The 123,807-nt window shown below is 36.3% G+C and overlaps 1 protein-coding gene and 1 long non-coding RNA gene across 6 annotated transcripts; one reads left to right on the plus strand and one right to left on the minus strand.

The window, feature by feature from the left end:
• Positions 1-33,800: 33,800 nt before the first annotated feature.
• LOC126829677 (fibropellin-3) lies at positions 33,801-74,643 on the minus strand. Of its 4 annotated transcripts, XM_050559722.2 has the most exons (12): positions 74,378-74,641; positions 57,532-57,639; positions 50,106-50,213; positions 49,409-49,516; positions 48,712-48,819; positions 48,016-48,123; positions 46,223-46,333; positions 40,099-40,206; positions 35,607-35,708; positions 35,169-35,379; positions 34,184-34,305; positions 33,801-33,974 (listed from the first exon to the last, which is right to left on the minus strand). In XM_050559722.2, exons 1-12 carry the CDS (start codon positions 74,538-74,540, stop codon positions 33,967-33,969), a joined length of 1,365 nt encoding a protein of 454 aa, XP_050415679.1. In that variant the 5' UTR covers positions 74,541-74,641; the 3' UTR covers positions 33,801-33,966. The 4 variants fall into 4 exon arrangements, with proteins under 4 accessions (XP_050415679.1, XP_055958721.1, XP_055958720.1 ...); XM_056102746.1 differs by lacking the exon at positions 40,099-40,206 and having other exon boundaries at positions 74,378-74,643; XM_056102745.1 differs by lacking the exon at positions 57,532-57,639.
• Positions 74,644-80,204: 5,561 nt separating this feature from the next.
• On the plus strand, positions 80,205-84,046 carry LOC126829693 (uncharacterized). Of its 2 annotated transcripts, none has more exons than XR_008788991.1 (4): positions 80,205-80,298; positions 81,123-81,316; positions 81,905-81,973; positions 83,896-84,046. It is a non-coding gene; the product is annotated as an uncharacterized LOC126829693 (long non-coding RNA). The 2 variants fall into 2 exon arrangements; XR_008788990.1 differs by lacking the exon at positions 80,205-80,298 and adding an exon at positions 80,655-80,868.
• Positions 84,047-123,807: the final 39,761 nt, after the last annotated feature.

Here is a 123,807-nt window from a genome sequence, read left to right on the forward strand (position 1 = left end):
GAGTCAGTATTTGATAAAATTCGAATTACAACAAGTAACATGGCTATAAACCAAAGTGACTACCAATTTGCCCGTCCTTTGTCGGGGATTAATCATGAGTACGGAAATGCTCAAGACTGCAGTAATGAAATTCGCACATGTCGCCATGCCGTAATCGGATATGCCAAGATAGACACAAGGGAAACGGGACTGATTATAAATAGAACAGCTGTGTGGTGGAACATGGGCCGCGTGATTGGAATGAAATATTTTAACAGAAGTAGTGATCACGTTATAGAAGCGGTTTGTGGGGGCTGATGCGGTGGGTGTTATGCTGAAACACCCCTTATATACGCTTGAACTAGATAACAGTACGTTAATAGTACGTTTCAAATAATAGGTTATACGATATCTTCACTCAAGAAAATATAGAAAAAATAAAATCTTCTGTCCAAAGCGAGAGGGGCGGGGACGCATCCACGCGACACAAACTAAGTCATGGTTCAATATTATTTTGTCTGTTTGTATTTGCTTGTGTGTCAGATGACTTAGATACATTATGGGAGATTAGATAAAGAGCTGACAATTCGCACTATAATAATTGAAAACTAGATAATGTTAAGGGGATTTGCTGAACCGAGATTTTAGCGATTGAGTTTTCGACCTAGCCTCGATCATCATTATTAAAGTTGGTACAATAAAAACATAGTCTCGATTATCTATTTTATGATTAAATCATGAATGAAAGTTGAGCAGCAAATCTGATCGTAATCCAATAAATATCGCAGGCTAGCGTTGACATCGAGGGTTAATTATGGTCTGGTTAAGTTAATTAATGTCTAATTAATAATTTAGGTAACATTTCAGGCCTGAAGAAAACCCGGCAATAGGCAGATTTAGCCCTTGCATAATATATGTTTAAAGGAGCTAATATTGTCCATAACATTCGAAATTAAAAACACGAATTAGAATTCTACATTGACCAATTTCAATCAATATTGATGTTATCTTGCTGTGAAACTATAGATCATAATATCCAATATTTAAGATACAATTAGCATTTTATAATCAGTACACGAGTTGTGCATCCTATGATTTCGGGCGCCATTTTGTAATGAACAAATGAGAAAAAAGCCATATCCTACAACACACTGTGAAAGTAATCAGTAAAGACTGATTCAGACGACAAAATAATAATTTAAAAAACCTGTAGAATGGACTACATTGAACTGTTTACGTATTTCACCGAACATAATGGATTGGAAATTACAATATGTTTTTGAAAAATTGAATATAAACCACTTCAGATACATTCATATGTGTATTCAAGGTTAAAAATATAGAGCCATACGCCCTTTCTTTGAAATAAAGAATTGAATATAAAAAAGATCATAGCTTCATTTTAGTAATTCTGTTATTATTGTACCTATTTCCACTGGATGAAACTTGCTCTTTTTAATCATTCCGTCATAATACATAATAAAGATATACCTTAATACCTTATGAAACAGTTTAAATATTTGATCGTTATTGGGGGGGGGGGGGCTATTGTCCTTGGCATCAACATTCTGTTTAAGATCTGCAGACAAACTGCCTGAAGCTTGCAGGAAGTCACTCTTGAATAATATTACTATAAAAGAATTTCAAGTATTAAACAGTTTTAGCCCCACACGTTAACTAAATAATGCCGTGTATGTTCACTACAAATGCAATGAACCACGCTCTAGCTCAGTAATCCCAGCAAGGATTTGGTCATTTATTAACTAAATTTCTTAAAACGCCAACAGGTGACTATGAGAATTATTGCAAAGTGGATCTGTTCACAAATTTTGTAAACAGAAAGAATGTCTTGATCGATATGTAATTTTGAATCATTAAGGTATGTCCATTTTGAATCACATTTAAATTGAATAATTGTAAAATTATTGGAGTGTTGGTTTAACCAACATACTTTTAAAGCTTTGTGCAGCCACGGTGGCTAAGTGAGTAAGACATTGGCTCTCTAGCCTGGAGGTCGCGTGTTTGATCCCTGTGATAATATTGCGTCTGTGTATTAGCCGTCCATTTTCAATCACTCATTTGTAATTGTGATTGTTTACTACCAAATACGTAGTATATAGGTTTTTCAAAACAATAGTTCACATTAAAGTAGTGATGGCGGAGGCGTGCAATTATGTAGGATATCTCTATAAGCGAGATTTCAAGGCTAAATGTACAAATTTCCTAAATTATTTAACAATATGCAATTTTCATTATGCAGCAGTTCTATAAATTTATACATTGATGGTTTTTTCCAATAGTATGTGTCTATATATTTTTCTCTTAAAGTTGTGTGGGATTTACAGACTAGAACAAAATGATATTCATCTTCTATTTCTAAATCATTACAGTATGTACAAAGTCTATCATTTCTCTCTATATTGTAATATCTCCCTGTCTCAATTTTCAGGCAATGTGAGCTTACTCTAAGTTTACAAATTTCATTCTTATAATATATAGGTTGTTTTAAATAAAACTGTAATTTACAATCTACATTCAAACTTTTATAAAGAAGACATTTTGAAGACGTTTCAAAGTATTCTGACAAAGACTGAATATAAACATCTTTAATTCTCTGATAAAATTCGCTCAAAAAATATCTTATCGTCAAATACAAATTTTGTTTCCCATATGTAACCAAAGCCATAAGTTTCTAAACAACTCTTAACAAAGCCAATATTTAATAATTTATATTTTCTTATAAAAGATAGAGGTAATCTACCTAGTTCATAATAAATGAGTGCATTAGTTGTAGACAGTTTTACCCCAAGTATGCTTTTACAATATTTAGTATGGTCTTTTTCAATATCATCTCCAGGGTGGTATCCCCATGTATCACAGCCATAGTTTAATACTCCAGGGTGGTATCCCCATAGTTTAATATGGAACCAATATATGTATCAAATAATGAAAGGCTTGTTTTTATATTGAAACTGTTTTCTATTCTTAGTTTGTGCAAGCTGAAACATGCTTTATTACCCGAAAATGCTATGGTTTATTGAGTAAGATTTGGTTTACAATTATAATTAAAGTTAACATCTAGGTTAACAATTTCAATATTACAATCTTTAAATGTCCATGAATGTGTTTTAAAATTCCCCCCTTCCTAAATACAACAATTTTTGTTTTCATCTCATTAATTTTAAGATGATTTGACTCACAATAAAATTCTACCACATCTAACATGCTCTGTAGATTCGCAGGCGTTTCACTTAAAAGGACATTATCATCTGCATACATTATTAAGAACAAGTTTATATCATTTAATGTTAGTGCTTGACAGCCATTTTCCAGTAATTCGTTTTCAATACCATTTACATAAAATGAGTAAAGAATTGGAGACAGAGACTCTCCTTGCATTAAACCTGTATGACAATTAAAATATTCTGATATTTCCCCTTTAAACTTTACATTAGATATTAACTTTGAGTACATGGATTTCAGGATTTTGAGAAAATTGCCAGTAAGACCCAATTTTATCAGTTTTTGCCCGAGTCTTACTGGGACGATCCGGTCGAATGCCGAAGAGTAATCTAGGAACAAGCATATAGGCATTTAATTTTGGCTAAGTTCTTATGTATAACATTTTGTAGAACGAATATTGTATCAACAGTCCCAAGTTCTGGTTAGGTTGATCGGTGAATTTGGTTTCTGTTTCTTTAACTTTTTGTAAAAATATTTAGGATTTTTGCGTCGAAGATATAGAAGTTAGACTTAGTAGTGTCTTCAGATCTTCTGTCTGTTGTATATTGTTGATCATCTTCTTCGTACTGTATAAATTCATCTAGAATATCTAAAACACATTTATCTAATTTATCATCTATGATTCTGTCGAATTGGTTTCCAATCCTGCTATTAAAATCACCAAGGAGAGCTACACTGCCCTTTGTACTAAATTCAACAATATCATATTCTAGCTTTCATATATATTCACATATACATAATGTTTATAATAGTTTGCTCTTTCTGGCGCGGGGGGGGGGGTGTAAACAAAACATATAAACAGATCATAATCAAAATTCAGTAAACATATATCAAATTTTACCCATAACAATGTACATAACAATATCATATTCAATTTTTACAATTGTGACATACCTTTTAACAGAATTCTTTATAAACAGAACATTATCACCACCTTTACATTTCTTTCTATTAATAATTACAGTTTCATAATCATTCAGTTGTACTTCTGCATCATCCCCCACCCAGCATTCACAGAGGTAAACAATGTCAGTTATCAAAAACTTTCACAAATTCACTGCTCTTGAGTTTTTTCACCAGTCCTCTTTCACAGTTCCATGAACAAAGAGACACATATCCCCCCCCCCCCTCTGTTTGTCCTATTGCTTATATATTTCATCATTTATAAATAATTTATTATACAACAGTTTCACTTTAACATCTTACACATACCAAGTGTCCAGTATGTAAGTCAGTTACGAACGTCGATCCCGGGGTCAAGTTAAATAACTAATTAAAATGATATATGTATGTCGAAATATGTCGCGGTAATAATGGGTTTGAATATAATAGGGCCCTCTTAGTCCATGTTCGCTACTTGTTCACTAAGCATGGAATGGTTTCAGTAATTATCCACTTCTGAGTAGGTCAAAGGTCACCATTGCCTGCCAAACCCAAACCACCTTAAGAGCATATCTTTGTACATATCTTCAGTAAAGGCCCAAATATGTATAAACCTGTTCCGCGGGACACCCTGAAGAGGCAATAGGAATACTTCCTAGTCGTGAAGTTTGAGAATTAACCCACTTCTGAGCAGGTCAAAATCACAATTGCCTGGTCGGCCACTTTAAATGCACATCTCTGTACAAACGCAAAACGCAGGTACGGTATAAACTGTTCCTTGTGACCCTGTATGGGAATATGAATCCTTCTGAGAAGTCAATTTTACTTGTACTGAAGGTTTGTCCTCAGATATGCATTTAGGGTGAATTAATGGTACTCAGAAGTGGTCTAATACCCACAATTGACCAGTCAGGATGATTCATATCGCCCGAGGAATCGCATGTAAGACTCTTGACTAATTTCGAAGCGGCTTCCTTCCCCAAAGTGTCCACCCAGAAGGATTCATATTGCAATATCAATTATTAGCGATAAAATATGGGACTAGTAATTCATTGAAATGGACAACAAGTTACAACATTATCCAGGCTGACAGTGAGTTTAGTAGAGGAAAATGGATTAAGCTGCTCCGATTCAATAGAGCACATCACTATAAGCTATTATCTCGACATACGTGTCATTTTCAATAATCGAGGTTTTAATTATTTATATATATTTTTTAATTAGCTAATTACTGAGCACATTCCACGCTATTAAGTGAACCAGTAGCGAAAATGAACTAAGTGGGTCCTATTACTATAAGCTATTATCTCGACATACGTGTCATTTTCAATAATCGAGGTTTTAATTATTTACATATATTTTTTAATTAGCTAATTACTGAGCACATTCCACGCTATTAAGTGAACCAGTAGCGAAAATGAACTAAGTGGGTCCTATTACTATAAGCTATTATCTCGACATGCGTGTCATTTTCAATAATCGAGGTTTTAATTATTTATATATATTTTTTAATTAGCTAATTACTGAGCACATTCCACGCTATTAAGTGAACCAGTAGCGAAAATGAACTAAGTGGGTCCTATTATATTCAAAACCATTATTATCGCTGCATATTTCGACATGCATGTGTGATTTTAATTATTTGTTTAATTATTAAATAACTAAATACTCAACAGCGGCTGAATGTGATCCAGTAGCGGCATATGGATTCAGTGAGTCCGATATCAGATGACTAATGACTCGAAATGCTATGAACAGAGAGAGGCATGTTTTGATGGAGACCCGTTGACATCGCTGTGTCCAGATTTTTCTGCTTGTTGTCTCCCCTGGAAATTTGAAAAAAAAATGACACGGTCTTTTATATTTAGTGTTGATAGTACTTCTCAAAGCAACGTAACTGATCGTGTATATTCTTCCAGCCGAGGAGATAAGGTGATTCCAATAAGTACCTATATACTCGCTTTTCATCGCTCCGACATTCCAAAGACACTCAAGGCAGACTATCTAAAGAAATCCGTGGATTCGTATATTTCCAACCTTATCTCCTCGGCGTACACGCATTCATTTAACATGGGAGACGCCTTGGGATGAAAGATATTGCACCATTTCATCCTCACTGCTGCTTTCAAGATACATGGGCTAATTTCTGCTCACTAATACTTCCTTCGAAGACCAAAAGTTGTTATATGTGACTGTAAGAGTATAACTGACAATTCAAGAAAGTAATTGAATGTTATTAGATAAGAGAACACGAGCAAAATAGAAACAGTCCGTATTTTTAACGTATGTTTATTCATTCTATTCTAAACATTCTATTTTTCTTTCATGTTCTCTATCTAGTGACTGTCATTTTTTTTTATGAATTGTCAGATATCCGTTCACAGTCTCACACAACAACGTTTGGTTTTTGAAGGAATAATTAGTGAGCAGACATTCGCCCATGTATCTGTTATCACTCGCCAATGTATCTGTTATCACACGTCACTTCAGTCAGTTATATACAGTCCTAAGACCATCTAGAAAAACGTGCTAAATTTTGGATGTTTGGGTTTGGCCTGGTTCACTGATTTTTAATTGCCTGGAATGCTAATCTAAACAACATGTCCAATTTGAGTGACATTATTGCCCCGATATAAATAGTTCAGTTAGATACGTGTTGATAGCTATAAACCTGCTATTGTGAGTATCAAATGACAACATTTTAATTTCTAAAATAAAAAGCTCTTTTTATATAAAACATATTTATCGATGATGAAGTTGATAGATAACAACTTAACACTATTATATACAAATTACTCAATATGACCATTGAAGAATAGCCTAAAAGTATGTACTACAAGGTTGTGGTCCCTTTAGAGGTAAATTTAATATCCGATTGACTTTAAATTAATATCCGCGTTTACAAAGAATCCTATTGATTTTCACCAAATTCCGATAATTACTGCCAGAGTTACATATATCGCCCTTTATCACTTTGAAAAATGTGGTGGACGCTCTAGGGGCTAAAGTTAATATCCGATTGACTTTAAATATATACACAGTCTTTAAGGTCATCAGACGAAGAAGCCTATTGATTTTCAACGATTTCTGATAATTACTGCCAGATAGTTATCAACTGATTGATTTTATATTCATACACCGTGTTTACGCCTATGTATAATAGTTTCGATTGACTGTAGATTGATACACAGAGTTTAAGGTCTTGAGACGAACAAGTATATTGATTTTCAATGATTTTTGATAACTTGAACAGCTAAATACATGACATAAAGTGTTTTGTATATACGTTAGCATTGGCCAAACAAATTCTAATGATTTTCTGATAATTACATAACGAGTTGTCACTCTTAATCAGATTTTAGTGTATTGTAAATATTTCATTACCGACAAATATCTCTGTTCATTTTGATATTGACGCATATCAGACCTAATTTCCCGTCTTATGCCCCCCAATTGTACGAGAAATCACGTTTTTATCTTGTCCGATTATATGTTTATATCCCAAAGTTCTGGGTTCCAGTCGATACTTCAGACCATGTCTGCCTGGATTATGATACCTGATTGTACGAAAAACTTGTTTTTAAAGCTTGTTCTCTGTCCATCTCTTGCCAAGTGTTGGCGTCTCTTGCATGGCAACGCCTGTTTCCAAATATATTTCATATTCAAGCTGTATATTAAATAACAAATAGATTGTTTTGGGGTAACCTCTCCCTGTATTTAAAAAATCCGTAAATGATCATATTTTTGCACAAACATAAGATATTTTTGGATCAAATTTTCTTTAATAACCAGCGGCTGCCAGGCAGGATACGCCCACATTTTCGAGAGATGGATAGAGAACAAGCTAAAAAGGAAGTGATTTTTCCTACAATCAAGGGCCATAATTCAGAAAATTACAATTCGATATGCGCAAATATCGAAAGGAACCGAGATCTTTGGGTTATAAACTTACATTTCAAGTTTCAACAAAATCGGATAAAAATTGTGACCTCTATACGGTCCACAACCTTGATATACGAACTTCGAACTCAGCCATCCTTAGGGTGTAGCGGTGATATAGTAATATTTTTTTTTTAAATCGGATAAAAATTATGACCTCTAGAGGGCCCACAAGCTAAAAACGCGATTTTTCGTACAATCAGGGGCCATAATTCAGGAAGTTACGGTCCGATATGCACGAACATCGAAAGGAACCGAGATCTTTGGGTTATAAACTTACAGTTTCAACAAAATCGGATAAAAATTGTGACCTATAGTGTCCACAACCTTGATATACCATATTTTTACGCTATTTGAGAACAAACGGCGGCCATTTTGTCTGTCAATTTTGGGCCGATTTTCACGAAATTCGAACTCAGCCGTCCTTAGGGTGTAACGGTGATATAATAAAACGGTTTTTTATTAAATCGGATAACAATTATGACCTCTATAGGGTCCACAAGCTAAAAACGCGATTTTTGGTACAATCAGGGACCATAATTCAGGAAGTTACGGTCCGATATGCGCGAATATCGAAAGGAACCGAGATCTTTGGATTATCAACTTAGATTTCAAGTTTCAACAAAATCGGATAAAAATTGTGACCTCTATAGTGTCCACAAGCTAAAAACGTGATTTTTCGTACAAACAGGGGCCATAATCCATGAAGTTTCGATCCAATACATGCCAATATCGAAAGGAACCGAGATCTTTTGGAGATAAACCTATATTTCAAGTTTCGTCAAAATCGGATAAGAATTGTGACCTGTAGAGTGTCCACAAACAAATTGTAATTGTAGGTGAATGTAAAATGCCACTGGCAAGAGTTATACAAAGATAATGTGCTCAACAACGCTTATTTTACTTATGAATATTAATCTCCCCGGGAAAAAGGTCCAAAATCATTTAATTGGATAACATCAAATTGGTCAATGTCAAACTATATGAGTAAAATAGTGCAAGATATTTCATAGCCTGGCTTAGAGAAGTTGCTGTAGATATACTATTCAAAAAAAGTAGGGGATATTTGATTTTTAAGTGTTATTAAAGTCACCTAATGAAACTGACGAAGAAACAAATGACAAAATGAAATTAAGTTCACATTCATCGATTTATTCCAAATGATCGTTAGACTAAGTAAGGCACTGACTGACCATTATAAGGGTAAAATGATACCCGGGGTCAAACAGCAAAGTTACCACAGCATCACAACCAAGTCAGTAAAGGGTAAATCCTCCTCTGTTTGCCAAACAAGCATTGATCCGACGTGGCATACTCCTAATGAGACGTCTAAGGTCATTTTGGTCCAGATTGTCCCAGCAGCAAGTTCTTGGACATTGGCAGGACGTTGTTGACGTTGACGTAACCTCTGTCCAAGCATGTTCCAGACATGCTCGATGGGGGAGAGGTCGGGACTCAGTGCTGGCCAAGGTAATGTGGTGATGTTCTGTTGTTGGAGGTAACCTGTAACGATCCTGGCCCTGTGACATCTTGCGTTGTCATCCTGGAAGACGAAACGGCGGCCATGACGTCGTGCGAACGGCGCAACATGGACTGCCAAGATGTTGTCCCGGTAGTACTGGCCTGTAACACGCCCTGCAACAACATGTAAAGCCGTTCTTCCAGCAACAATGATGCCTCCCCACACCATAACAGAACCACCCCCAAATCGATCATGTCTGATGACGTTAACGTCTTGGAAGCGCTCGTTTCGACGACGCCACACCCTCCTACGTCTGTCCAAAAAATCAACAGTGAACCTTGACTCATCTGAAAACATCACATTGCTCCAGCGTCGATTATCCCAGTGTTGACGATCCCTACACCAACGACGTCTTGCCTGAATGTGATGATCTCTCAAACAAGGGATCACGCGAGGACGTCGGGCGCGAAGGTGACCCCTATGCAGTCGATTCCGAATCGTCTGGCCACTCACTCTCACACCAGTGTCTGTTTGAAGACGAGCGCTGATCTGATTTGCTGTGATGACACGATTTCTCAAGGCCAAGGTACGGATAAATCGATCCTGGGCTTGAGTTGTCGCCCTTGGTCGACCTGAGGGTGTTCTGTCCTGTACAGATTGTGTATCACGGTATCTGGACCATAGCCTGCTTATGACAGACTGAGAAACATTCATCGTCCGCGCCACAGCCACCTGTGTTGTGCCGATCTGTAACGTGCCAAGGGCACGTAACCTTTCATTTTGGGTAAGCCGACGCATATCAAAATTTGTTTTCTGGTCACTAAAACAATTAAACTGATGTTTCCACCCTGGAATTCAATGCCACAATGACTGTAACATTCAAAGTCAGAGTCGTGCAAATCTTGGGTTGGACCCCCATGATGATCCCAAGCATCACCTGCATTCCATGCGGTAGCTATTGGTGCGTTTGGGCGTCACATGTAACTGGAAATGTTTCTTCTGTTAGGTTCTATAGTGACTTTTTTCGTAGTCATTTGCATATTTTAGTATTATGCCCCCAAAATCAAATATCCCCTACTTTTTTTGAATAGTAATTACATCTCATTAAATATTATTACCGGTACTTTATGTATTTCATGTGGACGTATATTGTCGTCGGCTCTGTCCGTCCGTCCGGACATCCACAATTGTTTGTGAACACTCTACATGTCACAATTTTTATCCGATTTCAATGAAACTTGAAATATAGGTTTATCCCCCTAAGATTTCGATTCCTTTCGATATTGGCATGTAGCGGACTGTAACCTCATGGATTGTACGAAATATCACGTTTTTAGCTCGTGAACAGTGTAGAGGTCACAATTTTTAGCCGATATGGTTTAAATTTGAAATGTATGTTTTTAACCCACAGATCTTTCGATATTCGCGCATATCGGACCACAACTTCCTGAATTATGACACCTGAGTGTACGAAAAATCACGTTTTTAGCTTGTGGTCCCAGTAGAGGTCACAATTTTTATCCGATTTAAAAAAAAACGTGTGAATATATCACCATTACACACTAAGATCTTGGTTCCTTTTGATAATCGCGGATACCCGAACTTAACTTCCTGGATTATAGCCCCGATTGTTTGAAAAATCGCATTTTTAGCTTGCCGATTCTCTAGAGATCACAATTTTTTTCCCGATTTTAAAAACCGTTGAAATACAACACCATTCCACCATAATGAAGGTTGAATTCGAATTTCGGGAAAATCGAAATGAAACTGCCAGACAAAATGGCCGCTCTTTATATGCAAATTGTGTAAAAGTATGTAATACGAAGGTTGTGGACCCTCTCGATATTTGCGCATTTCAAACCAGTGTGTAATACGAAGGTTGTGGACCCTCTAGAGGTCACGATTTTTATTCCATTTTGATGAAACTTAAAACATATCTTTATATCCCAAAGATCTCAGTCCCTTTTGATATTTGCACATTTCAGGCCATATCTTTCTCGATTATTGCCCCTGATTGTACAAAAAATCGCGTTTGTTTTTAGCTTGTACTCTATCCATCACTTGGAAAATGTGGGAATATCCTGCCTGGTAGCCGCTGGTTTTTATTATTATACTAAATTATTATTAAATTTGTTTACTTCTATATTTAATTTGATTAGTTTCTCTTATTCAATTTAAATTGAAAATCTCATAGAACCTGATAATTGTATACCCTGGCTAAAACAAGATGCTGTAGATATTACATCTAATTAAATAAGCTTATTATTACTTTATGTAATATTTGAATCAATTTTATTTTCATGATATAATTATTATATTAAATTGTTATTAAATTTGTTTATTTCTACATTCAATTTGATTATTTTCTTTTATTCTCTTATTCAATTTTAATTTTAATTGAAAATCCCACAGAACCTGATCTCCAAATCATCTAGCTTTTATATTCTAAATATAGAGCAGTGTAATATGACACTTATACACTGCACCATCTAAATAGATAATAATTGGGGGACAATTTAATATCTTTGAGAAGTTGATGACAGGATTCTCTTCAACAAACTTCCATTATCTTTGAGGTCAAATTCCTAAACATGAAGAAATCAGGCTGATTTCTAGTTGGTCTTAAGAGTGTATAGAGGGATATCTCGTGTTTTCCTTTTTCGTTCGTCACTTCCGATTGCTTAAGCATTGATTACGCATCTATCGTAGCAATGACCTCTGTGATAAAATAATATTTTGAACGTGTTTAACCAGTTCTATCACATATGTGATAATGACTGGCACCAATATTGTCATTTAAATGGGTTTCCTATTTTTGCTAGACGAAGTAGAAATGGTACACGTAACAACACAAGTTTCTAGAGTTTAGAATAAAACGGCTGCCAACAACTGTTAAATAAATGATTAGGTTCAACCAAGAATTTATCCGAGGTTATTAAAAGAGAGAGAGTTTAACGTCCACTCGACAAACACTGCAGGTCCGTAGCTAGCCCAAAATTGTTAGGGGGCCAAAGGCTTCTGGGGGCGCCGATGTACACACTTGACGGTCGACGGTGAACTGTACCGTTGACACGCCTCCCTTCGGAGAAGGGTCTAGGGTGTTTCTCCCCTCCAGAAAATTTTGGGAAATAGTGTATGCACCTGAAAATGACAGAAATTTCAATATGAATTTGATATGAGCATTATAAGAATTTGAAGGAAGGGATACGACTTGAACGTACTTATAATAATTTATGAAATAAACCAAAAGTTCGCAATCGGGTTAGAGTGCGACTTGTTTGAATTTTGAAGATTATCACGCCTAACCAATCTCACTCGGCAATATGGGCGCCCCGCTAATTATATTTTGGGCGCCAATGGTGTCGTCGTGGTGGTCAAGTCGTGGGCGCCCAACCAGTCTTACTCTGCATTATGTGCGGCCCGGCAATCATATATTGTCATTATAAGGTGCTCCACCAACCTTATCATTATGGCCCCCCTCCAGGATAAAAACCCCCACAGATTAAGCCGTTTTTGGTCGCCCCATCAATCAAGTTGTGGTGGTAATCGTGCGAGTCATTGTGAGGCGCCTTAGAATTTCGGGGCGTTTCATTTATAACCACATGATTGGCGCCCAATCAATGTCACTCGGCTCTATGTGGCGTCAATACTGATATGGGCACGTTCGTCGCTGGCTTCGCATTACGTCTAATAGAAAGAAGGCGGCCATTGGGGGGGGGGGGCGTTTTATTCCCCAATGGGCAAAGGGCACCGATCGGGGGCGCTGCATTTTTCCAGGGGGGGGGGGGCAGCTGCTAGCTACGGCCCTGCACTAGGTCATTTCGGGACAAACATGGTTCAATTTTATTTCAATAATTGGTTTGCGCGTAGACGTCTTTAGCAATGAGTGTATCAGGAGAAAACCCATAAGGTTGGACAGGCGATCCTACTCCTTGTCACATACCACCGGGGAATCTGAGCCATGCCCGTTGACTCAATGACAGACCTTATGATACAACGCGAGCACGCGCTGACCATTCGCCCACCCCCTCATTAATGAAATGAGGTAAGCTGGTGTCAAATTTGGTCTTTAAACTATTCAGTGAATTTTATAATTTCAATTTGCATGTCGGAGCGTCGATTGCCCCCTATTTGCAATTACTGACATAATAAAATTCATCTTCGCATCCACTGAGAAATATAATGACCTAAATCAGAGGAGACAAATGATTAATGATGGTGGCGGGAAAGCTGAAGTGGGATTTATTGTCCTCCTGTTCTACTCCGACTGGGCTATTGAAGACGAGGGTTGGAAACGTGAATTGGGTTAGTTTCCTTTTCTCGTATTCTTTACAATGCGCCCATTAATAAAATTAAACCATATGTTAGTCCCGAAATGATCTAGTCTGTGTCGAGTTGACGTTAAACTCAATTTATATCTCTCTCTTTACCATGCGGCCTACTAATAAAAGTCATAATGTTTACCAATTATTTATTTTAACGATCGACATTCAACACAATGTGATTCATTAATGAAGCCTTGGGAGTCTTGGATTCGATTCTTTTGTCGACAAAGACAGCTTCTGTAAAGGGGGCATCAATCTGGAACGGTGCGTGATTCATTAAAGAAACCTTGGGTTCTCGGATTCGATTTATCGACGAAGACAGCTTCTGTAAAGAGGGCATCACTCTGGAACGGAATGTCGCGGGATGCTGAATATCGATAAGGTTCGTCCTCTCATAACCACAATGGTTACATCATATTTGAAACATTATCTGTTAACACTGCAGTTTTTTTTTGTCCCGTTCACAGGCCAAATGTTGACGGACGGACACGGTGGAGAAAAGAAAAGGCTAAGGGAAGTAATTGCTTTCGATGCAATTGGGTAAAAATGAGGAAGTAATTGTAATGATTACAAGCTTCCCCCTTACGAAATTAACCTTACCACACACATCTTGAATCTACCAAATCAATGGTGAAAAATACCTACTATTTTACTGTAATTAAATGTTTTAATAAGAAACACATCATGTCTTTTGTCGGAATTAATCACGGGTACGGGAATAGTGGATGTGCCGATGCCGTCATTGGATATTTCAAGATAGACACACGCGAAACAGAATTAAAAGACCTGCTGTGTGGCGGAACATTGGCTATACGATTGGAATGAAATATTTTAAAAGAATTAGTGATCTTGTTATAGAAGAGGTTTGTGGGGGCTGGTGCGGTGGGTGTTATGCTGAACACCCCTTACGCTTGGACTAGATAACAATACAGTCCTTCCTGATGTATCTGCTACAGATTTGTCCTGTGAACTAGATACCAGTACAAACATCTGTACATGATACTGTAAACTTATTATCGTTGACGTTTGAATAAACCACTTTAACAAATGAAAAAAAAATGTATGACACACAAGACAATTTATATAATAATAATATATTGCGCACAAATCCATCTAAGTTAATGCTCAAGAAGCATTTAGCTCTCCACTTACCACAAGATAAAAACACAGTTAATGTTAATAAACAGTCTTTAACCGCTTCTTAAAACAGCCATGTGATTATGAATTCGTTATGGTCAAGGGTAATGAATTCCATAGGTTGGTAAACTGTATGAGAAGTATCTATGACCGAATGTCTTACGTTTATTGTTGGGTACCATCAGATGTAGTTCATGTTCGGACTGAAGATTTCTTTGAGGGACATAAAAATCAAGCATTGAAAACAAGTAGTCTGGTGCTTCACCTTTCTGACATTTGTAGGCTATGCACAGAATTCTGCTTTCCACGTGAAGCCGCCGATGTAAATCCATGGCAATTTTTACTAACCAGAAGGTTATAATATAACAAAAGGTTATATATAACAAAAATATACTTATAGTTTTTTCAATGTACCGTCTATTACAGCCTGAACAAACAATCACATATATGACATAACTGGTTTTACAGTTCATGGGTTGCTTAACATGAAAGAGTTTGTTATCGGTGATTTGGATTGAGGAGCCCTTAATTATTATTTTCCATTTTATTTCTCCACATTCACTTACCACCGGTGTATCTGGACTACTATCAAATTTTGAAGATGTTAATAATTTATCTAGATTTCGTGGCTGTTTAAGAATGTTAATAATCTTAGTTTTAGACAATTTTTTTTTTACATAACCCCACTATTCTTAAGGATGTGTAAATTATTATTTGTCAAAGACTTCCCATCTTCTTGTGAAGGGTTAAATGTTGTGACTAAAGCAACATTTAGAATTTCGCATGCTGGATGTGTTCTTCGTAGTCTTAATATTGTCTGATCTAAACTTAAGGCTCGAATCGTTGCATCTTCTACGAGACCTAGAGGATATTCTTGTTTCAATAAGAGTGTTTTTCATTCCCCTAGTCGCTTAACATTGACAACCGCGTTTGAAACAATGTCTAATTATTCATACCAGATATCTAGCAGAACACGATTAGAGATTTGTTACGGTACTGGAGAAATAGAATCTTAACCTTAAACAAAGACAAATGTTCTTTGCGGTTATCTAAATTAGAGTTTATGGGCCACGTTCTGTCTGATAAAGGGATAGATCCTACGGAAGCTTGAGACAAAGATATCGTTAATGCTAGTAGACGACTGGAGATCACCATCAGAAGTGCCCCGTTTTCTTGGATTGGGAAATTGATACCTGACTTAGCGACATGTTCAGAGCGACTACAGAAATTAACACGGAAGTGGTTCGATTTAAGTTGGGTAAAGAGAAACAGAAATCATTTGATGCGTTAATAACAAGTTTGGCGAACGCTGAAACACTTGGGTATTTTGATAAAAACCCACCAACGCAAATCATAACGGACGCTAGCTCATCGGTCAGTTGGCTTAGGAGCGGTATTAATCCAGCGGCAAGGGGAAAATCAGCCGAATTATAAGCTATGCCAGTAGAAGTCTAACAAAAGTTGAGAGGTGATATTCCCAGATTGAAAAGGAAGCGTTAGCGGTAGTCTGGGCGTGCGAGAAATTTAATCTTTATATCTATAAAATTGAATTCGAATTATTTACGGATCATAAGCCTCTCGAAACGATATACTCAACAAGATCGAAGCCTTCAGCACGTATTGAGCGCTGGTTGTTGCGTTTGCAACCATATAAGTTTGTTGGCAAGTACATTCTTGTACCGAAAAACATTGCAGATTTTCTTAACTAGACTTTCGGTAAGTATTGCTCCGACAATCTAAATGATATTGCAGAAAAGTTAGATTTATTTTCAGCTATAACTATCCATGAGATAGAGAGAGAATCAGCGAAAGACCAGGAAATTATGTATGTCATAGGATGTACTCGTTCCGGTGGTTGGAAACAGTGTGACATGGCCTTTCGTATGGTTATGGACGAATTATGCGTAGTGGGATAATTATACTGCTGAGAGGGACAAGGACAAGGGTAGTGGTCCTAGTCAATTTGCACAAACGAGTTATACAAATCGAACACGAGGGACATCAGGGAATCACAAAAACCAAATATGAGTAAAGACGCAGAGCACGTGTGTAGTTGTCATAACTGCCAGCTTGTTAGTTTTGCATCTCCACCTATTAAAACGGGGATCACGGTGGGTAAGACGCTGGCTCGCTAGCCAGAGGTCGGGTGTTCGATCCCTGCTTTGGCCGGACAGCGGCACTACAACCTACTTTTATACCGAATTCCAACTGTCAGGGGATCTTTTACGTGCATGCCAATGTGTACACGGAACCTCGTTTTTTCGTCCCATCCAAACGACTAGACAGCTGTCCTTGTCAGGCCCTTCGTCCTGGATCATTGACAAGGGGGATCCACGCTAGAAAATCTGGATGAACTTTCTCGACCAATGCAGGGATCGAACATCGACCCATAGGCTAGCGAGTCAGCCTCTTACCCAGTATTTAGAAGAAAACGGTATTTTACATCTTAAAACCACACCTTGATGGCCCTAAGCTAACGGGGAGGTAGGACGTCAAAACAGGACATTGTTAAAAGCGATGCGTGCATCCGAGGTCGAAGGCAGAAGTAGGAAGAAAGATCTATATAAGTTTCTAGTAGCATACAGAACATGGCCACATTCCACTCTGGGTATGTGTCCATCTTGAACTTAGAGATCGTAACGAGATGCGAAAACTCAAAGGTAAATTGTACGCGGATGAGACACGTCTAATGTTATCTCGGTTGGTGACAGAGTTCTTGTACAACAAAAGAAGAGTAATAAACTCTCGACAACATTCGAAAGAAATCTCTATCAATGTGTTGACAAAGACGGAAATGAGCTGTGCATAAAATCGCAAGAAGGCGTGGTCTACAAACGAAACTCTGCCCATGTTCGTAAGTTTGTCGAACCGATGTCGCACGAAAATGAACAAATTTTATCAACCGATACGAATCAAGAAGCTACGGTAACGGACGGTTTGGATCTTCATGAAACTGTTACTTTAAGTGATGATACGTTTAGTGAATCAGCAGACCGTAAAAGTCCGAGACCTTTACGCGTTAGTATTTTGCCCAAGAAATTGGAGGACTTTCAGCTAAATTGACTTGAATGCATTTCAAAAGTGTTAGTCTTCTTGCAGTTCCGTATTACCCATAACAAAATTAATGTTTGTAATTTTAGTTTAGTACTTGGTGAACTTTTATATGATTCTTCGTATCCTATAATACCATGGATGGTTTTATTTGAAGAAAGGAGGGATTGTAGTAAGTGACTAATGTTGTGATGTTATGAGTTACTCGGGTCTAAAAAAAGAGTTAATCCCCTTAGTGTATAATGATATGGCGGCTCAATCTGTTCAACAGAGGATTACGAAAGTCTTCTAATTCTAATATCTCTATAAAAGATGACCACCTTCAACACGTGACGTCTCATTACGTGCGGTCAATCATTGGCTCAATGGTGCGTGCATTGTTTACAGAAGGCGTTACTGGTTCGGACAGAATGGTGTATTTTACTCAATTTAATACGCATTTACACTAAATAGGAAATAATTTTTACCCCCAAATACGCCAAACGTCTTTAATTATTTTTCTAATGTTTTAGAATTTAATTTGTCGGTGTTTAAAAGTTAATATTTGTGGCTCATTAAGTCGCATCGATGTCATCCTTTATCAGTGATTGTATAGGCCTAGTGAATATTCACTGCTGATCAGTGTGATGGCGGCTACCATGTGAATAAAGTCTGTCCATATTCCATTGTTATTCCGGTTCGGGCGACTCATCTGGAATGCTATACAACGCATCTACAAGTATAATTTCCAATTTGTCCCGTTAGGCTTGCAGCCAAAATGCTTAGCGTGAAGTTCCTCTACATTGTCCTCGATGCTAAACACACCCTATATTGACAGAAAGCTTATAACATCGGGAATCTAAATACCGAGAGTACCAAGCAAAATGTTTGCAGTAACTCAATTTATGGCCTGATGACAATCGTGATAATTGTCAAGTAAATGCTATATTTATACTAACAATTGTGAAGTTGACATAAAATTAAATATTGGCGAAATCACTCGATGCCTTCATCCACAGCAAAGAATAGGGTATTGGTCAAATTCTTATTTAAACCAAAATGCAAAAAAACATAATAGAAACGGGAACATTTACATTGCATGACACATGGAGTTATCCCCCTTTATGGAAAATATCAATAATTATTGATAACAGTATTTAGTTTAGATAATGTATGCGTTAAACTGAATAGGATTTAATAACAGGAAAGGGTCTATATAAGTTCTCCCCAAAAATTATATCTACTATAATAATTGTAAACCTTTTTTTCAGATAGGATTTCAGGCGAAGGTTCGATCAAATATTTAAACTGAAACAAAGCATCTGTAAAGGGAGAGACAAAATTGTAATGAAGGGAATCAAATAGCGTTTAATGTCTTACTGCTCAGTATCAACCGGGATTATGAAGATGTACATACGCCATTCATTATGCTATAGGGGGAATTCGGCCCAAACAGCTACGTTACGGTTGTAGGATGGCCAAATGGTTAGCGCGTGTGCGCTGTATCATAAGGTCTGTCATTGAATTAACTGGTGTGGTTTCGATTCCTCGGTTGTACGTGGCAAGGAGTAGGATCGCCTGTCCAACCTCGTGGGTCTTCTTTCGGTGCTCCGGTTTCCTCCCACTGCTAACGACTCCTACGCGCAAGCGAATTTTTGAAATAAAATTGAACCACATGTTAGTCCCGAAATGACCTAGTTCGTGTCGAGTGGACGTTAAACCCCATTGAATTAACTGGTGTGCTTTCAATTCCCCGGTTGTACGTGGCAAGGAGTATGGTCGCCTGTCCAACCTTTTGGGTTTCCTTCCGGTGCTCCGGTTTCCTCCCACTGTTAAAGGCTCCTACGCGCAAGCGAATTATTGAAATAAAATTGAACCACATGTTAGTCCAGGTTGTGTCGATTGGACGTTAAACCACACCTCTCTCTCTCCCTCCCTCTCTCTCAAGGATGAAGGCATTGGGTGTTTTAATTTTATGCCACCTTCAGAATCATTAGTATAACTATAGCATTTACTGGACTATTGTGACGATTTTCAACATTGTGCTTGGAACTCTTGGATGTGTGTTCCTGTTGTTATAAGGTTTCCTAAAATGCATGGTTTCTTTAGCGGAATTGAGTTTCTAAGCAAGCTACAAATGATGACTGCAGGCTTAAATGGAAGAGGCGGGGGGGGGGGGGGGGTAGGCACTCTGGAGGAACCTTCTCTTTTGGCTTTCCTTTAGCTGTGGGTTGAATTTGCATTTTTACACAGTCTAATGCTAATCGTTTTACACCCGAGAGTATGTCATATGTCAGTGGATGCCCTGGCCTTGTCGGAAAATACATCTTCAAGATGATTAAGTCCTTTTTTGTACTTCCAGTGTTTGCAATATTGTCTTTAACACTCTGTGTCGTTTTTTTAAAGGAAAGTTGATGATTTGATGTAATGTTAAAGGTCAAGTGCAATTTAATCCTTGCATCTCTCCTTGCACCTACCGCCAAAAAGTGTTGCGATTTGTTTCAAATAATTATTTTTCAATTGCCGTCAGTGGTCTCGGATGTGGCTAACCATGATTTTAAAAGTTAACGTATCATCACGAATCGCTACTAAAAGGAGTAAAGGGTCGCCTGCCCAACATCGTGGGTTTTCTCCGGGTCCCTCGGGTTCCCCCACTGTTACAAACCCCTACGCGCAAGCGAATTATTGAAATAAAATCGAACCATATTAGTCCCGAAATGATCCAGGTTATGTCGATTGGACGTTGAACCCCATTTCTATCTCTCTCTCTCGCTCGAATTGCTACTCCAGTCTAGACTTTCCTATATTGAAAATTAATTATGATCTCCCAGCCACGTTACACAGATGGTAACATGTTTAACTTAGGGAACTTACGGTTGAGTCCGTATTCAGTAGGGGCCACGGTGGTTAGGTGGTTAAGACGCTGGTTCTCTAGCCTGGAGGTCACGTGTTCGATCCTTGCATTGGCCGAGAAAGTTCATTGGGATTTTCCGACGTGGTTTCCCCTTGTCAGTGGTGCAGGACAGAGGGCCTGACAAGGACAGCTGTCTAGTCATTCGGATGATACAAAAACCGAGGTCCCGTGTATACATTGGAATGCACGTGAAAGATCCCTTGGCAGTTGGAATTCGATATAAGAGTAGGCGATAGTGTCGCTGCCCGGGCCAAATTAGCCAGTATAGGAGTAGGACGTTAAACCCCATGTCATTTCATTTCCGTATTCAGCAGGCCGAATAAGGGCATTCGCTTGGCGTGTTCTTCAGAGAATTGTAACACCATTATGTGTAGGATAAAGCACGAGGCTGAGGTTATGCTGGGGAAAGAAAGACTGGAGAAAATAACTCGAGGGTTTTTTCTGAAGTCTTTCTTCCCCAGCATAACCGAAGTCGAGGACTTTATCTTGCTTATAAACCGTCTATGTTGCCATGTACGCAAGATGAGAATAACCTTATATCATGTTTTCTTATGGGAAAAAAAACCTACCCTGGAAGAATAACCCGTTACAGGTTTAAAGAAAAACTTTCAGAAGAATAACACCAAATATATCCAAAACAGCCAACCGACTTTCAGGCTGCAAGTTATTCCGGGCATAGAATATACCCCAAAGATCAAAGAGATTTGCCGTTACAGGTTTATAAGAATTAAACTTTACCCACCTATCCTGTTCAGGATATACCATACATCAACTTTCTATTCTCCACAATCTGGTTTGTCTTTTTAACGTGCACACGGAGGCGGCCTGCTTTCCTTGGGACCCCATCAGGGAAATAAAAAACGGTGGCATGACGCGAAAACGAAACCTACCGGATTCACCCTTCCCACACCCCATACATAGATCAATTTTCTCTTTGGATTTAGGTCATTATGTTTTTCAGTGGATGCGAAGATGGATAATATTGATTATGTCAATCTGTTTCAAATAGGGGGCAATGAACACCTGACCCCTCTTGACTACTTACAGATTAGACTGGTAGTTGACTTCCATTTCATGCTACGATTTATTAACTCCACCTTGTATTTCTGATCTTAAAACACAGAGGTAAACAGTAGCGAATCCGCTCTTCAGTCGAGATCATTCTGGCTGAGTCAGCAAAGTAACGAAAGGCAAGCGTGCAGTCCCAAATGTGAAACAGTCTCCCTCTTTCTATTCCCTTTTAACAAAACGCCTCAAATAAACTGTTACTTTTACTAACACCACCACATTAAATGATCCGCTAACTTGCGCTTATAGCGTTTTTTTTAGTTCTTATTAAAGATCTATCATGTAAGGTTAGACAAAGAGCTGACAGTTCTTGCTATAATAGGTAACATGATAAAAAAAGGAATATGTTGAAAAATTAAGTCAAATTACTTCATTTCAAGTGGAGTTTTCGCCGTTGTAATAACAGTGTAGTCTTTATGTGATTGCTAGAACTCTAGCGAGCTGATTATGGGCTTGGCATGTAAATAAATGTCTAAATAATGATTTAAAACATTTTAGGCCAAACAAAAGATATGCTTTAGATAGGGCGCTGACAGTTCTCGCTATAATTATTATTAGATAATGAAAGGGGGAAATTTTGAAAATTGACATTGCTATCGTTGTTACTATAATAAACAAAATCTCGGTTATCCAGTTTTTTTCTCTCGATTAAATCAACTGTCTTTTCGGTTGAAAATCGAAAACATCATAAATTCTAGAGTTGATTATGGGTTCGGCATTTAAATAAATGTATAATTAATCATTTATATAACATTTGGGGATTAAGGCAGATTTAGCTCTTGAATAATGCGTCTTTAAATGTTTTTATGGGGCAATGTTAGTTTTTGTTACGTTTTGTTAAATGTTTTTTTACTAGCAATTGATGTAAGGTGTAAATTATTATTATTATGTGACATCCTTACTGATATAATTATAAAGCAACGCAACAAATGTACATAAAGATAAACTTCTGTATCTTCTCATTTAGGTTAATCAAATCAAGTTGATTCTATAATGTCAATATATAATATGAGAAAAACAACGATTATTGTTTGATAAGAATTAATACATCCAGTCTACTACATTCCACAATAAAGGATTCATATATCAAACCAAGCGTTCATTACATTCATCGATTTTATGATGTTAATTACATAATAAACACGTAAACACCAACCCTATATGTTACTTTACGATTCATTAATTAATAACAATGTTCTTGACTAGAGACGCTCTGTGTAATAGGGTTTCTTGAGTTAAAAAAACCTCAAAAGAATGTTTTAAACAAACAACGCCACCATGATACACTAAATAACACTTACAGGTCCATTGATAATTAATGGAAATTTGTGTAATATCGATCTGGTTTCTTGAGTTAACAAAAAACACAGTGATCACAAGTCAGAATTCAAATATTTCTGAACTGCTGAGATTAATACACATTAATTAATGTCATAACGACACGGTGATCACTAGGTTCAACTACTTTCTTAATCGATATTAAAAAAACAAACTTATTATACAGAATAGTATCTCTTCAACAGACACAACGAGTTGACGATCGCGATCAAAATGACACGTAGTTTCATGTTAGGTATTAGCTTTTTTCTAAATGTACTCAGGATTGTGCACGCACATCTGTCCTGTACCGACACAAGCCTTCTACATAATGTTACCATAGGTCAGATGTTACCCAATCATAAAATACAAAGTTTCACGGCTCCAGGATTAATGAATTGTGCTAGAGAATGTGTTTATCAGACAAACTGTTTATCTTTTAATTTTGATACCGAGTCTGGACAATGTGAATTAACCCGAGCTATAGCTGGACTACCCCTGCCCCTAGTTTCAAAACGTGGCTATCTCTATGCCGCAAAGTCAGACTGGGTGAATGCTATTGCCGAAACATGCCGGCATGTCAGTTGTCCACCCAATCATCGATGTGGTCCTCAACTAAACGGAACACGCTGTGTTCTACATGATTGCGGGATACCTCCAGCAACCGAATTTGGTTCGAGTGCGGAATATAGAGGTACGGTAACTGGTTATACAGCTGATTATAACTGCTCGGGGATTGGCGTGAAAGCTGAAGTCGTCACCTGGATCTGTACGGATAAAGGGATATGGGAAGGTCAGCACTGTAGACGAGTTTCCTCTTGTGAAGACATCCAAGACTGTGATTCAAACCACTTGGATGGCGAATACTGGTTATATCCTAATGCATTTGGTAATGATGAAAAGGTGAAGGTGTACTGTCATGGATTGGCCACAGATAACCCGGTGGATTACATTACATTACGTAAAGAGAATATGGTTCTGTGGCCACACAAGAAAGCGGATGGATATAATTGTGACTTGGTACCAACAGATCGTACAGATAGCGGCGAGTCAGTGTTTGATAAAATTCGAATCACAACAAGTACCATGACTATAAACCAACATGACTACCAATTTGCCCGTCTTTTGTCGGGGATTAATCACGAGTATGGAAATGCCCAAGACTGCAGCAATGCAAATGGTATGTGTGCCGATGCCGTCATTGGATATTTTAAAATAGACACACGCGAAACAGGATTGATAATTAATAGAACTGCTGTGTGGCGGAACCTTGGCTACGCGATTGGAATGAAATATGTTAACAGAAGTAGTGATCACGTTATTGAAGCGGTTTGTGGGGGCTGGTGCGGTGGGTGTTATGCTGAAACACCACTTACGCTTGAACTAGATAACAGTACAGTCCTTCCTGATGGATCTGCTACAGATGTAACTTGTAGATTCAACAATTGAAGTATATACTAGTAGAAACATCCCTGGCGAGTCTGCATGATGATTTGTCCCGTGAACTGAATACCAGTACAAACATATGTGGTGTTACGTCTATCTTGAACTGAATGACAATATAGTCCTTCCTGACGAATAATACCCAGAAACACTGTTCTGTAATACACCACATAACCGTGAATAACGTTCTAGAATACCCTTCATACCCAGAAATAATATTCTAGAATATTCTTCATGTCCAAAAATAACGTTCTAGAATAGACTTCATCACCGTTCTAGTATACTCTCCATAGCCATAAATAACGTTCGATAAATCCATTTCATCACCAGATTCAAAGTTATGTAATACATCTACTTTTCATCATTAAACATAATGTTCTGTAAAACTCGTCATCAACAGTAATAATATTCGAGAATAGTCTTCAACACCAGCAATAATGTTCTAGAAAACAATTCGTCACCAGAGATAACATTTTATAATAACCTTCATCATCAGATATATAACGTTTTATGATAGTACCGGTGTAGATTTATCACATGAACTGGATACAAGTACAACCACCCATAACACATAGTCCATCAGTAAACATGATACTGTAAACTTATTATCGTTGACTTTTGAACAGATCACTTTTACAAATGAAAATGTATGACGCAAACGCAAGTCGTCAACTTATATACACACCATGTTTACTAGTTAGTTATATTTGGCAGTAATCAGAGTGACGTCACCATGAGTGACTAGTGTGGGTATATATACGACTGTAACGTGGAAACTATTTCAAAAATAACATTAGGCCTAAGTGTAATGTCTAAAGTATGTTACGACCATGTGGTCTGAATCCGATTTCTAATTCAAGGGCAAATAACTCGCCTGAAACCGATTCTCCTTCAGTCGATATAATAATAAAAAGTTGGGAAACGGTTGGAATTAAATAATTGGAGTCAAAGTTCTCTACTCTAAATTTCGTCAACCTGTGGCAATACTCACTAAATTTCGCTAGTTAGACAATCGAGTCTACGATGACGTTTTAAAATTATTCACGTGACCCTCTTGCTTTAAAGGCGTGGACCTATGGTTGGTCTAGCCATTGGCGTGCACGCACCTGTGTAATGATGTGTGTATGTTTTTGGTTATGTTCATGTTTAATTATCTTGTTCCTGGTGGAAATACACTGAATATTTATAATACTAGTATTGTAACAGACATGTAGAGGAATAAATATGGGGATCCTATCAGATCTTATCATATATTGAGGTCAGTCGTAGCAGTCTTGTTGGTCGTATCGAAACATATCAGACCGTATCTGCCATGTGTCTGGGTTTTTTTTATTTAGAGGAATTGCTGTTTATATTTTATGAAGTAATAGTTTTATCCCAGATACATAGCATGTTCAATACGTGATTCTATGTAATTGTGGTTTTAGCAAATTAATGGCCGATGGAATTGATACAAATGTAACTTGAAGCCCTAAATGCGTCATTTTGCACTATAGTCCATCGATCTAGGCTAGTTAAGTCCATTCGGGAAACCTCGGCAGTCCACCGTCATCGTTATTTGCCCTGAGCCAAATTGAGCGGCCTGATATAAATTCAAGTAAACCCAAACAGGGAGATTATTTATGGTCGAAATTTTGATTTGTTTTCTTAATTGTTAACATGTAAAATTAAGCCGTGGGAAATTTGATATTTTAGCAAAAATGTTGGACAGGCGACCCTACTCCTGGTCACGTACAACCGGGAAATTTAAACCACGCCAGTTGACTCAACGACAGATCTTGTGATACAGCGCGCATGCGCTAATTATTCGGCCACCCACCCCTTGTCGGCATTGGCAGGTATGTAACTTCATTTATTTTGGCGTCTGAATATACCATAAAATCACAGGTCACAATTTGTAACCCATTTAGATGAAACTTAAAATGTATGTTTGTAGCCCACCGATCTCGGTTCCTTTCAATATTGTCACATATTGGACACTTACTTCCTGGATTATGGCCCCTTATTGTAAAAAAGTCACTTTCGAGCTTTTGAACCCTCTATCACCGTTACACCGTAATGATGATTGACCGAGAAACTGCATGACCAAATGGCCGCTCCCTGTACGCAAATAGTATAAAAGTATGTAATACCAAGGTTCTGAACCCGATAAAGGTCACAATATTAACCCGATTTTGATGAAACTTTAAAGATGTTTATATCCGTCAGATCGCGGTTCCTGTCGATTGTTCTCTATCCATCTCTAGCAAAATGTGGGCGTATCTTGCGTGGCAACCACTTGTTTTATTTCAGCATTTTCTCTGCAATAATTACAGTCTTCCTCTTTTTTTTTTATCAATTTCAATGACTGTCTACTGGTTTATTGTTATATAATAAATATTTAATAACTTCGATCGTTTTTCCAACAATCACGTTTTTTAACAAGCAAAATAAAATCTTCAATTGTTTCAATTTTTTTTGTTGATATAATAAAAAATAAGAAAAAAAAAAGAAAAAAAAATGTGTTGTTCTTGTTGCGTTATTTTTTATTGTTTATATAATAAAAAAATAAGAAAATAAAATAAAAAAAATGGGTTGTTCTGGTTGCGTTATTTTTTATTGTTTATATAATAAAAAAAATAAGAAAATAAAATAAAAAAAAATGGGTTGTTCTGCTTGAGGTACAGTTGATTTATTAGCTTTGTGTTTCATGTTCATACTGTGCCAACATTTCCGCGATCTCTTGTTCCAGAGTTGTCTCCCCTTTATTTATTGAAAACCCTTGTGAACGCGATAGAGACTACAGTTAATTGAAGGTTGGAATCATAGTTGTCGGAAGAGGACGAACCCTATCATATCCAACGTCTTCGTACATATTCCGTTCCAGAGCCCACTCACGCTTTGTCGAAAACCTTGTGAACGCGAAAAGCTGTAGCTTTTAACGGATTCTTTTCATATTATAGTCAAGTGTTGTCATATAAAATTAACCCTATCCATATTCAACTTCTTTGTCGATAATCTATTCCAGCCCCCCCCCCAGTTCACTTGCGCATTGTCGAAAAACTTGTGAACGCGAAAGGCCGTAGTATATAGTGTTTAACGGATTCTGTTCACATTACAGTGAAGTGTTGTCATATGAAATGAACCCTATTGATATTTAGCGTTTCGCGACCTTACATGCGATAGATTTTGCCCCTTTGGCGAAAACATTAGGAACTCAAGTGTTGCTATATTATTAAACTGATTCTTTTCAAAATTGGTGATAAGCATTGGAGTCATACGCGAAACCCTATCGATACCCCCACACGTTTTGCTAAAAAAAAGAAGAACGCAACAGAATATAGATTTGGACGGATTCTTTTCAAGTAAGAGGTGAAGTATTGTGGCCAGGATGAAACCTGTCGATGTTCAGCATTCTTTTCAAATTTGGTAGTAAGCACTGAGGTTTTGGATATTCAGAATTCTTCTGGATGTTATGTCCGGATTAGAGGGGTTCAATAGTCCGCGGGTGCACTAGTCCGCCGCTATAAGAAATACTATAAATATGGGTATCAAATAAACCTAACCCTAATAATAGATATCGGTGGACTAGTGAACCCACGGACTAGTGAGCATTCCCCGTCTCAGAGTTGCAAAAACCCTATGTCATCAAAAACCTCATTTAGTGCCCAAGAGTTGCCACACCCTATGTCGTATTGTAACCGCCATTTGTAGTGCAAAATGTATGGCAAAGTGCTATGCATAAATTAAATGTTCAGTGGCACATTCATCCAAGAAAATGTTCCTGTTTTAAACTTTTCCAATAATATTTACGAGCCAATTTAAAAATATTCGCGATATTTCTGCCAAGCTATGTGGTTTTAAACAGAGAGGAAAGTACGATGAGAAATCGATATATCATTTTACAAGCGACCCGTATTGTATTTTTTATAGCCCTAGTTTAGAGGTTACCTGCTTTGATGCGTATAAATTAATAGCACTCCGTAAACTATTTTCCCTTAGGCGCCCAAAAATAACCCAAAATATTAAACCTGGCCGCCTCGCCGACTTCAGCTCTTTTTTTTTATATTTAGGAGCTCGCTACCATTATTGTAATATATCAAAAATATTAAACCTGGCCGCCCTGCATCAGCTTTTTATGTTTTGGAGCACGCTACCATTATTATAATCTAACACCTGCAGCATGACATCACGAATTTTGGAGAAGCCTATCAGATGTCGTTATTTTAACACAGTGTGTTTATGTTCATTTACCGTTTTATGATTTTAAAATATAATATAAAATAGTGTATGAAACAAAGTGTCAAACTTTATTAAAGATGTACTATGTAAGAATTAGATGGAGATCTGGTCATACTTGCAGTAGTAGTTCAAATCATAAATAATGAAAGATGTAGCGTAGACGGTTATGATCGTAGCAACGGTACGGGTCAATCGAGACTAAGTTTTGCTTGATTTCTCACTTTGTGGTTAAATTATTACATCTCGCGGGATTTCCAATCCCTTAAAATCTCTACAATCCGATTGACTAAAAAGTTGATCATAGGCTTGTCACGTGTCTTTGAAGTCAAAATAGAGGGACGATATGCACCTCTTACATAGTGTATCGTTAAGACTATTTAGGTCGATTTCTTTATATTGACGAATTTAAACTTGAGGTTTAAATGGCAGGTTCCTCCTAACTTACATATTGTTTGATATCGAAGTCGTATGCGGGTTATAATTTCAACTTACAACCAGATTAAATACGCTCTAAGCGATTAGTTGTGTCATACAAATTTCATCTATTTTCTTCCCATTTTTATCTCAGACCAAAAATGTTAAAAATGTATAATGGCTGCTGTAAATCTATATCGTGCATCTGCCATTCCTCCACCGCTAACTTCCAACGTTCTTACTCGCATTGATTTGCTGGTAGACTAATCTGTTTAAAAATTGTATTAATTTTACATGCTAATAAAAATAGTTATATATTAAGCTTCAAAATATAATTTCCTTTGTGAAAATATGATTTAGCCCTTCATTTACGGTAGATTTCCTTTGTGAAAATATGATTTAGCCCTTCATTTACGGTAGATTTAGGTATGCAGCATTGTGTGACTTTCGATTCTATTGTTATCCCCCCTTTGTCGAAAACCTTGTGAACGAGATTGAGACAATTTTTCGAAATTTTAGCCCCCTTGTCCTCAAGGGGAGGGGACAAGGTTTGGAAAAAAGTTACATAGAGATAGAATAGAGGGTTGAAAATAGATTATTCTGACTCCAAACGTATTCTTGTGAATTCGGGCTAACATACCCTGTCCTACGGAAAAGGGCAAAGAATTGTGCTAAAGACCCACTAGGGGGATTAGGTCGAGTAGGGTTCGGATCAGACACTTAGCTATCCTCCATTCAAGTTTTGCCGGCGAACTTTATTAAAATAAGAATAGGTTCGTACCTATTGTTGGTGGGCATCTGCTCACGGACCACCTAGGGCCTGAGTTCTGGGCTTTTTTAAGGGGTACCAAAATGCCAAAATCGACTTTTTTCGCACTGTTCTCAGGTGGATTATTGCTACGCTCGGCCCCTGCCAGAGAGGCGATTGGCACTACATTTTCAGGGCAGGTACCTCAGCCAATCGCCTCTCGCTCAGCCCATAGGGACTGAGTACCAACCCTTTTTCAGAGCGAAATTAGGTCAAAAATCGAAACACGTGTGCATGCTCACAGCATCCGTACTTTCGTACTAGGTACCTGCCCTAGGAAACCCCGCAGGATTCCATAACACCGTGGCCATTTTCCCGACGTTACCAAAATATTTTTTTCTCAAAATTCGTAGAATTCTCCGATTTTGATTTTGAGACCAGATTCGGACGCACAATGGTCGAAAATGGGTGGTAGCTGAAAAAGAGTTTAGACTATGTGGTCACTTGTATTAACGCCCAGTTAAGAGTCCTTCCGGATGGACAAATGGCACCAAATTTTTAGGGCAGGTCCCTCACCCCCGCAACCGCCATTCAGCCAAATGTGGAAACCTTTGGGCCCACAGGCTGAGTACGGACCCTTTATCAGTTCGAAATCGGTCAAAAATTGAAATGCGCACGTGTACCACATCCATACTGTCGTGGGTATCACCGTGAAACCATATGATCCCGGTGTGACAGTTTGAATTGACTCCCGGTGTGTGTTTGCTCCTGGGCACTTGCGCATGTCCGAAACTGTTGTTAGCGTTAACAACGAAACTATATATACTTCCGGTGATGTGAGATGGTTCCTGATCAGTGATCAGTTCAGGAAAAAGTTATTTAGTTAGAGTTTTGTCGTTAATAAACAGACTTGTTATCATGATTAGCTGTTGTTTTAGTGATCGGTACTTACACGATCAACGGATCTAAGTTGATTGGCTTGAAATTGATACTTCTATCGTTCGTGATTTGTTGCTGTTGTTATTTTTTAGTGATTAGTCGTTACACTTTGATGTTTTAACTATGTTTTAATAATTAACTATTTTATAGATTGAATATTGGCCTTTATATGGTTGGGATTTCTCTGTATCATTGTTATTTTAATTTTCTACTTCTTATTGAACTAAACAATAAAACCCATCTGTTTATTACTCATATTAGGGGTTTCAGGTCACGTGCCTAGCGTGAAATTCTCTACAAATATATCAATTATTACAGCCGTAAAAAATCTATTGTTGACGATTTTGAATAGCAGTAAAATTTAGCTTCTTGGTTATTACAGCAGCTTTAGTAATTACGTTTGTTTTATTTTTTAAATTGCTTTATCATTAACTGTACCGTTAAGAGCGGCATCTTTTGGTTCAGTACAAATACTATCTCTGAATCACTGTCTTTAGCAGGAACATGATACTAGCAGTAGTTTCATTTTACTTTTACAAGTTTCTTAAAACAATTGTTGAGTTGTCTAAAGTGCTTATTTCTAAATTCAATTTCTTGTTCTAGCTTTCTGTTATGTTTCGTAAAAAAGTAGTCTTGATTATCCCGACCTGTCAATCAGACGTAGAATGGTCGATAGACTGGTTAAGCGAGACTAATTTCAAAACAAGGGCACGTAACCTATCTTTTACTCAAAAGTGTCTGGATGTTATGGACGCACATTCTATCAGCATTTCAATGTACTACGACCACAGGAATGATGCCTCTATAGTCTAAAAACACCGTTGTCGGTAAAAAAAAAAACAAACCCGGCCTTCTTTACGGGTTGCGCTATGACGGCGGTCATCTTTGAAAATCGACCTAAATCAAAATAACTACATGGTAATATACCATTATTCTGCGAACGTCTTATGGTCTCGCCACCGTTACCGTTGGTCGTAGAAGCTTGAAAATCGGAGTGAATACGTATACTAGCATCTTAAAGTACATAATGCCTGCAGTCCTTTTTGATTCCGATCATAAGAAAAGGATTTATGGGCAGAGCTGTATGTGGTTAAACCCCATTTGATTTCATTGTTGTTAATGGATCTTTTTCATATTTGGCTTGAAGTATTGGTCATCGAACCCTGTCAATATTCCTAATCCACAGCCTTCTGTTCCTGAGTTATCCCCTCTTTGCCGAAAACCGTATGAAAGCGATAAAGGCTATAGGTTTTAACAGATTTTTTTGTCCCCCGCCTTCCGAAGAAAGAGGACTATTAAAATGGGTTCGTCCGTCGGTCTGTCTGTCCGTTATACTTTTTGGGACACATTAACCCTCTTTATAATTAAGCTAGAATGTTCAAACTTGGTTTAGGTGTTTATTAGGTGAATGCCTTGATGTTGTTCGAAGATGAGAATTTTCTGCTTAGGGTAAGCAGAGATAGGCAATTTGATTTGTTAATTCTTTGGGACACGATAAAGTTCTAATTAAGTGAGAGTGATGAAACTTTGGGTATACTTTCATAACATCAATTCCTTGACTAAGTTCGATAATGAGTATTTTCTGCTCAGGGTAAGCAGAACGATAAGCAATTTGATTGGTCGAGATTTTGGAACACAACAACTCTCATTCTAATTGAGTTGGAATATTCACACTTGACGTAGCTGTCTATTAGGTGAATGCTTTGATGGAGTTGGAAGATGAGAATTTTCTGCTTACCGTAAGCAGAGATAAGCAATTTGATTGGATGATGCTTTGGGACACGATAACTTTAAATCTAATAAAGTGAGAGTGAGGACACTTAGTGTATAGCTTTATTACATCAATACCTTGAATAAGTTCGATAATGAAAATATTCTGCTGGGGGTAAGCAGAGCGATAAACAATTTGATTGGGCGAGACTTTGGGACACAATAACTCTCCTTATGGAGGTAGAATGTTCAAAATTGTTGTAGGCGTTCATTAGGTGAATGCCTTGGAGTTCGATGATTAACATTGTCTGCTAACGGTAAGCAGAGATAAGCAATCTGATTGTTTGATGCTTTGGGACACGATAACTTTGGTTATAATGAAGTGAGAGCGATGAAACTCAGAATATAGATTCATTATATCATTACCTTGACTAAGTTCAATGGTGAGAATTTTCTGCTTGCGCTAAGGAGCGATAAGCAATTTTATTGGTCAAGACTTTGGAACATAACAAGTCTGCTTTCAATTGAGGTAGATTGGTTAAACTTGATGTAGATGTTCATTAGGTGAATGTCTTGACGTGAAGCTAAGTAGAACTAATCAATTTCATAGGTCAATGCTTTGGGACAAGATAATCTTGATTCTATCTGGTAAAGAGGGATGAAACTTAGTGTGCAGTTTGATTGCTTGATACTTTTGAAAAAAATAAATGTGCGATTAATTAATATGTGTCATCTATTTATTTTTGGATTTCGGCGGGGGACATCAGAGAGGCTTGTTTATTTTTTCAATTTTCGATCCTTTTCAAATTTGTTCAACATCCAAGTTTTCCTTTCAGATCAGCTGCAGTTGAGACACAGATACTGTGTGGGCGTATTCAGTACTGAACAGAAGTGATTCCAATAGCGCTAAAATAACCTGATCAGCTGCAGTTGAGACACAGATACTGTGTGGGCGTATTCAGTACTGAACAGAAGTGATTCCAATAGCGCTAAAATGACGCATCGAGACTTTAAGTGAATAAATGAAAATTACAGTAAGAATTGTTTATTTAGGTTATTGGTCAGTTTCTAGAATGGATTTAGTTTTGTTATTTAAATGAATTTAGATTAATTTGGATATAGTTATTACATTGATGGCTATAACACGACTTATTCTTGATGTCTCAAAATGTATACATCTCTTGATGTCTTGGCTTTATACATCTGAAAATAGACAAATAAAGACAAGTAGGTAAATATATAGAAATATTTAGATACAGCAATGTGTTCTTGCAAATGCGTGTTTTAAATGACAAATAGAAACTATTCCAGTAGTTATTATCTACATACAAATATATACAAGTAGTCTATTATTTATTTACTAGTCTATATCAGTGGTTACCTGTATAAACATATAATACAACAGTTCATACCTGTGTAGGTAATGCTCAGGTTAAAACCAAGGCATGTAAAGAGGGAATCTGTTTCGAATCTCACGGTGGTGTTTTCACCAGTTGGTACTATGATAGGGTCTGGCGGTGTCCCACCACAATATCTATAATATAAAAAATAAACCACTTCAGTTATTTGTATCAATGACGTTGAAAAGAACTTTTTTCGTCGGCAAATAAAGTGCCCGAAATCACACTACGTTTTGGTTTGAATCAATTGTGCATTATGCGATTGTTTTCCGGCATCGAGCATTATTTGTTTCATTTAAGATCAGATTCTGTTCGGGAAGACGGGAATTTTTCAATTTTTTTCTTTTTATCTTCTAGTCATCAAATTTAAGAGTTTGAAATCTCATGACTATTTCATCTGGAAGCAATCTGTATTATGTCACAATTTTAGGGCATCGATCATTATTTGTGTCATAAGGTTTTTGGGAATAAAATGTTTAGAAATTAACTAAACCAGTGAGAATTAGTGTAATAAACAGTGTAGTCGCTCAGCTCAAAGCGCGACATGTTTCGGGCATCATCATTTATTTCATTAGAGAATTTTTTGATGCCATTTCCAGATGGATTATATTGGACCACTTTCAGGATGTCGTACTCACTTGCTAAAATTCATAAATTCCGTGGGGGAGATGCCCCCCCCCCCCAACCAACACCCCCCCCCCCAACCAACACACATATCCCTGGGCTAATTACCAGCTCCCATGAACTTGAGCGGAAAGGTGTCGGCCACTTTATTTCTACCCATCTCCCAACAAACACGGAATTCGGATGGTCGTCGTTGGATTTCGGTTCTAAAGCTAGACAAATAACGCTATCACTAATTTCTTGTTGCTTTACTCACTGGCTGGTATTGCAGTCAGGCGCTTTTGCTTTGCTATTTGTTTTGGGGTTTACTTATTTACCCGGTGGATGTAACTAGAAAATATGGGGTTCTTATTGATAAGATAGATGGGATTACCTTACTCCCTGAAGCGTTAGATAATCAAGATCACAAGATGTAGATAGTCCGCCCTGGCATGTATTAAACCCTGTAGACACAACAGGAATGAACTCAATGCTATATTGTCCGCCAAGAGTTAAGGTGATATTCTGTTCAGGTCGGCCAATTATAAGATAGCAATTGGCGAAGTTGTTTGGATATTCAAGTGGATAATTCGGTGATGTTATAACTGAAATTATAAACAAAAAGTGATGGTTATAGTTTTAATTACATTTATAACAACATGGTCACTGCATCATACACGCCACATAGTGTCACTACTTCTAAACAAAATTTACGTGCTTCTAAAACAGTCCGGGGACTTGAAATTAAATATACTTACTTTCATCATTTACAATATAAATACATCTACGTGCTTCTAAAACAGCCCAATGGGTTGACATTAAATATACTTACTTTCATCATTTACAATATTAGTACATCGACATTCAAATCCACCATCAACACGAAAACATATATCCCCGATCTCGGTACAAGGACTCGGGTCACATAAATCTTCTACAAAATAATAAATACACAGCTAAGTAAAAAGTAACTACCATCAAATGGCGATCAATCCCATTTAAAACAGTGTTTTATTTTAAAAGTCACGTGATCGTGATGAAATCGTGTAGCACTACCCGTCGGTCGAGAGAGGGGGAGAGAAATGGGGTTTAACGTACACTCGACACAAACTAGGTCATTTCGGGACTAACATATGGTTTAATTTTATTTCAAGAATTCGCTTGCGCGAAGGGGTCTTTAGCAGTGGGAGGAAACCGGAGGACCCACCCACGAGGCCCGTCGGTCGAATATGGAAAGCAAAACCGCGAAAAGCCTACCACATCCGATTAATTTAAAAATATTTTATTGTTCTAACTAACAAGTGGATAAGACACAAGTTTGACAACTTAGAACGCCATCTCCAATATATATATTTACATAAACAAATAATCATAATAGAACACATTATATTTGTAATCAAATCTTTTTTACATATCTGAGTACGAAGAAAAGAAAAGAAAGAAAAATAATAATAGCAATGTAAGTGTAGAAACTACATGTATGTGAAATATTTAATTTTATAATAATTTCAAATTACACTATCAAAACTATTTCTCTTTAATTGTGTTGTGAATCAAGACAGACCCTTACATTCCACGTGTACTTAGTGGATTATTCTTATAAGTGAACTCTATTCTCAGATAGAAGTTCCAGATATGTGGAGATGTGGAGATTAATTATATCATTTAATTTACAGAAGTTTTATGTAGTGTTTTGTCTGATTCGTGACTCAGATAACAAAGATGTGTGATCGTCCAACGAGCCTAGTAACTATCTTTAAACAAATAACTATAGGTAAATATATATCGCAAAAAATTCACACAAATGAGCATTATTTGATCTTGAAAAATGTCATTGAGAAAAGCGACCAGTATTTTTTATATACCTCTGAACATTAAAAAAAATATGCACGTTAGCTTCGCAGTTCAGTAAATCATTACCAAACAACAAAATATATATCAACATATAATAGTACATGTATATCATCAAATTGTATCAGCTATCATGACGTCTCTGTGAATTTTATATTTTGAACAAGATAATAAGAAATGGTTTGCGTTTTCAATATCATATCCACATGAACAAGCAGAATTATCAACTACATTTGCATGAAATAAATCGCCATTTAAGGCACTGCATTTATTACGCATCCTGCAGCGTAAAATGTTTAAATATAGATCACCACATGAAAAATAAGTTGGAACATTTGCGTTTTGAAAATATACCGCACATAGCTTATTTTTAAAAAGGGAAAATGTTGGTAATTGTCTCAATTGTAAATCCAAAGAGTTCCACAATTTAATAGTGGGCGGATTTTTTTTTTTTTGGGGGGATATGCAACCATCTGATTAGACTCTGAATCTGATCTTAGAGTTACGAAGATAATAATTGTTATTTTGTGATACCATATCTGGTACAAGGTCTGTAAAATATTGAGGTGTCTGCTCATTTACAATTTTATAGAATAATGACAATTTCCTAACAAGCCCCCTAGTTTCCCACCCCGACTCTTTATAAATGGATTCTAAACGAGCATAACTTGTTAAGCCCGTAACAATTCGACCTGCTTCGATTTGGAGCTTTTCTAAACGCTCGGAGTTGACTTTTCCATAATTGTCCCACACTTCAGATGAATATTCTAATATTGGCCTGATAAATGTTAAGTACATTTTTTCCAAGTATTCCCTCTTTAATTTATATTTTAGTTTTCTTAAAATGCTTAACTGTTTCGGGGCATTGCCAATCAATTTATCAATATGATTAGTTAATTTACAGTCGCTACTGAAGATAATTCCTAAATGTTTATTGACAGGTTTTAGTGTCAGATTGATTTTAACCAGCCACTTTTTTGACCACTCATTTAAATATATTAAATCTAAATTAATTATATTTTTTAAAGTGCTGTAATTAGTATCGTCTGCAAAACGTCTACCTAATCCTACTGTACCGTCGGTAATGTCATTGATAAATATAAGAACCAGCGGCTGCCAGGCAGGATACGCCCACATTTTGCAAGAGATGGATAGAGAACAAGCTAAAAACAAACGGGATTTTTTGTACAATCAGGGGCAATAATCCAGAAAGTTATGGTCTGAAATGCGCAAATATCAAAAGGCACTGAGATCTTTGGGATATAAAGATATGTTTTAAGTTTCATCAGAATCGGATCAAAATTGTGACCTCTAGAGGGTCGACAACCATCGTATTGCATACTTTTACACAATTTGCATACAAATAGCGGCCATTTTGTTGGGCAGTTTCATTACGATTTTCCCGAAATTCGAATTCAGCCTTCATTATGGTGGAATGGTGAAATATTTAAACGGTTTTTAAAATCGGAAAAAAAATTGTGACCTCTAGAGAATCCGCAAGCTAAAAATGACATTTTTCGAACAATCAGGGGCCATAACCCAGGAAGGTTTCCGCGATTATCAAAAGGATCCAAGATCTTAGTGTGTAATGGTGATATATTCACACATTGTTTTTAATTAGATGAAAATTGTGACCTCTACAGGGACCACAAGCTAAAAACGTGATTTTTTGTTCAATCAAGGGCCATAATTCAGGAAGTGACGGTCCGATATGCACGAATATCGAAAGGAACCGAGATCTTTGGGTTATAAACTTAATTTCCAAGTTTCATCAGAAATCAGAAGAAAATTGTGACCTCTAGAGGGTCCACAACCTTGATATACCATATTTTTTACGCTATTTGAGAACGAGGACGGCCATTTTGTCTGTCAGTTTTGGGCCATTTTTACGGAATTCGAACTCAGCCATCCTTAGTGTGTAACGGTGATATACTAAACCAGTTTTTAAATTGGATACAAATTTTGACCTCTATACTATAGGGTCCACAAGATAAAAACGCGATTTTTCTTACAATCAGGGGGTATAATTCAGGAAGTTACGGTCCGATATGCGCGAATATCGAATGGAACCAAGATCTGTGGGTTACAAACCTATTCTTTAAGTGGCATTTAGCGATCAGGGAACAAATTAACAGAACACAGTTTTTATGGGATACAATCACTAGTTTATTCTAAAAGCACGACGTTTCGACAAGTATCCTCTTATCGTTATCAAGCACAAATGACAATTTAGTAAACTTGTGGACAATATATATGAAATTAATAAGAAACCATCTGTATGGATTAAGAATAACAGTAATAGAAATAATCAAGGTGTAAAGGATATTTAACAATAACAACAAACATAACAAGGTAATTAGCTACTAATAAGCACTGATACTGCATGATTAGAGGGTTATTAACAGGTTGGGAGAGTCTATAATATCGAAAATTTATTAATGAGATGGGGTGGGGCGGGGATTTTAGTACAACCAAAGATAGCTTAATAGTTAAATTATGTTGTTCATCTTAATTACATCATCATATGCCCTGGGGATGTAGAGCCCTAAGTCCCTATTGAGTTCAGGTGAATGTCTTCTGATATTTATAGCTTCTAGGATCTTCCTGGTTTTCTTGTTCTGTTGGTTGGCGGTTAGTACCTGGTCCGCCATCTTGGTTCATTAGAGCCTTTGTTCAAATTCGATAGAATAAGTTGGATAACTATTTTCCTTGGTGTTCTTCAATTTGTTTACATCAAACAGATAACCACCCAATTACCTATACAGAATCTATTTACAACTGGTATAAATTGACACTGTTATTTATGTCTAAAACTCATTTTCCTCAACATTTGCACGAGCCAGATTTATCAAGCCTTCATACCCAAGTGAGGGCGTCACTTACAAGCACTGGTCCGGGTGAAATGGAATGACCTAGAAATTATCAGTGATGACTGTAAAAAGTAGGCTACTGGTGAGGATATGACATTACCAAGTAAGTATAGTGACATCCTACATTCTGATCGATGCCATAAAATTATTCATATCAATTCTGTATAGCATGTTAGTGAAATGGTCCGATAAGCAGCAGAGGAACAAGCTGAGTTCGGGAAAGGATATTCAGTGGTAATGAATTTGTATTACTAACTGTAAAACAGGTTGATTATATTATGTCTTATCGATTTCAGGTACGCCTTGTCCGAATTAATCAAACAAAGTTATGTTATACATTGTTTGAGCAAGATTACATGGACCTATGGTAACAATGTTATAAATTGTAATGTAACTAGTTAATTCAGGTGTAATGAGTTAATTTAGATGTAGTGAGTTTATTCAGATATAACGAGTTAACTCAGATGTAATTGGTGGATTCTTGTGTCAATCTAATCTAGTGTCAACCAAGAATGTATCCTGAGTCCTTTTCTTTTCCTAAAATGAGCTTGTTAATCAAAGCATGCTAAATTATTATGACAATAATGAATTTAAGTAACTTACTATCACAGTTTTCTCCTAAAAATCCTGTAGTACAATTACAGCTGTAACCGTTATCAACTGGTAAACATATACCGCCATTTTGACATGGGTTGGGTAGACACAGGTTCACTAGAATTAAAAAGGCACAAATCATATAAACATGTTGGTTGGTTTCTATATAAGGATTAATTCTCTCAATTTAATATTGTTATTATTGCTTATCAATACCTTTCCCCAAAATTCTAAAACCTGATCATCAACAAGCACGTGCCCTGATCGTCAACAAGCCCATTCCCTGATCCTATTTAACTTTCGGCGGCCTTGGTCAAATCGGCAGATGGTCTTAATAATTGGATTTAGATAACATGCGCAGTTCACAATCTAGTCCCGTTTACCTGCAGTGTTGATTGGGTTAGGTTCCGATTTTCTGTTCGACTTCCATCCATAATTTCATCATGAAGTGGATAATCGAGACTATGCTTTTTTTATCGTACCGAAATTAGTAATGATGATCGAGGCTAGGCCGAAAATTCAATAGCTAAAATTTCGGTTCAGAGTGGATCAATTTCACTGAAATTTTCAGTAATTTCCTTTTACATTATTTAGTTTTAAACTATTGTAGTAAGAACTGTCAGCTCTTTATCTAATATCCCAAAATGCATCTTTAATCCAAATAGTGGACGTATTACAATATTCCCCTTAATCACAACAGTGTATGGGTTGCAATTTCAATCTGTCCATTAATCACAACAGTCTATGAAAAATCATATAATGTTTTTCTTACAAATACAATTAATTACAACAACATATGTCTTACAATTCTTACAATTAATTACACCATCATATTGCTTACAATTACAATATTTCTATTAATTACAACAGCATATGGCTTACAGTTATAATATGTCTATTAATTACAACAGCGTATGGCTTACAATTACAATATTTCTATTAATTACAACAGCGTAAACCTAATAATGTATGGAATAGAATTACAATATGGACATTAATCATAATAGTGTATTAATTAAAATTACAATATTTGCCTTAATTACAACAGTGCACCAGTAACCCCAATTTCATTTCAACTCAATTCCGCATCATCCCGGGCAGTCGTTACAATAGAAATACCGACCAAGGTTTATGCGTATGTTACCCCCCCCCCCCAAAAAAAAGAGCGCATTCTGAAATCTGTGTCTAAATGGGTCGAATTGGCCAATATCCAAAATCGCCGCCAGTTTTTGCCGGGGTAGTTGAATCCATTTCCATACACAGTTTGGCGAGTTAATATTGGGGAATGATTCCAGTTGGCGGGAAATTCGAATTTTGCAAAATGATCATATTTTGGTGTCGAAATATACATTTTTGAGGTAGCCGATTCCAATAGAAATTAGGGGACTAAGGATTCTCGAGTCTGCCTCAGATCTTATACGATTGCATTCATCAAGCATCGTCAACAATTTAAATAATATATATGTGAGTTTGCCCCATTGCAATATGAACTACAATTACCCTAATAAATATATCAGATACGAAATTTCAATCACTACTACTTTTTTATAATTTACAATAGGCAGTTAGGTGAATTTTATCCACTCACTAAAGGGGAAACGGGAATTTTAAACTAACTCCCACTAACACCCTACCCACAAAAGTTCAAATACCAACACCTACTTTCGGATACCCAGTATTGACCTGTGATGGCCGAAGAAGGCCAATAATGGGTTATGGGGTGTCTCCTTCTGCAATCTTGCAAAGCTAATTACATAGGCTATCTAACTCAACACTACAGGATAAAAAAACTCCCCATCAATCAACACTTCTTCCTTTACACAGCAACCATTCACTTCAGGTAAGCAGTAAGCTACACAACTTCACCAGTTAAATAAACTCCAGACATCAGGAGTCAAAGATCAGAGAGGTGAATGCACATACATGTGTAGAGTGGTTCGTGCAAATAACAAAAATCCAATAATCGAGCTATATTTGGGGCTTATTTTAACAAATATGATAAGACTTACCATTAAAATCATCATTCATTAACAATTAAACTATTGCTAGGTTGGATATTTGTATGATTTGGCCATTTGAATGGGACTTTCTAATTATATGGAAAAGTTGATCGCCCAAGTAGCGTTACAGCGGTAGATTTTTTCATTAAAAAGAGTTATGTTTCTTGGTCACATCAAAGTTTCAAATTTTGCTCTGGAAAACGAATTCTTAATTTCCGCAGTCGGCTTTCTTCGTTTTTTTTCGTACGTACAATTAACGATTGAATTTAACATTTGTACGCGTGCGCAGCCCTTAGTTAGAGAGAGAGAGAGATGTCTGTATTTTGAGTTGATTTTTTTAACGTTTACATGCAATAGACTATAGTTAAAACTTTCTAATAAGGGGTGAATTTCGTGGTTTACAAACGCAGTATGTAGAGAGTGCTTACCGTACTCATATTGTAGATGTTAAATATTCTTTATGATAATCCTATTTTGTTTCAAATAATTATCACAAATATAAAAACATCCACATCAAAAACAGAGGAGCACACGACATGCGCAAAGAAAAAAAACCTTAAGCATTTTCAAATCGGTTCGGCAGCAGTGTTCCAAATGTCTAGCATTGCATCCGGAATTCCGTATAAGAATCTACTTAAAAGTCAAAAACGCGACTCCTACACATTGTGCTCTATGTGTTATAAATTAAAGAATAAACCGTAAATCAATTGAACCCATTTCAAGGTGGAACTGCATGCTTTTTGATATGATTGGGCTATTTGTGGCGCCAGATAATCCAAAAATAGAAGTCGATACGTGACAATGCGTCTCGAAAAATTCTTTGATCTGTTATATGACTGGAAAATTCTGTTATTAAAAACAACCGGCATGACAATGACTATATAATAAGTTGGGAGTTCTACAATAGGGATCTTTTAGTGAAATGTTAGAGAAATTTGAGTTTAAATAAATCCTTTGTGTTTAAATTACCACTTATGGTTGGTTGTGTCATTTTATATATCAATCTGGAAATTTCTGTTTTATAGCTATTGTTCTCGAAAGTAAGACGCACAATTTACGCATCGTGTCGCGTTTTCATATTTTTAATAATTATGAAGCAGTCAATGCGCGTCTTTTTGGTTATATTTCAGTTCTAGAAAAATGAGTTGTTGCTAGATTTATAATAACTGGAACGTTTTGTAATCACCATGTTAGAAATGGCAAATGCATAAAGATAATATATACTATTCAAAAAAAGTAGGGGATATTTGATTTTGGGGGCATAATACTAAAATATGCAAATGACTACGAAAAAAGTCACTATAGAACCTAACAGAAAAAACATTTCCAGTTACATGTGACGCCCAAACGCACCAATAGCTACCGCATGGAATGCAGGTGATGCTTGGGATCATCATGGGGGTCCAACCCAAGATTTGCACGACTCTGACTTTGAATGTTACAGTCATTGTGGCATTGAATTCCAGGGTGGAAACATCAGTTTAATTGTTTTAGTGACCAGAAAACAAATTTTGATATGCGTCGGCTTACCCAAAATGAAAGGTTACGTGCCCTTGGCATGCTACAGATCGGCACAACACAGGCGGTTGTGGCGCCGACGATGAATGTTTCTCAGTCTGTCATAAGCAGGCTATGGTCCAGATACCGTGATACACAATCTGTACAGAACAGACCACGCTCAGGTCGACCAAGGGCGACAACTCAAGCCCAGGATCGATTTATCCGTACCTTGGCCTTGAGAAATCGTGTCATCACAGCAAATCAGATCAGCGCTCGTCTTCAAACAGACACTGGTGTGAGAGTGAGTGGCCAGACGATTCGGAATCGACTGCATAGGGGTCACCTTCGCGCCCGACGTCCTCGCGTGATCCCTTGTTTGAGAGATCATCACATTCAGGCAAGACGTCGTTGGTGTAGGGATCGTCAACACTGGGATAATCGACGCTGGAGCAATGTGATGTTTTCAGATGAGTCAAGGTTCACTGTTGATTTTTTGGACAGACGTAGGAGGGTGTGGCGTCGTCGAAACGAGCGCTTCCAAGAAGTTAACGTCATCAGACATGATCGATTTGGGGGTGGTTCTGTTATGGTGTGGGGAGGCATCACTGTTGCTGGAAGAACGGCTTTACATGTTGTTGCAGGGCGTGTTACAGGCCAGTACTACCGGGACAACATCTTGGCAGTCCATGTTGTGCCGTTCGCACGACGTCATGGATGCCGTTTCATCTTCTAGGATGACAACGCAAGATGTCACAGGGCCAGGATCGTTACAGGTTACCTCCAACAACAGAACATCACCACATTACCTTGGCCAGCACTGAGTCCCGACCTCTCCCCCATCGAGCATGTCTGGGACATGCTTGGACAGAGGTTACGTCAACGTCAACAACGTCCTGCCAATGTCCAAGAACTTGCTGCTGCGTTGCAACAGGAATGGGACAATCTGGACCAAAATGACCTTAGACGTCTCATTAGGAGTATGCCACGTCGGATCAATGCTTGTTTGGCAAACAGAGGAGGATTTACCCGTTACTGACTTGGTTGTGATGCTGTGGTAACTTTGCTGTTTGACCCCGGGTATCATTTTACCCTTATAATGGTCAGTCTGTGCCTTACTTAGTCTAACGATCATTTGGAATAAATCGATGAATGTGAACTTCATTTCATTTTGTCATTTGTTTCTTCGTCAGTTTCATTAGGTGACTTTAATAACACTTAAAAATCAAATATCCCCTACTTTTTTTGAATAGTATACATGAATGGCATAGCCATAATGGCACATCCTCCTATTAAATTTGACACAAAACCGGAGGCCAATTTGCAGTGCCCTAAAATGATTAGAATCCGAGTCTTGTGACCAGTACCGTAATTTTATTTTAATCATGCACGTCTGGTTAATCGAAACTAGAGAAAATAATTTCGTTCAATTAATTTCCAGTCTCAAATTTGTTCTGCGTATTTAGAGCTAGCAACAATGTAACTTCTAAAGTAACTAAAGCGCCCACTAACAACAGAGTTTTACGGTTAAATAAAAGTAACTTTCACAGTCTTGCAGTGTCGGTATGTTGCCACGAGAGTGGATTTAAAAGCTAGAAAAAGGGCGAAACTACACGAGTTGACTCTGAACCGAGAACCGTTACAATATATACGTCATTGGTTACAATCAACTAACTTAGAAATTAAATCGCCGAGTTTTAGCCAAAATTTTAATCTAGTTCGTAACTACTTATTTTTAAAAGTCCAACGAGTAAAGAATAATTTTTTTACATGGCTTCATTGATAAATAAGTGAACGAATATTGTCACGTGAATGTCTATTTTGGGCGACTGTTTGCTGCTTACAGTGCACGAGCGAGCCCGTGAGAGCACTTTTCTCATAAACGAAGTTTTGATCCGCGTGACAACATGCTGTTAAAACAGGTCAGTTTATATAGTACAGATAAATGAGTCTGTGGGCCACTCTAACATGTGAGCTTTTCATACCCTATAACAACACACGCATGTGCACTCTGGGGTCATCAATACAGACCAGTCCATTCTTAGCTTAAGGGAGACTGGGCAAGTTTATAACAATATCTTTTTAGGTCTTGGGGTTTGAGTTAAAAACTTGTCTAATTTGTTTTGTTTATCTTTGTTTACCTGGTCCGCCATCTTGGTTCATTAGAGCCTTTGTTCAAATTCGATAGAATAAGTTGGATAACTATTTTCCTTGGTGTTCTTCAATTTGTTTACATCAAACAGATAACCACCCAATTACCTATACAGAATCTATTTACAACTGGTATAAATTGACACTGTTATTTATGTCTAAAACTCATTTTCCTCAACATTTGCACGAGCCAGATTTATCAAGCCTTCATACCCAAGGGCGCATAACTCATCTATCCGATTTGTGACAACCTTGATCGTCTAGGAATAGCTGGCGTGGATACTGTCTGTTGGGACTCAGTAGTCTTGGACTTCACGTTATTTCTGTAATTATGGCTACCGAAATCAGGCGAAACATGTAGACAATTAAATAATAGTAATTTCTTTAGGCATTTTAACCTTTATTTATTATATTATGCAAATATTTATATATAGGTTTTTATACCGAAGAAGATTATATAGTGTACAGACATAGTACCAGCTTACCATGACAAAAGGACCCTTCAAATCCAGGAGGACAGCTGCAACTCACGCCACCTTCTGATGGATAACACGTACCATCATTTAAACAGGGGTTGTTGAAATCACATAGGTTAACTAAAATTAAATTAAAAAAATGTAGACCTCACATATATTAGTAATAATGTATATTAGATACTGAGTGACCTAATTCCAATTGTTAATTATAGCATAATGTAATATGGATATGGGTCATTCCATGTCAAGGGGACCAAATTCTGAGAAAGCTGTAAAGTGACCTCCTCTGAAAATTTATAAAAAAAAACATATATGTTATAGTACACACAGTCTTATGTAAAACTATATGACTCTAGTATTAATATGGCCATTTGAATGGGATACCCTTTCGCAAGTTTTGAAACGACTGGTATATGGCTCGATTTTAGTGTTCTGATTTTATATACCCTAGATAGACAATATTCTTGAAATTAAGGGGTTTGTAAGAGAATGTTATATCGATTGTTTTTTGCACAAGTATCACATTTTGGCACTTAAGGTACTCCATACGCAGTTGATGGTACTTTTCCTGTAAACTGTGATTGTAAATTCTTAATCTACATAACATTTTCTTACAAACCCCATAATTTCAAGAACATAAACTGGCTAGAAGGAATAAAATCAGATCACAAAAATCGAATCATATCAATATTAATACTAGAGTCATATAACTTTACAGTTTTACATAAGACTCTATGTACTCTAACATATTTGTTTTCATAATTTTCTGAGGGGGTCACTTACAAGCACTGGGCCGGGTGAAATGGTCATATTAATACTAGAGTCATATAACTTTACAGTTTTACATAAGACTCTATGTACTATAACATATTTGTTTTCATAATTTTCTGAGGGGGTCACTTACAAGCACATGTCCAGGTGAAATGGAATGACCCATATTTCTTCGTGACCTAGAAATTATCAGTGGTGACTGTAAAAAGTAGGCTACTGGTGAGGATATGACATTACCAAGTAAGTATAGTGACATCCTACATTCTGATCCATGCCTTAAAATTATTCATATCAATTCTGTATAGCATGTTAGTGAAATGGTCCGATAAGCAGCAGAGGAACAAGCTGAGTTCGGGAAAGGATATTCAGTGGTAATGAATTTGTATTAGTAACTGTAAAACAGGTTGATTATATTCGGTCTTATCGATTTCAGGTACGCCTCTGTCAGAACTTATCAAACAAACGAGAGAGAGAGAGAAATGGGGTTTAACGTCCACTCGACACAAACTAGGTCATTTCGGGACTAACATATGGTTTAATTTTATTTCAATCATTCGCTTGCGCGTAGGGGTCTTTAGCAGTGGGAGGAAACCGGAGGGCCCGGAGAAAACCCACGAGGTTGGACAGGCGACTCTATTCCTTGTCACGTACCACCGGGGAATCGGAACCCCGAAGGTTGACTCAATGACAGACCGTATGATACAGCACGCGCGTGCTAACCATTCGGCCATCCAACCCCCCTTAATCAAACAAAGTTATGTGATACATTGTTTGAGCAAGATAACATGGACCTATTATAACAATTATAATGTAACTAGTTAATTCAGGTGTAATGAGTTAACTCAGATGTAATGAGTTTATTCAGATATAACGAGTTAACTCAGATGTAATGAGTGGATTCTCATGTCAATCTAATCTAGTGTCAACCAAGACTGCACCCTGAGTCCTTTTCTTTTCCTAAAATGAACTTGTCTGCTTGTTAATCAAAGCATGCTAAATTATTATGACAATAATGAATGTAAGTACCTTACCATCACAGTTTTCTCCTAAATATCCTGTAGGACAATTACAGCTGTAACCATTATCAACTGGTGAACAAGTACCACCATTTTTACACGGGTCGGGTAGACACAGATTCACTAGAATTAAAGATAGGTAGCCAGGCAAGAAAACATACGCCCACAGCAACTAAATCGTCCAGGCAGTCAACAAGGGTTGTCGCATATTTTTACTTTTTTCGGTAATGAAACATTTATAATACACTAAAATCTGATTAAGAGCAACAATTCACGACGTACAATCAGAAAACTATTAGAATTTGTTTGGTTTTTATAAAGTTCTGCCCCATGCTAACGTTTTGTATGCAAAGCTTTTAATATCATGGATTTAACTGTTCAAGTCATAAAAATTCATTGAAAATCAATATACTTGTTCGTCTCAAGATCTTAAACTCTGTATATCAATCTGAAGTCAATCGGATGATAACTTTAGCCTTTAGAGCGTCACAAGATTTTGCAAAGTGATCAAGGGCCATAACTTTGGCAGTAATTATCGGAAATCGTTAAAAATCAATAGGAATCTTCGTCTCATGACCTCAAACACTGTGTATAAATTTATACTCAATCGGATATTAACTTTAGCCTCTAGAGCATCCACAAATGAACTTGTCTGCTTGTTAATCAAAGCATGCTAAATTATTATGACAATAATGAATGTAAGTACCTTACCATCACAGTTTTCTCCTAAATATCCTGTAGGACAATTACAGCTGTAACCGTTATCAACTGGTGAACAAGTACCACCATTTTTACATGGGTCGGGTAGACACAGATTCACTAGAATTAAAGATAGGTTGCCAGGCAAGGAAACATACGCCCACAGCAACTAAATCGTCCAGGCAGTCAACAAGGGTTGTCGCATATTTTTACTTTTTTCGGTAATGAAACATTTATAATACACTAAAATCTGATAAAGAGCAACAATTCACGACGTACTTATCAGAAAACTATTAGAATTTGTTTGGTTTTTATAAAGTTCTGCCCCATGCTAACGTTTTGTATGCAAAGCTTTTAATATCATGGATTTAACTGTTCAAGTCATAAAAATTCATTGAAAATCAATATACTTGTTCGTCTCAAGATCTTAAACTCTGTATATCAATCTGAAGTCAATCGGATGATAACTTTAGCCTTTAGAGCGTCACAAGATTTTGCAAAGTGATCAAGGGCCATAACTTTGGCAGTAATTATCGGAAATCGTTAAAAATCAATAGGAATCTTCGTCTCATGACCTCAAACACTGTGTATAAATTTATACTCAATCGGATATTAACTTTAGCCTCTAGAGCATCCACAAATGAACTTGTCTGCTTGTTAATCAAAGCATGCTAAATTATTATGACAATAATGAATGTAAGTACCTTACCATCACAGTTTTCTCCTAAATATCCTGTAGGACAATTACAGCTGTAACCGTTATCAACTGGTGAACAAGTACCACCATTTTTACATGGGTCGGGTAGACACAGATTTACTAGAATTAAAGATAGGTTGCCAGGCAAGGAAACATACGCCCACAGCAACTAAATCGTCCAGGCAGTCAACAAGGGTTGTCGCATATTTTTACTTTTTTCGGTAATGAAACATTTATAATACACTAAAATCTGATTAAGAGCAACAATTCACGACGTACTTATCAGAAAACTATTAGAATTTGTTTGGTTTTTATAAAGTTCTGCCCCATGCTAACGTTTTGTATGCAAAGCTTTTAATATCATGGATTTAACTGTTCAAGTCATAAAAATTCATTGAAAATCAATATACTTGTTCGTCTCAAGATCTTAAACTCTGTATATCAATCTGAAGTCAATCGGATGATAACTTTAGCCTTTAGAGCGTCACAAGATTTTGCAAAGTGATCAAGGGCCATAACTTTGGCAGTAATTATCGGAAATCGTTAAAAATCAATAGGAATCTTCGTCTCATGACCTCAAACACTGTGTATAAATTTATACTCAATCGGATATTAACTTTAGCCTCTAGAGCATCCACAAATGAACTTGTCTGCTTGTTAATCAAAGCATGCTAAATTATTATGACAATAATGAATGTAAGTACCTTACCATCACAGTTTTCTCCTAAATATCCTGTAGGACAATTACAGCTGTAACCGTTATCAACTGGTGAACAAGTACCACCATTTTTACATGGGTCGGGTAGACACAGATTCACTAGAATTAAAGATAGGTTGCCAGGCAAGGAAACATACGCCCACAGCAACTAAATCGTCCAGGCAGTCAACAAGGGTTGTCGCATAATTTTACTTTTTTCGGTAATGAAACATTTATAATACACTAAAATCTGATTAAGAGCAACAATTCACGACGTACTTATCAGAAAACTATTAGAATTTGTTTGGTTTTTATAAAGTTCTGCCCCATGCTAACGTTTTGTATGCAAAGCTTTTAATATCATGGATTTAACTGTTCAAGTCATAAAAATTCATTGAAAATCAATATACTTGTTCGTCTCAAGATCTTAAACTCTGTATATCAATCTGAAGTCAATCGGATGATAACTTTAGCCTTTAGAGCGTCACAAGATTTTGCAAAGTGATCAAGGGCCATAACTTTGGCAGTAATTATCGGAAATCGTTAAAAATCAATAGGAATATCGTCTCATGACCTCAAACACTGTGTATACATTTATACTCAATCGGATATTAACTTTAGCCTCTAGAGCATCCACAAATTTTTTTGAAGTGATCAAGAGCCATATACAGTAATTATCGGAAATCGCTGAAAATCAATAGGATTCTTCCTCTCATGACCGTAAACACTGTGTATAAATTGAAAGTCAATCGGATGTTAACTCTGGCCTCTAGAGCGGCAAAATGATTTTTCATAGTGATCAAGGGCCATAACTCTGGCAGCAAATATTGGAAATCGCGGAAAATCCATAGGCTTCTTCGTCTCAAGACCTTAAACACTGTGTATAAATTTAAAGTCAATCAGATATTAACTTTAGCCTCTAGAGCGTCCACAGGCAATCGTGGACGCGGGACCGACGGACGGGGGCGACGACAATATACGACCACATTTCAATGTGGGCGTATAAAAAGGCACAAGTAATATAAACATGTTGGCCGGTTTCTCTATAAAGATTAATTCTCTAAATTTCTCAAGTTAATTTTTTGAGTAATAATATTCTTATTGCTTATCAATACTTTTCAACCAAATTCTTAAATCTGGTCATCAACAAGCACATGCCCTGATCGTCAACAACTGAACCTATTTAACACTCGGCGGCCTTGGTCAAATCGGCAGGTGGTCTTAATAATTGGATTTAGATAACATGCGCAGTTCACAATCTAGTCCCGTGCGTTTACCTGTAGTGTTTATTGGGTTAGTTTCCGATTTTATGTTCGACTTCCATTCATGGATAATCGAGACTATGTTTATTTTATCGTGCCGTCTTTAGTAATGATGATCGAGGCTAGGCCGACAATTCAATAGCTAAAGTTTCGGTTCAGAGTGGATCAATTTCACTGAAATTTTCAGTAAATTTCCTTTACATTATCTAGCTTTAAACTATTATAGTAAGAACTGCCAGCTATTTACCTAATACCCAAAATGTATCTTTAATCCAAATAGTGCATGTGTTATAATTACAATATTCCCCTTAATCACAACAGTGTCTTACAATTCTTACAATTAATTACACCATCATATTGCTTACAATTTCTAGTAATTACAACAGCATATGGATTACAATTACAATATTTCTATTAATTACAACAGCATATGGCTTACAATTACAATATTTCTATCAATTACAACAGCATATGGCTTATAATTACAATATTTCTATTAATTACTAAAGCGTATGTCTTACAATTAAAATACTACAGCGTATGGCTTACGATTAAAAAATTAACATTAAATAAAACTTTTACATTAAACCTAATAATGTATGGATTACAATTACAATATGAACAGTAATCATAATAATGTATTAATTAAAAATACAATATTTGCCTTAATTACAACAGTGCACCAGTAACCCCAATTTCATTTCAATTCATTTCAGTACAACTCAATTCCACATCATCCTGGGCAGTTGCTACAATAGAAATGTCGACCAAGGTTTATGTTTATGTTACCACCCCCACCCCTTCACGTGGCAAAGTGGGTAAGACGCTAGCTCGCTAGCCTGGCGGTCGGGTGTTCGATCCCTGCATTGGCCGAGAAAGTTCATCCAGATTTTCCGGCGTGGTTCTCCCTTGTCAGTGATGCAGGAAAGCTGTCTAGTCGTTCGGATGGTACGAAAAACCGAGGTCCCGTGTACACATTGGCGTGCACGTAAAAGATCCCTTGGCAGTTGGAATTCGATATAAGAGTAGGCCGTAGTGCCGCTGTCCGGGCAAAATTTCCCTCATAGCACACTGTATGGCGTATGCCCGTCTTCATTAGCCCAGGTTAGGAGCAGAACAGTAGGACGTTAAACTCCATTTCATTTCCAAAAGCGCATTCTTAAATCTGTGTCTAAATGGGTCGAATTGGCCAATATCCAAAATCGCCGCCAGTTTTTGCCAGAAAATGCAAATTTTTTTATCTAATTATTATAATGTGACCAAGTTTTGTATTAAAATATATCCTTTCGAGACAGCTGAATCCATTTCCATGCACATTTTGGTGATTAGTTATACAGCGGAGTAAATATTGGGGAATGATTCCAGATGGCGGGAAATTCGAATTTTACAAAATGATCACATTTTGGTGTCAAAATATACGTTTTTGAGGTAGCCGATACCAGTTTTGATAAAGGGTCAATCCCAATAGAAATTAGGGGACTAAGGATTCTCGAGTCTGCCTCAGATCTTATACGATTGCATTCATCAAGCATCAACTAAATTTCATTTAGATTCTCTGGCCTCACTCTCACCTCACAGTGGAAGCAGCGTAGCAGGCATGACGAAAGGGGCCACTCTCAGCTCTATATGGGTATAATACTATAGGGTTTATTTTAGTATTAAGAACGGTGTTCTGTTTAATATAGAAATTCTTCACCTAAATGATGTGTGACGAAAGCTAGGGTAGTGAAGTAGCTTGCATTATTTTACTACTATCTTAGACCAACTTACCGACAGTTATGTCAGTATCCATTGCTGGAAGTAGGGTACTATAGTCCAGTCATCTCGTGCACGGATTAGTACAAATAATTATTAGCGGTATTTTCTATCAACAAATTGAGCCATACAAATAATGTTCGGACCATCACGTGACAAATTGCAGATCTACAAATTAGATTATTTATTTGGAACATGATATTGTTCATAGTTATGGTTTACTATACTGGAGTTCTATAGTGAATAATAAACGCTTCCCAAGCGAAAAAAAACCATAACAATGTCACGTGACAATATTACGAATAAAAGCGTTCTTTGATTACATGCTGTTTGGTTTGAATATTAAATAACACGGCAATCTGTATTTATGGGGAAAAGAGAATGAATGTCCCCAATTCCAAAAATAGATGACTGGAATATTTATTGAATGGAAAGTGAATATTTTATAAACAAAATTCTTCGGATTTGTAGTTTTCTAGCTTGGGTGTATTTGTGATTTGAATCCATGTAACGAGGACAGTAAACAATTCGATGACGGTAAACTTTTATAGGGTATAGGCCCTATTTATATTAGCTTCTCGTCACATATCTGTATTATGATACTGCTTGTGAACTATACATATATCAGCCATCGCGTTTTCCATAACTTCATTTGGCATTTGCTAGGCAAAACTCGGTGTTTTATACATTTTACTATAAAATTGTAATAAATGTTTTACATCAATGAATAAAATAAAAAATAAAATCTACAAATTAAAACAGTACAATAACATTAGGATTTGACGCCCTACAAATCACTAAAAGTAAAACAATTGTTTGTTGAATAAGCGTTACTAATACGTTTTTTTTTCCAATGGGGAAAACCTCCTGGACTATGTTCTTCTGTTGTATTTAAGTTATTATTTTTTAAAAATAAATTCAAAAGAACGCGTCTTTACAAATTTCAATATAACCACAAATAAGTGATTATACTGATGCACACTGTCATACACGATGCTAAGATGGGTATTAATGGTTTATATTTGAAAATCATATTATACAATAGAAAAATATTAAAATATATCTTTAAACAACGCCCTTCTCAATTACTGCTTCGGGGAATATCATTTGATAATTTAGATGATCAGCATTAAACACCTCTGTGCCGTTATGCTATCAATTGACCTTTCCGTCAGAAACCTGTAGCTCCTCCCACTTTTTATAATGACGTCACCTTAGAAAACATTGACGCGCCTTTGACATTTACAAGCATGGCGATGGCTGAACGACGTTCAATCTTGTCACGTCTTATGCCAATCTTTTGGACTTTCCCGCTAATTTCTTGGAATATTTTTGAAAGAGAAGTGTATTGTTAGTTTGAAGTAAAGAAGCAGGGCCCCAGGTACTACAATGAATGATATTTTTCTGACGCCATCCTGTTTTAGGCGATTGACGGATCTTGAAGCATCAATCATTATATGACACAAGCCACGATAAGATGTAGAACTTTAGATGAAAAAGCAGTTAAATTTAAATTATTTTTTTCCAATTCTTTGGGGGTCAAAAACTTGTATTAATAATTCATCTTTCAAATTTTGTAATGAAAAAGAGAACTTATCGTTCTGTTTTTATGCAAATACATATTTTGCGGACCATGCGACCTTGTAATCGACGTCACATGTCCAATTAATATTTGCCCCAAATTTGCTAATAAATACCGGCCCAGTTGATTTGCAGTGTGATAATATCAAAATCTACATTTTTGAATGTAAAGATATGTCTTTGTGCCCTGTTACCCCAAGATGTTGGCAAGGATCTTTCCTGGACATCTGGTTTCAAAACAGTGTGAAATTTCCCAACTGATAACTCTTCTACACTCTTTCTTGGGCATGATTTCATTGTTATTCTTAGCCGATATGTTACAATATTTGATCAATGATTATTTTTTTATTAAATTTTACTGCTCTGTACTGTTTTGTCAATATTATACAAAATATTTGTAACGGAAGTGACTCCCTACTATGTAACGGACGTGACCTTTTGTAACGGACGTTACTGTTGACCCAATTAAAAGTGCTAGGTGTATCTGAGTACAATGTCGGTGTTTAACGCTCTTTTCCATTCTTAGTTTAAGGACATTTAAAAAGAAGGCAATTTATGTAATTTAATAAAGACTCGTAATTTTCTTTAGGTTATCTTAGCTTCTTTGTGTAACGTTAGTGATGTTTGACATTATGAATTTCGTCCACCATCACATCCGTTACACGTCAAACCGAAGGTCAAACTGTTATCAATCAAATTTGCGTGATTCTTTTATTTATTTCGATTACCAGAATGTGAGGAACGGCTCTTGATTTTGAGCGCAAAACAGACGGCTTTGGCATCTCCTCAGTTTTTGTCAAATTCTTGTTATAATATAACGGACGTGATTTGGGCATAACGGACGTGATTTTGACATTACGGACATGACGACAACAAAAGTTTGAGGACGGAATTTCCGTATCGTGTCCCCCATTCTTAATTACCCGCAAAATCGTGAGGTATACGAACAGTGTGTAGAACAAGGGAGCTCATAACTGCGGAGGAGCCATGGATTTAAAACGGGACGGGAAATATCGATCATCATAAACGCAAATAACGGGCGTGATTCTTTGACGGAATAGTTTCTTCTCAAACGTCTCTAGATCAACATAAATACTTACATCATATCACTCAAGTATGCCTCTTCATTTGTAACATAAACATACATATATAGATACAGGTGGTGAGCCACTCTTTCAATGCAATAAAAAACGTCTGTTACACGTGCCATTATTTAAACAATGGTTGCATATATCACAAGGATTTACTAAAATTAAATTAAAGAAATGTAGACCTCACGGTTCATTCCCACGAAGGCGCAGTTATTGACCGTAACGGATTAAAAGAGGTCATATTCGACGTGTTCGTGGGAATCCAGCTTTCATGGATTAAAATGAATTAAAAATGTAATAATGGAGTTATAGATTGTTATGATAAGAATTTACAATTTCATAATCCCCAATGTGACTAATTAACTAACATTTTAACATGTTTGGCATATGACGTTAATAAATATAAACAAATTTAATTTCCCCAAATAAGACACCCTGTCTTAATTCCTCTTCTTCGTGTCTACTTTTTAATTCCTGGAGTTGGCTTTAGATTTGGGCATATTTATATCTCTTCCTTGGTGGTTTCTGTTCCCCGACATACTGTACGATTCTAATTTAATTAATATTTTGCTCTTGTAAAATGAGATCATATCAAAAACATTTCGGATGAACTTTAACAACTAGCTTCTTGATCCTTGAATGCCATTCTTCCAGGGTGTTGTTGATTTTGTGTTCCCCTGTGTGGTAGTGGTTCCACTGATGAGGAGCATGTTCATCCTCCCCCTTTGGTTGTTTACGTAGTCGGCCAATTCAGTTATTTTTGGATCTGATTGAGAGTGGGCGAATATGTGAACAATACTTGAATGATCTGATGATTTTCATCATTAGTTGCCAATTGGTGAGTAAAATTCAGAGTGAACACTACTTGGATGATGTTATGATATTCATCATTAGTTGCCAAATGGTGAATAAAATTCAGAGTGAACATAAATTCATTAAATCTCTAACACCGTTAATTGGGTCCTAATAACAACATGCCTTTCTTCAAACGAAAGCCGATAAGTCCATATCCGTGCCTTCGTGGGAAGTCCATATCTGCGCCTTCGTGGGAAGGATTAATTTTGGTCACGCTCTGTAACGGCGCCGTAGTGGTAATACACTGACCTCACACACGTTAGTAATCATGTATGTGAGACAGTGAGTTATCATAATTCCAAATGTTAAGTATGGCATAATGTAATATGGATATTTCTTAACGGGTTAGAAATTATCAGAGATTTAAGTAAAATAATGAATGCAACAAGTACTGGTGATGATATGATACCCATTGAGATTTATAAATTCGCGGCATGATATCTAATTCAATTTCCTGAATCCTGATCTTTTTGCGTTAAAGAAGGGGCAGCTCAAGCTGAGTCCAGTAAAGTAACAGTGAATGTGAACCGGACCGCCTCGTCTTGTGTAAATATGTACTAGTAACTGTAATTATATATGAGTTTTATCGATTTCATGTGCGCCTCTGTGGGAATTAATCGATACATTGTTAGAGCATTATCACATGGCCACATGAAAACAATGTTTTATTCAGATGTAATAGATAAATTCTTATGTTAATCTGGTGTCGAACAAGACTGCATCTTAATTTAAAGATTTAATTCAGATGTAATGGGCGAATTCTTACGTTAATCTGGCGTCAAATAAGGCTACACCCCGAGTCCTTTCGGGCTTGATTTGTTCATAATGAGCTTGTTGGCTGGTCAATTATGGCTGACTAAATTATTATGACAATAAAGAATGTACTTAACTTACCGTCACAGTTTTTTCCTAAATATCCTATAGCACAATTACAGCTGTAACTGTTATCAACTGGTGAACACGTTCCATTATTCTTACATGGGTTAGGTAGACACACATTCACTGCAATTAAATATGCTCACTATTTCCCTATACTTAATTTTTGGAGTAATAATATTTTGATTTTGCTTGTAAATACCGAATCGGTCTGAGCAACCATAATGATAAACAAAATCACGTGGTTTAGCTACTCGTGCATATTCGAAAGCAAATTACAACGATGACAGGCGAGTTTGCAATCCAGGATCCTTTACCGAAATGGTTCCATGTATATCTGTAAATGCAATCAATTTAAACCCATTTTCTCCCCCTCTCTCGGGGAAATTATTGATACGATATACAATATATCTTTCCATCACAGTTTTCTCCTAAATACCCAGGAGTACAACTACAGCTGTAACCGTTATCAACCGTTGAGCACGTACCATTATTTTTACATGGATTTGGGGTACACCGTTACACATTAATTACTTGGTAAATGTTATAAAGGAATGGAACAAACTTTTCAACTGGCACCGTAGTAAACATATTTGTCTACCACAATGCAGTTCATTTTGAAATAGGTTAATAAATAGAAAAGTGTTCTTTAATCTTTGCACCCACTAAAGAATATCATTGCCGGAGTGCGAGAATGGTTAATCAAACATGTTACGTTTTTCTCGTCATGTCCCAAGGGCACAAGTTTGTCCGAGGTCTCAGAGCTACCCAGTCCGCCCCTACAAACAATGGACGTCTCTTAGGATTTGTCTTTAATTTGATAAAGCCTGGTAGACGTTATATTATATAGGTCGACAGTCCACCTAACAGGTACTTGAAGAGATTAACATTTCTTACATTATCTTGTCTAGCATACTACAATATCGAGGGTTTAGAACATAATTGTGATAAGTCACAATGCCTGATATATTGACTTATCACAATTATGTTCTATACCCTCGATATATACAAAGTATATCACGCGCTAGAGTGCCGCGCTTCGACCTCTAGCTGGCCGGTTACCTCTAGCTTGCGGTTGTGGTTTCGATCCCTGGTGTGAGCGTATGTGCCTTGGAAATAGGGACGCCTTCTCAACCTCGTGTGTTTACTCCTAGACTAGTCAAATTTTCGTTAAATCAGAATGTTAGAAGCATTTCTTAGTAAAAGTGGGGAACATCACTTTTCTTAATGATTTTGATGTGCTGAATACGTCTATCCATGTTCCCAAGCCGAAATTTTAGTTTTTGACCTTCTAATTAACATAAATACAAAATGGCCGCCAAATGCTGTTAGATTGTCAGCTATCTCGTTAACTATCGACTTTTGGGCCTATAAATGTATTACAGACATATAGGAAGTCGACCCCAATAAATCCAAAAATGATGTCATTATGCCCCTGTGACGTCATACCCAAGATGGCAGCCATATTGATCAAAATTGTGTCTTGATGTCCTTTTCCTTTTGGTTATTTGTGGATGTCTACCAATGTAGTATTCGTTTCTATCTGACAACGGGTGTTGATAAAGGGCATTTATATAGATGACGTCACAGTCGTATGGCGTCATTGTCTCGTAGTAGTTGTCTTTCTTATCGCGTGTTCACCGGATATAGTACTTGACTGCATAAAATTTGCCAAATGTTTTTATTGTATAATTGTGACCACATCTCCAGCTTTACCTGAGCAATAAGGCTCCTTCCCAAACACAGAATTAAACCCGGGAAATGTTCTCAAAAAGACAACCTGACTTCTGAGATGGCAATGTGTTCTCCATGATTTTCATGTAACTCATGCTGCACGTGCTTTTCACCGGGACCAGCCCTATAAAATTCAGCCCCCATACCTGGTTGAAACATTCACACTACAACGTCATCAGCATGCCACAACTCACGACAGCCCAGAGAAACCAGGCGCATTGAAGAGTCGACGCTGGCCACACTGCCCAAGCCGTTGCCAATCACTTCCAGGTCAGTGTTCGAACCATCTACAGGCTTCAGCAACGCTTTCGGGCCCCCCCAACACCACGGATGATCTCCCCCCGACCAGGTAGACCAAGAGTTACCAAATGGCGATAAGACCGCCATGTTGTGCGACAGCACGTGCAGCATCCCTTCACACAGGCATCTGAGACAGCACGTCAGACAGTAGGAACACACGGAAGACCCATCAGTACCGATACAGTGCGCCGACGTCTCACCAGAGAGAACATCCACTGCCGTAGACCTCACCGTGGACACATCTTCACCCCTCGCCATCGACGTGAACGTCTAGAGTTTGCCCAACAACACCAGAACTGGTGAGCCACGCAATGGAGAACTGTCAGATGACAGGACCAGAATATGGCGTCGAAGTGGCCAGCGTTGCTCTGACCAATGTGTCATGGAACGTGACTCATGGGGTGGTCCAAGCATAATGGATTGGGGTGGAATCGGCCTGTACTAGAAAGTGTATCCTAGGATGTTCCAAAATCTTGGTCCAGGGAGAGGAGGCGGCATCACAGCAGTGTGCTACATCGATCAAGCTCTCAGACCCCACGTCATACCACATTTGGCACGTCATCGCGAGACAACGTTTTCCAGCATGACAACGCCTGTGCCCACACGTTTTACAGCAGAACGACGTCAACGTTATGCACTGGTCAGCCCTTAGTCCGGACTTAAACTGTTTTAGGCGATTGACGGATCTTGAAGCATCAATCATTATATGACACAAGCCACAATAAGATGTAGAACTTTAGATGAAAAGGCAGTTAAATTTAAATTATTTTTTTCCAATTCTTTGGGGGTCAAAAACTTGTATTAATAATTCATCTTTCAAATTTTGTAATGAAAAAGAGAACTTATCGTTCTGTTTTTATGCAAATACATATTTTGCGGACCATGCGACCTTGTAATCGACGTCACATGTCCAATTAATATTTGCCCCAAATTTGCTAATAAATACCGGCCCAGTTGATTTGCAGTGTGATAATATCAAAATCTACATTTTTGAATGTAAAGATATGTCTTTGTGCCCTGTTACCCCAAGATATTGGCAAAGATCTTTCCTGGACATCTGGTTTCAAAACAGTGTGAAATTTCCCAACTGATAACTCTTCTACACTCTTTCTTGGGCATGATTTCATTGTTATTCTTAGCCGATATGTTACAATATTTGATCAATGATTATTTTTTTATTAAATTTTACTGCTCTGTACTGTTTTGTCAATATTATACAAAATATTTGTAACGGAAGTGACTCCCTACTATGTAACGGACGTTACTATTGACCCAATTAAAAGTGCTAGGTGTATCTGAGTACAATGCAGCAAAACCTACTTTGAAATATATTCAAAAAGAATGCGTCCTTTACAGATTTCAATATAACCACAAATGGTTGATTGTTTTAATGCTTAGATAAGTATTAATGGTTTGTATTTGAACATCAAATTATATAAGCGAAAAATAGTAAGATACATTATGTACATCTTAAAACACGCCCTTCTCACTTACTACTTCGGCGAATATCATTTGATAATTTAGATGATCAGAATTAAACACCGTTTTGCTATGTTATTATTTTTTTATGATTTGGTGGGGGTATACTAAATTAGGGGATTGGATTGAAAGATTATAGCTACCATCCTATGGAGACATAATGTGTGGTAAGTGTTAATTTAACTAGATATCAGAAAAGTACCATGTTTTCATGAATTTTCTGACGACTAACGTACTGTTTAGATAAATTGTACAATATTTATCAGTTCACTAGTTACAATAAAATCATGCATTATAGCTATTTTTATTTATTTATCCCTGGTGCTTCAAATTCAATTCAGGGTGCCTCAACATATTTAAAAATATGTTTTAAAGCTTTAGGTCATTTTATTATATCTTTCTACCATAAATAATAGCCGGATTTAAGTATACCAAAAGTTAAAGAAGAAATATAACCAGTTTTTGAGTCATTCAGATATGACTGCCAAAATTGTCATAAGCACGCATGTTTTTAGGCTAAAGTCTAACCAGAAAACTTAGTGTCAATACATTATTAAATTTTATATTCCATTAATCAATTCCATTCCGCCATTGGTTTGTCTTAAACTCGTCATTTGTGTTCATGGGCATCAGGGTCGAGATGGCAACGTTATATGTTTTATTCCTCTAATTTACTATGAAACACCATTCGGTTCGCGTCACGGGTTAACGGCATATTAATAGCTTTATTCACTGAGATGGTTCCTTTACTTGTGGTTTATTTTTCGAATTGCTTTTTGTATTTATTTACAGAGGTTAAAAATTTAAATGGAAATATTTAAGCACCTTCTTGTTAAACCGTTGAAAGATTTAATGTTTGGATTAAGGTTAAGTGAATGTAGGTCAAACATGCCGTTTGACAGATGTGTATTAGGGTGTTCAAGATTAAAAGTTATTCCCTACAAGGTGGTTCTACGGTTCTTATCATACAATTCAGCTGTGAAATAACACAATTTCTTTCATTATGTGTACAACAATAAAACTATTTCAATTTCAAGTTGTCTAAACCAGAGTGTTGTGAGGTATGCATCTAAGTGTTTTGACGACCTGAAAAATATACTTAATTTTATTTAAACTTATTAGAATCTTAGGATGATTTAAACAAAGGCACAAGACCGGTTCCAGATTCAATAATACATATAGCAAGTATAACAAACCTTTAAACCTTGATACGTTCACTATTTCGGGCATTAAACTAATGGCTGATATTGTTTGTAGATAATACTACATCTTCAAAACATATTATCAATTTAATTCAAGCCTACTGTCCTAAACGCAGATATAGCACAATTATTAGATAATACGAATTAATTAAGTTAAGCATTCCCCAATCATGGGTGAGAGAAAATCAAACCAACTTGAATATAACAACAATGTCTTCCACCAACACGAGCCACGTGTTAGATGATGAATGAATTTGTCACAACAATTCAATTAAAATCTAAGTGTTGTTATGAAAAATGTCTCGGCTCTAAATTTGTAAAACTTATTTGTTTAAATTATTGGGAAAAGAATGGTTTCTTGTGTAATTTTCCTATCATATGGAAAACCATTTTTTGTATTTTTAGAAACCCTAAATGTATTGACTTAGATTATAAAATTTTACATAATATATTATGGTCAACGGAAAAGCTATTTAAGATAGGTAAAGTAAGTGACGAATATTGCCCGGTTTGTAAACCAATGCACGAAGATATTCAATATTTACTACATGTCATTATTAAACAGTTTTTTTAAACTTCTAATTAAGAATATAATGAAAATAAATATAAGTAGTAATGAATTAGGCACTGTAATTTTATTTGGTCTCCAGCGGTCAAGTAAAACTCCACCAATAGAGTTATGTAATATTATTATGTGTACAATACGATTAGCTATATATAATAGATAATATATCCTGCGTACACATCTACGAAAAGAATGAGAGTGCTAAAGATTTTATTTTAAAATTTATTTAGCCTCCCGGGTTAAATGATGAGATAAGCATCGATTTTTAACTTTAAATAAAAGAAACAAAAAGTCTAATTTACTATAAAACACCATTCGGTTCGCGTCACGGGTTAACGGCATATTAATAACTTTATTCACTGCGATGGTTTCTTTACTTGTGGTATATTTTTCGAATTGCTTTTTGTATTAATTTACAACGGTTATTGGGAATAAACGCGACGGTGGATTGAGCTCTCCTGATCTTAACCTCAAGAGTAAAGCCTTAAGTCTAAAATGGTTAATTAAATTTAGTGACGAACAGTATGCTCATATATGGAAAAACACAATGATGTATTTTATTAACACGTACGGTGATTTTAATCTTGGTAAAGATATCTTAAAAGTTTTATATACCAAAAGATTATTGAAGAATTTACCAGATTTTTATAAAAACTTACTAGAATCCTGGGATGATTTAAACCAAGGCACAAGACCCTTCCCAGATACAATTGTGGATATAGCTATACAACCATTGTTTAACAATAAATATATTAAGAATAATAATAAATCCCTAAATAATGATACTTTCATTATTTCGGGCATTAGACAAATAGCTGATATTTTAGATAATACTAAACCTGGGTTTATATCTACAAAACGTATTATTAGTTTAATTCACGCTTATAACCCTAAACGTAGATATAACACAATTGTTAGAAATTACGAATTAATTAAGACAAGTATCCCCCAATCATGGTTGAGAGTAATTCACACTAACACGTATGTAACAACAATGTCGTCTTCCAACACAAGTCATATGATAGACGATGAATTGATAACACCAAATAAATTAACTTCTAAATTCTGCTATCAGAAGCTACTCAGCTATAAATTTGTTCAACCAACTTGTTTAAATTATTGGGAGAAAAAGGGTTTCGTGTGTAATTTTCCTATCATATGGAAAAACGTGTTTTGTACTTACAAAAATCCTAAATGTGTTGACTTAGATTTTAAAGTTGTACATAATATATTATGGTCAAAAGAAAAGCTATTTAAGATAGGTAAAGTAAGCGACGAATATTATCCTGTTTGTAAATTAATGCTCGAAGATATTGAACATTTATTCATTAGATGCCAACATTTGACAGATTTTAAACTTTTGATTAAAGATATACTAGTGGATATATTGAAAATAAATATAAGTATTAATGAACTAGGCACTGTTATTTTATTTGGTCTTCAACAGTCATGTAAAACCCTTCCAATAGAGTTATGTAATATTATTTTATGTACAGTAAGAATAGCTATATACAAAAGAAGAATGTTAGCCTTAAAAGATGGACATATTATAGATGTTAAGCCATTGTTTAAAAGATTGTTAAAAGATCATATATACTGTGTAAATATCTACTACAAAAAACATAAAACTGTTAAAGATTTTATTTCCAAGTTCATTAAGCCATTCTTTCCTATTAAACAAGGATTAAATGGTGAGATAAGCATTGACTTTAAAAAAAAAAAGTTTTTATTTCAAATGTACATACGCACTTTTCAATCTTTTTTTTAACAATTTCATAATGTTGTATATTAAAGTATATATGAATACATTCTAAAGCATATATGTATTGTATATGATATTGTATTTAAAATTTGTGAATAAACATTTTTCAAGAAAAAAAAAACAAAAAAAAAACGGTTAAAAGTTTAATTGAAAATATTCTAAATATTTTTCTTTATAACTGATTTGCTCAGTCATAACATGTTTTAGAGGCCTACACAACAATGCAATTTGTGGTTGTAATCATTTATTTAACACCTTCTTGTTAAACCGTTGAAAGATTTAAAGTGTGGATTAAGGCTAATTGAGTGTAGGTCAAATATGCCCCTGGCGAAGTGTGTATTAGGGTGTTAAAGGAGCTAAGTCTCTCACTCGATATTTTCCATAATAATCGAAATTAAAAACACAAATTAAAATTCAATATTGGTTCATTTCAATCCAACATGATGTTGTTATATACATGTAGTCGTGAAAATGTGGGATCCTAATATCCAATATTTAAGACACAATGAACGTGTACCATATCGTTCCGGGCGAAAAATCAAGGAAAATTTACAATCCAACATGATGTTGTTATATAGTCGTGAAAATGTGGTATATTTACTGTCGCATTGTAATTTTTCCTTGATTTTTCACCCGTGCGGGTATAGATAATCTTATAAATGAATACTTCTTAGAATACAAGACGATATTCATCCCAACTTTACATGTAATGTTTAATTATCTTTTTGGTTGTGGTATATATCCAAATAGTTGGTCAACAGGAGTTATTATACCGTTATATAAAAAGGGTGGCCCCCATGATGATAACAATTATCGTGGTATAACCCCGAATAGTCATTTAGGTAAAATGTTCACGTCTATTTTTAATAAGTGACTGCAGAACTTTAACTCTGAACATACTATATTGTCAGATGCGATGTTCGGATTTAGAGAGGGTTTGGGTACTAGGGATGCAACTTTCACTTTACATAATTTAATACTTAAGACTTTGTCACAGAAAAAAGCGGCTATATTGCTGATTCATCGACTCTTACAAAGCATTTGATAATGTCTCGCACACAAAAATATGACAGAGACTACTCAAACATGGCGTAACAGGGAAACTTCTCAAATTATTAAAATCTATGTACTCCCAGATACAATCATGTGTCAAATTTAAAGGCGAATTTTCAGATTACTTTACATGTACCTCTGGCTTATTACAAGGCGAGTCTCTCTCACCATTTTTGTTTTCATTCTATGTCACCGATTTGGAAACTAAACTGCTTAGCTGTAATAGTGAACCTATAAGTATTGGTGACATCAATTTGTGTCTACTAATGTATGCAGACGATACCGTATTACTTAGCTACTCACCTGATAATTTACAGAATATGTTGAATGGTATAGATGAATATTGTTCGGTCAATTGCCTCGATTTAAATGCAAATAAAACGAAAATCGTCGTTTTTAGAAACGGTGGTAAGATCATGTGTAATGCAATGTGATATTATAGAAATATTTTAGTTGAAGTAGTCAGTAGCTTTAATTACCTTGGTATAGTTTTCAACTATAACGGTAAATTATCTGTTACCCGGAAAACTATAGCTCTACAGGGACAGAAATCTTGCTTTAGTTTAATGCAAACCATCAAAGACAACCATTTAATATACAAACCGGTTTAGCATTATTTGACACATACGTGGTCCCCGTTTTAAATTATGCATCAGAAGTCTTGGGATGTCATGCAGGAAGCCGATAATATAGAAAAGGTCAATAGGTCATTTTGTAAGAAAATGTTGGGTGTTAGAACATCAACAAGTAACGTATTAGTAGCCTTTGAACTTGGTAGACTTAGCTCCTTTAACACCCTAATACACACTCTGACCTACACTCAAACTTTAAATCTTTCAACGGTTTAACAAGAAGGTGCTAAATAAATGATTACAACCACAAATTGCGTTGTTGTGTAGGCCTCTAAGACATGTTATGACTGAGCAAATAAGTTATAAAGAAAAATATTTAGAATATTTTCAATTAAACTTTTAACCGTTGTAAATTAATACAAAAAGCAATTCGAAAAATATATCATAAGTAAAGAAACCATCGCAGTGAATAAAGTTATTAATATGCCGTTAACCCGTGACGCAAACCGAATGGTGTTTTATAGTAAATTAGACTTTTTGTTTCTTTTATTTAAAGTTAAAAATCGATGCTTATCTCATCACTTAACCCGGGAGGCTTAATAAATTTTAAAATAAATGAAATGAAATGGAGTTTTATGGCACGTCAGCTCCAACCGGGCTATATGGTGCCAAACACATGGTGACTTTGACGAGACAAATTAAATCAATATCACATAAATATTTTATATACATAAATAAAAACAAGTATCACAGACAATGTTGTTAAAAATAAATACAAGTCCTTTATGTATATAAATAATTAAAAACAAAAATACGGATATATATATACAATTAAAATTTGTAATAAAAGTTTGTCTCTTTTAAAAAGTTTAACCATTTTCCATACAGCTCCGGTTGAGCAAATAATTGATGTAGTGACTGGCAACGGTAATAGTTTTTATCTTACATTCTTGAGATGATTGCACTCAATCAAAATGTGCTTAACTGTCAAAGGAACATGACAGTGAACACATGCTGGTTGCGGCTCTCGCTTCAAAATGAAAATGTGAGTTAAAAAAGTATGACCAATACGAGAGCGACACAAAACAACTTCATCCCCCCTGTTGGTTCTATAGGAGTTTGGCCAGTCTCCTATGAGAGGTTTAATGTGATGAAGTTTATTTGTGTCTGCAAGATCCCAAGACCGTTGCCAGCGGTCATATATAAAAGAATTTATAGAAAATTTAAAATCATTGAAAGGTATTAAAAATTGAGATATGGGAAGATCTAAAGCAGACTTGGCAGCCAAATCTGCTTGTTAAAATAAAATCTTTAGCACTCTCATTCTTTTCGTAGATGTGTACGCAGTATATATTATCTATTATGTATAGCTAATCGTATTGTACACATAATAATATTACATAATTCTATTAGTGGAGTTTTACTTGACCGCTGGAGACCAAATAAAAGTACAGTGCCTAATTCATTACTACTTATATTTCTTTTCATTATATTCTTAATTAGAAGTTTAAAAACTGTTTAATAATGACATCTAGTAAATGTTGAATATCTTCGTGCATTGATTTACAAACCGGGCAATATTCGTCACTTACTTTACCTATCTTAAATAGCTTTTACGTTGACCATAATATATTATGTAAAATTTTATAATCTAAGTCAATACATTTAGGGTTTTTAAAAATACAAAAAATGGTTTTCCTTATGATAGGAAAATTACACAAGAAACCATTCTTTTCCCAATAATTTAAACAAATAAGTTTTACAAATTTAGAGCCGAGACATTTTTCATAACAACACTTAGATTTTAATTGATTCGGTGTCACAAATTTATTCATCCTCTATCACGTGGCTCGTGTTGGTGGAAGACATTGTTGTTATATTCAAGTTGGTTTGATTTTCTCTCACCCATGATTGGGGATTGCTTAACTTAATTAATTCGTATTATCTAATAATTGTGCTATATCTGCGTTTAGGCCAGTAGTCTTGAATTAAATTGATAATATGTTTTGAAGATGTTAACCTATGCTTAGTGTTATTTACAATATCAGCCATTAGTTTAATGCCCGAAATAGTGAACGTATCAATGTTTAAAGGTTTGTTATACTTGCTATATGTATTATTGAATCTGGAACCGGTCTTGTGGCTTTGTTTAAATCATCCTAAGATTCTAATAAGTTTTTATAAAATTAAGTATATTTTTCAAGTCGTCAAAACACTTAGATGCATACCTCACAACACCCTGGATTAGACAACTTGAAATTGAAATAGTTTTATTGTTGTACACACAATGAAAGAAATCGTGTTATTTCACAGCTGAATTGCATGGTAAGAACCGTAGAACCACCTTGTAGGGAATAACTTTTAATCTTTAACACCCTAAACACACTCTGTCAAACGGCATGTTTGACCTACATTCACTTAACCTTAATCCAAACTTTAAATCTTTCAACGGTTTACAAGAAGGTGCTAAATATGTCCATTTAAACTTTTAACCTCTGTAAATAAATACAAAAAGCAATTCGAAAAATAAACCACAAGTAAAGGAACCATCTCAGTGAATAAAGCTATTAATATGCCGTTAACCCGTGTCGCTAACCGAATATTGTGTTTTATAGTAAATTAGACGAATAAAACATATAACGTTGCCATCTCGACCCTGATGCCCATGAACACAAATGACGAGTTTAAGACAAACCAATGGGGGAATGGAATTGATTAATGGAATATAAATTTTATTATGTATTGACAATACTTTTCTGGTTAGATTTCAGCCTAAACACGACATGTGTGTTGGTGACAATTTTGGCAGTCATATCTGAATGACTCAAAAAATGTTTATATTTCTTTAACTTTTGGTATACCTAAATTCGGGCTATTATTTATGGTAGAAAGATATAATAAAATGACCTAAAGCTTTAAAACATATTTTTAAATATGTTGAGGCACCCTAAATTGAATTTGAAGCACCAGGGATAAATAAATAAAAATAGCTATAATGCATGATTTTATTGTAACTAGTGAACTGATAAATATTGTACAATTTATCTAAAGAGTACATTTATGAACACGTGGTACTTTTCTGATATCTACTTAAATTAACACTTACCCAGATCTTGGCATAAGCATGACTTAAAATGATCACGGCTAAAACAATTCCGTGCGAATCAAGCATTCTTTATGTAAGAATAGAGCTTTATAAGACCGTAAATGCACCACACATTATGTCTCCATAATATGGTAGTTATAATCTTTCAATCCAATCCCCTAATTTAGTATACCCCCACCAAATCATAAAAAAATAATAACATAGCGAAACGGTGTTTAATTCTGATCATCTAAATTATCAAATGATATTCGCCGAAGTAGTAACTGAGAAGGGCGTGTTTTAAGATATACATAATGTATCTTACTATTTTTCGCTTATATAATTTGATTTTCAAATACAAACCATTAATACTTATCTTAGCATTAAAACAATCAACCATTTGTGATTATATTGAAATCTGTAAAAGACGCATTCTTTTTGAATATATTTTTAAAAAATAATATGTTAAGTACAACAGTCCAGTAGGTTTTGCTGCATTGGAAAAAAACATATTCGTAACGCTTTTTCAACAAGCAATTGTTATACTCTTAGTGATTTGTAGAGCGTCAAATCACAATGTTATTGTACTGTTTTAAATTGTAGCTTTTATTCATTCATGTAAAACATTTATTACAATTTTATAATAAAATGTATAAAACACTGAGTTCGAGATTCAAATCACAAATCCATCCAAGCTAGAAAACTGCAAATCCGAATATTTTTGTTTATAAAATATTTACTTTCCATTCAATAAATATTCCAGTCATCTAGTTTTGGATTTGGGGAAATTCATTCTCCTTTTCCCATAAATACAGATTGCCGTATTATTTAATAATCAAACCAAACAGCATGTAATCAAAGAACGCTTGCATCCGCCATATGTAATATTGTCACGTGACATTGTTATGTTTTGTTTCGCTCGGGAAGCGTTTATTATACATAATAGAACTCCAGTGTAGTAAGCCATAACTATGAACAATATCATGTCCCAAATAAATAATCTAATATGTAGATCTGCAATTGGTCACATGATGGTCCGAACATTATTTGTATGGCTCTATTTGTTGACAGCAAATACCGCTAATAATTATCTTGGATAAAATACCTCGTTTAGTAAACGAGGCAATTTTACCCAGCCTCGTTCTGAACAAAATACCTCGTTCCAAAAACAGGGCAATTTAAAAAACCACGTTTTGGAACTCCAGAGAAACGAGGTTTTTTTTTTACCTCGTTACAACGAGGCAAAATCGGGACAAAAATTTTGACACGTTTTTGCCTCGTTTGGACAGAAATGCCGAACGAGGCATTCTGAGGTTTATAGTGATAATAACATCATTTTTGGATTTATTGGGGTCGACTTCCTATATGTCTGTAATACATTTATAGGCCAAAAAGTCGATAGTTAACGAGATATCTAACAATCTAGCCGCATTTGGCGGCCATTTTGTATTTATGCTAATTAGAAGGTCAAAAACTCAAATTTCGGCTTGGGAACATGGATATTCGTATTCAGCACACCAAAATCATTAAGAAAAGTCATGTTCTAAGTAAATCCTTTTTCCGGAAATTTAACCAGTCTATTCAGTTTCCTCTCACAGGAAAGGCCCTTCGCGTCCGCTGAGATAAATAAAAATGAAAGATAAGACTTGTGCGCGATATCACCTTCGGTGGAAGCGGACGTTAAACACTAAGAACAACAACCCACCCTCTCTTCTCACGACAGCGATATTAAAGTGATTTTTAGATATACAAGAACCTTTTATTATTTTAAAACTGTGTTTTAAAGTGACTTTTAGATATACAAGAACTTTTTATTATTTGTTTTTTTTTACCTATCTTCTATATATTACTAATTCAGATGTAAATAAGAAAAGTCATGTTCTAAGGAAATCCTTTTTCCGGAAATTTAACCAGTCTATTTATGTATTGGACGTTAAATTTGTAATAAACAACAAAACAACAGCAAAAGAACACATATGTATAATAATATCATGGCCTTGACTAATAATTCCCTATTGTCAAAATATAAGGTATGGTATGAGTTTATTTGAAACGCAAATTAAATTGATTATGAATATTGCGAGAATAACAGAACATGGGGTTTAAGGCGAAGGATAAATTCTATTGTCTAGAACACTCATGAGAGGAATATTCCTACTGTTCATTTAAGGATAATATTCACGCCATCAAGCTTAGTAACCAATGATAATAATTAATTACGTAATATTTGTGCAATTAAATAATAGATAGCCGAAATCATAATTGCAGTGTCAAATGTGTAGGGCAATTATATATAGACAAGTAATAACAACAAACCAGAAACCATGTATGGCAACCACAAGGTCAAAGGCATGACAACAACAAGATCAATCAAAGGCAAGGTGTAACTAACGGATTAGTGAAGCAACTGATGATTGGCATTAATTAAAGATACATTAGTTAAGAGTTTAATAAAGAGTTGGCCATTCTTGGTATAATAATTCAAAAATAGATGATAAAAAAAAGAAAATATTGAAAATTTCAGTCAAATTACTTTATTATAAAAGGAGTTGTCACTGTTGGAAGTTTGCACTAGACATAGGCATCAACTGTATCTGCACCGTCTACGAGAATTGCCGATCGTTTGATTGACAGACGATAACTCCACTTACATATTCTCGATTATCAAGTAACATTCTCAATGGCTATAAAACCCTCGCTTGGTAGGCCTTTCATCACCAGTTTCCGATATTCAGTAACTAACATTACACGTTAGTTTGGTCGGCCATTTCTTGATTTAATTTTACATGGACGGCTGTTTAAATCCAAGCTATACCAAAGCCATCCGAGGGTCTGCAGAGTTGATTTTGAGCTTGTCATGTAAAGGTCTAATTAATAATTTCTATAATATCTGAAGCCTAGATAAAGACTTGCAATAGGCTGATTTAGCTCTTGCATAATGTATGTTTAACATTAATAATTAATCATAGGGGTCAATAATTTAGACAGACAACCAATAATGACAAATCAGAAGCCATACATGAGGCGAGGGTATATCAAATGAAAGTAAAAGACTGATAATAGGTAGTAACAAATGAACTGAGATTTTAGCGATTGAATTTTCGGCCTAGCCTCGATCATCATTACTAAAATCTGTACGATAAAAAACACAGTCTCGATTATCCATTTAATGATTAAATTATGAATGGAAGTCGAACAGGAAATCGAAACTTAATCCAATACACATCTCAGGCTAGAGATGCAACCGAGAGTTGATTATGGTCTGGATAAGTTATTTCTAAATAACAATGTCTAATTAATAATTTAGATAACATTTCAGGCCTAAAGAAAGACCTGCAATTGGCAGATTAGCTCTTGCATAATGTATGTTTAACGAAAATAAAATATAATATTAAAATGCACACAAAACAGCCCAATCCACGGGATACACCCTTTCAACCGATTGAGACACACATTTTACACAGGTTAAATAAAAGAAACGGCTAACTGGTTTACTAAATGATACTTAAACAATTAGACTATAATTAAGTGGAATATTATTGATGGATTATGAATATCGGAAAGCATACACCACAGTCTTAACCACTGGCTCCTAAATGATTACAGTCCCACACACGTCCTCCCAATAGATACACACGTTCCACAAGTTTAGTGTGGGGAAACCGTATTAGTAACAGAAAACTAGTTTTATACACATGCCATGTATATTGAAATTAGTTTTGCAAGTCGATTACAATATTTGCACAAATTAATACACTTGATTCACGAATTAAATAAATTTAAGCATGTTGGAAAGTCAAGGCATGTACACATTAGTAACTGTTCTTCCATAAGCATGTGTTCCAGTTTTTTGCTCTACCCAGTAACTAAATGCATCTTAAAGGATTAGAAATGAACTGTTAGATTGTTAATTCTGTGTGTAACCATAAACTAAACAAAAAAACAATAAATTCACAACGTGGGATATTAGAGTGCCATTAAAAATATGTCTTAATCATAAGTAAAGAATTACAAATACAACCAGTGACAATACTAGACGATCACAAGGCTCTTAAAATATGTGGCAGAGAGAGTATGCGTCACACGTTGGGTTTGGCTTTCCACATCAAACCAGAGACACATATCATTGCATAGTGCTGCATCAGTAATGGAAACTAAATTTGAATTAACCAATCAGAAATAAGCGCTTCCCCAACCGCCACGTCTTCCGAAGAGAGACAAATGGGGTTTAACGTCCACTCGACACAAACCGTGTCATTTCGGGAATAACATATGGTTCAATTTTATTTCAATAATGCGCTTCCGCGTATGTGTCTTTAGCAGTAGGAGGAAACCGTTGGACCCGCAGAAAACCCACGAGGTTGGACAGGCGACCCTACTCCTTGTCACGTAGAAGGGGGGTTGGATGGCTGAATGGTTAGCGTGCGCGCGCTGTATCATAAAGTCTGTCATTGAGTCGACTGGCGTGGTTTCGAATCCCCGGTTGTACGTGGCAAGGAGTAGGGTCGCCTGTCCAACCTCGTGGGTTTTCTCCGGTTTCCTCCCACTGCTAAAGAACCCTACGCGCAAGCGAATTATGTAAATAAAATTAAACCATGTTAGTCCCGAAATGACCTAGTTTGTGTCGAGTGGACGTTAAACCCCATTTCTCTCTCTCTCTCTCTCTCTCTCACGTAGAACAGGGGAATCGAAACCACGTAAGTTGATTCAATGTCAAACCTTATGATACAACTCACACGCGCTAACCATTCGTCCAACTTCTTTCGGTCCAACGAAGTCAGTATTCAGAAATTGATATTGCTTAAATAATACCGCTAGGAAACGATCCATTTAGTGACATTGGGGGTTCTATATAAATTAAATACAGTCTAGTCTCCAACAAAAACGGATGGAGCGTGTTACATGTAGTGAGAATTGTGAAATAATCGGAGAAGAAAGGTCTTCACTGAGTCGAAACAAAATGGTGTGTGATATACGTGGTATACTAGACAAGATAATGGATGAAATTTTAATCTCTTCAAATACCTTTGGCCCAGTCCACCTGTACAGTGTAGTAGAACATAACAAATCTTTAAAAATAGAAAATAAATATTTAAAATAAACAAAGCTCACTTTTGCAGCAGGATTCACACAGATGAGCCTCTTTTACCTCTGAACAACTGATGCATCTTGGATTTCGCATCCCTCCATATCGTGACCAAGGCCACCCACTCCTTTGTCCCGAGATAGTCACAACAGTGGTCAAGACCATTGCAATGCACAAAATAACACGCATGATGATAATATTGTATAATACTATACTATACTATAGCACAAGAGTACGTGAAACAATTAGATTGCTGAACACAAGAGTTTATCGTTTGTTTTATACACAAATACCTGTTCACAGGTGTTCTTTTGTACATTATGTTTTAGGGAGTTCTCCAAACAAATAATATGCATCAGCTGTGTTTGGAAATAAAATCAGTAAATTTTATTTGGTCGTTAATTTTAGATCTAAAGGTTTTAGCAATCAACTTCTTGTCGACATGTTATTTTCATTTTATTCCCGGAAGTAATATTTTATATTTGTGCTGTTAGTGTTTTCCTCCTTCATCGTGATTGGTTATTGAAGATAAACGTGGCTGAACGATCGTTATTGTCAATGCATGAGGCACGGTATACCCAGGCCACACTACAATAATAGGAAACAAATTCAGTTGAATGCTATAATTTGGGTTGTTAGTGTTTTCCTCTTCATATCCGTGATTGGTTATTCAAGATTAACGTAGCTTAAGGATCGTTATTGTCCATGATGCATGGTATACCCCATATTCCTGAAGCAGTGGCCCAAGAAATCCCTCTCTGCCACTTGCTGGATTGACTTCTGATACTTGAGCTTTTGAGGGAGTGTCTATTCTTCCCGTTCAATCAAATATATCCCACGTACAGCAACATGATAGCCCTTCGTTTAATCTGGGTCTTCAATAAACTTTTGGACAGTGGTTTAAGGAATTTGAAAAAAAACGGTGAAAGTCTTGTTCGTCTCCAAACAGTATTGTATACATTGTATCCGTGTTGATAGCCCCGTTTGTCACGCAATCATTTCTCCTGCAATATTCTTCTATGCACTGGTTAATTGGGCATAATAAAATCGCGAGTCATGACGTAACGTTATGTAAACATATTTGGTCCAATTTGGAGCTTTGTTTAAAGCGTAATGACATTGTTACGCAGTTAGCTATTGGTTGTTAATTGGACTATTGATCAGTCATAATTTGGAACAGACATTTGCTTCCATTAAAGCAGTGTTTAGTGGGATTAGCTCTAATCAAACGAAACACTGCGGGGAGTATGGGTATATCCAGGCTAATGACTGTACTATACACTAACATGAAGAGAATTCAGTTTAATGCTATAAATTATGCAATTCAAACAACAAAAAAGCACGACTAGTCATGAATGTACATCCACCGTCATGTGAGATTTAAATATTCTCTTCAACCTGCCATCACCAAGAATTACGTGATTGGTAATACAGTAACATTATGACCGTATAGTCCGTTATACAAGAACTGAGGACGCAGACTTATGAGGAATTCAATAATAAAACAACACTCCCTCCCCCATCCCGCTTGACAGTAGCACCGGAAATCGCTGAAATTGACATAATTATGTTCAGTGGTACATGCTAGAATAGATTTGACGTATTTGAGCGATGGCATACCATACTGAACAACCCAGAACTAAACGAAATGAGGACACCCTTTGGGAAGGCACGGAACATGGCCACACTGGTAGGAAATCTCATCGAATTAGAGCGTTATCAACCATCTCCAATATTTTCTGCTTTTGCATTGTTGAGGGCAATGTTGGCTACCCTGCCTACCCACATTTATACATTTAGATATCGGCTAAAATCGATAGTAAACACGTGTTTAAATATTTATATCCTCAACAGTCTATAGACTAGTTAATGATTGGTTAGCATATTCAATTACCAGGAAATATAGATTTATTACGTATCTTTACCGATTATTACAGGGAAACATTATTATCACTCTACAAACAGCTATAGTCCCTTGTAAAAATGGTTCACCAATCTCTGCTAGGGTTACTGCCATCTCTATGTTTTACACACCAACTTTTGGACTTTGAAGGAATTATTAGTGAGCAGAAATTCGCCCATGTATCTGTTACCACCCGTCACTTCAGTCAGTTATATAAAGGGATAACCCGTGTTTTCCTTTTGCGTTCGTCACTTCCGATTGTTGAAACATTGATTACGCATCTATCGTAGCAATGATCTCTGTGATAAAATAACATTTGGCACGCGTTTAACCAGTTCTATCACATATGTGATAATGACTGGCAGCAATATTGTGCTTTAAGCTCGAAATGTTAATCATTGAACTTAATCAAGACATTCACCTAATAAGCATCTACATCATGTTAAAACATTCTACCTCAATTAAAAGCAGAGTTGTTCTGTTTCAAAGTCTTGACCAATCAAATTGCTTGTCTCACCTTAGCCTAAGCAGAACATTCTCATCATCGAACTTAGACAAGGTAATGATATAATGAATCTATACTCAGAGTTTCATCACTCTCACTTATATCATCAACCAATCAGATTGCTTATCTTTGTTTACAGTAAGGAGACAATGTTTATCATCGAACTAGATCAAGGCATTCACCTAATGAACGCCTACCTCAATTAGAAGGCGAGTTACTGTGTTCCAAAGTCTCGGCCAATCAAATTGCTTATTGCTCTGCTTACCCTGAGTAGAAAGTGCTCATTATCGAACTTAGTCAAGGTATTTATGTGATAAAACTATACACCAAGTGTCCTCACTCTCACTAAATTAGAACTAAAGTAATCGTGTCCCAAACACCAATCAATCAAATTGCTTATCTCTGCTTACCCTAAGCAGAAAATTCTCATCTTCATACTCCATCAACGCATTCACCTAATAAACACCTACGCTAAGTGTGAACATTCTAGCTCAATTAGAATGAGAGTTATGGCTCTGCTTACCCCAGCAGAAAATGCTCATTATCGAACTTAGTCAAGGTATGTATGTAATAAAACTATACACAAAATTTCATCACTCTCACTTAATTAGAACTAAAGTTATCGTGTCCTAAAACATCAACCAATCAAACTGCTTACCCTTTGCAGAAAAAGCTCATCTTCGAACACCATCACGGCATTGATCCAATAAACACCTACACCTAGTTTGAACATTCTACCTCAATTAGAAGATAGTTATTGTGTGCCAAAGTCTCGGCCAATCAAATTGCTTATCGCTCTGCTTAACCTAAGCAAAAAATGCTCATTATCGAACTTAGTCACGGTATTGATGTAATTGAACTATACACCAAGTTTCATCACTCTCACTTAATTAGAACTAAGTTATCGTGTCCCAAGCAGAAAATGCTCATCTTCGAACTCCATCGAGGCCATGGCCTAGTAAACCCCTACACCAAGTTTGAACATTCTAGCTCAATTAGAAGGAGAATTATTGTGTCCCCAAAAAAGTGACGACAGACAGACGGGCGAGCCCATTTTAATAGTCCCCTGCTTTCTTCGAAAGTCGGGGGACAATAAATAATATCTAACCCTTCGGTTGAGACAAAAATATAAGATCGGACGAATCATACAATTTTCCGTTACCTGCCTAGTTTTCATACACGCGAATTTCCAGTACGATGAAAATAATACGCAAAAAATGCTGTTTTTATTTCCCACATGCGGATAAATAGCATGACATAAATATGTGTGGACTTGCGCCTGTAACCGGGTATGAAAATATATTTTAATCTTATTTACTTCTACTTCTAGGAATTTATTAAAGCAATAGATATGTTTTATTTATTGATTATTTGTTGCATATCATAATCAAATTTTATCCATATGGTGGATTAACACATCGGGAAACAGAATAAGAAAATAAAATTTATTCAAGTTCTGAACATGTTTAATTTATTGATTTATTCGCATGGCTGCCATGTTGCATATCATAATCAAATTTTATACATATGGTTGATTAAGCTACCAGGAAACAGAATGAAACAATAAAATTTCACGGCAAAAAGTATATAGAGTTAGTCCAGCCCTTATTTACCTTCTAAATTCACAATTATAATACCAACTTGACAATGGGGTCCGCCGTCGACATTCCACGCTAGGTGGCGCGCGTGTATTAGGGGGGATACCTATCAACATGGCAGACGACTACCGACTCGGCTTTTGAAATGTTCTGAACACAAACGTGGTCATATTTTCAACCTGGCTGGACTGCTGGAGGTTTAGCTGGGTATAGCCTAGGCCTCGCTATGCCAAATCAAAACAAACCGGCATGGGAATTCCCGGATATGACCTGCTAAACCTTTGACCTGCCAAACGAGCTTGCGAACAATACCTGCTTTATGTTATTAGAATAAGTAATTCTAGGAAGTTTAAATGAATTATTTATGAATATTAATCATGCGTGGAATCAATGGAGGAAACAATAATAGGGTACCGGTAGGCGTATTTAATCTACTATAGTCTAGGCCTTGCTGGTTGTAATAATTTTATAAGCTTATTCATATGTCTATTATTATTATTATGTTAACCACTTTCGTTATCGTGGCCTATGTAAGATTTTGCCGATAACTTTGAATTTTATAGTTTGGTATATAATATAATGTGTGGAAATAACAATAGGCTATGTTGTTAATGTAAGCCTTGTTGCTATTTTAAAACTAACACATTTCGATATGAAGACCCTAAAATAGCCGTAATTTTAAATTCACTAAAAGCTGTGTGAAAAAAATATTGACATTTGGCATGTAGGCCTGGTCAACTTTTTAAGTCCATTAAAGGAGCCAAGTCTTCTACATTGCAAACATGACTTTTTGTTCAATTTAAATTAACATTGAGGTTGTTATCTTACCGTGAAAAGTTGGACTTCTTATCCAATATTTTAGACAAAATGAAAATTTTAAAATTAGCACACGAATCGCGTACCCTAGGCTGCTTTTGAGCGCCATTTGGATGAAGCAACTCGATGAACGAGGCTAAACATATCTCATGTAGGAGAATACTACCGGTGTAGACTGGAATAACCAGATTCCAAAGACTGCCATTCAATTCAGACTCTTTGCATATTTCGCCAAAAATAACTGATTAGAAATTACAATAAAAACAGAAATGATTGAATGTAAATCAGTTTACATACATTCATATTACATTATCATATGTGTTGCGACCCATTTGTTTCCATTTATAGATGCCATAGAATAGCGTTTTAGCTCCTTTAAATGTTGTTTTTTTTCTTTCAGATTAGAATCGTATGACCGCAATGACAACTTCAGGGGGCCTGTCATTATTCTTCCTGATATGGTAAACACCGAATGGCCTATCACTGGTTATCAACAGTTAACTAATGAACACAAAGAGCATTTGCCTGTAATTAATTTCCATCAAATTGAAGGCTATCTCTTATACAGAATGGCAGGTAGATAAAGACCTCTATATCTTTCATTTTTAGTAATGTGTGTGTGTATTCTGAATTTGAATAGTTCAAAAATAGTAATGGAAACTGAATATATTGAAAATTCATTACAATTACTTTATTCTGACTCTGAAGTCTGAGCAATGTAACACGACTGTTTGAAGATATTGTGTAGGTTGTTCATTGTTGTAGCAATTATACTATAGGCTTGTTACGTCCACTCAACACAAACTAGATCACTTTGGGACTAAAATATGGTTCAATTTTATTTCAATAAATCCCTTGCGCATAGGGGGTCTATAGCTGTTAACCACCCCCACCCCATCTTAATTAATGCATACGGTACTTAAATCACTAATTATGAATATGGTCATATCATAAACAAATATTGTTTTTCATTTAATAGAGGATAAACAAATATCTGGAGATTTGAAGGCCCTTCAAATGGGAAAAGATATGGCGGATGGTGGGAGAGTGCTTGCTTGCTCAGTTATACTAACTGCAAGCGATACATATTTCAGTGGCATAGTTGGTGCTGCCATGAAAAATAAGGTAAATCATGTTATTTTACAGCACAGTTTAAGGCTAGGTGGTACATTACTCATCACACTTAGTTATGCTTTTAACTAGAGACTGATGTGACAACAACCTTGACCTCTTAATTTAGAGGCAATCCAAATTGTGGGATAAGAAAAAAAAATTATGTTGACCACTTCTAAAGACCCCTACGCGCAAGCGAATTATTGAAATAAAATTAAACCATATGTTAGTCCCGAAATGACCTAGTTTGTGTCACGTGGATGTTAAACCCCATTTCTCTCTCTCTCTATCTGGTACAAATGTAACATACACCATCTCCAACAATGATCCATATTATTCATTTGAAAATTCTTGTCATATTAAAGGTGACGTACAACTACAAGCTTAAAATCCACTCAACTGGTGACCCCATTACTTCCCATTGTGAATGTCCAGCAGGCAAGGGGCCACATGGTACATGTAAGCATATTGCAGCAGTTCTATTACTTCTGCAATGGTTCACAGAGACGGGCGAAATTAAAGTAAAGAAGTCATGCACTGAAAACATTCAAAAATTTCATAAACCTAAAACCATGTACGAAGGTAAATATTGTTATTTACACACTAATTCAAATTAAAATCTAGCAGAGATTTGTTATTTTGAATTTAAATTGAAATACCCAAGATTTGAATTTAATATGCATCGGAATAGCTCAAATGAAAATGCTTGTGAATTTTGTTTAAAATATTAAAATTAAATGTAATAAACTAATAAAATATGTGTGCTACTTAAAAGTGACCCAAATATGGTTTCTTAAATTTTAGGATTAGTATTTATTACAAAAATTTTATTACAGGTAAGCCGGTCTTCTCAGAGGAAATTCCGACAAAAAGAAAGTGTATGGATGAAATGTTGGACGATCCACGACCTATAAAACGTCGAAATAATGCTGGTTATACCGATTATGTCAGAAACCGTATGATCAATTATGTTCACCATTCCTCTCAAGATCTGGCAATGCGATATTTGTTTCCTGTAACTAACATTCAGGTAATGACTATATACAGAGGCGTAGCCGTGAAATATATATTGGGGGGGGGGGGCCGCAACCCTAACCCCTAACCCTATTTTAAAACCCCTAAAAAATATAAACAAACACCATGTGGCCATGCTGTCCACACAACTCGTTTGCTGATTGGCCCACCGCGTGCAAAGTATTATGGTTATGTGGTTGGCTGAGCGGGCGATAAATATTTGGTTTAGGCGATAATGTTTTTGGGTACCTACATGCGATTCACTCTGATAAGTGGCAGAAAAAAATTAACTAGACATAATTTTATGGAACACAGTTACTTTTCATTTCACACATGTTTCAAGGATGATTCTCTCTGTGTTTTATTTTAGCAATGTAAACCATATTGGGATATGTACAGATAGAATCTTAACTAATCCTAGTAATTGTTGTAAATAAATAGGAGTTAGGATCTACTATGTAAATTTTTGGGGGGGTCCAAGTATATTCAGACCCCCCCAGAAAAACAATTGTGACGCCCATGACTATATAGGGTGGTGCAGAAGAGCCCATAGATATTGTCCATGAGACACCAAAATAATTCCAAATCACTTTTAATTTTACAGATTGCAAGTGAAGACCATAAGTACCTGCCTTTGCCATTAACAGAATATTTGGTTGACAGAGCTATACAGGTAAATGCTATGATAGTTAATGTTTCAGGTTGAAATTACAACTATAATGTTTTTTTAGTGTGGGACAAACAACAAATATGCAGGGGTGGCCAGCCTTTTACATAACATGCACCAATTTATACATTTTTCCCAGTTTCATTTATTTAACATATTTTAAACTGAGAACAGAGTAATGTGAAAGGAGATAGCATACCTAAAAAGATGTGCACATAATAATAAAATCTCTAAAAATGAAGGGTAGTCTTACTGTATTATACTATTCAAAAAAAGTAGGGGATATTTGATTTTGGGGGCATAATACTAAAATATGCAAATGACTACGAACAAAGTCACTATAGAACCTAACAGAAGAAACATTTCCAGTTACATGTGACGCCCAAACGCACCAATAGCTACCGCATGGAATGCATGTGATGCTTGGGATCATCATGGGGGTCCAACCCAAGATTTGCACGACTCTGACTTTGAATGTTACAGTCATTGTGGCATTGAATTCCAGGGTGGAAACATCAGTTTAATTGTTTTAGTGACCAGAAAACAAATTTTGATATGGGTCGGCTTACCCAAAATGAAAGGTTACGTGCCCTTGGCATGCTACAGATCGGCACAACACAGGCGGTTGTGGCGCGGACGATGAATGTTTCTCAGTCTGTCATAAGCAGGCTATGGTCCAGATACCGTGATACACAATCTGTACAGGACAGACCACGCTCAGGTCGACCAAGGGCGACAACGCAAGCCCAGGATCGATTTATCTGTACCTTGGCCTTGAGAAATCGTGTCATCACAGCAAATCAGATCAGCGCTCGTCTTCAAACAGACACTGGTGTGAGAGTGAGTGGCCAGACGATTCGGAATCGACTGCATAGGGGTCACCTTCGCGCCCGACGTCCTCGCGTGATCCCTTGTTTGAGAGATCATCACATTCAGGCAAGACGTCGTTGGTGTAGGGATCGTCAACACTGGGATAATCGACGCTGGAGCAATGTGACGTTTTCAGATGAGTCAAGGTTCACTGTTGATTTTTTGGACAGACGTAGGAGGGTGTGGCGTCGTCGAAACGAGCGCTTCCAAGACGTTAACGTCATCAGACATGATCGATTTGGGGGTGGTTCTGTTATGGTGTGGGGAGGCATCACTGTTGCTGGAAGAACGGCTTTACATGTTGTTGCAGGGCGTGTTACAGGCCAGTACTACCGGGACAACATCTTGGCAGTCCATGTTGTGCCGTTCGCACGACGTCATGGCCGCCGTTTCATCTTCCAGGATGACAACGCAAGATGTCACAGGGCCAGGATCGTTACAGGTTACCTCCAACAACAGAACATCACCACATTACCTTGGCCAGCACTGAGTCCCGACCTCTCCCCCATCGAGCATGTCTGGGACATGCTTGGACAGAGGTTACGTCAACGTCAACAACGTCCTGCCAATGTCCAAGAACTTGCTGCTGCGTTGCAACAGGAATGGGACAATCTGGACCAAAATGACCTTAGACGTCTCATTAGGAGTATGCCACGTCGGATCAATGCTTGTTTGGCAAACAGAGGAGGATTTACCCGTTACTGACTTGGTTGTGATGCTGTGGTAACTTTGCTGTTTGACCCCGGGTATCATTTTACCCTTATAATGGTCAGTCTGTCCCTTACTTAGTCTAACGATCATTTGGAATAAATCGATGAATGTGAACTTCATTTCATTTTGTCATTTGTTTCTTCGTCAGTTTCATTAGGTGACTTTAATAACACTTAAAAATCAAATATCCCCTACTTTTTTTGAATAGTATATTATTACAAGGATGCGATGAGCCATGTTTGATGACCCTTGATTTAGTACATCGTTAAACCCCATTTCATTTTGTGTACAAAAATGGAAAACATTTCACAACCTACCTTACATGTGGTATTTTAAATCTTTTCCAGGTTACGGACCAAACAATAGAAGAAATAGAACAATATACAAGAAAACAGGCAAAGTGTAAACTGTGGTATAATGAAAGAAGGTGGAGAGTAACAGCCCTCGCGTTTCGGGGATGTAACTAAAATGACTTGTCGCAGGAATATTAAAAAACTATGTTCAAGCGTATTCTCTTTCAATAAAATTAATACCATGCCAATAATTCACGGCAGACAACATGAAAAAGATGCTGTCAAACATTTTAAGTCTTTGACTGGGCTAAAAGTCACGCCAGCAGGATTATTTCTTTCTTTTGATTACCCATTTTTAGGTGCATCCCCGGATGGAATCATAGATGAAAATACAATTCTTGAGGTTAAATGCCCCTTCAAAGGTAGAAATGATCAGATCAAACCTGGAACATCTTTCCCATTTTTATGTTATAATTCTATGAATGAAATTGTGTTAAATTGCAACAGCAAATATTATGATCAGGTTCAGGGCCAGTTATTAATAACAAAAAGAAAACTGTGTTATTTTATGGTTTATACACATTGTGATACTTTTATCCAAAAAATTCACATTGATAATAATTATTGTGATTTTTCAATGTTACCCAAGTTGCAACTATTTTTTACAAAAAACTATAGGCCATTTGTTGCATCTCAAATTTAGATATGCTGATGGTTCACTGCTCTGGAAAAAATTGAAACTAAATACAAGCTTAAAGTCATGTATTAAAACTTAAAATTGAATAATGTACTTGTATACTGTGAAATTAAACTCAACTCTTTACTTGGGTCAGATAATAGAAAACAAATTCTAATGACAATTACGATAAACAAAAGCCTTCTATTTTACTCCTCGCTTATTAATGGTAAAACATGTGAGTTATAAGGTTTTCCAGGATATTGACAATATTCAGATTTTGTTAGTTTATGGTAGCATTTGAAATTTGACTTTCAACTGCAAAGAGACATAATTGGTTGTTTTATGGTAAATGTTAATCCATTTGCCTCTGAAATTTAATCTATACATTAAAAGATACATAATACAAAAACTAAATTATATAGGATGTTATAATAGCTGTACACCATCGCAGTGTATGCCAGTGTTTTTGTTCAAATCACGTAATGAAGATAAAACTGCTTGAATGTGATTTTTCAATGAGGACTCTTTTAAGACCTATCACGACAGCAAGTTTAAACACCTCACATATTTAAGTAATTTAAAATAATGATAGGTTATGTACATGTACATTTTTCAATGCAGCTTATTAACTGATTTAGTACACTTAAGATAAATTCCCAAGAAACTATGTATCGTGTTGTTATTTCCAATCAAAGGATGGAATTTCGGTTGACCAGTGTATGGAAAATATTGGATTCCTAAAAAAAAGCCTTGATGGACGCACACAAGACAAAAATGTGAACATATCGTTTAATGTTACGAGCGCTTATATGTTAATCTAATGGCTAATGGTTATGGGTAGACTGATAGAATTAAACATCCAGTAGACTTTGCGATTAAACAGCAGAAAAAAATGTTGGCAGAGGGTAATCCATGAATTTGAATTTACTATGGTTTCAATATTAACGACAAATACAAGCTAAAAATGGATGCTCACTCAATCAAGTCACATGATAACAAGGATGATAAAAATAGATTCTCACAAGATTGTGAAGTTTTCTTCAAATTAAAATGTTCAGAGGGAGATCTGAAGCAAACATTTAATAGATAAATTAGTTTGAATATGTTTTTACTCCAAATACATCATCGAATCACACAGTTTTTACGGGGAAGGCATCGTTAACTTCTAATATTCATTCGGCATTGGATTGAAACATGCATTATGTAAGAACTAAATCTACCTATTACAAGTCTTTTTTTTGGCTTAAAATGTTATAAATAATTATTTAGACATTTATCGACCTGACAAGCCTATAATGAACTATGTAAATCGCCGGATGGCAGAGATTTAAACCGCTTGAAATGCATTTGCAATTTAATGATTTAATTTAAAAATGGACTCTCTATTAACAAGTAATGTTGCTACTGTAATAAACAATATTTGCCACATGTTGTCAAAACAGTGATAACTTGGCTCAGAATAAAGTAATCTGAATGAAATTTTCAATAATTAATTTTGAATTATCTATTTTTGAACTATTATAGCAATAATGGTCAGCATTTGATCTGATTCTTACATAATGTGTTTTTAACCTATATAGGCCTATTGAAATCAACAAATTTGATGTATGAAATGTCTGTTAATGTTATATAATAATATATACAACACAAGATTGTTTTAGTTTTTGTTTCATGCAAATTTATCCACAATTGATGGTCTGAAATTAGAAATAGAAAAACATATAAATACAACCCTTGATCCAAGTTTAAGTTTACTTGGAGGTAGTGGGGTGTTCAAAATCTTATATGTTTTGCTCAATCCAATAATGCGTTCTACGTGGATTCTTTTAGAAGCAATTCGGCGGTCTTTGATAACATCCTGTGGTTCAAGTTGGGATTTCCCTTTTAACATTGTTGGGGTATTCACAAAGACATTTTGTGATGCGAACAAATCTTGAACCATTATACCTCTGTCGGCCATGATGCTATCATGCGAGTCAAAAATATTCATATTGGGTTTAAGAAGGGAAGAAGACTCGATGATCTGACGATCACTGGCAGAACCCCCAAAAGAATTGCTTATAAAGGAAACTGCGCCTCTTGGTGTACAACCAATCATAGTTTTTAATGTGTTTTTGTGTTTATAACTGGACCAAGTCATACTTTGAGCATTAACATCAGATGGTTTTTGTACAGGTATTTCAGTAGCATCTAATATAACTCTAGTTTTCCCAAACTTTGACTTAAAATCATGTGGCATATGCATGTCAATAGTTTCCCTAGAAGGCCAAATTTGAAGTTCTTTTAACTGAAAATATAAAAAGTTAATCCACATTATAATTATTTTGGAAACACTTGTCTCACTAATTTCAAACATGAGACTAAGTTCATAATCTTCTTTACACTGCCGTAATTTCATTAATGTCAAAAAAAGTTGATCAGGTGGTGAAAGAAGAATACATTGATTGTTAAGTTCATAAGCAGCAGGGCCTAAACAATTAAAAAAGAACATAAAATGTATATAATTAGAAAAACCAGTATAATACAAAACAGCTTTATCATTATTTATATAGTTCTCAATCGAATATTTTCCTAAAATAGTACATTGAGTTGATTGAATCATTGAATTGTTAACTGTTGCTGTTGGTTCATCATCCTGAAGATCATTTTCCATACCGGTACTTGATGATACAGTGACTTCTTGCTGCACATCAAGCATGTAACAGCCAAGAATAGATGACTCTCTATCAATATGTGGGCGACTGGTGGGACGTGCAGGTCTAGTAGGCCTGTTGAAGTCGAAGATAGAAGGAACTACATCTTCTTTTAATCTTCCCCGTTCACCTGAAATATAAAATTATATTTTTTTAGTTACAGAGCAGAGTTAGTGTTTTAAGAATTATAGCATACAATTCATTAAAGTTTTAGTAGTACTAGTATAAATGACCAAATTTCAATTTATTTATATGGAAATTAATTTTAAAAAACAGTGGTAAGCGCACATCCATAAATGTCACATAGGAAAATGTGCACAATTTAAAGGGGGGTGATTTCAAAATAACTGAATTGTAAATTTTTACCAAATAATCAGGAGAAATGTTATTATTAGGTTATTCAAGTGAACACAATGCTTGCTCATAAAAGCATTGTATCAAAATCACTTTAAGTTGCAGTATTTAAACCCATGTTTGCTGTGGATTATATAAATTAAACTTTACAGCAGTGACACTCTTCTTGAATATAACTTTACTGTCATCGCATCCTTTATGTGTTGATACCTTGAACAGAAATTAAAAGAAACCACAAAGCAACAAGAACAGAAAGAAATATACCACAATTTATAAAACAAAGTAAAATTGAACAATTGTTGATAAATTTAATTGAGGAAATAAAATAATATTACAGCACCGGTAAGCGTATCTCATAATAATGAAAAAGTTAACCAAATTACCTATTTATACATTAAAAGCTTTTTATTTATAATCGAAATTGTCATAGAAATATATAACTAAGCTTCATATTAATATTGACTAATCTCAACATTTTTTCAAATTTTTTGGCTTAGGTTAAATTTTAGGCCTACTTTACTACTTAGCCTACTTTTCAAAGAGTGCTGAAATTGAATAAATTTTACATTGCTTAGGTGCTTGAAAATTCAACCTTTTATATTGCTACCGGTACCTTATTTAACACTAACACAGTAACAGTCGCCGTAACACTTACTCTGTGACTTATCCCCCCTAATATACGCGCGCCGCCTAGCGATCAAAAATATGACGGCGGACCCCATTGCGCATCGATTTTTATATGGCGGCACAATTTCTGGTCAGTTCCTGGCCCAGATACCACCTTTGCGTTCGGGCGATCAAGTTAAACTAAACAATCTTCGGGTCCTCTGGTTATCTTCCAAATAGATTATTGAAATAAAATAGTACTATCATTTCTCTCTCAACTGTCACGGGCTATTTTAGGTGCACGTCACATTTTGTCGTCCCAACTGAACAACTAGATGCTTTTTCTTGCCAGAACCGTTTTTATGTACCTCTGTATATCCCCACGATAACAATGTGCGATTGTTTTAATATATTGGCGGTGCTATGCCAATGTATATAATTGGATTTTATGCAAAGAAAACTCCTATCCGGTTTCCTGGCGATTTTCATAATAATGAGACAGAACGTGTTTTGTTATTCGCGATTGAAACAAAATTATTGCTTTTTCTTATAAATTTCATATCATCTTAACCGTCTTCTTAGTTTAATGCAAGCAAATGAAATGGACTGTAACGCACTACAATTTTGCACCGACTGGGCTATTAAAGACGGACATACTCCATACAGTGTGCTCTGAGAGCATTTTACCCGGGCAGTGGCGCTACGGTTTATTTCGAATTCCAACTGTCAAGGTGCTCTTACGCGAAAGTCAATGTGTACACGGGACCTTGGTTTTTAGTCCCTTCCGAACGACTATACCTTGTCCCCTTGTCAGACCCCACAGCTACACCACAGACAAGGGGTTATGATCGAACCCGTGACATCCTGGTTAGCAATCACCGTCTCACTCACTGAGCCACTGTGGCTCCTATTTGATTTACGAACAGGATACCTCGCCAGTAACCAACCCTCTTCTCACGTTTATGGCATAAAAAGTCCAACGAATAAATCAAAGTGACTACCAATTTGCCCGTCTTTTGTCGGGGATTAATCATGAGTACGGAAATGCTCAAGACTGCAGTAATGAAATTCGCACATGTCGCCATGCCGTAATCGGATATGCCAAGATAGACACAAGGGAAATGGGACTGATTATAAATAGAACAGCTGTGTGGTGGAACATGGGCCGCGCGATTGGAATGAAATATTTTAACAGAAGTAGTGATCACGTTATAGAAGCGGTTTGTGGGGGCTGGTGCGGTGGGTGTTATGCTGAAACACCCCTTACGCTTGAACTAGATAACAGTACGTTAATAGTACGTTTCAAATAATAGGTTATACGATATCTTCACTCAAGAAAATATAGAAAAAATAAAATCTTCTGTCCAAAGCGAGAGGGGCGGGGACGCATCCACGCGACACAAACAAAGTCATGGTTCAATATTATTTTGTCTGTTTGTATTTGCTTGTGTGTCAGATGACTTAGATACATTATGGGAGATTAGATAAAGAGCTGACAATTCGCACTATAATAATTGAAAACTAGATAATGTTAAGGGGATTTGCTGAACCGAGATTTTAGCGATTGAGTTTTCGACCTAGCCTCGATCATCATTATTAAAGTTGGTACAATAAAAACATAGTCTCGATTATCTATTTTATGATTAAATCATGAATGAAAGTTGAGCAGCAAATCTGATCGTAATCCAATAAATATCGCAGGCTAGCGTTTACATCGAGGGTTAATTATGGTCTGGTTAAGTTAATTAATGTCTAATTAATAATTTAGGTAACATTTCAGGCTTGAAGAAAACCCGGCAATAGGCAGATTTAGCCCTTGCATAATATATGTTTAAAGGAGCTAATATTTTCCATAACATTCGAAATTTAAAAACACGAATTAGAATTCTACATTGACCAATTTCAATCAATATTGATGTTATCTTGCTGTGAAACTATAGATCATAATATCCAATATTTAAGATACAATTAGCATTTATAATCAGTACACGAGTTGTGCATCCTATGATTTCGGGCGCCATTTTGTAATGAACAAATGAGAAAAAAAGCCATATCCTACAACACACTGTGGAAGTAATTAGTAAAGACTGATTCAGACGACAAAATAATAATTTAAAAAACCTGTAGAATGGACTACATTGAACTGTTTACGTATTTTACCGAACATAATGGATTGGAAATTACAATATGTTTTTGAAAAATTGAATATAAACCACTTTAGATACATTCATATGACATTAATATGTGCTCTCAGAACTATTTTTGTGTATTCAAGGTTAAAAATATAGAGCCATACGCCCTTTCTTTGAAATAAAGAATTGAATATAAATAAGATCATAGCTTCATTTTAGTAATTCTGTTATTATTGTACCTATTTCCACTGGATGAAACTTGCTCTTTTTAATCATTCCGTCATAATACATAATAAAGATATACCTTAATACCTTATGAAACAGTTTAAATATTTGATCGTTATTGGGGGGGGGGGGGCTATTGTCCTTGGCATCAACATTCTGTTTAAGATCTGCAGACAAACTGCCTGAAGCTTGCAGGAAGTCACTCTTGAATAATATTACTATTAAAGAATTTCAAGTATTAAACAGTTTTAGCCCCACACGTTAACTAAATAATGCCGTGTATGTTCACTACAAATGCAATGAACCACGCTCTAGCTCAGTAATCCCAGCTAGGATTTGGTCATCTATTAACTAAATTTCTTAAAACGCCAACAGGTGACTATGTGAATTATTGCAATGTGGATCTGTTCACAAATTTTGTAAACAGAAAGAATGTCTTGATCGATATGTAATTTGGAATCATTAAGATATGTCCATTTTAAATCGCATTTAAATTAAATAATTGTAGAATTATTGGTGTGTTTGTTTAAGCAACATACTTTTAAAGCTTTGTGCAGCCACGGTGGCTAAGTGAGTAAGACATTGGCTCTCTAGCCTGGAGGTCGCGTGTTTGATCCCTGTGATAATATTGCGTCTGTGTAGTAGCAGCCGTCCATTTTCAATCACTCATTTGTAATTGTGATTGTTTATTACCAAATACATAGTATATATGTTTTTCAAAACAATAGTTCACATTAAAGTAGTGATGGCGGAGGCGTGCAATTATGTAGGATATCTCTATAAGCGAGATTTCAACGCTAAATGTACAAATTTTCCTAAATTATTTATCAATATGCAATTTTCATTATTCAGCGGTTCTATAAATTTATACATTGATGGTTTTTTCCAATAGTATGTGTCTATGTACTTGTCTCTTAAAGTTGTGTGGGATTTACAGACTAGGAGAAAATGATATTCATCTTCTTTTTCTAAATCATTACAATATGTACAAATTCTATCATTTCTCTCTATATTGTAATATCTCCCTGTCTCAATTTATAGGCAATGTGAGCTTACTCTAAGTTTACAAATTTCATTCTTATAATATATAGGATGTTTTAAATAAAACTGTAATTTACAATCTACATTCAAACTTTTATAAAGAAGACATTTTGAAGACGTTTCAAAGTATTCTGACAAAGACTGAATATAAACATCTTTAATTCTCTGATAAAATTCGCTCAAAAAATATCTTATCGTCAAATACAAATTTTGTTTCCCATATGTAACCAAAGCCATAAGTTTCTAAACAACTCTTAACAAAATTTACACAAGGGCTATAACTCTTATTGGACGCATGTAATGCAATCATATCCGTGTAGCGAGAATGGAGAACAACAAATTTTGTTTCCCATATGTAACCAAAGCCATAAGTTTCTAAACAACTCTTAACAAAATTTACACAAGGGCTATAACTCTTATTGGACGCATGTAATGCAATCATATCCGTGTAGCGAGAATGGAGAACAACGTTGTTGGTTTTCAGTAACTAAAGCCAATATTTAATAATTTATATTTTCTTATAAAAGATAGAGGTAATCTACCTAGTTCATAATAAATGAGTGCATTAGTTGTAGACAGTTTTACCCCAAGTATGCTTTTACAATATTTAGTATGGTCTTTTTCAATATCATCTCCAGGGTGGTATCCCCATGTTAGGGTGACCCACCATAAATAAATATCTCCAAATATCTCGACAATTACGCCACAATATTTATATATATGCCAAGCCTCAAATCAGTTTCACACAATTATAGTCACTAAATAAACGATCGTGTTGTACTTAATTAGCTATGACCATTAATCATCTATAAATAATAGACTGAAAACTGGTTCCAAATGTCGTCCATAACATCCAGACACTTTTGAGTAAAAGATAGGTTACGTGCCCTTGTTTTGAAATTAGTCTCGCTTAACCAGTCTATCGACCATTCTACGTCTGATTGACAGGTCGGGATAACAAGACTACTTTTTACGAAACATAACAGAAAGCTAGAACAAGAAATTGAATTTAGAAATAAGCACTTTAGACAACTCAACAATTGTTTTAAGAAACTTGTAAAAGTAAAATGAAACTACAGCTAGTATCACGTTCCTGCTAAAGAAAGTGATTCAGAGATAGTATTTGTACTAAACCAAAAGATGCCGCTCTTAACGGTAGAGTTAATGATAAAGCAATTTAAAAAATAAAACAAACGTAATTTCTAAAGCTGCTGTAATAACCAAGAAGTTAAATTTTACTAACATAATCAATATGCAGGGATTACATCAATTAATTACTGCCCCTACACGCTGTTTTAAAAATTCTTCTACTGTCATTGACCATCTATATACAAACACACCGGATAATATTGTTGAAATTAAAGTTCCTCAATATGGTATTAGTGACCATTTTCCGATTATTTTTATCATTGGAAACTGCAAGAGAAAAATCACAAAACACAACCACTTGGAAATTCTATACAGAAATTACAAAAACTTTGATGATTCTAATTTTATTAATGATCTTGCTAAAATTCCATTTGAACTAGTCGAGTCAATTGATGACCCAAATTCTGCCCTTGATACTTGGTATAACCTTTTTATAGGTGTTTTAGACTGCCATGCTCCGCAAAAGCGAAAAAGAGTAAAAAGATACTATCAACCGAAGTGGTGGACTTCTTTAAAGCCTCCAAGAGGTGTGACGACTATAGAATATGGAGAAATAAAACCAAAAATCTCATTAATAAAGCCACAAAAAACTTTATCAAGGACTCTATCGAAAATGAAGAGCAATCTAAAAACATATGGAGATATTTTAGTGACATACAGAATAAACCCAATAATTGCCCTTATCCCAATAGTATTAAATATGGAAAAACAACAGTTAATGATCTAAATGCTATTGCTAATGTGATGAATGATTACTTCACTAATTTAACTGATGACATTAAGCCCCCCTATACACCACTTTCTCAAGAGTGCAAACGAAAGATATCAGATTACGTAAATGATAAGATTCCCCCAAATAACAACTTTTCTATTAATTGTATTACTACCACAGAGGTATTAAAACATTTATTGAGATTAAATAGTAACAAAGCCATTGGGTGTGATGGTATTGGACCCAAAATTTTAAAATTGTCTGCGTATACAATTTGTAGCAGTTTGACATATATCATTAATCTTTGTATTTCTCAAAACATGTTCCCCAGTGCCCTTAAACTGGCTAAAATTATTCCTATACATAAGAAGGGAGCTAAAGATGATCCGAACAATTATAGGCCAATCTCAATTCTCCCCACAATTTCAAAAATATTCGAAAGGCACTTGAGCACTCAAATTCAAACTTATTTGGAAACCTTCAATGTTCTTTATGCTTACCAATCTGGATTTAGATCAAATCATTCATGTGCTACTGCACTGATCCGAATGACAGATAATTGGCTTGATGCTATCGATAATGGTGCGATGAGTGGTATAGTGTATCTTGATTTTAGCAAAGCATTTGATCTCATTGATCATAAGCTTATTATTGAAAAACTACATCTTTATCGATTTGATAATAATTCACAAATTTTGATTGAATCATATCTTGACTCACGGAAGCAAAAAGTATGTTTAGGATCAATTACCTCCTCAATTACTACAGTCAAATGCGGGGTTCCACAAGGTTCGATCCTGGGTCCTCTCCTATTCCTAATTTTTATCAATGATCTCCCACTCAATATTGAATCAAGTCAGATAGATTTGTTTGCTGATGACAGTACCCTGCATTGTTCACACAAAGATATTTTATCCATCGCCAAAAATCTCCAAAATGATCTCTATTTGGTTGCTAAATGGTGTGAAAACAATGGGATGGTAATCAATCCTTCGAAAACAAAATCGATGTTGATTTCAACAAAACACAAAAGAAATCAGAAAAACCTAACTTTATCACTCCATGGTGAGAAAATTGAGACGGTTACTACCGCAAAATTACTTGGAATTCAAATTGACCAAGACCTTAATTGGGAAGCACAGATGGCAGATATGTCTAAAAAACTTGCATCAAAAATATTTCTCCTAAATAAGATAAAAGATCATTTACCTTACGAGACAAGAATTTTGTTTTATAACAGTTACATACTACCAATATTTGATTATTGCTCTATTATTTGGGGAAATGCTACCAAAAGTAGATTAGACATTCTTTTAAAATTACAAAAGAGGGCAGCAAGAGCTATTCTTGATGCACCGATTGAAACTCCGTCCACCTCTTTATTTACTAAACTCGGTTGGCTTACCCTTACACAGAGGATTCTTTACAATAAAATTGTCTTATCATTCAAAATTATTACATTTAATATTCCACTTTATCTAAATTTCTATTTTATTGAAAAATCTCTTGTTTCCAAAACGGATATCTTGCTCCGTTCACAGACCAGTAAATCTCTTTTTCTTCAAAAATGCAAAACGGAATCCATGAAACGTACTTTTCATTATTCTGCATGTCTTTTATGGGACAATCTGCCTTTTGATATAAAGATGTGTAAAAATGTTGAAAATTTTAAGATTAAACTGAAAACTCATTTATTTTGCACACTGAAGGAACCATAATATTCAACTGATGACATACTTATTATTTTTAACTTGCAACTGCATTCTATTTTATTTTGTGTGTAATTATAGTGTTCTTCCTATATTCTACTTGTATAATGTATATGTTTTGTAGTTTGGGAGTGACTTATCAAACTTCCCACTTTAAAATGCTATTGCATTTCTAATGATTTTAAATTTATCCTGATATTACATGTATATATGTCTTTGTAGTTTAGGAGGGACCTATGGAAGATTAGTTTTTTTTTTGCAAACTAAATACGTTGCCTCATTAAATAAAGTTTTTATTATTATTATTATTCAAAATTGTCAACAATAGATTTTTTACGGCTGTAATAGTTGATATATTTGTAGAGAATTGCACGTGCCATGGCTATTTATCGACTCAAAGAGAGTGCGGGGTAGTCAGAAATCAGTTCGAGACACGCAACTGAAGCGTGCACATTTAGCCGTGTCGAGACCAACTTTCTGTAGAGTGCACGGGTTGCCCTACCCATGTATCACAGCCATAGTTTAATACTCCAGGGTGGTATCCCCATAGTTTAATATGGAACCAATATATGTATCAAATAATGAAAGGCTTGTTTTTATATTGAAACTGTTTTCTATTCTTAGTTTGTGCAAGCTGAAACATGCTTTATTACCCGAAAATGCTATGGTTTATTGAGTAAGATTTGGTTTACAATTATAATTAAAGTTAACATCTAGATTAACAATTTCAATATTACAATCTTTAAATGTCCATGAATGTGTTTTAAAATTCCCCCCCTTCCTAAATACAACAATTTTTGTTTTCATCTCATTAATTTTATCGTTCGGATGGGACGAAAAACCGAGGTCCCGTGTACACATTGGCGTGCACGTAAAAGATCCCTTGGCAGTTGGAATTCGATATAAGAGTAGTGCCGCTGTCCGGGCAAAATTTCCCTCATAGCACACTGTATGGCGTATGCCCGTCTTCATTAGCCCAGGTTAGGAGCAGAACAGTAGGACGTTAAACTCCATTTCATTTCATTTCATTAATTTTAAGATGATTTGACTCACAATAAAATTCTACCACATCTAACATGCTCTGTAGATTCGCAGGCGTTTCACTTAAAAGGACATTATCATCTGCATACATTATTAAGAACAAGTTTATATCATTTAATGTTAGTGCTTGACAGCCATTTTCCAGTAATTCGTTTTCAATACCATTTACATAAAATGAGTAAAGAATTGGAGACAGAGACTCTCCTTGCATTAAACCTGTATGACAATTAAAATATTCTGATATTTCCCCTTTAAACTTTACATTAGATATTAACTTTGAGTACATGGATTTCAGGATTTTGAGAAAATTGCCAGTAAGACCCAATTTTATCAGTTTTTGCCCGAGTCTTACTTGGACGATCCGGTCGAATGCCGAAGAGTAATCTAGGAACAAGCATATAGGCATTTAATTTTGGCTAAGTACTTATGTATAACGTTTTGTAGAACGAATATTGCATCAACAGTCCCAAGTTCTGGTTAGGTTGATCGGTGAATTTGGTTTCTGTTTCTTTAACTTTTTGTAAAAATATTTAGGATTTTTGCGTCGAAGATATAGAAGTTAGACTTAGTAGTGTCTTCAGATCTTCTGTCTGTTGTATATTGTTGATCATCTTCTTCGTACTGTATAAATTCATCTAGAATATCTAAAACACATTTATCTAATTTATCATCTATGATTCTGTCGAATTGGTTTCCAATTCTGCTATTAAAATCACCAAGGAGAGCTACACTGCCCTTTGTACTAAATTCAACAATATCATATTCTAGCTGTTCATATATATTCACATTTACATAATGTTTATAATAGTTTGCTCTTTCTGGCGCGGGGGGGGGGGGGGTGTAAACAAAACATATAAACAGATCATAATCAAAATTCAGTAAACATATATCAAATTTTATCCATAACAATGTACATAACAATATCATATTCAATTTTTACAATTGTGACATACCTTTTAACAGAATTCTTTATAAACTGAACATTATCACCACCTTTACATTTCTTTCTATTAATAATTACAGTTTCATAATCATTCAGTTGTACTTCTGCATCATCCCCCACCCAGCATTCACAGAGGTAAACAATGTCAGTTATCAAAAAATTTCACAAATTCACTGCTCTTGAGTTTTTTCACCAGTCCTCTTTCACAGTTTCATGAACAAAGGGACACATATCCAAATCCCCCCCCCCCTCTGTTTGTCCTATTGCTTATATATTTCATCATTTATAAATAATTTATTATACAACAGTTTCACTTTAACGTCTTACACATACCAAGTGTCCAGTATGTAAATCAGTTACGAACGTCGATCCCGGGGTCAAGTTAAATAACTAATTAAAATGACATATGTATGTCGAAATATGCCGCGGTAATAATGGGTTTGAATGTAATAGGACCCTCTTAGTCCATGTTAGCTACTTGTTCACTCAGTATGGAATGGTTTCAGTAATTATCCACTTCTGAGTAGGTCAAAGGTCACCATTGCCTGCCAAACCCAAACCACCTTAAGAGCATATCTTTGTACATATCTTCAGTAAAGGCCCAAATATGTATAAACCTGTTCCGTGGGACACCCTGAAGAGGCAATAGGAATACTTCCTAGTCGTGAAGTTTGAGAATTAACCCACTTCTGAGCAGGTCAAAATCACAATTGCCTGGTCGACCACTTTAAATGCACACCTCTGTACAAACGCAAAACGCAGGTACGGTATAAACTGTTCCTTGCGACCCTGTATGGGAATATGAATCCTTCTGAGAAGTCAATTTTACTTGTACTGAAGGTTTGTCCTCAGATATGCATTTAGGGTGAATTAATGGTACTCAGAAGTGGGCTAATGCCCACAATTGACCAGTCAGGATGATTCATATCGCCCCGAGGAATCGCGTGTAAGACTAATTTCGAAGCGGCTTCCTTCCCCAAAGTGTCCACCCAGAAGGATTCATATTGCAATATCAATTAATAGCGATAAAATATGGGACTAGTAATTCATTGAAATGGACTACAAGTTACAACATTATCCAGGCTGACAGTGAGTTTAGTAGAGGAAAATGGATTAAGCTGCTCCGATTCAATAGAGCACATCACTATATGCTATTATCTCGACATACGTGTCATTTTCAATAATCGAGGTTTTAATTATTTATATATATTTTTTAATTAGCTAATTACTGAGCACATTCCACGCTATTAAGTGAACCAGTAGCGAAAATGAACTAAGTGGGTCCTATTACTATAAGCTATTATCTCGACATGCGTGTCATTTTCAATAATCGAGGTTTTAATTATTTATATATATTTTTTAATTAGCTAATTACTGAGCACATTCCACGCTATTAAGTGAACCAGTAGCGAAAATGAACTAAGTGGGTCCTATTACATTCAAAACCATTATTATCGCTGCATATTTCGACATGCATGTGTGATTTTAATTATTTGTTTAATTATTAAATAACTAAATACTCAACAGCGGCTGAATGTGATCCAGTAGCGGCATATGGATTCAGTGAGTCCGATATCAGATGACTAATGACTCGAAATGCTATGAACAGAGAGAGGCATGTTTTGATGGAGACCCGTTGACATCGCTGTGTCCAGATTTTTCTGCGTGTTGTCTCCCCTAGAAAAGTTAAAAATAATGACACGGTCTTTTATATTTAGTGTTGATAGTACTTCTCAAAGCAACGTAACTGATCGTGTATATTCTTCCAGCCGAGGAGATAAGGTGATTCCAATAAGTACCTATATCCTCGCTTTTCATCGCTCCGACATTCCAAAGACACTCAAGTCAGACTATCTAAAGAAATCCGTGGATTCGTATATTTCCAACCTTATCTCCTCGGCGTACACGCATTCATTTAACATGGGAGACGCCTTGGGATGAAAGATATTGCACCATTTCATCCTCACTGCTGCTTTCAAGATACATGGGCTAATTTCTGCTCACTAATACTTCCTTCGAAGACCAAAAGTTGTTATATGTGACTGTAAGAGTATAACTGACAATTCAAGAAAGTAATTGAATGTTATTAGATAAGAGAACACGAGCAAAATAGAAACAGTCCTTACATTCACGTATGTTTATTCATTCTATTCTAAACATTCTATTTTTCTTTCATGTTCTCTATCTAGTGACTGTCATTTTTTTTATGAATTGTCAGATATCCTTTCACAGTCTCACACAACAACGTTTGGTTTTTGAAGGAATAATTAGTGAGCAGACATTCGCCCATGTATCTGTTATCACTCGCCCATGTATCTGTTATCACTCGTCACTTCAGTCAGTTATATACAGTCCTAAGACCATCTAGAAAAACGTGCTAAATTTTGGATGTTTGGGTTTGGCCTGGTTCACTGATTTTTAATTGCCTGGAATGCTAATCTAAACAACATGTCCAATGTGAGTGACATTATTGCCCCGATATAAATAGTTCAGTTAGATACGTGTTGATAGCTATAAACCTGCCATTGTGAGTATCAAATGACAACATTTTAATTTCTAAAATAAAAAGCTCTTTTTATATAAAACATATTTATCGATGATGAAGTTGATAGATAACAACTTAACACTATTATATACAAATTACTCAATATGACCATTGAAGAATAGCCTAAAAGTATGTACTACAAGGTTGTGGTCCCTTTAGAGGTAAATTTAATATCCGATTGACTTTAAATTAATATCCGCGTTTACAAAGAATCCTATTGATTTTCACCAAATTCCGATAATTACTGCCAGAGTTACATATATCGCCCTTTATCACTTTGAAAAATGTGGTGGACGCTCTAGGGGCTAAAGTTAATATCCGATTGACTTTAAATATATACACAGTCTTTAAGGTCATCAGACGAAGAAGCCTATTGATTTTCAACGATTTCTGATAATTACTGCCAGATAGTTATCAACTGATTGATTTTATATTCATACACCGTGTTTACGCCTATATATAATAGTTTCGATTGACTGTAGATTGATACACAGAGTTTAAGGTCTTGAGACGAACAAGTATATTGATTTTCAATGATTTTTGATAACTTGAACAGCTAAATACATGACATTAAGTGTTTTGTATATACGTTAGCATTGACCAAACAAATTCTAATGATTTTCTGATAATTACATAACGAGTTGTCACTCTTAATCAGATTTTAGTGTATTGTAAATATTTCATTACCGACAAATATCTCTGTTCATTTTGATATTGACGCATATCAGACCTAATTTCCCGTCTTATGCCCCCCAATTGTACGAGAAATCACGTTTTTATCTTGTCCGATTATATGTTTATATCCCAAAGTTCTGGGTTCCAGTCGATACTTCAGACCATGTCTGCCTGGATTATGATACCTGATTGTACGAAAAACTTGTTTTTAAAGCTTGTTCTCTGTCCATCTCTTGCAAAATGTTGGCGTCTCTTGCATGGCAACGCCTGTTTCCAAATATATTTCATATTTAAGCTGTATATTAAATAACAAATAGATTGTTTTGGGGTAACCTCTCCCTGTATTTAAAAAATCCGTAAATGATCATATTTTTGCACAAACATAAGATATTTTTGGATCAAATTTTCTTTAATAACCAGCGGCTGCCAGGCAGGATACGCCCACATTTTCGAGAGATGGATAGAGAACAAGCTAAAAAGGAAGTGACTTTTCCTACAATCAAGGGCCATAATTCAGAAAATTACAATTCGATATGCGCAAGTATCGAAAGGAACCGAGATCTTTGGGTTATAAACTTACATTTCAAGTTTCAACAAAATCGGATAAAAATTGTGACCTCTATAGGGTCCACAACCTTGATATACCATATTTTTACGCTATTTGAGAACGAGGGGCGGCCATTTTGTCTGTCAGTTTTGGGCCGATTTTCACGAAATTCGAACTCAGCCATCCTTAGTGTGTAGCGGTGATATAGTAATACGTTTTTTTAAATCGGATAAAAATTATGACCTCTATAGGGCCCACAAGCTAAAAACGCGATTTTTCGTACAATCAGGGGCCATAATTCAGGAAGTTACGGTCCGATATGCACGAATATCGAAAGGAGCCGAGATCTTTGGGTTATAAACTTACAGTTTCAACAAAATCGGATAAAAATTGAGACCTATAGTGTCCACAACCTTGATATACCATATTTTTTACGCTATTTGAGAACAAACGGCGGCCATTTTGTCTGTCAATTTTGGGCCGATTTTCACGAAATTCGAACTCAGTCGTCCTTAGGGTGTAACGGTGATATAATAAAACGGTATTTTAAATCGGATAACAATTATGACCTCTATAGGGTCCACAAGCTAAAAACGCGATTTTTGGTACAATCAGGGACCATAATTCAGGAAGTTACGGTCCGATATGCGCGAATATCGAAAGGAACCGAGATCTTTGGATTATCAACTTCGATTTCAAGTTTCAACAAAATCGGATAAAATTGTGATCTCTATAGTGTCCACAAGCTAAAAACGTGATTTTTCGTACAAACAGGGGCCATAATCCATGAAGTTTCGATCCAATACATGCCAATATCGAAAGGAACCGAGATCTTTTGGAGATAAACCTACATTTCAAGTTTCGTCAAAATCGGATAAGAATTGTGACCTGTAGAGTGTCCACAAACAAATTGTAATTGTAGGTGAATGTAAAATGCCACTGGCAAGAGTTATACAAAGATAATGTGCTCAACAACGCTTATTTTACTTATGAATATTAATCTCCCCGGGAAAAAGGTCCAAAATCATTTAATTGGATAACATCAAATTGGTCAATGTCAAACTATATGAGTAAAATAGTGCAAGATATTTCATAGCCTGGCTTAGAGAAGTTGCTGTAGATATTACATCTCATTAAATATTATTACCGGTACTTTATGTATTTCATGTGGACGTATATTGTCGTCGGCTCTGTCCGTCCGTCCGGACATCCACAATTGTTTGTGAACACTCTACATGTCACAATTTTTATCCGATTTCAATGAAACTTGAAATATCGGTTTATCCCCCTAAGATTTCGATTCCTTTCGATATTGGCATGTAGCGGACTGTAACTTCATGGATTGTACGAAATATCACGTTTTTAGCTCGTGAACAGTGTAGAGGTCACAATTTTTAGCCGATTTGGTTTAAATTTGAAATGTATGTTTTTAACCTACAGATCTTTCGATATTCGCGCATATCGGACCACAACTTCCTGAATTATGACACCTGAGTGTACGAAAAATCACGTTTTTAGCTTGTGATCCCAGTAGAGGTCACAATTTTTATCCGATTTAAAAAAAACGTGTGAATATATCACCATTACACACTAAGATCTTGGTTCCTTTTGATAATCGCGGATACCCGAACTTAACTTCCTGGATTATAGCCCCGATTGTTTGAAAAATCGCATTTTTAGCTTGCCGATTCTCTAGAGATCACAATTTTTTCCCGATTTTAAAAACCGTTGAAATACATCACCATTCCACCATAATGAAGGTTGAATTCGAATTTCGGGAAAATCGAAATGAAACTGCCCGACAAAATGGCCGCTCTTTATATGCAAATTGTGTAAAAGTATGTAATACGAAGGTTGTGGATCCTCTCGATATCTGCGCATTTCAAACCAGTGTGTAATACGAAGGTTGTGGACCCTCTAGAGGTCACGATTTTTATTCCATTTTGATGAAACTTAAAACATATCTTTATATCCCAAAGATCTCAGTCCATTTTGATATTTGCACATTTCAGGCCATATCTTTCTCGATTATTGCCCCTGATTGTACAAAAAATCGCGTTTGTTTTTAGCTTGTACTCTATCCATCACTTGGAAAATGTGGGAATATCCTGCCTGGTAGCCGCTGGTTTTTATTATTATACTAAATTATTATTAAATTTGTTTACTTCTATATTTAATTTGATTAGTTTCTCTTATTCAATTTAAATTGAAAATCTCATAGAACCTGATAATTGTATACCCTGGCTAAAACAAGATGCTGTAGATATTACATCTAATTAAATAAGCTTATTATTACTTTATGTAATATTTGAATCAATTTTATTTTCATGATATAATTATTATATTAAATTGTTATTAAATTTGTTTATTTCTACATTCAATTTGATTATTTTCTTTTATTCTCTTATTCAATTTTAATTTTAATTGAAAATCCCACAGAACCTGATCTCCAAATCATCTAGCTTTTATATTCTAAATATAGAGCAGTGTAATATGACACTTATACACTGCACCATCTAAATAGATAATAATTGGGGGACAATTTAATATCTTTGAGAAGTTGATGACAGGATTCTCTTCAACAAACTTCCATTATCTTTGAGGTCAAATTCCTAAACATGAAGAAATCGGGCTGATTTCTAGTTGGTCTTAAGAGTGTATAGAGGGATATCTCGTGTTTTCCTTTTTCGTTCGTCACTTCCGATTGCTTAAGCATTGATTACGCATCTATCGTAGCAATGACCTCTGTGATAATGACTGGCACCAATATTGTCATTTAAATGGGTTTCCTATTTTTGCTAGACGAAGCAGAAATGGTACACGTAACAACACAAGTTTCTAGAGTTTAGAATAAAACGGCTGCCAACAACTGTTAAATAAATGATTAGGTTCAACCAAGAATTTATCCGAGGTTATTAAAAGAGAGAGAGTTTAACGTCCACTCGACAAACACTGCAGGCCCGTAGCTAGCCCAAAATTGTTAGGGGGCCAAAGGCTTCTGGGGGCGCCGATGTACACACTTGACGGTCCACGGTGAACTGTACCGTTGACACGCCTCCCTTCGGAGAAGGGTCTAGGGTGTTTCTCCCCGCCAGAAAATTTTGTAAAAATAGTGTATGCACCTGAAAATGACAGAAATTTCAATATGAATTTGATATGCGCATTATAAGAATTTGAAGGAAGGGATACGACTTGAACGTACTTATAATAATTTATGAAATAAACCAAAAGTTCGCAATCGGGTTAGAGTGCGACTTGTTTGAATTTTGAAGATTATCACGCTGTTTTGGGCGACCAAATCATTCGTGGTCGCCTAACCAATCTCACTCGGCATTATGGGCGCCCCGCTAATTATATTTTGGGCGCCAATGGTGTCGTCGTGGTGGTCAAGTCGTGGGCGCCCAGCCAGTCTTACTCTGCATTATGTGCGGCCCGGCAATCATATATTGTCATTATAAGGTGCTCCACCAACCTTACCATTATGGCCCCCCTCCAGGATAAAACACCCCACAGATTAAGCCGTTTTTGGTCGCCCCATCAATCAAGTTGTGGTGGTAATCGTGCGAGTCATTGTGAGGCGCCTTAGAATTTCGGGGCGTTTCATTTATAACCACATGATTGGCGCCCAATCAATGTCACTCGGCTCTATGTGGCGTCAATACTGATATGGGCACGTTCGTCGCTGGCTTCGCATTACGTCTAATAGAAAGAAGGCGGCCATTGGGGGGGGCCGTTTTATTCCCCAATGGGCAAAGGGCACCGATCGGGGGCGCTGAATTTTTCCAGGGGGGGGGGGGGCAGCTGCTAGCTACGGCCCTGCACTAGGTCATTTCGGGACAAACATGGTTCAATTTTATTTCAATAATTGGTTTGCGCGTAGGCGTCTTTAGCAGTGAGTGTATCAGGAGAAAACCCATAAGGTTGGACAGGCGATCCTACTCCTTGTCACATACCACCGGGGAATCTGAGCCATGCCCGTTGACTCAATGACAGACCTTATGATACAACGCGAGCACGGGCTGACCATTCGCCCACCCCCTCATTAATGAAATGAGGTAAGCTGGTGTCAAATTTGGTCTTTAAACTATTCAGTGAATTTTATAATTTCAATTTGCAAGTCGGAGCGTCGATTGCCCCCTATTTGCAATTACTGACATAATAAAATTCATCTTCGCATCCACTGAGAAATATAATGACCTAAATCAGAGGAGACAAATGATTGATGATGGTGGCGGGAAAGCTGAAGTGGGATTTATTGTCCTCCTGTTCTACTCCGACTGGGCTATTGAAGACGAGGGTTGGAAACGTGAATTGGGTAAGTTTCCTTTTCTCGTATTCTTTACAATGCGCCCATTAATAAAATTAAACCATATGTTAGTCCCGAAATGATCTAGTCTGTGTCGAGTTGACGTTAAACTCAATTTATATCTCTCTCTTTACCATGCGGCCTACTAATAAAAGTCATAATGTTTACCAATTATTTATTTTAACGATCGACATTCAACACAATGTGATTCATTAATGAAGCCTTGGGAGTCTTGGATTCGATTCTTTTGTCGACAAAGACAGCTTCTGTAAAGGGGGCATCAATCTGGAACGGTGTTTGATTCATTAAAGAAACCTTGGGGTCTCGGATTCGATTTATCGACGAAGACAGCTTCTGTAAAGAGGGCATCACTCTGGAACGGAATGTCGCGGGATGCTGAATATCGATAAGGTTCGTCCTCTCATAACCACAATGGTTACATCATATTTGAAACATAATCTGTTAACACTGCAGGTTTTTTTTGTCCCGTTCACAGGCCAAATGTTGACGGACGGACACGGTGGAGAAAAGAAAAGGCTAAGGGAAGTAATTGCTTTCGATGCAATTGGGTAAAAATGAGGAAGTAATTGTAATGATTACAAGCTTCCCCCTTACGAAATTAACCTTACCACACACATCTTGAATCTACCAAATCAATGGTGAAAAATACCTACTATTTTACTGTAATTAAATGTTTTAATAAGAAACACATCATGTCTTTTGTCGGAATTAATCACGGGTACGGGAATAGTGGATGTGCCGATGCCGTCATTGGATATTTCAAGATAGACACACGCGAAACAGAATTAAAAGACCTGCTGTGTGGCGGAACATTGGCTATACGATTGGAATGAAATATTTTAAAAGAATTAGTGATCTTGTTATAGAAGAGGTTTGTGGGGGCTGGTGCGGTGGGTGTTATGCTGAACACCCCTTACGCTTGGACTAGATAACAGTACAGTCCTTCCTGATGTATCTGCTACAGATTTGTCCTGTGAACTAGATACCAGTACAAACATCTGTACATGATACTGTAAACTTATTATCGTTGACGTTTGAATAAACGACTTTAACAAATGAAAAAAAAATGTATGACACACAAGACAATTTATATAATAATAATATATTGCGCACAAATCCATCTAAGTTAATGCTTAAGAAGCATTTAGCTCTCCACTTACCACAAGATAAAAACACAGTTAATGTTAATAAACAGTCTTTAACCGCTTCTTAAAACAGCCATGCGATTATGAATTCGTTATGGTCAAGGGTAATGAATTCCATAGGTTTGGTAAACTGTATGAGAAGTATCTATGACCGAATGTCTTAAGTTTATTGTTGGGTACCATCAGATGTAGTTCATGTTCGGACCGAAGATTTCTTTGAGGGACATAAAAATCAAGCATTGAAAACAAGTAGTCTGGTGCTTCACCTTTCTGACATTTGTAGGCTATGCACAGAATTCTGCTTTCCACGTGAAGCCGCCGATGTAAATCCATGGCAATTTTTACTAACCAGAAGGTTATAATATAACAAAAGGTTATATATAACAAAAATATACTTATAGTTTTTTTCAATGTACCGTCTATTAAAGCCTGAACAAACAATCACATATATGACATAACTGGTTTTACAGTTCATGGGTTGCTTAACATGAAAGAGTTTGTTATCGGTGATTTGGATTGAGGAGCCCTTAATTATTATTTTCCATTTTATTTCTCCACATTCACTTACCACCGGTGTATCTGGACTACTATCAAATTTTGAAGATGTTAATAATTTATCTAGATTTCGTGGCTGTTTAAGAATGTTAATAATCTTAGTTTTAGACAATTTTTTTTTACATAACCCCACTATTCTTAAGGATGTGTAAATTATTATTTGTCAAAGACTTCCCATCTTCTTGTGAAGGGTTAAATGTTGTGACTAAAGCAACATTTAGAATTTCGCATGCTGGATGTGTTCTTCGTAGTCCTAATATTGTCTGATCTAAACTTAAGGCTCGAATCGTTGCATCTTCTACGAGACCTAGAGGATATTCTTGTTTCAATAAGAGTGTTTTTCATTCCCCTAGTCGCTTAACATTGACAACCGCGTTTGAAACAATGTCTAATTATTCATACCAGATATCTAGCAGAACACGATTAGAGATTTGTTACGGTACTGGAGAAATAGAATCTTAACCTTAAACAAAGACAAATGTTCTTTGCGGTTATCTAAATTAGAGTTTATGGGTCACGTTCTGTCTGATAAAGGGATAGATCCTACGGAAGCTTGAGACAAAGATATCGTTAATGCTAGTAGACGACTGGAGATCAACATCAGAAGTGCCCAGTTTTCTTGGATTGGGAAATTGATACCTGACTTAGCGACATGTTCAGGGCGACTACGGAAATTAACACGGAAGTGGTTCGATTTAAGTTGGGTAAAGAGAAACAGAAATCATTTGATGCGTTAATAACAAGTTTGGCGAACGCTGAAACACTTGGGTATTTTGATAAAAACCCACCAACGCAAATCATAACGGACGCTAGTTCATCGGTCAGTTGGCTTAGGAGCGGTATTAATCCAGCGGCAAGGGGAAAATCAGCCGAATTATAAGCTATGCCAGTAGAAGTCTAACAAAAGTTGAGAGGTGATATTCCCAGATTGAAAAGGAAGCGTTAGCGGTAGTCTGGGCGTGCGAGAAATTTAATCTTTATATCTATAAAATTGAATTCGAATTATTTACGGATCATAAGCCTCTCGAAACGATATACTCAACAAGATCGAAGCCTTCAGCACGTATTGAGCGCTGGTTGTTGCGTTTGCAACCATATAAGTTTGTTGGCAAGTACATTCTTGTACCGAAAAACATTGCAGATTTTCTTAACTAGACTTTCGGTAAGTATTGCTCCGACAATCTAAATGATATTGCAGAAAAGTTAGATTTATTTTCAGCTATAACTATTCATGAGATAGAGAGAGAATCAGCGAAAGACCAGGAAATTATGTATGTCATAGGATGTACTCGTTCCGGTGGTTGGAAACAGTGTGACATGGCCTTTCGTATGGTTAAGGACGAATTATGCGTAGTGGGATAATTATACTGCTGAGAGGGACAAGGACAAGGGTAGTGGTCCTAGTCAATTTGCACAAACGAGTTATACAAATCGAACACGAGGGACATCAGGGAATCACAAAAACCAAATATGAGTAAAGACGCAGAGCACGTGTGTAGTTGTCATAACTGCCAGCTTGTTAGTTTTGCATCTCCACCTATTAAAACGCGGATCACGGTGGGTAAGACGCTGGCTCGCTAGCCAGAGGTCGGTGTTCGATCCCTGCTTTGGCCGGACAGCGGCACTACGGCCTACTTTTATACCGAATTCCAACTGTCAGGGGATCTTTTACGTGCATGCCAATGTGTACACGGGACCTCGTTTTTTCGTCCCATCCAAACGACTAGACAGCTGTCCTTGTCAGGCCCTTCGTCCTGGATCATTGACAAGGGGGAACCACGCTGGAAAATCTGGATGAACTTTCTCGACCAATGCAGGGATCGAACATCGACCCATAGGCTAGCGAGTCAGCCTCTTACCCAGTATTTAGAAGAAAACGGTATTTTACATCTTAAAACCACACCTTGATGGCCTTAAGCTAACGGGGAGGTAGGACGTCAAAACAGGACATTGTTAAAAGCGATGCGTGCATCCGAGGTCGAAGGCAGAAGTAGGAAGAAAGATCTATATAAGTTTCTAGTAGCATACAGAACATGGCCACATTCCACTCTGGGTATGTGTCCATCTTGAACTTAGAGATCGTAACGAGATGCGAAAACTCAAAGGTAAATTGTACGCGGATGAGACACGTCTAATGTTATCTCGGTTGGTGACAGAGTTCTTGTACAACAAAAGAAGAGTAATAAACTCTCGACAACATTCGAAAGAAATCTCTATCAATGTGTTGACAAAGACGGAAGTGAGCTGTGCATAAAATCGCAAGAAGGCGTGGTCTACAAACGAAACTCTGCCCATGTTCGTAAGTTTGTCGAACCGATGTCGCACGAAAATGAACAAATTTTATCAACCGATACGAATCAAGAAGCTACGGTAACGGATGGTTTGGATCTTCATGAAACTGTTACTTTAAGTGATGATACGTTTAGTGAATCAGCAGACCGTAAAAGTCCGAGACCTTTACGCGTTAGTATTTTGCCCAAGAAATTGGAGGACTTTCAGCTAAATTGACTTGAATGCATTTCAAAAGTGTTAGTCTTCTTGCAGTTCCGTATTACCCATAACAAAATTAATGTTTGTAATTTTAGTTTAGTACTTGGTGAACTTTTATATGATTCTTCGTATCCTAAAATACCATGGATGGTTTTATTTGAAGAAAGGAGGGATTGTAGTAAGTGACTAATGTTGTGATGTTATGAGTTACTCGGGTCTAAAAAAAAGAGTTATTCCCCTTAGTGTATAATGATATGGCGGCTCAATCTGTTCAACAGAGGATTACGAAAGTCTTCTAATTCTAATATCTCTATAAAAGATGACCACCTCCAACACGTGACGTCTCATTACGTGCGGTCAATCATTGGCTCAATGGTGCGTGCATTGTTTACAGAAGGCGTTACTGGTTCGGACAGAATGGTGTATTTTACTCAATTTAATACGCATTTACACTAAATAGGAAATAATTTTTACCCCCATATACGCCAAACGTCTTTAATTATTTTTCTAATGTTTTAGAATTTAATTTGTCGGTGTTTAAAAGTTAATATCTGTGGCTCATTAAGTCGCATCGATGTCATCCTTTATCAGTGATTGTATAGGCCTAGTGAATATTCACTACTGATCAGTGTGATGGCGGCTACCATGTGAATAAAGTCTGTCCATATTCCATTGTTATTCCGGTTCGGGCGACTCATCTGGAATGCTATACAACGCATCTACAAGTATAATTTCCAATTTGTCCCGTTAGGCTTGCAGCCAAAATGCTTAGCGTGAAGTTCCTCTACATTGTCCTCGATGCTAAACACACCCTATATTGACAGAAAGCTTATAACATCGGGAATCTAAATACCGAGAGTACCAAGCAAAATGTTTGCAGTAACTCAATTTATGGCCTGATGACAATCGTGATAATTGTCAAGTAAATGCTATATTTATACTAACAATTGTGAAGTTGACATAAAATTAAATATTGGCGAAATCACTCGATGCCTTCATCCACAGCAAAGAATAGGGTATTGGTCAAATTCTTATTTAAACCAAAATGCAAAAAAACATAATAGAAACGGCAACATTTACATTGCATGACACATGGAGTTATCCCCCTTTATGGAAAATATCAATAATTATTGATAACAGTATTTAGTTTAGATAATGTATGCGTTAAACTGAATAGGATTTAATAACAGGAAAGGGTCTATATAAGTTCTCCCCAAAAATTATATCTACTATAATAATTGTAAACCTTTTTTTCAGATAGGATTTCAGGCGAAGGTTCGATCAAATATTTAAACTGAAACAAAGCATCTATAAATATTTAGTTTGCTCACTAAATAGATATGGGCAAAACTAAAATAAAACCAAGTACGAACAACTGTAAAGGGAGAGACAAAATTGTAATGAAGGGAATCAAATAGCGTTTAATGTCTTACTGCTCAGTATCAACCGGGATTATGAAGATGTACATACGCCATTCATTATGCTATAGGGGGAATTCGGCCCAAACAGCTACGTTACGGTTGTAGGATGGCCAAATGGTTAGCGCGTGTGCGCTGTATCATAAGGTCTGTCATTGAATTAACTGGTGTGGTTTCGATTCCTCGGTTGTACGTGGCAAGGAGTAGGATCGCCTGTCCAACCTCGTGGGTCTTCTTTCGGTGCTCCGGTTTCCTCCCACTGCTAACGACTCCTACGCGCAAGCGAATTTTTGAAATAAAATTGAACCACATGTTAGTCCCGAAATGACCTAGTTCGTGTCGAGTGGACGTTAAACCCCATTGAATTAACTGGTGTGCTTTCAATTCCCCGGTTGTACGTGGCAAGGAGTATGGTCGCCTGTCCAACCTTTTGGGTTTCCTTCCGGTGCTCCGGTTTCCTCCCACTGTTAAAGGCTCCTACGCGCAAGCGAATTATTGAAATAAAATTGAACCACATGTTAGTCCAGGTTGTGTCGATTGGACGTTAAACCACACCTCTCTCTCTCCCTCCCTCTCTCTCAAGGATGAAGGCATTGGGTGTTTTAATTTTATGCCACCTTCAGAATCATTAGTATAACTATAGCATTTACTGGACTATTGTGACGATTTTCAACATTGTGCTTGGAACTCTTGGATGTGTGTTCCTGTTGTTATAAGGTTTCCTAAAATGCATGGTTTCTTTAGCGGAATTGAGTTTCTAAGCAAGCTACAAATGATGACTGCAGGCTTAAATGGAAGAGGCGGGGGGGGGGGGGGGTAGGCACTCTGGAGGAACCTTCTCTTTTGGCTTTCCTTTAGCTGTGGGTTGAATTTGCATTTTTACACAGTCTAATGCTAATCGTTTTACACCCGAGAGTATGTCATATGTCAGTGGATGCCCTAGCCTTGTCGGAAAATACATCTTCAAGATGATTAAGTCCTTTTTTGTACTTCCAGTGTTTGCAATATTGTCTTTAACACTCTGTGTCGTTTTTTTAAAGGAAAGTTGATGATTTGATGTAATGTTAAAGGTCAAGTGCAATTTAATCCTTGCATCTCTCCTTGCACCTACCGCCAAAAAGTGTTGCGATTTGTTTCAAATAATTATTTTTCAATTGCCGTCAGTGGTCTCGGATGTGGCTAACCATGATTTTAAAAGTTAACGTATCATCACGAATCGCTACTAAAAGGAGTAAAGGGTCGCCTGCCCAACATCGTGGGTTTTCTCCGGGTCCCTCGGGTTCCCCCACTGTTACAAACCCCTACGCGCAAGCGAATTATTGAAATAAAATCGAACCATATTAGTCCCGAAATGATCCAGGTTATGTCGATTGGACGTTGAACCCCATTTCTATCTCTCTCTCTCGCTCGAATTGCTACTCCAGTCTAGACTTTCCTATATTGAAAATTAATTATGATCTCCCAGCCACGTTACACAGATGGTAACATGTTTAACTTAGGGAACTTACGGTTGAGTCCGTATTCAGTAGGGGCCACGGTGGTTAGGTGGTTAAGACGCTGGTTCTCTAGCCTGGAGGTCACGTGTTCGATCCTTGCATTGGCCGAGAAAGTTCATTGGGATTTTCCGACGTGGTTTCCCCTTGTCAGTGGTGCAGGACAGAGGGCCTGACAAGGACAGCTGTCTAGTCATTCGGATGATACAAAAACCGAGGTCCCGTGTATACATTGGAATGCACGTGAAAGATCCCTTGGCAGTTGGAATTCGATATAAGAGTAGGCGATAGTGTCGCTGCCCGGGCCAAATTAGCCAGTATAGGAGTAGGACGTTAAACCCCATGTCATTTCATTTCCGTATTCAGCAGGCCGAATAAGGGCATTCGCTTGGCGTGTTCTTCAGAGAATTGTAACACCATTATGTGTAGGATAAAGCACGAGGCTGAGGTTATGCTGGGGAAAGAAAGACTGGAGAAAATAACTCGAGGGTTTTTTCTGAAGTCTTTCTTCCCCAGCATAACCGAAGTCGAGGACTTTATCTTGCTTATAAACCGTCTATGTTGCCATGTACGCAAGATGAGAATAACCTTATATCATGTTTTCTTATGGGAAAAAAAACCTACCCTGGAAGAATAACCCGTTACAGGTTTAAAGAAAAACTTTCAGAAGAATAACACCAAATATATCCAAAACAGCCAACCGACTTTCAGGCTGCAAGTTATTCCGGGCATAGAATATACCCCAAAGATCAAAGAGATTTGCCGTTACAGGTTTATAAGAATTAAACTTTACCCACCTATCCTGTTCAGGATATACCATACATCAACTTTCTATTCTCCACAATCTGGTTTGTCTTTTTAACGTGCACACGGAGGCGGCCTGCTTTCCTTGGGACCCCATCAGGGAAATAAAAAACGGTGGCATGACGCGAAAACGAAACCTACCGGATTCACCCTTCCCACACCCCATACATAGATCAATTTTCTCTTTGGATTTAGGTCATTATGTTTTTCAGTGGATGCGAAGATGGATAATATTGATTATGTCAATCTGTTTCAAATAGGGGGCAATGAACACCTGACCCCTCTTGACTACTTACAGATTAGACTGGTAGTTGACTTCCATTTCATGCTACGATTTATTAACTCCACCTTGTATTTCTGATCTTAAAACACAGAGGTAAACAGTAGCGAATCCGCTCTTCAGTCGAGATCATTCTGGCTGAGTCAGCAAAGTAACGAAAGGCAAGCGTGCAGTCCCAAATGTGAAACAGTCTCCCTCTTTCTATTCCCTTTTAACAAAACGCCTCAAATAAACTGTTACTTTTACTAACACCACCACATTAAATGATCCGCTAACTTGCGCTTATAGCGTTTTTTTTAGTTCTTATTAAAGATCTATCATGTAAGGTTAGACAAAGAGCTGACAGTTCTTGCTATAATAGGTAACATGATAAAAAAAGGAATATGTTGAAAAATTAAGTCAAATTACTTCATTTCAAGTGGAGTTTTCGCCGTTGTAATAACAGTGTAGTCTTTATGTGATTGCTAGAACTCTAGCGAGCTGATTATGGGCTTGGCATGTAAATAAATGTCTAAATAATGATTTAAAACATTTTAGGCCAAACAAAAGATATGCTTTAGATAGGGCGCTGACAGTTCTCGCTATAATTATTATTAGATAATGAAAGGGGGAAATTTTGAAAATTGACATTGCTATCGTTGTTACTATAATAAACAAAATCTCGGTTATCCAGTTTTTTTCTCTCGATTAAATCAACTGTCTTTTCGGTTGAAAATCGAAAACATCATAAATTCTAGAGTTGATTATGGGTTCGGCATTTAAATAAATGTATAATTAATCATTTATATAACATTTGGGGATTAAGGCAGATTTAGCTCTTGAATAATGCGTCTTTAAATGTTTTTATGGGGCAATGTTAGTTTTTGTTACGTTTTGTTAAATGTTTTTTTACTAGCAATTGATGTAAGGTGTAAATTATTATTATTATTATGTGACATCCTTACTGATATAATTATAAAGCAACGCAACAAATGTACATAAAGATAAACTTCTGTATCTTCTCATTTAGGTTAATCAAATCAAGTTGATTCTATAATGTCAATATATAATATGAGAAAAACAACGATTATTGTTTGATAAGAATTAATACATCCAGTCTACTACATTCCACAATAAAGGATTCATATATCAAACCAAGCGTTCATTACATTCATCGATTTTATGATGTTAATTACATAATAAACACGTAAACACCAACCCTATATGTTACTTTACGATTCATTAATTAATAACAATGTTCTTGACTAGAGACGCTCTGTGTAATAGGGTTTCTTGAGTTAAAAAAACCTCAAAAGAATGTTTTAAACAAACAACGCCACCATGATACACTAAATAACACTTACAGGTCCATTGATAATTAATGGAAATTTGTGTAATATCGATCTGGTTTCTTGAGTTAACAAAAAACACAGTGATCACAAGTCAGAATTCAAATATTTCTGAACTGCTGAGATTAATACACATTAATTAATGTCATAACGACACGGTGATCACTAGGTTCAACTACTTTCTTAATCGATATTAAAAAAACAAACTTATTATACAGAATAGTATCTCTTCAACAGACACAACGAGTTGACGATCGCGATCAAAATGACACGTAGTTTCATGTTAGGTATTAGCTTTTTTCTAAATGTACTCAGGATTGTGCACGCACATCTGTCCTGTACCGACACAAGCCTTCTACATAATGTTACCATAGGTCAGATGTTACCCAATCATAAAATACAAAGTTTCACGGCTCCAGGATTAATGAATTGTGCTAGAGAATGTGTTTATCAGACAAACTGTTTATCTTTTAATTTTGATACCGAGTCTGGACAATGTGAATTAACCCGAGCTATAGCTGGACTACCCCTGCCCCTAGTTTCAAAACGTGGCTATCTCTATGCCGCAAAGTCAGACTGGGTGAATGCTATTGCCGAAACATGCCGGCATGTCAGTTGTCCACCCAATCATCGATGTGGTCCTCAACTAAACGGAACACGCTGTGTTCTACATGATTGCGGGATACCTCCAGCAACCGAATTTGGTTCGAGTGCGGAATATAGAGGTACGGTAACTGGTTATACAGCTGATTATAACTGCTCGGGGATTGGCGTGAAAGCTGAAGTCGTCACCTGGATCTGTACGGATAAAGGGATATGGGAAGGTCAGCACTGTAGACGAGTTTCCTCTTGTGAAGACATCCAAGACTGTGATTCAAACCACTTGGATGGCGAATACTGGTTATATCCTAATGCATTTGGTAATGATGAAAAGGTGAAGGTGTACTGTCATGGATTGGCCACAGATAACCCGGTGGATTACATTACATTACGTAAAGAGAATATGGTTCTGTGGCCACACAAGAAAGCGGATGGATATAATTGTGACTTGGTACCAACAGATCGTACAGATAGCGGCGAGTCAGTGTTTGATAAAATTCGAATCACAACAAGTACCATGACTATAAACCAACATGACTACCAATTTGCCCGTCTTTTGTCGGGGATTAATCACGAGTATGGAAATGCCCAAGACTGCAGCAATGCAAATGGTATGTGTGCCGATGCCGTCATTGGATATTTTAAAATAGACACACGCGAAACAGGATTGATAATTAATAGAACTGCTGTGTGGCGGAACCTTGGCTACGCGATTGGAATGAAATATGTTAACAGAAGTAGTGATCACGTTATTGAAGCGGTTTGTGGGGGCTGGTGCGGTGGGTGTTATGCTGAAACACCACTTACGCTTGAACTAGATAACAGTACAGTCCTTCCTGATGGATCTGCGACAGATGTAACTTGTAGATTCAACAATTGAAGTATATACTAGTAGAAACATCCCTGGCGAGTCTGCATGATGATTTGTCCCGTGAACTGAATACCAGTACAAACATATGTGGTGTTACGTCTATCTTGAACTGAATGACAATATAGTCCTTCCTGACGAATAATACCCAGAAACACTGTTCTGTAATACACCACATAACCGTGAATAACGTTCTAGAATACCCTTCATACCCAGAAATAATATTCTAGAATATTCTTCATATCCAAAAATAACGTTCTAGAATAGACTTCATCACCGTTCTAGTATACTCTCCATAGCCATAAATAACGTTCGATAAATCCATTTCATCACCAGATTCAAAGTTATGTAATACATCTACTTTTCATCATTAAACATAATGTTCTGTAAAACTCGTCATCAACAGTAATAATATTCGAGAATAGTCTTCAACACCAGCAATAATGTTCTAGAAAACAATTCGTCACCAGAGATAACATTTTATAATAACCTTCATCATCAGATATATAACGTTTTATGATAGTACCGGTGTAGATTTATCACATGAACTGGATACAAGTACAACCACCCATAACACATAGTCCATCAGTAAACATGATACTGTAAACTTATTATCGTTGACTTTTGAACAGATCACTTTTACAAATGAAAATGTATGACGCAAACGCAAGTCGTCAACTTATATACACACCATGTTTACTAGTTAGTTATATTTGGCAGTAATCAGAGTGACGTCACCATGGTGGCCATTATGAGTGACTAGTGTGGGTATATATACGACTGTAACGTGGAAACTATTTCAAAAATAACATTAGGCCTAAGCTATATGACATTAGGCCTAAGTGTAATGTCTAAAGTATGTTACGACCATGTGGTCTGAATCCGATTTCTAATTCAAGGGCAAATAACTCGCCTGAAACCGATTCTCCTTCAGTCGATATAATAATAAAAAGTTGGGAAACGGTTGGAATTAAATAATTGGGGTCAAAGTTCTCTACTCTAAATTCCGTCAACCTGTGGCAATACTCACTAAATTTCGCTAGTTAGACAATCGAGTCTACGATGACGTTTTAAAATTATTCACGTGACCCTCTTGCTTTAAAGGCGTGGACCTATGGTTGGTCTAGCCATTAGCGTGCACGCACCTGTGTAATGATGTGTGTATGTTTTTGGTTATGTTTAATTATCTTGTTCCTGGTGGAAATACACTGAATATTTATAATACTAGTATTGTAACAGACATGTAGATTATTCTAGGTTCCCACTATCACGATTCGTGCTAAGATTGAAATCGTGGAGGAATAATTATGGGGATCCTATCAGATATTATCATATATTGAGGTCAGTCGTAGCAGTCTTGTTGGTCGTATCGAAACATATCAGACCGTATCTGCCATGTGTCTGGGTTTTTTTTTATTTAGAGGAATTGCTGTTTATATTTTATGAAGTAATAGTTTTATCCCAGATACATAGCATGTTCAATACGTGATTCTATGTAATTGTGGTTTTAGCAAATTAATGGCCGATGGAATTGATAAAAATGTAACTTGAAGCCCTAAATGCGTCATTTTGCACTATAGTCCATCGATCTAGGCTCGTTAAGTCCATTCGGGAAACCTCGGCAGTCCACCGTCATCGTTATTTGCCCTGAGCCAAATTGAGATTATTTATGGTCGAAATTTTGATTTGTTTTCTTAATTGTTAACATGTAAAATTAAGCCGTGGGAAATTTGATATTTTAGCAAAAATTAAAATGACACATCGGCACATTAATGGGAATAGCAAACTGCATGTAATGTCTTGCCGATTGGATTGATACGTAACATTGTTTATTTCTACGCCCACATTTTTATGTGGACGTATATTTTGTCCACATTTTTATATGTGGACGCTTTAGGTCACAATTTCTATCCAATTTTGACGAGAATTGTAAAATGGGGACGAGAAATGGGGACTAACACATGGTTCAATTTTATTTCAATAATTTGCATGCGCGTCGGGGTCTTTAGCAGTTGGAGGAAACCGGAGGACCCGGAAAACCCCACGATGTTGGACAGGCGACCCTACTCCTGGTCACGTACAACCGGGAAATTTAAACCACGCCAGTTGACTCAACGACAGATCTTGTGATACAGCGCACATGCGCTAATTATTCGGCCACCCACCCCTTGTCGGCATTGGCAGGTATGTAACTTCATTTATTTTGGCATCTGAATATACCAAAAAATCACAGGTCACAATTTGTAACCCATTTAGATGAAACTTAAAATGTATGTTTGTAGCCCACCGATCTCGGTTCCTTTCAATATTGTCACATATTGGACACTTACTTCCTGGATTATGGCCCCTTATTGTGAACCCTCTATCACTGTTACACCGTAATGATGATTGACCGAGAAACTGCATGACCAAATGGCCGCTCCCTGTACGCAAATAGTATAAAAGTATGTAATACCAAGGTTCTGGACCCGATAAAGGTCACAATATTAACCCGATTTTGATGAAACTTTAAAGATGTTTATATCCTACAGATCTCTGTTCCTGTCGATTGTTCTCTATCCATCTCTAGCAAAATGTGGGCGTATCTTGCGTGGCAACCACTTGTTTTATTTCAGCATTTACTCTGCAATAATTACAGTCTTGCTCTTTTTTTTTTATCAAATTCAATGACTGTCTACTGGTTTATTGTTATATAATAAATATTTAATAACTTCGATCGTTTTTCCAACAATCACGTTTTTTAGCAAGCAAACAAACGGTAGACAGCTATCGACCAATTTTTAATCAAAATAAAATCTTCAATTGTTTCAATTTTTTTTGTTTATATAATAAAAAATAAGAAAAAAAATAGGTTATTCTGGTTGCGTTATTTTTTATTGTTTATATAATAAATAAATAAGAAAATAAAATAAAAAAAATGGGTTGTTCTGGTTGCGTTATTTTTGTCTCCCCTTTATTTATTGAAAACCCTTGTGAACGCGATAGAGACTACAGTTTTTAATTGAAGGTTGGAATCATAGTTGTCATAAGAGGACGAACCCTATCATATCCAACGTCTTCGTAGATAGTCCGTTCCAGAGCCCACTCACGCTTTGTCGAAAACCTTGTGAACGCGAAAAGCTGTAGCTTTTAACGGATTCTTTTCATATTATAGTCAAGTGTTGTCATATAAAATTAACCCTATCCATATTCAACTTCTTTGTCGATCGATAATCTATTCCAGACCCCCCCCCCCCCAGTTCACTTGCCCATTGTCGAAAAAAAGGCCGTAGTATATAGTGTTTAACGGATTCTGTTCACATTACAGTGAAGTGTTGTCATATGAAATGAACCCTATTGATATTTAGCGTTTCGCGACCTTACATGCGATAGATTTTGCCCCTTTGGCGAAAACATTAGGAACTCAAGTGTGGCTATATTATTAAAAGGATTCTTTTCAAAATTGGTGATAAGCATTGGAGTCATACGCGAAACCCTATCGATACCCCCCACACGTTTTGCTACAAAAAAGAAGAACGCAACAGAATATAGATTTGGACGGATTCTTTTCAAGTAAGAGGTGAAGTATTGTGGCCAGGATGAAACCTGTCGATGTTCAGCATTCTTTTCCAATTTGGTAGTAAGCACTGAGGTTTTGGATATTCAGAATTCTTCTGGATGTTCTGTCCGGATTAGAGGGGTTCACTAGTCAGCGGGTGCACTAGTCCGCCGCTATAAGAAATATTATAAATATGGGTATCAAATAAACCTAACCCTAATAATAGATATCGGTGGACTAGTGAACCCACGGACTAGTGAGCATTCCCCGTCTCAGAGTTGCAAAAACCCTATGTCATCAAAAACCTCATTTAGTGCCCAAGAGTTGCCACACCCTATGTGGTATTGTAACCGCCATTTGTAGTGCAAAATGTATGGCAAAGTGATATGCATAAATTAAATGTTCAGTGGCACATTCTTCCAAGAAAATGTGCCAGTTTTAAACTTTTCCAATAATATTTACGAGCCAATTTAAAAATATTCGCGATATTTCTGCCAAGCTATGTGGTTTTAAACAGAGAGGAAAGTACGATGAGAAATCGATATATCATTTTACAAGCGACCCGTATTGTATTTTTTTACAGCCCTAGTTTAGAGGTTACCTGCTTTGATGCGTATAAATTAATAGCACTCCGTAAACTATTTTCCCTTAGGCGCCCAAAAATAACCCAAAATATTAAACCTGGCCGCCTTGCCGACTTCAGCTCTTTTTTTTATATTTTGGAGCTCGCTACCATTATTGTAATATATCAAAAATATTAAACCTGGCCGCCCTGCATCAGCTTTTTATGTTTTGGAGCACGCTACCATTATTATAATCTAACACCTGCAGCATGACATCACGAATTTTGGAGAAGCCTATCAGATGTCGTTATTTTAACACAGTGTGTTTATGTTCATTTACCGTTTTATGATTTTAAAATATAATATAAAATAGTGTATGAAACAAAGTGTCAAACTTTATTAAAGATGTACTATGTAAGAATTAGATGGAGATCTGGTCATACTTGCAGTAGTAGTTCAAATCATAAATAATGAAAGATGTAGCGTAGACGGTTATGATCGTAGCAACGGTACGGGTCAATCGAGACTAAGTTTTGCTTGATTTCTCACTTTGTGGTTAAATTATTACATCTCGCGGGATTTCCAATCCCTTAAAATCTCTACAATCCGATTGACTAAAGAGTTGATTATAGGCTTGTCACGTGTCTTTGAAGTCAAAATAGAGGGACGATATGCACCTCTTACATGTGTATCGTTAAGACTATTTAGGTCGATTTTCTTTATATTGACGAATTTAAACTTGAGGTTTAAATGGCAGGTTCCTCCTAACTTACATATTGTTTGATATCGAAGTCGTATGCGGGTTATAATTTTAACTTACAACCAGATTAAATACGCTCTAAGCGATTAGTTGTGTCATACAAATTTCATCTATTTTCTTCCCATTTTTATCTCAGACCAAAAATGTTAAAAATGTATAATGGCTGCTGTAAATCTATATCGTGCATCTGCCATTCCTCCACCGCTAACTTCCAACGTTCTTATTCTCGCATTGATTTGCTGGTAGACTAATCTGTTTAAAAATTGTATTAATTTTACATGCTAATAAAAATAGTTATATATTAAGCTTCAAAATATAATTTCCTTTGTGAAAATATGATTTAGCCCTTCATTTACGGTAGATTTCCTTTGTGAAAATATGATTTAGCCCTTCATTTACGGTAGATTTAGGTATGCAGCATTGTGTGACTTTCGATTCTATTGTTATCCCCCCTTTGTCGAAAACCTTGTGAACGAGATTGAGACAATTTTTCGAAATTTTAGCCCCCTTGTCCTCAAGGGGAGGGGACAGGGTTTGGAAAAAAGTTACATAGAGATAGAATAGAGGGTTGAAAATAGATTATTCTGACTCCAAACGTATTCTTGTGAATTCGGGCTAACATACCCTGTCCTACGGAAAAGGGCAAAGAATTGTGCTAAAGACCCACTAGGGGGATTAGGTCGAGTAGGGTTCGGATCAGACACTTAGCTATCCTCCATTCAAGTTTTGCCGGCGAACTTTATTAAAATAAGAATAGGTTCGTACCTATTGTTGGTGGGCATCTGCTCACGGACCACCTAGGGCCTGAGTTCTGGGCTTTTTTTAAGGGGTACCAAAATGCCAAAATCGACTTTTTTCGCACTGTTCTCAGGTGGATTATTGCTACGCTCGGCCCCTGCCAGAGAGGCGATTGGCACTACATTTTCAGGGCAGGTACCTCAGCCAATCGCCTCTCGCTCAGCCCATAGGGACTGAGTACCAACCCTTTTTCAGAGCGAAATTAGGTCAAAAATCGAAACACGTGTGCATGCTCACAGCATCCGTACTTTCGTGGGAATTAGTCTGAAAATCACTAGGTACCTGCCCTAGGAAACCCCGCAGGATTCCATAACACCGTGGCCATTTTCCCGACGTTACCAAAATATTTTTTTCTCAAAATTCGTAGAATGCTCCGAGTTTGATTTTGAGACCAGATTCGGACGCACAATGGTCGAAAATGGGTGGTAGCTGAAAAAGAGTTTAGACTATGTGGTCACTTGTATTAACGCCTAGTTAAGAGTCCTTCCGGATGGACAAATGGCACCAAATTTTTAGGGCAGGTCCCTCACCCCCGCAACCGCCATTCAGCCAAATGTGGAAACCTTTGGGCCCACAGGCTGAGTACGGACCCTTTATCAGTTCGAAATCGGTCAAAAATTGAAATGCGCACGTGTACCACATCCATACCGTCGTGGGTATCACCGTGAAACCATATGATCCCGGTGTGTGTTTGCTCCTGGGCACTTGCGCATGTCCGAAACTGTTGTTAGCGTTAACAACGAAACTATATATACTTCCGGTGATGTGAGATGGTTCCTGATCAGTGATCAGTTCAGGAAAAAGTTATTTAGTTAGAGTTTTGTCGTTAATAAACAGACTTGTTATCGTGATTAGCTGTTGTTTTAGTGATCGGTACTTACACGATCAACGGATCTAAGTTGATTGGCTTGAAATTGATACTTCTATCGTTCGTGATTTGTTGCTGTTGTTATTTTTTAGTGATTAGTCGTTACACTTTGATGTTTTAACTATGTTTTAATAATTAACTATTTTGTAGATTGAATATTGGCCTTTATATGGTTGGGATTTCTCTGTATCATTGTTATTTTAATTTTCTACTTCTTATTGAACTTCACAATAAAACCCATCTGTTTATTACTCATATTAGGGGTTTCAGGTCACGTGCCTAGCGTGAAATCCGAGAGCCAGCGGCTGAAATATAGCCTACCTCAATCTACGATTCTGAATTACTATTTTACTTAAATGTATCACTAGCAACTGTGTTGTAATACATGTAGTTTAATATCAATCTCATAATCTGCAAAGATTCAGACTAAAAAATTATCGAAATGTAAGCGAAATTACCGTTTATGTACGTTAGACGGTCGCGAGTAAAATATCGGTCTGACGTCACGCGTCCGGGGGTTTTCCATCAACGCGAATTGCTACAGCTCACTTTATAAGTCAAATTATATTTCTACTTTTTATCGAAATTAACAAACAATAGAAACTCGACACCGTCTCCTGATATAGTAATACTAGGATGACCCGTGCACTTTACAGAAAGTTGGTCTCGACACGGCTAAATGTGCACGCTTCAGTTGCGTGTCTCGAACTGATTTCTGACTACCCCGCACTCGCTTTGAGTCGATAAATAGCCATGGCACGTGCAATTCTCTACAAATATATCAATTATTACAGCCGTAAAAAATCTATTGTTGACGATTTTGAATAGCAGTAAAATTTAGCTTCTTGGTTATTACAGCAGCTTTAGTAATTACGTTTGTTTTATTTTTTAAATTGCTTTATCATTAACTGTACCGTTAAGAGCGGCATCTTTTGGTTTAGTACAAATACTATCTCTGAATCACTTTCTTTAGCAGGAACATGATACTAGCAGTAGTTTCATTTTACTTTTACAAGTTTCTTAAAACAATTGTTGAGTTGTCTAAAGTGCTTATTTCTAAATTCAATTTCTTGTTCTAGC

This window comes from Patella vulgata, chromosome 8 (assembly GCF_932274485.2).
Source record: "Patella vulgata chromosome 8, xgPatVulg1.2, whole genome shotgun sequence".
Lineage (NCBI taxonomy): Eukaryota > Metazoa > Mollusca > Gastropoda > Patellidae > Patella > Patella vulgata.

Coding starts and splice junctions, on each gene's coding strand:
- LOC126829677 (XM_050559722.2), bottom strand. CDS start 74,540: ATGCGTGTTATTTTGTGCATTGCAATGGTCTTGACCACTGTTGTGACT. Junction 40,207..46,222: donor TGAAGGGTCCTTTTGTCATG/GTAAGCTGGTAC, acceptor TTTTAATTCTAG/TGAACCTGTGTCTACCCAAC. Junction 35,709..40,098: donor TTTAGGAGAAAACTGTGATA/GTAAGTTACTTA, acceptor ATTATTTTGTAG/AAGATTTATGTGACCCGAGT.